We start from the raw sequence: 144,179 nt of genomic DNA on the forward strand, positions 1-144,179 counted from the left end.
AAAATTGCTCATTTTACCTCGGAGCTCCCGTTCAAGCTCTATTTCTGTCCATTCAGTTGCTTAAAAGTACTTTGGAGAAGTGTGACATCTGCCGGGCTTTTACGCATCATTATTAAATGATGTTCACAATCGTGGCTGCAGCTCGAGAGACCGACCGAGGGCAACATCCACTGTCATGGGTGTGAGTAGAAAGTTGAGCGTATTGTCGCGAGACCAGTTCAAGGAAGTAAAGAGGAGTACTTAAGTCAGTAGAAGAATTACTCCCTTACTGAAAATACATGAAAAACAGCCGAACAGGTACCCGAAGATCTGATCACCACCTTCGAAAGCAGATATGTGGGTCCACTTCGCGCGGATAAATGCAGAGAAAGCCGGCTCGCTTTTCTGTTCGTGAAGGGTTTGAAACCTCCCCATGGTATATAACGGGACTATCACAATACAACACGATGTCCTGAGATCGCTGTTTTCTGATATGCCGTTGGACCTTCGTCGGACTCCGTACCTAACCAGTCAAAAGGACCTGATAAAAGCTGGTCTTCAAATTCTCCCAATTTCGTTTTCAAAATAGGTGGACAAGGACATCAATAAAACATTTGCCAAACCGCAGTTTTAAGAAAGCTAAAACTGTACAATTTGGGTTTGGCAGAAACCATCCGCTCCCCTCTTGTGTATTTTATTACATCAACCACGAAACATTGAACTACGATGAAGACTAGGCTTTAATCAAGTATTAAAACTAGTTTTTAACGCCAGTATTGACATTGGCTTTTAAGTTTACGCATTTTCAAACAAAACACAACAAAACAAAAAGTAATTCAACGAAAAAAACACTCACACTCGCCACTGTCGTTCTATTAATCTTTGTAATTTAACATTAGTTGAAGAAGCCCTGCTACTGACATAACTCTCGTGGTTTCTTTGGGTTTTCTCTCGATTTTCCTTTATTTCTTTACGATTTTGTAAATAATATTTGGTGGCAAAAAAATTAAAAAGGAAAAAATACGGTTAAAAGCAAACAAACAAACAAAATAAAAGAAAAACAAAACGAATGCACGAGCAGAACCAGGAAGTAACTACATGTATTAGCAGCCTGATTTCCATGAAGCAAACTAAGGCAAAATCAATATGGTTTTTGTAAAGTTAATCTTGTTCCGTTTGTCCTTTTATGAAGCCCGAAGATCTGGAAATGTTCTTGCTTTTATAAGTTGCCTAAAAAGACAAACACAAAGAAAACGATAATCTAAGATTTCTAACTTGTTAGGTGGCCAATTTACTTTATCAACTTTGTCCATTACCCCACGGACGCAATCAATCATTTAATCAAATTTGTTAAAGGAGATTCTGTTGCAAACTTAGTGAGGATGAAGGTATCTAAGATACTCGGAATGTTCTTCAGTATAAAACCTTCACTTACGCTTCAAGCTGCAAATCGATTATTGTGATGTTGTATGGCATGAATGTGGACAAGGAAACAGTGACAAGATTGAACGACTACAGAGACGAGCAGTTAGGATCGTCTACTTCAAAGCTGCCCTTAAATTATCAACCGATCAAATTTTGACCAATCTGGGTTGGGAACCTCTCTATATGAAAAGACGGACACACATTCAAGATTTGTTAATGAATGCATTTCAAATAGAGTTCCCAGATACTTTTTAATTTTAATTATTTTAATGTGAGAAACCATGGGATTCACCAATACAAAACTAGAAATAATGATGACCTTATTTTGGAAAAATTTAGCTTCGAATGCACCAAGCGCGCTTTTTTGCACAAAAGTGCAAAATTTTTTAATAATTCTTAGAATTTATAACTGTTTGAAACTTCCTTTTAATGTTAGTATCCTAGAATATTTGTGGTCTCCTTTTATTTTACATTATTTTGTTAGCAGGACCTGCATTGACAGCAGTTTACTTCTTAAAACTGATGCATCAATCCTGTATAAATATGTTTGACTTATTATTATTATTATTATTATTATTATTATTATTATTATTATTATTATTATTAGATTCTATTTTTGCAGTTTATTTTTTATTTTTGGATTTTTCTTTGTAAATTTGGGGGTGCAACTTCAATATGGGGATTTGGTTCTCCTTTGTTGTAACCCTTTTGAAGTTTGTTTTTTCTTCTTGTTCAAAAAAGTTGTCATAAAAATCAATCAATCAATCAATCAATCAGTTAGCCAGTGAGTGAGTCAGACAGGCTGTCAGTCAGTCATCCAGTTAATCATTTAGTCAATCAACCAATCAATCAATTAATCGACAACCTTGGAATCAACTACACGTACAAAAAGAATGACCTAAGACGGAGAAGTCAATTACCTTCTTCGGCGAAACATTCGTCCCTGGAATAGGCCCCAAAATCGTAAGTTGTTTCCCCTTTACCGCATGGTTTGCAGCTAAGCTGTCCTTCCTGGTCCTGATACATGCCTCGAGAACACGAAGTGCAGGTGGAAAATTCTTGGCTGTAGGATGTCCCTATTGAACAAGCAACTATAAAAAAAAGAAACAAGAACAGAACTTAACCGGCCGTCATTTGAAAAAATTACAAAAGGGTAACAAACGGGAGGTCACTCCACGCACACTTTTAAAGTGCGTTCACAAGGCTTTGCCAGCCACCAACGCTCTCCAGCTCTCCAGGTTTTGTTGGATTTGACATAGCATTCGTGTTTTACCTACAGAGTCGAAGATTGAGTCATGATAGTTACAATATGTTTGTCTCTTGAGTATGTGGGTGAAGCGTTCAGAGTGTTACTGTATCTAAGCTTTGAAAAGTCTAACGAAGCTTGTCCACACTTACTCTTATGAGGTATTGGTAAGTACAAGATGTGACTAACAATCGACAAAGACGGACATCAGCGATGGACAAAGAGATCCCATCGTTTATTTTTTTCCCTTGGAAAGGTTTTAACACAATGCTCGGATTTAAAATCCTCTGTCAGAGATTTATCCCTCCCAAATCATCGACTGGGTAAGGAGTTAAATGAATGACATTTTGACGGCGTGCAAAAAAAAAAAAAAAAAAACGTACCACATCCCTTTCCATCAATGCTTGTCACGAACCCTGGATTGCACATGATTTCTGATGACAGGTACTTTAACGAAGAACGATCAGCAGTACTATTTACTCCGTGTAAGATGGCTTTAAACTTTCCTGTAGATACTGCGTACTGTATCTGGAACAGAACAGCTTCACTTTTCTCTTCAATATCGTCTGTTACTTTGGAAGAATCAACTGCTTTCACTGACAATGATAGAAGCACATCCTTTCCTTCGGTGACAGCGCGCTTCTTCTTTTGACCAGGGGTCCAACCGCATCCGGGAACTTCAACTTCCCTCAGCTTACACGCATTATAGTGAAGGCATCCTGGGATCTGCGATAGAGTGTCGGTGACAGTTTGCTCGATTGCGGTGCGAAAACTACTGAAATATTGGCCAACTTGACACTGCATTCCACGAAATCCTAAACGGAAGCGATGTCTTATTTCTTTAGGCGCTGCCTTGCCTGTGAGAACAAATATTTTCAAAATTATTAAACTACTTTACGTGATATTCTCCCGCTTTTTCTATCCCACTTTGACATATTAATCCAAGATACCGTTCAGTGTTAGAAAAAACTAGGTCACTTTGCTTGAGGGAAATAGAAATTTCCTTTATTCTACAAGAAAAACCAATACAGACTGAAATGGATCATCTGATGGGAAATCTTATTTTAGCAATTATTTAAAGCAAGATCCTCTGTGTCATTACTTAGACTTCTCTAAGGGAACCGATTCCAAGGCAGCTGCGGTCCTTTTATATCGTTGTAATGATGTCACGTCAGAACTGACATGTTTTAACACATTGTCGCTGTTAAAATCTCGGGAAGCGGTTTTAAAGGACCCAATATTTGCTAGAGTATTTACAAAGTTAATCAAATTTTCGATGTTTGATGTAACCAAAGACACTTTATATGCTACATTCGAAGTCAAACTTCGAACGACTGAAACAACGGCATGCTTCTTTGAACGGAAATCAATATTTACTTGAACAGGCAGGAACGTTAAAATATTCCATGTGATTCCATTTCCACCCAGTGTCTGGACCGCATTCAAATGAAGTCGTTGCCTCTGAATCATATGCGTAACCTTCACTGCATGACATAGTGCAATCCACTCTGCCAGAAAAATGTTTACAAAATTTCACTCCATTCTTAGGATCCGACAGCGGCGGGCATTCTGCAAATATAAGATAAAATAATTTAGTTTACAATCAAGTTTCAGGGTGGTGTATGCTTCTTTATACATGAAACAGTGTTAAGCTCGCGTTTTGATTGGTGAAGCGGGGTATGTTTCGAGCTACGTGCTCGCTTGTTGTTATTAAAGAGCTTACTTTTACAGCAAACGTCAGATTCACATTTATGTTCTTGAAAAAAAAAAAGATTTCATAGACGAGAATAGAGCAAAATAATTCTGACGTTTGTTGCTAACGCAGAACTACTCAATTTTTCCGAGAACTCAAAACAGCGAGCAGAAAATGAAGGGTCATCTCTGCCACCAAAACAAACGGATTAAATTATTCCCCTTGCGGTTACGTTTCAAGTCACATGTCATTGCTTACCATTGTCTTCTCGACGCATTGCCGAATTTAACATGTTACGCAGAAAGACAACACCGTAGGTTTTTAATTTTATCAGTAACTTGGTTCAAACACATGACGCACCACCTTTCGCAACGACTGAGATCATCCTTCACTTCCCTTTAAATTAACACCACAACTCGGAAACACTTTCTTGCATGCATATTAAAAATATTACCTGCAAGGTTAATGAATATTACTACGCACCCTTACTTACAACTAAAACTTTGTCACATTCGCGACCATCGACAGATACAGTAACTTGCTAGATCCCGGTTGCACTTTTGACGACTACGAAGAATACCGAATTTAATACTTGGGATCCACAGGACGCCCAAGTAAAAATCATTTTACTCCGATCCCGCGCGACAAAACGTTGGATTTTTCCTCTTGAAATGTAACTTTTCGCTCACTAAACGTTGTAAAACGAACGAAAAAAAAATCAGTGATGGTGTAAATGGCTAGGTGATTTTTTTCAAAAAAAAACTTTGCTGTTTTACGAAGTATTTCTTGCAATGTTAACACGCCGCTTAACGTAATACGTGTTAACTGCCATTAAAGACCCCGTTAGGGCAAATGCTAACGCGAGTTTCAAAGTAAAGCCCAAATCTAGAGGTCTCCATTTTCGTTCATTATTGTGAGCCCTTACTCGTGATGACCGCCATCCTTGTGTATCCAGTGAATAACAGAAAACGAATAACGTCACGTGGTCTTTTGATTCAGGGGCTGATTCAGCCCTTTCTAATGATGTTTTTGTCCCAATTTGGAGAGAAATGGCGTAACAAATGATCATTTCACTCCAATCTCTGAATCATTTCAGTCTTTAAGTACATGACAGCCCTTCAGATTAGCTCTGAAAACAGCGCTGTATTGTACTTCTCAAATCGGCCCTAATTCGGGGTTATAATTTTTGGGGTTATAATTTACAGTGTAGTTCATTAATTACCTCCTTTATTGTCAATCTTCTTTTCGCAGTTAGTTCCCCAATAACCTTTGTCACAGACGCAGTCATATCGGTTTATTCCATCCACACACTTTCCATTGACACAAGGACTTACGCTGCACTCATCAATGTCGATGTTACAGTGCGGTCCTGTAAAACCGGCTTGGCAGTTGCAGTAGTATAGGCCATGGGTAGACCAACAGTCAAGAAAATGGGAACAATTTCTCGTACACTGGTCGGAAACTACAAACAGGGAATACTGATCAAGACACAAGTAGATTGCAATCGCCGGTACAATACAGCTACATTGATAATAAAGAGCAAACGATATTTTAATCCAATTTGTCTGGGTTAAGTTTGCGAACCCTCCGCAGCAATGTTACGAAGGTCTTGATCGATCAAAGAATTAAAAAAATTAACTTGATAAATGTCAGAAAGAGAATGCCCAGGTTTTAGTGAAAGCTAATGGTAACTTTAAAAACTCGTTTGATTCTATATATAGCGTACTAAGTACTCAAACATTTATCAGACGTGTGTTCCTCCAAGGTTGACAACTGAAGACAACACCTCAGTTTCTCGCCGTTGTTAAATATATTAATTTTTCAACTGAATCTTTTCATCACTTGATCAAACAAACTATCTCTCGTCTAAATTCGATTACCTGAAATACTAAGGAAAGGCCCATACCAGTTTTTCCTAATAGTATCAATCCGCTACGATTACGATATTAATAATAACAAACTTCTATTAACGATGCCTACGTCACAAGAAGTGGCTTACAAAAGGTCCTCAAAACGTCATCGTCCATGATTTGTTTGTGATGTCATTACTCAAGGTTAGTGCTCATGCTTAAGCTACGTACAAACAAGTGGAGAAGGGGTAAGCTTCTTGACTACAGTACTCCGTTCGAGTACAGTTCTTGGGAACATAAGAGTTAGGTTTCTCACCGACGTGAGGAGAATCGAGAGTTATCGAAACAACCGATATTTGTCGAGAGGATCTATTTCTCAGTAACGATAACAGCGAATACTTAGTATGGATGTCTGCCATCTGCTACCGCATACCTTTACATTGTGTTATGAATCGTTTTTCCACGTTCCCTTTGATCCCAAAAAGAAAACTTGTCCATCCTCGCGTAGTTCCGGCTACAGGCCAGGTACAGTTATGCGCCGCCATCCACATGTGGTCGGGAGTGCCTGGTACATTCCAAAAGTTCACTTGATGCAATGTGCCAACAAAAGCTGTAGAGAGAAGCGAACTGTTCTGTCCCGCGAGGTACCGCTGACCGAGGACAATCCATCCTCCACCACTAATAGTATCACTTGTGAGTACATTCACCTTCTTTCCAATTTCCGGTCCATCGATGTATACGGATACAGTTCCAGTGATTCCATTCCACACGACTCCCACGTAATGCCAGTGATCGTCTGCCAATTCAAAATTAACTCTAACAGTTTCATTTTTAATCTTGATCTCAACTTGTGACTCTGTATAAGAGAGTATTATTGTGTTGTTAGGCTCGTTGGGAACGCTGTAACTGAAGAGAGTTCCTGATTTGTACTTCGAGTCAGCTCGGACAAACATGACAACGGTAAAGGATCTCATAGTAGGAATGCTTTCGCCGTCTGATATTATAACCATGTCACTGGAATTCTGGCGCTTGAATATCAAGTCAAAGTTGGTGCCGAGAACTGCAACAAAAATGAAAATCATCAGTCAGATCATCTTATTTTGTTTGCTATTATTGTGTGTAAACATGTTGAGCAAAAATTTCTGTTAGTTTCTCACGGTACAACAGCAATGAATAAACACAGTATGTTTCCTCAAAAGCTGAAATTTATTATGGGGTGGTAGAGACGAATGGTTGTTATCACACGATTTGCTCTGAAGAAGGGCAGACGTTCGAAGCGTCACCTTACCAAATCTGTTGATATAACTAAACGTTTTGACCTATTATTACAATATTTAAGGACGGTGCCTACTGTTACTGCGCATACGTTGTGCGCATCGCGAGATACTCGGGTTTCCTATGGGTGGTGCCTACTAATACAGGAATATTTTTGGGCGGTTTAAAACTATACGGAGAAAGCAGAACTCACCAAATGCTGTTGGTATCTCAAAAAAAAATTGGGGGTAACCATGCTTTATATTTTGGCGTTTTTTAGAGATATTAATGTTTAATTATCTCTGAAAAATGCGTGGTTACCCCCGATTTTCTTTTTGGATTCCAATAGCCCTTGCAAAGATCTACTTTTCCCGCAAAGTCATAAGCCACACAAAAATACTTCGGTATTAGTAGGCACCGTCCTTAAAACAATATTTTTGGCCCTTGACTCTAACGCTTTCCTTAAACACATTACTACTACATTCAAGTCGTTTTCTTATGAAGGATTCAAATGAAGCTACTTACAGATGTCACAGTGATCTCCAGTGTAAGTTGGATAACACTTACATTCATAGCCATTAACCAGATCATTGCAATAAGAGTTAGGCATACAGGGGTCTGATGCGCAATCATCTATGTTCACATCACAGGTTTTACCTGTAAAACCTATTTTACATAAACAGGTAAAGTTTCGTGTTGTGTTGTCAGCGAGACACGTTCCTCCGTTTTCGCAAGGAGAAGGAACACAAATGTCTCTCATATTTTCGCAGTTTTCTCCTGTGTAGTGATCGAGGCAACCGCATCTGTACCCAGGTGTAAGATCTACGCAGGTCCCATTATTTTTGCACGGGTCTGACTCACACTCGTTGATCTCCGTTTGGCAATATGTCCCATTGTATCCGTCTGCACATAGACAGGAGTAACCAAGTGTGTGGTCAATACACGTGGCATTATTCTGACAGGAGTTGTCAACGCAGTCGTCAATGTTCAGCTCACAGGACCTCCCTGTAAACCCCGCGGTACAGGAACAAGTAAAGCTGTTGATCGCATCATGGCAAGTACCATTGTTGAAGCAAGGTTCGACGGAGCATTCATCTAATTCAAACTCGCAGTACTTTCCGAAGTAGCCACTGCTACAGCTACAACGGAAACCTTCAAGTAAGTTTTCGCAAACGCCATTCTGGCTGCATTTTACATCTTTACAGTAATCGATACGATTCTCGCAATGGACGCCAGTGTACCCGCTAGGGCACCAACAAGTGTAATCTGCAACCAGATCTGTGCATGTTCCGTTGTTTGCACATGGCTTGGATTGACAGTCGTCAATATTAACTTCGCATCGCTGACCAGTAAACCCATTTTGACAGCCACAATAGAACCCATTAACCTGTAGAGTTAAAATCACGAATAGAAAACAATAGGTTGACACTTCTAAACGCTCACTTAATTGGTCAGCAGTCATTCTAAAACTGACAATTATGAAGGCAACTTAGTGAGTGTTAAACCGGTTAAACGTTTAAGACTATTGCATTATCCTTTCATTAAAGGTCACTGAAATCCGCATATGAGACCTGGTACTTGTTGCAGTGCTAAAATATTAAGCCTAAAACTTTTTCCTCGAAGGAGAAACGATACAGGTGCATGGTTGAACTATATCAGTATTAAAGGATTATTTATTAATTCTGCCTTGAGACAAGTTAGTCTCAGTGAAGGATGAATATCACATGTACACCTATAAGATTATATGGCTAGAATGAATAAATATAGATGCATGAACATATATTTGAACTTAGGTTGACAGATGAAATAGAAGAAAGACCCAGTTTATAGAAAGACGAAATTACTTCATCATAACAGGTTCCTCCAAATAAGCACGGGAAAGATTCACAGTCATCTACTTCATCCTCGCAGTGTTTTCCTAAATACCCTGGTGGACAGATACAAGTGTAACTGTTTATTCCATCTTTGCACTTGGCACCATTAACACACGAATGCACCAAGCAGTCGTCAATGTCAAATTCACAGTGCTTCCCAATGAATCCATCAACGCAGGCGCAAGTATAACTGTTGACTTGAGCAAAACATGTGCCATTATTCTGACATGGAGAACTCGAGCATTCATTGATTTTAACGCTACAATTGCGTCCCGTATAGCCACTCTGACAAGTACAGTGGAAATCATTTGTCATATCAGTACAGGTTCCTTCGTTTAAGCAAGGATTCTGCGCACACTCATCAATATTAATTTCACAGTTGAAGCCTGTGAATCCTGGTGAACAGAGGCATGCAGATTCATCAATGCCGTCAATGCATGTGCCACCATTGGAACATCTTACATTTTTGCAGTCGTCGATGTTGTGCAGACATTGATCTCCATGGAAACCATCAGGGCACTGACAAGTAAAAGACGTCACACTGTCAAAGCAGGATGCGTTATTTAAACATGGCATCGAGGCGCAATAATCCATGTCTAAACTGCAGGTATTACCCGTGAATCCCGGAGGGCACACACATGTAAACTTGTTGACACTATCATGACAGGAACCGTTATTCGAACAAGGACTGGAAGCGCAGTCGTCGATGTTGTTTTCGCAATGGAGGCCATCAAATCCTTCTTGGCATTCACAGGAGTAACCATTAATTCTGTCCTTGCACCTGACAAAAAAATGTAGTAAAAGTTTTCACCTGTCAATTAAGCAGCTACTGTTATTTTAGACGTAATTGTCCGAGTAGGGTCTTGGCCCAGAGGCCAAAATCCAAGGAGGCATCTTGGAGTCCCCGTGTAATGCTACTTACAGTTGAAATATACAGTTTGTGTATTTACACTTGAAGTATACAGTTCTTAAACCGGATGAAATCTTGATTTTGTCTAAACAAGGCGCGCACGGAATAAATAGTAATGATGACGTAGCAACGAGCAAATGTCCGAACGGAATAATTGGGTAATGATGACGTATCATCTTCACAGGGTAATGGAAAAATACACATAGGGGGTATCCGAGCTATAAGACCGCATTATTACCCGCTTGTAAAGCAGGGACCAATTTAGTGCTTGTCATTTTACGCCCCTGAAACGTCGAGAGAAAAGGCCGAATTCTGGGAATTTAAGGCGGAGAAATCATCCTTCGAGGACGTCCAAAGGACTATTCGATGGCTTAAAATGAGAAATTCGGAGAGTTTATAAAAGCAAAGTGAAGAGGGATTATTCGAATAACAGACTTTTTATCGGAAATGCTGACTCGAGCGCTTCTTTGAACGAATAAAGTAACTTATAAATTCTTGACTGTGAATTTGCACTGAAATATTTTTTGATTAAAATTAATTGGTTCTTTGTTTTCCTTACAGCTCTCCTAACAACTTTCCTGACAGTTTTTGTAACAGCGAGATTTTTGAGAAACTTGAGCATTCTGGTAAGTCAATGCCCCTCAAAATGACTCCACACTGAATAGATTTGTTCACGGGCTCCGTTCGCTGGTACCGAGTTGCTTTTCTCAAGGCGAATATAGAACGCGTTTGGTTTTCAGAAGTAAACAAAGGCATATCTGAACATTTTTAGTTTTAGAACCTTTATTCTCTCTTTCTGCGTATTTTCATCCAGGAAAGTTCGTAAACAATCATTAAATTTAGAATGAACACATTGATCTGACGCTAACAAACCCAAATCCTCTGTTAAGATTTAATTTTTAAAACTAGTGCGGTGACATGAAAAAACAGCATAAATTAAGATTTTAAATTGTCGACTCAGTAAGCAATGGTTTGTTTTCTGAAAAGAAAATTAGGCATCATCAATATTTCTCACCAGGTAAGTGTTATTTTTTCAAGCCGATTGCTAAGTCGGGGAAGAAATAATTAGGAAAACATTGCTCTGAATCTTTGTCTTTTTGCGCGCTTATTACTTCCCAGATCTTATTCAGTTGATTTCAAAGATTGCCTATTTACAGCGTGAATGACCTATCCAGTTGGGGGTAAGGGTGGGAAATTCCACCACATCATTTTAAGAAACGCGCAGGAAAGGTCGCAGATAAGTGATTTATACCAGATTAGTCTTCAACAGCGGGGACTGTTGTATTGTAAACTATTTCTAGTTTTATCTTAATTATATTTGTTGACGTAGATATTATGTCATGCTTTTTCAGATCACCCAAGAGGGGTCTGGGATAAATCGGATCCATTTGTAGCGCACTTCAAGATCACTCAGGCTATGACAGTGAGTAGTGGAGAGTACAGAGTACATCCCAAGATGTTTGCTGAGAGGTCCACAACATCGCCTTATGCGCGGAATAACGTCATAACTTCCAAACGATGGTCGTCTTGGATTTCTTTATTTTTAAGAAATGTTTCCAATATTAAGATCCAAAATTGATGAGATGTCTTAACTGAATAGAACAAGTAACGAGAAAGGAAAATTCAAAAGCTTTAAAATCTGCACGTCAAAATATCGTTGCCCTAGTAGATCAAATTTTTGTGAACAATAACATGTCATACCCAACTCCAACCAGAAAACGTTCTCCACTTATTCTGGAATTTTCTAAAGACTAGCTCCTTTTGGAACGATCTAATTGCGTGGCTCTCCCTTTGCAGTGCTATATAAAAAGATTTTAATATTAACCGGGCCTTGCAGCCGCACAAGGATCAAGACCGGTTTTTCCAAATGACTCATAAATCTCTGTCTTCTAATTACAAAAAAATTTCATCTCGTAATGTAAACTCAATCAACACCTTTCAACCAGAGAGGATCTTGCTTTTAAACCAGTTATAAAAATAGGTCTCGAAAAAGTACATATTTTTGTCTGAAGTAGGCTCAGGGCTTGGAAAAATAAGCAGCACACCCTCCCAAAAAAATTCCGAGAAGTACCCCACCCCCTGCTGGGCTTTGGCTACTGATGGACAAGATGGAAAGGATTGTAACTTGAAGAAATTGTTGTCTTCTGTCTCAAGAAATTGATAAGCTGTAAAGACTGATCATGATCTGTTTTCTCTTTAAGAAAAAAACTTTGTAGCACACACTCGATGTCATAGGAGCATTTCGTGCATGAGGAACGTTCCTTACTAAGATTTAACTTATAAAGAACGGGTTATAGTTTCCAAAGGAAACTGTGGCGCTACGTCTGTGGGATGGTTTGTGATTAGAGTATAGACGCACGAATGACATCATCGAGTGGTGTAACCGGCGCAAGTGATCATAGTCTAGATTTCAACCAGAGTGATTGGTCAACAAAGTTTGCAAACTGTTTTGGTGAATAGCCCTAGGTCTGTACTCTAACTCACAGAGGATGACAAAACGCGGTAAGAACACCAGTCATGCTACTACCAGTTGTACTTCTTTGTTCTCACCACATTTTGACGTCTTCTGTGCGTTATCAGAGTACAGACGTGACGCACGGCAAAATGGAATCTATTCGTTAACTTGAACACATTTTTGACCCCAAAATGTAGGGAATGGTCATAGCGCAGCCCCTTAAGCACTTTTGACGTTGGGGTAATTATCACATGATGTATAGTGTCAAGTGTTTCTCTACGGACACCGTCATAACACGAAAACCTCTTTAGATATAGGTGCAGTCCATAATAATTGGTCCTGCTGACAAACAAAAGTAATCTCATTTGCTGCCTTTCCTATCTGAACAGGTTCATAATACTAATTAGGGACAAGTTGATGTATCGGTATCGTAAACCGCTCATACATATTATTACAAGACTATAAACTAAATTCGATTTTTCTTAACAACAACAACAACAACAATTTATTTATTTACAGATTCAGATTATATAAAGGGCTTGTCCCGCAAATTTTGAGACGACATTACGATTTTGAGACGACATTACGGCTTTATAATGACGGCTAGTTGGGAAAAAATATAAATTCCGTATTGGGCGGAGTCGCGAAGCTGTAAAGACTGTAAAGACTGATCATGACCTGAACCATGAAAGACAACGCAGTAGAGCTCTTGAAGCACTTTTTTCTAGAGATAAGAGACACCAGAAAAGGAACTTTTAGCGAAGAATATGAGCCAGCAACGTTGACAGCCTACCGAAAAGGTTTGAGAAGGTATTTTCTGGAGAGGCGCGAAGGTGAAAATTTCGACATATCAGTTGGCGATGGTACTAATTTAAACAAATTACTTTGAGCAAAGCGAAAATATCTCAATGCGACTGAAAAGGGGAGTAGTCCAAATAAATCAGATCCTTTTGTTTTGAAAATGCCATAATTAATTGAAATTTAAGCTCATTGTTATTTACCGTGGCCGTTTTCACACTCAAGAAAAAGTCTTTTACTAAATTTTTCTTCATCGAATTTATAATCACCTTTTTTTGCTTACCTTCAAGAAAAAAGTTGTTTCCGCTCTACATGGTACGTGTTCACCACAAAAAAATATTAGTAGTATTCCTTGAATAGTGTCAGAAGCTTTGTAAACTCAAATGAAAAGAAATAAACAACACCATCCAACGTCGCATGTTCATTCACAGAGGTAAAATTTTGATCTGTGCGCGCCGAACCCATTTAAGTGCCGTGCTTCCATGCTTACATGACAGTTTTTGAGCCAATCAGAAACCGTCATTTTGAGACGACATTATCGCAAAATAACGTCGTCTCAGCGCAATAAGAAGACACGGATCACGGATCAAGGTAAGGATCACGATAAATATTATTATAAAATGTTTTTTGTTTATGTATAATAAAAAAATAAGTACGTACTAGATAATCACACCGATTGGAAAATAAACAAACCTGGCCTGGTTCATACACGGATTGGAGACGCATTCATCAATGTCCATCTCACAGGCTTTTCCTGAGAATCCTTCCTGGCAAATGCAATAAAATCCGTTGACTTGGTCAATGCAAGTAGCATTGTGTTTGCACTCCGCATTTACACATTCATCAATATTGTGTTCGCAATTTGGCCCTGTAAAACCAGCAAGGCAGATGCAGTGATAACCAGCAATTCCATCCATGCATTTAGCTCCATTCTGACAAGGGTTAGATGCACAGTCATCGATGTTCTCTTCACAGTCATCCCCTTGATAGCCTGCAACGCAACATATGCTGTTATTTCGTTCCGATAGACATTTGAGTCAGATGCGTTGATACTTTAAGGTAAATTTCAACGTTTATTTGTACAGCAATCTCTTATTTACACATTTACATAAAGGCAATTTAATATCGCGAATGATGTTGGTCATCGTGGTTTGAAATGAAAGCTCAAAATTAATCGATTTTCACACGATTGTGTTTCACGCTACGCAGCTGGTATCCTTCATGTAATGGTGTCGACTCAATGGTGTTAGGCAACTCCCCTCTACCATGCTAGTAAATCTTTTGAAACAGCCTGTGTGCAATCCACCGTACAGAAAAAGATGGCGGCTGTACATTTTAGTATAATACCTTGTAAACCTAAACACAGCCAATAGGCACATAGAAAGCCATATTTTTTTTGGCGTAATTCGACTTTGTACTAACGACATTGTGTATGCTTGGTTGAAGCATAGTTAATTGAGGGACTGGTTATGAAACTTTGCCATGAAAACAATGGTGCTGCAGTTTATGTTGGAAGGGCCGCGACCGTGCACAATCCTTTGTTTTAACGTTCACACCACAGTTGAATATCTTAGCAGGAACGTTTCTATTGGTCAGTTGTTCCAACACATTTCAAAATCTATTGTAGTTTGTGCACGGTCAAGGCCAAAAACGCTAACAAAAACATATAACAAAGGAGTTTGTCAAGCTTCATAACCATTGCCTTTTATTAACTATGGTTGAAGCTTTTAGAACTTTTCTGTGCGTTTTTTTTTTTTTAGAGTTTTTAGTGTTTTCGTACGGTAAGAATTATGGGTAAATGTACCAGTCGCCATCTTCTTTGCACAAAATTGAAATAACTAATAACTAAATAATAATAATAATAATAAAAAATTAATAGGCAAAAGTAGAAACAAAAATAATTAATATCTTAATGTCGCTTGAGAAACGCGATTTATGGGTGCTATTGTGGTATCCCTTTTTTGTTGTGCGATTTCCACGATAGAATAATATTTTACAGCATGATTTGCACTTCGATTCGTGCAGATAAAAATCTCGTGAATTTGCATATATTGTTGTTGGAATTCGCGAGGCGGGAAACTGGGTCAGGTCAGGTTACAAAAATTTAAAATAACATTCAGAATTGTAATGACGGTGCATCATTCTTGTTTAAATTGCGAAGCGAACAGCTCTAAACGTCTGAGCTTTCAGGAGTTAATGTTTCGAATCCCGCCACGTTAATGAACTGATGTAAATAATAATTTGTTTGCTAAATGTAATTTCAGTTGACTCCGATTGTACGGCTGACGCTTCCCCGACACACCGTTGAAGGAAGAAAGCTACAAATCTAGGGCAAATAAAATATAAATTCTGCAAATCCCTGGCCGGCTAATCTTAAAAGAAGTAACGCCTTTACGCATAGGCGCGAATCACAGCAAACGTACTAACTGTTGCTAACCTGCTGCGCAACGGCATTCATAATTATTTATTCCATCTTTGCAAGTCGCTCCGTTTTGACACGGAGATACCAAGCATTCATCAATTTCCGTATCGCACAACCTTCCAGTGTATCCTGGTTCGCATTGGCAGTTATACCCTCCTGGAACATTGTTACACAAGGCATTGCTGGAACACGGTGATGAAACACACTCGTCAACATCATCTTCACAGTTAAATCCTTGGTAACCTTGTGTGCATGTGCAGGTATAATTATTTACCAGATCATGACATGTACCACCGCTCAAACAAGGTTGGTCCTGACAGTCATCAATGTTGATTTCGCATTGTTTACCAGTGTAGCCAGGTTGGCAAGTGCACAAGAAGTCATCAATGAGGTCAATACAAGCAAAGTTGTCTTTACAGGGGTTAGACTCGCACTTGCTTATTTCTGAGAAAAAAAAAAAACAAGGAAGAGAACGTTAAGTTTTACTACAACTAACGCCCTTCTTGAGATTTACTGGAAAGAATGGAACACTTGGGAATGACACTTCCTTACTGAAATCATTTTCCTCGGTGAGATTGCGAATTTTCCATTAGAAACCGTAAATTCTTTGTCATCTGATCACAGGTTCATTCTTTACATAATTTGATAATACTACCTAAGGTTAGCTGCATGTCTGAAAGGATATGACAATCATGCAAATTGATCTCATCACTGTGTTACAACTAATTTCAGGTAGAAAAGATTAAGACTGCTTTTTACCACTGAAAAGGCTGACTGGTGCGCGGGAAGATCCCAGGCTCATCAGGTAAATTACTCTCTACTTCTAGCCAGTGTATGCCTTCCTTAGTTACCTTTACAATCCTGTAAGCTCTTCGAGCCAGGTTGATCCGTCACGGTTGTTCCTGGGCATGAGATACAGGCGCGACTTTCGTTGTGGGGTTGAAAGGAGCATTCGCTGCACAGCGAGCATGGAGCCAATCCAGTAGGAGAAAACGAGCCAGCGGGACAGGGGACTAGGGTCAAATTCAAAAGGTTCCCGTGAGCCAACTTGTGAATGTAGAGGTGAATAGTGGTAACCGTAAAGCAGTGCTCGCATCAAACTACGCTACAAGGATTCGTGGACGCCCTGCCGCATTACGTGAATGCATTATCTATAAAATTATTTGCTTAAAGCGCAAAACAATTAAATTACACACGCACTATGACTCCTTTCGATACTCGAAGCAACGCAAAGCTGGAAGTGTACGTTCTTCAGGTCAGTGGTTTTACATGGTCACCAATCGACAAAAGAAGCTTCCAGTTTTTCTTCTAAGAACCTCCGTATCTTGTTTTGCCAGCGTCGTGTTCTTGCCGCATGGAATTTGATACATGTGAACTATTTTGGTTTTTAACCTAAATCTTGCCGGTGTTTTCAGCATGGTAATTCCTTTCTACGTTTAAACGACGGCTTCTGTCAGCGTTTTATAACATCGGAAGAAGTTTTCAATCTTGCTAAAGTTGTTATGTTGGCTTCATTCAAGTAAATTATAGAAATGCGTCAAGCGTTGCGATACTCGGTAGCCCCCAACAAATTTTCAGTGTTTACGTTTGTTCTGGTGAATCGATCTTATCGCTCACACTGGACCCCGAATGAAATTTATTGCCAAGTTTTAGTTTCCTATCTACCATTAGCCTTTCACCCTCGGAATTCTCTTGGATCTTTAAAGTTAATTGAACGTTTACATTTTGTGCCTGGAGATAAAACTGCGTGAAGTGTTGTGTTCGGCTGTATGTAAATTCAGTGTTATGTTTGACCCCGAAGGGAGATTTATCGCACTGTGGAATTTCCTATTTTTTCACTCACGTCATTTCCTCGGATTTTTAGGGTAAGCTCCTTTAAAGGTTTTTATGTTTGCGTTTGATGTTTGCTGAAACGAGCAATCGAAGTCGCCTATCGAAGTCGAACTTTTGGAAAAATATCCCTCCTGAACGGGAAGGTCCCCCTTAGTTTCAGTGAATGGAAGGAGTTAGCAGACAACCCAACTTCCAGCCGTTCTCTTTTAAGAATAAGTTATTCGTTGCGTTGATTTTACGTCCTTGGTTTTGTCCCGAAAGGAGACTGATGGTAAAGTTTACGACAGATCGAGCGAGTGACAATTTCCCCACATTACGATAACTCGTTCATTGCGTATGCGCGCATTCACGAGTTAACAATGCACGTTAAGTCCGCGCTTCGCTTTAATCGTTCAAGAGCTTGCACAATCATCATTTAAAAATCTTTTTCTTCCACAGTCGAGTTATCTTTGGACTATTTTATTTAATTTCGAACTCCAAAAACGTGTATTTTAACTGAAGGAGGAGAGAGATAGCTGAGCGAGCAATCCATATTTCAGGCAAAAAGTTTACGACACATCGAGCGAGTGATATTCCGCCAACATTACGATACTGACTCTTTCATTGCGCCGTTCATCATTTCAAAATCCTCAAACTCCTTTTTTTCAGCGGTCGAGTGATCTTTGGACTATTTTATTTCATTCCGAACTCCAAACTGAAAACGTGTATTTTAACTGAAGGAGGAGAGAGAGAGAACCGTGAGAGCAATCCGTATTTGCCAAAAGTTTACGACACATCGAGCGAGTGACATTCCCACAACATTACGATAACTCGTTGATTGCGCATGTGCGCATTCACGACAATAACAGAAACAGCTTTTGCACAATTAATCTACTTGTTATAAAGAAAGAATGCGAAATAACAGTAAATGTAAAGAAATCTCGAGGTGGCAATCGCAGTTTTTTAATCTTATGAAGACCAAGCTGGCATTTTCTGGTCAACATTTCAAAAGACATCAGTGCATTAAAAGTTCAAACTGGAGAAAATATTTCTGTCAGCTCATACGTGGATGTATGAACTTAAGCGGCTTAATTTTCGATTATAAAATTCAAACGATAAGCTTAATTTAAAACTGAATTGTTAATTTCAGATTTTTAATTCTTTAAGATTGCCCTCCATTCCTAGGAGTTGCTGATGTTTTTTAGACCGTCAGAACGAAAACGCGACAAAAAAAAAACAACAAAACAAAACAAAAAAATTATTCCAAAAAGAATTAGTGTGTCTTGTCAATGTCAAAGACGTAGAGAAGATAGTACAAACAAGACAAAATCTACTTTACTGATAGAAAAGTACCTCCACACTGCTTTGAGCTACTGGATCCTTCATCGGCGGTCGTTGTACCAAGGCCACATTTGAGGCAGAGACGCTGTCCTTCCATCTCTTGAAAGAAACCTTTCTCACAAGGTATACAAGGCGCCAAGCCGGTAGGTGAGTACGAACCAAGTTTACACGTAGCTTTAAAAGTTACAACAATAAAAGCATCAAAGAAGTTGTCTTGGCTGAAGGGCCAGTGATGCATTAATATGAACATTCTCTTTAAAAGCTATGGGAAATGGGGCATTTCTGTCAAACGCATTTTTGTTTCAACAACAAGACATTTAGTGAAAATACGACCTTAGTTAAATTTATGATAAATTGAGATATATTCTTTAATGACTTGTTTGTGCTGAACCAATGTCAAACCAGAACAAGACATAGTTATTGGATAGCTAAGGTAGCGTTCGAGTGACCGTATTCCGCAATAATAATAAGCGGAATAGCTGTTAGATTTCTCTTTTAAGTAAATTTGGAAGCCATTTCTGCAAAAGTTCGCTGACACATGATAATTTAAGAGCGATCTTGCGCTCCAAAAACTCCAAAAACCTCTTATGAGGGATTTCTTGTCATTATTTACTTGTATTCCTATTCTGGAATAAAGTCTATCAAACGCACCCTAATATTAAATAAACAGTAAAGTTCACACTTAAATTTTATCCGAGTGAGATTGTTTTAAACTGAATACTATAAGAAACATGACGATGTTCATTGGTAGGCAGACTCTATCCAATGATAGACACATCCCGATAGAACTCGTCACAAACAACTATTAAAACAAAACTTTATTAATCAATCATTCGACGTATTTTTGACAAGCTGGTTGCTTTCACTGTGATAAATACAAAGTTTCAAACTTATTTCCAATTTTTCGAGCTGTCCCTAACAGTTCTAATTTCAGTTGGGAAGAAAATTTAAAATCAGGACGCTCCTCTCTCGAGACTATCGGTCCGATGGTTTCTCTTACGAATTGTGCCCTCTTTAAAATAGGTTATAAGCAAATAGTTGATCTAAGAACACCAACTTTCCTAACGTTAGCTAATAGTTCTTCGACATGCTATTGTTTCAGGTTAATTCTGATTGTACCTGACAAAATGCACAAGTAGCTTTCACGTAGACTTTTTCAAGGTCCTTTGCTTCTCATTTCCCTCTCCTGAAGTTCGACTTATATGGATCAGTCATTAAAAAGATAGTTCAGACGGTGTTTAACAAAACCACGTTCTAAGCCGTTTTCATTTTTGCCACCAATCATATTTGAACATTGGCAACTGCTGACGAAGGCTTGCACCCCAGACTATAAAACTATTTATCAACTTAAAATAAAACACTTATAAACATATTTGGGGGCCCACTGATTGTCTTAAGCCACGGTCTAAGTTAAACTTTGTTTAAATAATTGGCACATAGACATTAGGTCTAGTTGTTACTTACCTAAACAATCAGAGAGGTTGAACGATCTGGTCTCTTCAGTAGACGTTTTTGGTGGACACAACACGCACGTTTCTTGCGACTCTTGATCTTGATACGTTCCAACTGGGCAGTCCTCACACTTGCCAAGGGTCTCATTCAGGTATGTTCCAGGTGAACAGCTTACTGTGGGCCAAAAAGGAATAGGTCGTGAAATAACCTGGTGTCTTCTTATAAAATGATTCTGGGTATTTTTGAACTAATGCAGAGTTAATCTTTATATAGTGGGTAATTTTCACTTAACACGTAGAAAAATAGATATATTTAGACTTGTGAAATTGCTTTCACATCGGCCCGGTTGTCTACAAATCATCAGAATTCCCTTGACAGTATACGTTTTCCACGATTAAGCTGGTAATTCTGTTTAAGGGGAAGAGGTACCCAAATTCCCCGCACTGACTTTGGGAATTCATCGCTTTTTTGGAATACCAAGCAAACACCATCAAATTGAGAAAAATGTATTTATCAGGCAGTGACACAGCCATAATTGGGAAAAAATCGAGTGCCTGCAGTAGGAGTCGAGCCAAAGGAATCTAACCTATGACTTTAATCGAAGATAGTTTTTTAATTGACTCCTGATTTTTTTTTTTTTTTTTTTTTTTTTTGCGTGCTGTGTCATGCAATGACTGATAATTACATCTCCAGGCTTTTCCGTCACTCACGGAAAACGCGTAAAATGTTAAATCTGTCTAGATTGACTGGCTTTTTTCATACTCTGGGGGCCATTGGGGGTAAGTCCTCCCCAGAGACTATTAAGGCTACGAACAATGGCGATTGGAGTATGCATAGTACGTCCAAAGATGTAAGGTGATAATCCACTGTACGGAAAAAGATGGCGGCTGTACATTTCCCACAATACCTTGCAAACCTAACACAGCCAAAAGACATAGAAAGCCATATTGTTGGCGAAATTCGTCCATGTACTAACAACATTGTGTATGCTAGGTTTGAAAATTTTAGAAGTTTTATGCGCGTCTTATGGGCATTTTTTAGGGGTTTCGTACGCTAAGAATTATGGGTAAATGTACCAGTCACCATCTTTTTCAGTACGGTGGATTGAGCCATGATGGCCAAACGGATAGGTTTAGATAGGGTTAAGCTACTGGTCCGTTTTTATGTGAACAAAGGTCACCATTTTTGCTCAGTGGTATGTTAAGGGAAAAATTCTAAATCTCTCCTATGCGATTGAAAAAAAAAAATAAATAACACGAACAAATTAAAAAGAGCAAAAAAGCATCTACATCTACATCTACATTTATTAAGTTGATAAAATCTTGTAAGACATCACAATAACTGTAAGCAAATAGACAAAAAGACCAAACCAAAATATTCCTTTTGTTAGGGGTCTTTTCTCTATAGTAATACTCAGAAGACCAGACGCTATTCCTTCGTCTTAATTAACCAAAGAAGCAGTATTTTAACATTCGCTGACACAATTCTGTACTTTGAGAAGCCAGACACTCAGCCAATTAAGTTTAAATAGGATTTTTTTTAAACGTCCTTTTTATTTACATGTTATTTTTTTGTAATAGATTAATTATGTAGCGAAATTAACAGCGGCAGGAAGTGCTTACAAACTTAATTTCTTGCTTTCAGCAATCTTTGAAGCACAAAGTTTTCAACAAATTACCAAAAAGTGTAAGAACTATATATTTAACCGGCTGCTGCCAGGAAATTGTATTATTGAGGGATGTATCTGGGATTGCTTGTCTCCCTGTAGCGAACAATAAAGTTAGCGTTCACTGGTGCAAGATTATTAAACAGAAATGTTAAAGCCGCGATAAATTGGAGTAACTTACCACAATATCCGTCTCGATAGGCTTGTCCTGTCTCACACAATCTTTCAGGCTCTGAGATGTTAAGTGACTCCTTATCAGCAGCAAACTCGGTGCCATTGACATTCAAACTAAGACTGCCTTTATCAACTGCTTTCCTGATTGCACTGCTGATGTTGTTAGCGATCTTAACTCCCATAAGCCCTGCGGTAACTTTGTCCTCTTTTGTATCATCTGTTCCAGTGCCCTCGAGGAGTACTGCAAAGGTAAATCAAGGTCCAACCTCTTTGTTACCTCGGCCATTTCCAAAATGTAATTTATTCATTTTAACAGGAAGATGAATTTGTTAATACAAGCGTAAATTGGGTGCGTTCCTTTGGGATGATCCAGATCAGGATCAATGATCCAAGATCATTCGGATCATGGTGCATCAAAGGAACCAAGAGATCCACCCTGGGCAAGGATTCCTCGGTTCCTTTGATGCACCATGATCCGAGTAATCTTGGATCATTGATCCTGATTTTAATCATCACGAAGGAACGCACCCACTTATCTCATACCACCGAAGCCCGTTTTACCCTAAAAAAAAGCTGTTACCCCATCTTTGAGCTATAGCACTTTAGGTTTCTATTAATCCCCAGATACGCGGTTACTACAACATAAAATTGGTTTGCGTTTTTGCCGATGTGTCAGCTACCATATTAGAACATGTTTTAACATGTTTAAAAAAACAACTAGAAAAGTAAAAAAACAAAAAAACAAACTAAAGAAAACAAAATTGCCGAGTGAAGAATGCAGAACTGGAAATCAATAAGATAATTATGTTAACTGCGGTGTGCAGAATAAACAGAAAAGAAAATAATGATGATCTAGATCTCTTAGCATACAAGGTGGTACGCTAAAGTCCATTTGTCATGGCTACGCCCCTCTAACGGAGGAAGGTCATGGAATTTACAATAAATTGTGTGGGCAATTCAAGCAGCACTTCTTTGCTTTGGGCTTTCTTTGTTTCAGCAAAGCATAACTAAAATGCTCTTTCAGGAAAGTGCTTCATTAAGCGTTTATGTTAAAAGGCTGTGTACGCGACTAAAGGAACAGTTATGGGTAACTCAACCTACCAACAATATCAAGACTTATCGTTGTTTGTGGAATGAGGGATCCTTGAGTTCCGTTGTGGACTAGGTTGGCGTCATCTGCACAAAGAAAGAGTCAGATTCAGTGAGCAAATAAATAGCGTAAAAAGTAGGCAACTTAAGCGGACGAAGTTAGTTTTAGCAAACATCCGTCTTAGCGACTTTATGTTAAGTTCATCTAGGTATGTTTCAGCATGCTGTGTCAAAAAAAAATTGTTCAGTGAACTTCGTAATCCGCGTTTGGAAAAAAATTAGCTACCAGTTATGTTGTTTGGCGACAAATTCTGCACACGCGCATGACGTTCTTTGGTTTTTTAGCCTTACGTTACTGAAAATCGGTATTTCAATTCTTGCCTTTCGCATGAAAAATATTTTTAGTCTCAATGTTAAGTTCACGACGGTGAATCGGAAAATCGTGGTTCACGGACAGACCAGAGTAATGTTGCCCTAGTCTTAGCGACGATTGTGCAAATTTCACTTGTATTTCAGCTGAACTATGTTTATGATTTTAAACGATTGTGCGTTGATCATTTGTTTTAAATTTTTGTAACACTGAAGCTGCAAAGAGCCCGTAATTTCCTAACAGAAACTTAAGGTAATGTATCATTGCTAACATACCCAGTGAGCGTTTTTTTCTGCTTTTTACAGATGGTACCAAATCACACGTGACCTTGACGTTGTCAGCTTTGCACTTGTCTTTATAAACATCATCTTGGCAGATTTCGCGATAAATAGATCCGACCAGAATTTTAACAAAATTCTGTTTGATTTCTGCCTGTGCTTTCGGTGAAGTACAATCTCCATTAAAATAATACAAGTCCATTGCCATTCTGGCTTTGTTGGGCTGGTATACCCCTGCAAACGTTTTTAGAAATGGAAAAAAACATTAGATATACTGACTGTATGTATATGTAACACTGACGCAGCTATCTAAGCTGAGGCCTGGTTTCGCAGGTATCGCCTTACAGCAAGAACTAACATTGTTCCCTTGAATTAAACAAGGATCTATAATTTCTAAGCTAAGAAGCTTTCAGAAGTTTATTTGAGGAGATAAATAAAAAAAATATTAATGTAAGCTGTATTGATTGGTTTTGAATCAAGATACTTAACGTGAAATATTGCCTTGTCATTGTTCTATTCGATTTTTATATATTTCCCTGAAAACTCGGAAATAAAGAATAAATATTCGTCGTGTGTTTCCCGCCTAAATTTAGTAACCACCCAGTTTCCCGCCTAATTACCAAAAGGTTTCGTTTTACCGTGGTCCCTACCATACTACTAAAGATCCTGGCAGTTAGTGCGCCACTTAGGCAGTTGCGAAATATAACAACAACAACAACAACAACAACAACAGAAAAAAAACCTCTTGCCTGCGGATTGCTAAATATACCACTCGTGTTAATGGTCTATTATGTACAATGCTTTAACAATGCTTTTAATTACATAATTTAATTCAGCTTAAATGAACTATTCTTTTTAAATGTTCATAAGCCGATTCAATAAGGTTTTAATAAGGTCGGTTAGCTCAGAAACTGCTCGTCTAAACAAGAAAAAGAGTACAATGGAGCGTCAATTCGTCTTTCTCATTGTGTATACTGGATGTTAGCCAACAAACATGTTTATCAATTCATTTTAATACTGTATTGATTACAATATTATTTTTGTATTTTTAGGTTTTTGATTCGTGCATTTTCTCTGTAGGTAGATTCTTTTATATATGTCACTATTACTAAGCTTCAAAAGTGCTATATTATCGACCACCTTACTTGTACAGTCAGGCCATCGCATCGGTGGAAACCATCTTCCTGATGCTCCACAGCTCCATATCATAAAAGGAGGTAATGGTTGAGTAAAATCCCACTTGTCATTACAGAACGGACTGCACATTCGCCCCAGGGCCCAGTCGTCACAAGCCTTGGCGCCATTTTTTGGAGGAGGCAGGTCTTTGCAATCTTTGGCTGAAGAAATGTAGATTTACAACAGTCAGCGGTTAACCTTAAAGTCCAATAGCCCTTCCTAAGATCTCGTTTTCTCGTATAGTCATTAGCCGCGCAAAAAAATCTTTGTGTTATAAGATATCGTCCGTAAAGGGGCAGTGTTATCTATTTTTGGTGCGAAAAGCCCAAAACACATAATTGTTTCAATGGAATCGTTAAAATATTGGTTGAAGTTTGTTAAGAATAACTCTACTAGTGCACAGAAACTGCAATTAACTATGTTTGGCTGCGGATGGCTAGGATGGAAGTGGATTGCAACTTGAAAAAATTGGCCAATTTTTTCAAGTTCTTCCTGTATATTTTAGAGAAGTCACTAAAAATTAATTATGGTTTGTTCTTCTCACGAGAAAAACTTAATATTTTCTTCCCGATGTTGTAAGACCAATTTCATGTTACAAAACAGGCTCTTTGTCGAATGTTTGAGCATTTTGACCAAAATACAGCAAAATCATCGTGACAGTGGCCCTTTAAGAAACCCGAGATTTTTCGACCATTCCGAGATGTGTGCATAGAGGGTATGCACAGTTTGTATTAGAGGAAGAAACCGTCCTTGAACACAAACGACCTTGTACGGCTTTAGTAAGGTTTGGAAGAACCAAATATAAAGGAGCACTACTACTTCATAAATTTCAAACTACTTACGTTTGAGCCTGAGTGTAAAACGACAGACAGCAGGTTTGTTATTGGGATTATTATCATAAGCAGTGCAAAACACGTTCCACGTTCCCCAGTAAAACTTTGTCCCACTTTTATGACTGCATGATTCCATCAAAGGACTGTTGCTGTTGTCTTTAAACCGCGGGCTCTTCCACCTTATTACTGACTTCATCTTGGTGACGGTAATGTTTTGGTCGGGAGGACAATATACAATCTCAGGACCCAAGTTGTCTGTAATGAAGTAATAAGAAATCAATAAAGGTATTCTTCAATTCATATGGTTCCACAATTAGTCCACCAGTAAATTTTAACGGCTCTCATCGGAGCAAACACGACACCTGTGCAAATTCAGTAGTGACATAAACCCCTTTAGGCGGCTCGTATATGGAAGGATGATGGGCGAGACTGAAAGTTTGTCCGAAATATGAGCAGTTCGCTTTAATGGCAGCGGTTGAATTTTGAGCACAATCTTTCAGCCGATGGCATCATAATCTGATATACTAGCAATCTTGAAAGCTTGAAATCTTTAAAAGCCCTGAAATTAATTTCTAAAATGCGCGCTTTACTCTGGAAAGGAAAAACTGAAATGAAAAAAAATCAGTAGTGTTTACTGTCTGAGTGTTGGTAAAATGATACAAGCTGACTGGTTCATCGATTTCATTAAACTGTAATTAGATTATTACAAGGCCTAATAATGTAACGTTTTTTCATTGCTTTTTTTTCCTCAAAAAAAATCAAATAGAGGACAGATCCTCACAGTTATTATGCAACTTAAGCAGTTAAAAGGAATACGAACCCATGACCTCTGCGAAGCCGGTGTAGTGCTCTGCCAACTGAGCTAGTCATATTGTGAGTTCGTAACATACCAGTAAGCTTGTTAGCTCAGCTGGCAGTGCACTGCACCGGCATCGTAGAGGTCATGGGTTCGAATCCCATTTCGCGTGCATTTTTAACCAGAAGGTGATAAAATAAATAAACCCCTTTTTGCTTGAAGATTGATCACCTTCTAATAAACGCAGGCGACTGTCATAGGCAATAGATGCCAAAGAAATCTTCACTATTTAGCAATCCAGACTGATGAGCTACTCTGTTTGAAATGTGAAGAAAAAGTAATTTACTAACCTTCCAACAGAATTTTAAAAGAGCATTCTTCTTCGTTTCCACTCGAATCCTTTGCAGTGTACACAATAAAGGTGCTATTGAGAAACTTGTAAGGAGGAATGACCCCAGGTGGAGATACTGTGATTTGAGGCACGATGTTGCTGTTGTCCATAGCAACAGGAACTTTCCAGTTTACTAATGCGGAAGAGTTTACGTTTATACTGGTGCGGATGTCAGACGGGCAGCTTAGAAACAGTGGTGGAGTTACATCTGTGAAGAAAACGGTAAAAATGGTTAAGTCACTCGAATCTAAGTGGCCGATAAGGCAGGATCTTAACCCAGTTTCTTTAGCATGAAGCAACTAGGAGTATTATTATTCCCACCTGGATGAGATACTAGTTCATCGCAGGGTTACCTCCAGCCGTATGTCGCCAATACCCATTTATAATAATGATAATAATAATAATAATAATAATAATAATAATAATAATAATAATAATAATAATACTATTATTATTAGGATCTATTATACTATTATTACTAGGGTCTTTATGATTAGGAGTTGGGATTTTAATTGTAAGGACTTTGGTCGTTGCATTGATTGGCTACGGCTGGCCGCCCAATCACTGTTTAGGATATCTGGGCATCCAGACGTTTTTACTGCCATAATAATAATAATAATAATAATAATAATAATAATAATAATAATAATAATAATAATAATATTAATAACTACTTATATAGCGCTTATTCAGTCCTGTTCCAAGCGCTTTACAAAGATGAAAAGAATTCATATCTGTTTAAAATAATTCGTAAAAATATGAGTCTTATGTTTACGTATAAAAGATTTAAATTGTCACAAGAACGGATGTCGACAGGTAGTTTGTTCCAGAGTTCTGGGGCCGAAACAGCAAAAGCTCTGGAGCATACGACTTGAAATTAAAGTTGACAGGACACAGGCGAAATGCGGAAGACGACCTGAGCGTTCTTGAAGTTGAATAGCGGCATATAAGGTCTGAATGTAGATGGGGGACTGTTGGTGAAGAGCTCTGTGGGTGAGCAGAATTATTTTGAATTTAATTCGCTCGGAAACGGGAAGCCAGTGGAGGTCGAATGAAATAGGGGTTATGTGGTCATACTTGCCAGAGCCTATGGGGCAAGTTTTTTTTTTCAAAGAGCCAACATCATCATCATCATCATCATCATTATTATTATTATTATTATTATTATTATTATTATTATTATTATTATTATTATCATTGTTATTGTTATTAAAGCTGTTTTACAGGTTTGCGATGCAATGTCTCCATGTTTTAAAACTTTATGGCTGAGGGTATTAAAAACTGATTTGGCACGGGAATCTTTTTTAACTATCAAAAAGAAAAATCTTTGCAGTCTTAATATTAATTTTTTCGATTACATTCGCAGGGTTTTGATGGTTGCCATTGCCATTAAAACCTATATATGAATCAAAAAAAAAAAAAACCAAACAAACAGACTGCTTACCAAGACATTTCAAGATTTCAGATTCATCTCGAGTCCACTCTCCGTCTTTCCCACAATGCGTCGCGTTAACACCGCCATCATCCATAAATCCATGTCTACACTCAAAATAACAGGTAGTTCCGCTGACCGGAGAGGACGTGCACATATGAGGGTAAATAGATCCGAAGACAGGTGACTTAAGTGGTGAACATTTTCGTACTAAAAAGTTGAAAACATATGATCATCAATATCATTATCATCATAGAGTACGAGATTGAGTTAATGATTACGTCTTTTCAAAGCTAGTTAACGTGATTTAGATAAACAATTGTCACACCAATCCAGTTTCTTGACTCTCCTTATCTACCGTTAGTTAGAACGAGAACCCTGGGAACGTGACGGTTTTGAAATTTGAAAGTCGTACTCGTACTGAAATCTAAAAGTCCCTTTTTATCGTCGCCATCATCCTACTCGTTGTTCTCGCCCTGTTCCTAGTCCTCGTTTCTGTCCTCATCGTCGTCATCTTCATCATTGTCCTTCAAATTGTCCTCGTCGTCGTCGTCGTCATCTTCACCATCTGACTTGCCAGCTTGCTGACAAGGCTATAATTTGATTATAGGTGCAGTAGTGTCACTTTTTAAAACTCCTTATTCCTAAACGTTTTTGTAATTAGTCTAGCCTGACTTCACTCTCATGTGGGGAGCAATGTCCTTTACTAACCCAGGAGAGGACTAGTGTAGATCAAAATTGTTTTTTATCGAGGAGGAAACATGACAGGACAGCCTAATGATGGCCTTAGCGGTTTAACTCTTGCTTAAAACCCTAAGCCTTTCCTAGAAGACTAATTTTCCTTTATATACCTTTACAGATTGGCATCGGTTTGTCCCAGTATCCTATAATGTGCCCTGGTTTAGCTTCACACGTGATATCCTTTGCGCCAACCAAGTTGTGTCCATCGTCACAGCTCATTCTACACTTTGATCCGTGTGAGTCATCACAGTCCCCAACGAAAAACCCATTGAAAGGTGGCGGTCGTCTTTGACATCGCAATACTATGTAGAAATAGTTAATATGAATTTTAGTCAGAAGACGGGCCCTAACGGTCAGCGGGCAGCGCCCCTGTCATGTTATGCACGACTTCCTTTTTTCAAGAGCCGCTTTCTGTCTTCTTCTTAGTCGTAAGCAAAACTTCTATGTTTCAATGTGTTGAATTTTCATAAACAGACAAAATTAGAATTAAACTTATGATAATTCAGGGACTGTGGGATACTTAGCAGGAGGGGGGGAGCCAAAATGTTTATCGGGCCATGCAAAGGAGAAGGTGATATCTAATTTTCATTAAAATAATAACAATAATATAGTATTTATAGTGCGCAACTCACTAGTGATTCAACGATAAACTTCTACTAGTAAATGTATTTTTTGTTTTCTGGAACTGTAATTTGTATGTACAAAATACAATTTAGTTATCACGGATAATTTAACATAGGATACCGGTAAGTTTCAGAATTGCGAGTCTACATCAATTCTCTGATCAAAAGAAACCCAATTCTAACAAAAATAACAATGGTATCCAGCGCAGTCATTTTAGCGGTTTATTTAAAAATTCACTTAGTGAGAGAGCAACTTCAGGTGCTGCTCCAAAGCTCTACAATGCTATTCCTATAGAACTGCGCAGTTCAAGTTCTGCTGACATTTTAAATCGAGACTGAAAACGATTCTACATAGAAATAAGTCCTATCAACTGCCAATCAACCAGTTCTCTGACTTTATATATCTCTTATCACTTTTACTCAATCTTATTAAGCATTCTTTAAAACTAGTTTTAGCTACTTTTTAATAAGTTTGCTATTAGTCATGTAAAGCGCTTTCGAATATTAATTTAGAAAATGAATTCAACAAATATTATTATTATTATTATTATTATTATTATTATTATTATTATTATTATTATTATTTAAATTATTAATAATAAAATAAATGGGGTTTCAGTGGCTTCCACAGAGTGGCTCTTTCATCCACTGTTTCCAGGTCCGACTGGAATTTGGGAAAATTAAAATTTATTGTTTTTTGTGGAGGGAAGAAAACCGGACTACCCAGAGATAAACCCTAGGAGCAGGACCGAGAGCCAACAACAAACTCAACCCACACATGACGTCAACACCAGGAATCGAACTCGGGCTACTTTGAGTGCTCTCACCACTGCGCCATCCCTTGTTTTGTAGGAAAAGCTGCAGAGTCCCTTCAGTAATTCTTAGGATCAACAGAAGAACAGAATTTTCTGCCAAAAATACGAGTAGTCGTTGACTTCTTCATGTTACTCCCATAACCATATGTGAGACCACGTGAGTGGTGGAGTTGGGGGTCCTATTTATTTTTGATATGCAGGAAGGTTTGTATTTAAACTTGGCGTGGGGGGGGGGGGGGGGGTGGAGTGGGGGTTAAACCCCTAGTTTTCAGCATCGCTTTTCATTTCCCAATCCCCCACCGGCTTATTATGGTACAGTCTCTTATCTGTAATCAAGTCTACCTAAAACAGAGACATAAAATTTGCAGATTTTAGAATTCCCCGCTTCATCACTGGCTTTGTACATGACCAAATGTTTTCCTTTGACGTATATGCCCTTCACTCCACTCGTAGTAACATTCGGTGCAACACCAGAGTTGTCAGTGGCGATAACTGGATTCCAGTTTACTGTTGTATAGTTCTTTCCTCTGTCAGCAAAGCGTTTGATGTCACTGGGGCAGGTTACACCGAACGAAGGACTTTCCACATCTAAAAGCAACATAAGAGAAAGGGCAGTAGATATCTCTTATCGTATAACGAGATTAACCATAAATTTTGATTGCATTGTCATTGTTTCAGTTCAGTTTCAGTTTATTGTTTTGCCATAAAAAGTGTACAAATATGAATTCTTCTTCTTATTATTATTATTATTTAATGCTAATGGCGAGGAAGCCCAAGGAAAGCCACCGAGCTTATAAGGAATAGGCTCCCTCAATAAAAGAAATTTTAAAATGATGATGATGATGATGATGATGATGATGGAGCAACGTAAGCGTTCAATGAGTGTGTAATGAGGGGGAGGTATGTTAAGTGTGTCACAAACCTGTACAGGTTGACATCTGCAATAAATATAAACACACACACACACCACACAAAAAAAACTAAAATGAATAATAACAACAGTAATAACGTGCATTACAAATAAGTTGAGTGGTATATTGCATCATGGGTCATGTTAAAAAAAACTTCAGTTTGTGATTTTAATCTTTGAAGAAAAAAATAATCAATAGAGTAAATCACCAGAGCTACGATCGGACATGCAGTAAATTACATTAACAGTAAAAAATAATAACGATAAACAGAAAACCTGAACTGAAAACAAATTAACCTTTGCAAAAGCGTCTGGTGTTCTGAGACCATTTCCCGTCTCGGATACAAGAAGCTACTGGTGCACCCATCAACCTGTAGCCCATCCGGCAAAAAAAATGGCATGTGGTGCCGTACTCTGGAGAGACTGCGCACGAATTTGGCGTCACCTGACCATTGTTCGGAGCTGGTAATGCCTGGCAACGAACAACTGTAAAATGTAAGAAAGTAGGGTTAAGATAACATACGACTAACATTAAATTATTTTTCACCCAGATTGAGTTGAGATTCATTGTATTAAATTATCTTGTACCGTATTCACCACTTGAGAGTTAAACAATCAGTTATTTAACATTCATTTCATTTTAGCCTAATGAATCGGACAACTACAGAATGTTGAAAACGCTTCTGCTCGCATTATTTTCAAATTGAGTGAATATGACCTCATTAGCCCTGCCTAAGTTTAAGCTCCAAGTTTAAGAATAAGTTACTAACCTTTAAATGTCTGCATGAATTAGCTCCGAACGCACAGTCTTTTACAACTATATAACCCAACCAGAACCTTGCGCTCTTCAGATTCTGCATGAAGACTGGAACCTGTTTCTTATTCTATGAAAACTTATGTATACTGAGCTTCCTCTGAACATGCGCCAACATTACAGAATGAACTGTCTTTAGATGTGCGCTCACCAGAGAACATTTCATTATTATATAAAATCAAGGCTAAAGATTTATCTTTGTAAAGTATATTAAGTTTGAGAATGATTTATTATTTAGTAAGTGACCCAGACATACTCGGATAAAAATCCGAGTGCTCCTATCAGGAGTCGAACCTAAGACCTTCCGATTACTGGTTCGGATGATCCACCACTGAGCTACAGGAGACTCGTGGGAGCTAAGGCCAATAAACTAGGTTCATGGGACAAACATCCTGCATACTACTAGGATTAGAATCTCATGTGTGGCACATGCGCAATGTAATGGAATAAATTTGATGGAATAAATACGGAGAATGATGTATTATTCAGTAGGTGACACAGGCACACTCGGAAAAAAAATCCGAGTGTTCCTATCAGGAGCACTCAGTTTACAGTAAGTTAAGTTAGGTAGATGATTTGTAAAGCGTTTAGGACATTAACGTACTGTATAAGCGCTATAGAAATTCTATTATTACTTATTATTTTATGTATTCATGCATTAATTCTAATGGTGTAAGATTAAAGTATTTTCCTTTCATTTTTTCCCCATGACTACATTTATTGGGAAGGGGTGATAGATAAGAGAATTGACTCTGCAGTGTGTGTTTAGGTGCAAAAATTAACCCATAAATTTCCTATTGAGCGTAAGGAAACTGGGAGACCATTCGAGGCAAAAAATGAAATATTTGACCTGGGTGATTATGGTGGTAATTGCAGCAATTTTAATGATATTTGTACAATGAATGTTGAGCCGCTAGCACTAATGATACAAATGATGGATCATGCAGAGAATTGATTCTGCAGTGTATCAACCTATATATTCCTTAGCGTTAGCCCTAGTCAGCAAATTGGAGGCCATAAGATGCGACGATTAAAATATACAACCTCGGCGTGAATTGAACCACGACTTCCGAAACTGAAGAGAGATTTATCCACGGTGGTAATTAAAGCTAGAAAGCTTATGAGGCCGTGCCAAAAAGAAAAAAGATAAAAATACAAAACTAAACCACTGCTTTATCGACTGAGCTACGAGGCCGCGGCGACTGAATGTGAAGCGGTGTACAATGAATGTTTTGCCTCTAATACTAATGATACAAATGATGGATCAGAAAATTGACTCTGCAATGTATGCTTCTACTGAGCGTTAGCTCTAGTGAGGAAATAGGGACACGCGCTCTTGATGGAATAAAACCAACGACCGTCGGATATGATAAGTCGTTGTCAACTAAAAACTGAGCCGCGAGGCCAGAGGGACTGCTGGTCTTCATCAGGGGAACGAGTCGACAGGCTGTCCATCAATAAACGTAGTAGTTCGTGTGGTGATTTACCATTACAAACACACATACAGAATGAGAGGAATCCTGTCTAAGAAGTCATAGATACGATCTTTTGATTTTTAACTTACTTTTTCTATCCAACTTACCTTCACAGTATGGCGCTTGTCCCGACCAAGTGCCATCTGCCTGACAGACTCTTTCGCTCGATCCGTTTATCTGTCGATAGCCGATATCGCAGTACAAAAGGCATTTGTCACCAAAACTATTATACGAGGCACCAGCTCCACAGCCTGACTGGACACTGTGTGGAGGAGGCTGGAGACGAGGACACTTGACCACTGAAAGACGTGAACAAAATGATGTTAGAGTGACGATAAATCTACGATGCAAAGAAGAAGGACGGAACAGAGAGGCTTTATCCCTCCCATCCCCCAATCCCCCCTCTTCAGAAAACATACTTTTCGTAACATGCCATGATATTACCATTTCTTTTAAATCATTCCATGTTAGCAGCTTTTGATTGGCTCCCCCCTCCCCCTTCCCCTCTCCCAAAGCGTTGCGGAAGACCTGGTTCAGTATTACCATCATTTTTTTGTTTTGGCGCACATCATTTTAAAAGCACACATCAAACATCAGAAGGAGGTGAAATGGAATGTTACCTTACAGCATAAAACTAAATAGCCTTTATCTGCTGTTTCATCCCCTCCATTCCGGCTGCGCTAGGGGCCTGAACTGCCAGTCGCGGGCTGTAAAGCCGCCAGAGGGACGGGGTATCGCGGTTATTTTTGCAGGATTAACACTTAACTGTCTCCTAGGTATTACGTACATTCACATTTCGTCTCATTTCCTGTCCAGAAGCCTGTAGAGCTATCAATATTCTTTTCACAAACTCGCTTTGCCGAGCCTACCATGTTGTACCCAACGTGACAAGTAAAGGTACATTCTGAGCCATACAAGTTGTCTTTGGTACAAAGTTTGGTGCCTCCAGCTGGGGCGAATAACCTGGGCATGCATCGGACCACTGTCAAGAAGAATCAGTTAAGAAAAACAATAAAACCGTGCGTCTTACCAACGTATCTCTTGAGCACATATTTTATTCAAAAGAAAACTAAACTGTTAATTATTCCCTTCACTAAGTTCAGTCAAGACTTATGAAGGCAGTGCCGTTTTCTGTCTGTACACTTAAATTCTGGATTTTCCTACTAGTGCAAATTAGGAATAGTTATCCCATTGGTATTTTATTATTTTAGATATTTGTTTCTTTTCATCATGGTAAAGGTCTTTAAGGAATCCCCTTAATGAATTTTAATTGTAAAATACTTCATCTCGGATTCCCTTTTTTGCCTTAGTAAGTAGTAACATGTGTTTTCCAAATGACATAAGCTCAGTAACAAGAATCCTAATCTTGGTTGTTGTAAATTGTCTTGTGTGAGACTGTATATTAAAAGAGCTTGCGTTTAATTTCTTTAAGAATACACCCACCTGCAACGAGAATGTTAAATTTGCATTCTCCAATGTTTCCTGCTTTATCAGTGGCTCGGTACCGAATAGTATGTTCACCGGCTAGGAATTTCTCCCCAGGCCCCTTACGCGGATGTGTAACGTTGGGAACAAATCCGGAGTTATCGGTAGCTTTAGGAGGAGACCACATGACTGTTGCTGACATGGTACCTCGGTCAGCGGTTACTACTCTATCCGGGGGACAATTTGTAAAGGTTGGGCCTAAGACATCTTAAAAACACAAAATCAAGAGTCAATCAATCAAACTTATTAACCCATTTAATTAATTACTGCTTTTTTTCTGCTGACATGGTTTGATGAAATCTCGTGCCGTGAGTCAGTCCTAAGGGGCTTTGGCCACAGTTGGTCGCTAGGAGAGACTTTGGGTCACTGGAATTTTATCACTGCAGGATTTGTGCGGTAAAACAATACAGAGCATTTACGGGGCAGCCAATCAAAACGACAACAACAAAAAAGAATGGATTTCCCCAGATTTCTTTCCTGGTGATCTTACGTTGGCCAAAGATCCTGAGGACTCCGGGACAAAATTACAATACCTAAGAGCTCGTGATGAGCACGACTGCTTAATTTCTTCTCATGCTGGGATTAAATATCAAAAACTTTGAAGGCTAGTTAGCAGCTCTTAGAACGGCTGGCATGATTGGCTGAAAAAACAATAGCGGAGACAGAAACAATCGACCCCAGCCCTGAGATAAGAGAGCTGCGCGATATACAGGACCAACAAAAGTAGAAGTTCTAAAGAGCTGCGTTTTATATTTGAAAACTTTGTTCTTAGCATGCGCAGAAAGCGGTTGATTCAAAGTCCGTTTCAACCCAGGGCAAAGGTCTCTTTTTCTCACACCCGTACGTTCAGCGAATACAACGGAAAAGAGGACTCTGCCAGCAGGGAAACTGGCCAAGACGTCTTCAGTCGATTTTCTTTCTTTAGGCTTGTATGTTGGATGCACAAGTGGCATGGTATAGGATGCCAAGTTTATATCTCATCCCCCAGACTGCTTGAGTCAATGCTTTTGGCTAGATGGGAAGCGATTCTGTGATATTTAATTTGTAGCATTTTTAAATTGCTATCAGAGTGAAGTGCTAGACAAGACAATCAAACAGAATGGCCTCGCGTTTAAACTTAAATTTAAAACTACTTTTAAATTGATTTCAAATACCCATTTGACAAAGATGTTCACTTGAGAGCGGTTACACCTTTCGGCTAATGAGAGGGACACCCAGTTGTTATGACAAAACGAAGAAACAAGTGACAAGTAAAAGTTTACAGAGATTCGTCATGAATAACTGACAGCTGAGAATCCAGCTCTTTCATGCAGACCTTCATGTTAAGGAAGCATCCAAGAGATCTAGAAACTTTTTACATTAACAGTGACTAAAGACTAAAATTCTGTCTACGATATCAGTACAAACACAAATACAAACCTAAACAGAAGGGATTTGCCAATGGGACCCACTCCTTACTCTGAGCGCAAGTCTTAAGTCCAGGCCCCTGTAGCCGATAGCCTGTCTTACAGGTAAAGCGACATTCGTTTTTGTAATCATGGACAGCAGTTGAGTTTGCGCAGACAGGTGGATTTACAAGCAGTCCCTCTGATTTAACAGCAGCAGCAGCAGTGCATTTCACAGCTATTAGTCAAAAGAACAAGGGGGTAAATTCCTATAAGGAAGCGCGCAAATTTTAAAACAATTCGTCTATTTACTTGGCGAGGGCAACTAACACCAAATACGGCATAAAATCATGATCCTTTTCTCGCAGCAAAGGTAAAGAACAGCTGTTTAGATAAAGCCCAGTTTAAACGTGTTTTGCCAATACGCAACGCAAGTGGTTTAGCTATTGGTAACAAATAATGGACGGCAAGACTGACCCTCACTGCAGTAAACAGGACGAAAACAAAGAAGTTGGATATATAAACAGAAAACTATAAAAGGAAAATCCCTTTTACAGTAGTAACGACGTCTTGCCGTATACAATTTTTATCTTATGTATTTTACTGAGACCCCGTCCACACGTATCCGGATAAATTTGAATCCGCAACAATGTTATCGGATACAAAAATTTCCACTCTGGAGAGCGGATTCAAAAATTTCCGGATTTGCTTGCGAATTCGCTGGATGCATGTGGACGATAGCCGTATCTGGAAACAAAAAGTTGCGGATTCAAAAATATCCGGATAAGTGTGGACGGGGCCTGATCCAGGTCAGTACAAGATCTGGCATCTTTCAACATTTTGTCACTGCGCTGTCTCGCCATATTTACAGTTCGTAATAGACAACAACAGCCTATCCCGATTCAGCTTTCTAAACTTTTAATGTAAAATATCAATTCCACCCACTGTAACTAGACGAATTGTTTTAATCCTAACGGCTTTTAATATGATGGATATTTTTAACATTTTTGTATTGTGACTAGTACTTTATTGCTTTTCATTTTGAATAGTCGGGGAAAGCAAACTGTTGGGAGTATCTCTTTCGTGGGGCGAGAAAATAGGAAGGAGCATGAACGTAGTAACACTTTCCTTAAGTATTAGCCGTATGAAATACCGGAGGTAAGCACATGACGAACGCAGATGCTCCTAAATGCCTCTTTACCTTGGCACTGAAGCTGGGTGCCAGACCACTGTTGATTTTCCTGACAAGTTCTTTGCCGAGATCCTCCCACTGCTTCATATCCCAGCATGCAATTGAAGAAGCAGGAAGTGCCATAGATAGCGGTCTGGTTGCTGCATGCGTATCCAGTCTTAACCGCGTGATCAGGAGCATCCAAGGAGGGACATTCCATAGCTATGGATGGTTTAAGAAATATATCCAAATTTGAGAAAATTGAAAAAAAAAAAACTAACATAGGAACCACATGAACACAAAATTCATACGAAGTCTGACTTCATAATACGGAAGAATAATATTTCTTTTCCTGATTAAAGGCCTCCCGTTTGTCTTCGGTTGAGAAAAGATAACATCGGCCTAAGGGAGGTGACGTCATCAGGTTATTCTTCGGAGCAGCCACGAACCGAGATACACCGATTCACCGTAAGACCGGAAGTTGCATGAGAGCGAGGCCTAAGGGCCGTCGAACGCGCGAATCTCAAATCAACAAACATGGACGAAAGAGCTCTACAAGAGATAGACTCCTGAGATAGACTTAAACCTTACGCCAGACGACATCCCATGCTCATCTGTTGAAAATGTGGATGATATCAGCAAGTGGACGATACCACAGCTAAAATTCTGGCTCAAATGCAGAAGGCTAAACCAGCAAGGATTAAAGAAAGACCTCGTCGAAAAGTAAGCTTTGTAATTTTACTGTCGAAAAGCGGGCGCCGCACGTCGCACTATTTTATGTTTCCAAAATCGTTTCCAATGTTTTTTTTTTTGTTTGTTTGTTTGTTTTTTCAGAGTAAAAGCCTTTAACTCGATCCCTTACTACAGGGATAGAGTTTACGACCCTGACCCAGAAAGAAGTTACACAAAGGCAAAGCTTGAAAAGCTCAAGCGATCGAATGCAACAGTTGAGAGCGCGGCAAAACAAACCAGCCCCAATAACTCACCTTTCGATAGCTTTCCGCCGGACGAATCTACACAATTTTCGGAAGACTTTTCTATTCTGCCTTCGTTTGTGCCAATGGATGCGTTCGAACAGGTTAAAAATTCTGGTAAATCAATTAAGAAATTTGCCAATGCAGAGGTTGTGATAAACTCAAACGACAAAGGCCTTCGCATGATGAACTTTGTGCATGATTTACAGGTGTATAACAACCCAGAAAAGCGTCATATTTATTTGCGTGCCTGCTGTTGGGCTTCCTACAAAAGGAACATCAAGTACAAGGTAAAATTAGTTTTAAACCAAAATGAATCCCCGAAGATTCTGGCAGCAAAATGTGATAGGCAGTGCCCAGCCTCCAATAGCGGTGTTTGCTGCCATGTGATGGCTCTCATTTGGAAACTAGAGGATATGACGAGAAAGTCAGAGCTACGAGATTTTACTCCTGACAACAGATGCTGTACATCAAAGCCAAGGCAATGGGGGAAACGGAATAAACATGAAGTGGAGTTCCACCCAGTGATGGCTTCAAATGTGATAAAACCGAGACATTCCTCTGACTTACCAGGCAGGAAGAGAAGAGGTGTCCAATCACAATTTTACGACCCAAGGCCACCCAAATCTCGGAAGCTTGATGTTACTGGTATTGTCAAGCTTAAACGTGACCTTCAGAACATAAACCCAAATATACCCTTTGCAGCCATGCTACCAGAAGAAAAGTCAATTGCAACTGTAATGACTCTGGTTGGCACAGTTGCTAAAGGTTCAACAATTCACAAGCAACTCCAAGACTATGCCACTCCCGGTTTGATACCAACCTCTATCAGTAGCAACCGACCGGCTGTTCAAGTAAATTGGAGTCCTGTATGTAGTACATCACATACAACTGAAGAACTAAGAGCAAATCACGTCCAAAGGGAAAAAGACCAAAGTTTAAATGGTGGATCTCCTGGCCCTTCAATCACTCATGTGCACAGAGAATCAGCTATGCCACACACTTCTGAGCCACATGTAACGCTTTATGGACAACCTAATGGTAACCCCCATTTGCAGGAGGAAGAAGTTTCTACAGGCAATACTCAAGGACAAGAGCAGGCAATTCCAATTTTTGCTAACAGAGGAGCTAATCCCTATCACACTCAAGCAAAACAAACAACACAGGCCAAAACATTATTTATTGAAACTCTTACAGATGAGCAACAACGAATTGAAATGGCAACAAGAGTGCAATCACTCAACCCTACTTGGTTTGAACAAAAGCAGAACAGGATAACTGCCAGTATATGCAAAGATGTATTTACCCACATGCAAAATAAAGGGGCAAAGATTCCAGAAAATCTAATTAAAAGAATTATCTCAAAAGGAATTCTTTACAAACACGTGAGCTATTCCCAAGCTAAACACCTTAATTATAAAAGTAAAGGTATGATCTATGGTATTGAAAATGAGCCTGTGGCAGCAATTTTATACAAAGAATACCTTTTATCATTACCAGACATCAAGGAAGTAACAATTCAAGAGGTTGGCCTGATTTTAGACAGAAATAGCAATGTCCTTGCAGCAAGCCCAGATAGAATTGCAACCATAGTATATTACAATGGTACCATTGAGCATAGAAATGTAGAAATAAAATGTCTGGAGTCAAAGCAGGATGTTTCACCCGAGGTTGCCATTGAACAAAGCCAAAAGGAAGTTAGTTTCCCATTTAGGAAAAACAATTCTTTCTATGAAGTGAAGGATAAGCATAAGTATTGGTTTCAAACACAGATGCAAATGGGCATCTCTACACTTCCACTGACTGACTTTGTCATTTTTACTAGCTCAAGATATCCTATTTTAGTTCTGAAGGTAACATTCTCATCCAGATGGAGTAATGAAATTAAACCTAGTTTACTTGCTTTTCATAAGAAATATATTGCAAACGACAACAGTTAGTGACTCTAGGACTAAGAAAGAATATGAACTCTTCATTGAGATAACTAAACTTGTAACCTCTCAAAGACGTATATCAATTTGCTATAGCAAAAGGAGGACATTTTATCAAACTCTTGGTATATAGTTTTGAAACGTTTTTGCTTTTAGGCAAATGTTGTGTTTGTTGCTCCTTGGATTATTTAAGTCTTGGATGGAGGGGACTCCCATAGAAAAAGTGATGGAGGTGTTTTGTCAGAAATTTTGAAACAGACCTTAAAAGGTATCAGAATGTTCTTAAAAGGGTGCATCTCAAATTCAATTTGGCTCCTAAGTGGATAGGGTAGACAGTGTTTCTGACAAGTAATTCCTGGTACCTAGAAGGTACCAAGATAACTGGTTATGACATCTTGGTGGCCATTTTAGACTTAAAAATTGAAAATTTTTTATGGGACTTCCCTCCACCTCTACTCTAAACAGAAATGATTGGATTTTGAAAGTTGACTAACAAAGCACATACGGTCCAGATTTGATTAATAGATCCATAAGTAGAAAGGGGCAAAACTTGATTAAATATATGCCAAGCCTTTATACGTTTTATTGCTCTTTCAACGTGAATTCGAACATTGGCTATACTCATGGTTTCAAAACACTGGCTTTCTGTAAACTGGTCAGTTGAAGAAAATCTCTTTGGAGGAATATACAAACTCCCTCCTCTGAGGGCTATCAGGTCATGGATTTCAAAGCCTTTGTCTGCAAGGTATTGATCTCCCATTTCAATTAACTGGCAGAAGTTACTTCTTTCCACAATTTCTTTATCACTTATTCTTCCTGGATATAACTGACTGATAAATGTTATCCAGCCACTAGGTGAAATGCATACTAGCCCTTTAAACGTGTCATGAGATTTATAATCTGAGTACATCTCTGAATGCTTCTGATAGTCCCTGGGCAGTTCACATTTCAACTCTGTGCAATCTAAAATTCCCCGTACATTTTCATATCTACCCTTAAATGAATCTGGCAAGTGCTCCTTTACATTCTCTTTTGAAGGCCACACAGGCAAACTTCCCAACATTATGTAAAGGTAGTTTGCCCACGTAACAAAAACATCCGACACAGTACTTACAGACACACCAAATCTGTGCGCCAAGTCACGCTCGAATAATCCAAGATGCACCCTGGTTAAAAACAACCACAGCTGGTCAATGGGCTCCATTTCTCGCTTTCTATTTCTTTCATTTTCCTGTTGCTGTAGGAAAGGAAATGGAACACTAGGATCTGCATGGTCTCCTTTCACTTTGGCACGTGCATTTTTCCAACTGATCAGAGACTCAGAGCAAGGCTTAACAAAGTTCCAAAATGCGATTAACGCTCGATAACTTTCAAATCCAGTGTAAAAGAAAATGTCGTCGTCATTGGATCCAAACCTTTCCAGGCCAAATTTACAAAGACAAAGTTTTTGCCTAAGTTCAAAATTCTCAGCAACCAAATCTCTTTCTGGCGCCAGTGGTTTGTCCTCTGAATCTTCCTCTTTAGGCTTACCATTTTTGCATGTGTCGACTGCTGTACTTGAGCGACTTGTGCTTTTTGTTTCTGATGACACCACAAAAGGTCGAACTGCGCTGTCTTCACGAGCTTTTGCTCTGAGGGTCCTTTCACTCGATTCTTTACAATTCGTTGACCAAGGAAAGACCGATGGAACAGCATTTTTCACAAGATCGTGCCTTTTGCCAGTGAGACTTTTTCTGTAATCCTCCGCGGTGAAATGTTCCGAACAGCAAAACAAAGATGTGTTCGATGCAAATTTTTTGTCGCCACGTCTCACCTTAATACTCCATATCTTCCTCAGGCTTACATCTAACGGAAAATTGTGAAAAATCAAATCTTTTCTATTCTCTGAGCGATTGTTGCACAGTGCAGCCGAGCAACACTTGTGACTTGTGTCCGCCATGTTTTGCTACGATGGCCCTTAGGCCTCGCTTTCATGCAACTTCCGGTCTTACGGTGAATCGGTGTATTCCGATTATACCGGAAATTGACCTGCATTCATTCTCTTTCAGTAGTAATGGCGGACGACGTCGGGGAAATAAAGACTTCGAACGTTTGTTAGGATTCGTTATGGTAGAATACAGAGTTCTTTCCACTTTCGTTTCTCGGCGTCTGAACACTGACCTCAAGGATTTTACGTTCGATTTGTGGAAGAAACGTGGAACTATGAAAACAGTCAAGATTTGCTCAGGTAACATCGACCTACGGGAGGTTAACATCGACCTCATCGGCCTACGGGAGGTTAACATCGACCTAAGGGAGGTACGTTTTATAGCACCACGTTTGTATCGTATGTGTTACACTGGCACCATCGTACACATGGAAAGCTTATTTGCAAGCATTAAAACTTACAATCTTGCAGGAACTTTTCTAATCATTGACCTGAGTGTCATTTCATTTATTTACCAACTCATGACATCCACCTACAGGAGGTTAACATGATTTCTACCTAAGGGAGGTACAGTGGCTCACAGTGTACATTTTATAACTTATGTATTATAAAAGTCAATTCATAGGCATAGAAGCTTACTCTCCAGCAGGGAAACTTGGGATCATAAGGAGCTTTTCTATCATTGACTTGAATTTCATAAATATTTTCATTTTTACCAACTCATAACATCTGCCTATAGGAGGTAAACATCTACCTAAGGGAGGTTATGGTATTATAATAAGGAAGGATGGACTTGAAGAAAGCTTATGAATCTTAAGGGGCTCTTGCATTTTGTGTACATGCCATTTTAGAATAAATTTATTTATAAATAATAATAATAATAATAATAATTATTATTATTATTATTATCATTATTATTATTTGAAAAGCCTTTTAATCTCACTAGAATGAGATAAATGAGAGTTTTTTCATTTTTTTATTTACACTCATAACATGGAATACAGTGAAAGGCAATAAATTGTTCTCTTGTTGTTGTTGTCATTTTTTTCTTGGTTGACCCCATCAACCTGTAATTTCCACATTAAATTTTGCTAGAAGTGACTGTTTATGACTGTAGAAATGATAGATCATTTTTCAAAAATATAACCCTTAATATGTTAGAATTTATTTTAATTTGATTTGTGATCTGACTTACAAGAGGTTTGGCTGTTTGACTGCTTCACTTTTTATTTGCCATTAACCAAAAAATACAACATAAATACATTAAAGATGATACACAATATTCCTACTAAACTATTTACAAGATGAAATGTGTTAATTAGGCTAGGAAGCCTATATAGAAGCCTGGGGCTTATTAACTATAGGTGTCCTGGAACTATAGGATAAACCATAGAAGTTAATGGTACTGAATGAAAATTCCAATTAATTTTTTTTAAAAGAAAAAAAAAGAAAGAAAGAAAAAAAAAAGAAAAAGGTGTGTAGCTCAACAAAGAGTCAATTTAACTTAGAAAGAAGGAATTTTTTAAGTCTTTTGCCAAACTGATACTTTCACTGTTTTGAATTTCACGACTAAGCGAGTTGAAAAGCGTAGGACCTTGAAACCGAATTGAGAATTTTCGAAGATTAGTTTGACAATAAGGTATATAGGAAAGGTTGGAATTTCTTGTATTATAAGAATGTATCTGGCTTGCAAGAGTAAACATATCGCGAAAATAATTTGGAAGTAAGCTTCTTTTAAAAAGATACATATATTTACCTATTTGGTATAAATAAATGTCAGAGAATTTTAAAATCTCCTGTTCTTTAAAAGGAACACCAGTATGAGCATCAAAAGAAACTTTAGATATTATTCTGATTATCTTCTTTTGCAGAACAATAATCCGATTTAAATTAGACTGATATGTCGATCCCCACACAGAAACACAATAAATTAAGTAAGGGTAAACTAGACTATAGTACAAGGAGCGTAAGGAGGTTTTGGGAAGGCAAAAACTAGACTTATAAATAATACCTATTGATTTTGATATTTTTCTAGAAATACAAAAAATGTGAGGCTTCCATGACAAATGCTCATCGAGGATAACACCTAAAAATACTGTCTCTTTCACATGTTCAATTGCATTGTTGTCAATTTGAATAGATATATCAAGTGTTTTCCTCCTTTGGGGTGGTCTAAAAACCATAAAATTTGATTTTTTAAAGTTAATGGACAGCTTGTTTGCTCGACACCATTGAGTTAATTTAAGCATTTCAGAATTCAAGATTCCAGGAAGCAAGTTAAAATCTTTGTGGGAGAAAAATATGTTTGTATCATCTGCAAAAAGAATAAAATCCACGACCTTTGACGCGTTACACGGATCATTTAAATATAGAGTAGAAAGAGTAGGGGACCTAGTATAGAACCCTGGGGCACCCCGCACTTAATTTCGCAAGACTCCGTACTGACACCATTAAATTCCACACTGTATTGTTGTCTATTGCTTAGATAGCTTTCGAACCCTCTAAATGAAGTGCCACGAGCACCATAATGCTCTAATTTTGAAATCAAAATGTTATGATCAACGGTGTCAAAGGCCTTGGACAAGTCTATAAAAATACCAACTGTGCATTCCTTATTGTCAATGGCGGAAGAGATTTTGTCATATAAACAAGTAAGAGCATAAGCGCTAGCGGTGGAGTGATGCTTGCAAAAACCATACTGATTGTCAGAGAGAATGTTATGATTATTAAGAAACCTTAAAAGATGACTGTACATTACTCTCTCATTGCTTACTACAGTACATTAACAATATTGGTTTTATTTTATTTCTTTTCAGAATGCAATACTTAAACTGCACAGACCGCTGAAGAAACAACTCATTCATTCCACAAAAGATATTGTGTACTCAATTCATACGCATAGAAGCTTACTCTTCAGCAGGGAAACTTGGGATCATAAGGAGCTTTTTTATCATTGACTTGAATTTCATTTTATTTTTACCAAGTGATAACAATTCCACCTACGTATACAGGAGGTACATGTAAACATCTACCTGAGGGAGGTCATGATATTTATAGCACCATGCAAGTATGTATTATAATAGGGAAGAATTGACTTGAAGAAAACTTATGAATTTTAAGGGGCTTTTGCACTTCATGCACAAGGCCCTCAAATTTGGAATGACAACCCTCTTGATTTAGGTAATTCGCTTACTATCTAGAATTGTAAACAAAAACTTAGAGATTACTTCCAATCAAATTGTGAATTCATGTCCTTTTGAACTCTCATATACACGGCTTAGCTTAATTTAATATTTTATTTGTTATTTATTTAATTTTTTTTCATTTAAGTTATTATTATTATTATTATTATTATTATCACCACTATTATTAACATTAATATTTATCTATTTATTTATTTATTTATTTATTTGTAAACTGTAAAGTAATTGCACCATTTTGACCAATCTCCTGTATGAATTGTGCCATATAAGCCCCCGGCTTCGGCATCTCAATATTGATTTACAGGTATTACTTATTACCATGCACTCTCTTGTACTATCATTATGAATAAAGAGCATTATATATTATATTGTCTCAGTTGTTCAATAATTATTGTATTCAAACAGAAGAAAAAAAAAGAGAAAAGTCCAAATTCTCCAATGCCAAAGGTACAGTGTAAATTCAGTTCAATCTCTCTACCCCAGCCAAATTCAATTCCCTTCTTCCCAGGCATGGTACATGGTCAAATGCCATGTGGGAGGGGGGGGGGGGGGGACAAGGCATTTATTTTTTGTTCAAATTTGACTTGTTCTCCAACTCATGACAACGTTCCACCCGTATTTAGAAGCATAGAGCTTACTTGATAACAAATGACACGTCATCAGCTTAAAACATGAAAATGAAAACATTTAGGGGTGGTCATTTGGATCTTTTGAAAAGCACACTCAAAGGTTCATGGCATGGCTCAATTTCATTTTGACCTTTACTTGAGGTACTGATTTGTTGACTTACAAAATAAAGCTCTTTATGTCATATCTTTTTGACTCAATAGCCATAAAGGTTAGCAACCATAACTGTAATTGAATATGGATATTTGAAAGATACATTTCAATATCAGGTGAAAGATTAAGTAGAAGAAAGACCCTCAGTTATATTTTTGGGATTTCTTTTCACAACAGCTTAAGGACGGTGCCTACTAATAGCAAAGTATTTTTGCACGGTTTATCACTATGCGGGAAAAGCAGATCTTGGTAGCGGGTATTGAAAGCCAAATTTAAGGAAATTGGGGGTAACCACGCATTTTTTAGAGATAACCAAGCAACAATTATTCTAAAAAGCAGCAAAATACAAAGCAATGTAGGGCGCTTTTTTCCAAATTGAAGCTTTATTATCTCTGAAAAATGCATGATTTCTCCCCAATTTTCTTTTTGTAAACCAAAATCACTTGCTTAATTCTGCTTTCTCCGCATAGTTTTAAAGTGCGCAAAAATATCCCTGTAATAGTAGGCACCCCCCATAGGAAACCCGAGTATCTCCAGATGCACAGAACGTATGCGTAGTAACAATAGTAGGCACCGTCCTTAAGTTCTAGAAAGGACTAAGAATCTTTCTTCCAATTAAACATTACTTAAAAATGTTGGTCATTTTGTATCTTTGTACTCTAAGTGGTACATATATACCAATCTACACAATTTCCTGCCAGAGAGGAACAAAATTATGACCATTTGCATCCAATCCATCATTATATGGGAGATCCTCCGTCAATTAACCCTACAAACTTGAATATCAAATTTTACATAATTTTGCCACATGACGAGAGGTCAAGCTTGACAATAACAGTTCAACAACATCTGTTGTACACAATGTCTTTTGAGGAATTGATGAGTCATAGGTGTCTTTGAAGTAGCAGTTTCTTCAGCGGTATGCACAGTTTAAGTATTGAATTCTGAAAAGAAATAAAAGAAAACCAATATTGTTAATGTACTGTAGTAAGCAGTCAAACAGTCAAACCTCTTGTAAGTGATCACAAATTAAATTAAAATAAATTCTGACATATCGAGGTTATATTTTTAAAAATGATCTATCATTTCAACAGTCATAAACAGTCACTTCTAGCAAAATTTAATGTGGAAATTACTGGTTGATGGGGTCAACCAAGAAAAAACGACAACAACAACAAGAAAACAATTGCCTTTAATCATCATAACAGCTATTGTGCTATTTTAATGCACCTGCATTTTTTCTATTTAAACCCATAACACCTCTCACAGCGAATCTTTATGGCCGTAAAATTGTTTCATTAGATGAATATAAATGGCCCAGCATAGGTCAGTGTGTTGCCAAAAAATAATATTGATAATAATATATTATATTCCATGTTATGAGTGTAAATAAAAAAATGAGAAAACTCTCATTAATCTCATTCTAGTGAGATTAAAAGGCTTTTTAAATAATAATAATAATAATAATAATAATAATAATAATAATAATAATAATAATAATTCTTTATAAATAAATTAATTCTAAAATGGCATGTACATGAAATGCAAAAGCCCCTTAAGATTCGTAAGCTTTCTTCAAGTCCATCCTTCCTTATTATAATACCATAACCTCCCTTAGGTAGATGTTCATCTCCTATAGGCGGATGTTATGAGTTGGTAAAAATGAAAATATTTATGAAATTCAAGTCAATGATAGAAAAGCTCCTTATGATCCCAAGTTTCCCTGCTGGAGAGTAAGCTTCTATGCCTATGAATTGACTTTTATAATACATAAGTTATAAAATATACACTGTGAGCCACTGTACCTCCCTTAGGTAGATGTTAACCTCCTGTAGGTGGATGTTATGAGTTGGTAATAAAATTAATGAAATGACACTCAGGTCAATGATTAGAAAAGTTCCTGCAAGATTGTAAGTTTTAATGCTTGCAAATAAGTTTTCCATGTGTACGATTGTGGCAGTATAACACATACGATACAAACGTGGTGCTATAAAACGTACCTCCCTTAGGTCGATGTTAACCTCCCGTAGGCCGATGTTAGCCTCCTTTAGGTCGATGTTAACCTCCCGTAGGTCGATGTTACCTGAGCAAATCTTGACTGTTTTCATAGTTCCACGTTTCTTCCACAAATCGAACGTAAAATCCTTGAGGTCAGTGTTCAGACGCCGAGAAACGAAAGTGGAAAGAACTCTGTATTCTACCATAACGAATCCTAACAAACGTTCGAAGTCTTTATTTCCCCGACGTCGTCCGCCATTACTACTGAAAGAGAATGAATGCAGGTCAATTTCCGGTATAATCGGATCTCGGTTCGTGGCTGCTCCGAAGAATAACCTGATGACGTCACCTCCCTTAGGCCGATGTTATCTTTTCTCAACCTTTGTCTTCAGGACGCTTTTGCTGTACAATTTGTACGTCATGTTAATTAGAGTTGTTGTTATCAAAAGTTCCCATAACTAACAGCCCAAGTACTGATTTATGCCCATACTTTTCCTGAACAGACATTTAATCTTCATTTATTTTGAAAGCTGGACATTCACACTTAACAATTTTACGACATATATTGAACAAATTTGCAATGCTTTGTGCTTAAAAAGACCACTTATTGATAAAAAAAAAGTGGATTTGAAAACATTGCTATCGGACCTGGAAAGATATTGGTACTGTCAATAAACAAGCCCGTGATCAGAAAATCAAAACAAAACAAAAAGAAAACAACAAAGAAACAAACAAACAAACATTGCCTACCTTCACAGACTGTACCATTTTCTGTCCAACGTACTTGATTTGTTCCTGGTATCTTGTCACATGTTCTGGTAATGGGTCCGTTTAGTATATATCCTTTGTTACACTGCACGCGACAAACGCTTCCAAAAACATTACCACACGTGCCAGATATCAGCCTTCCATTTTCAGGTGGGATGAAAACCGGGCATCTAAGAACTGAAATGAAGAGACATCAGATTGGAGGAAATTCCTGGATTTGTTGTTACAGGCAATGCATTTTTATGACCAATATTCAAATTCTTACGTACTGCCACGTGACACCTACCTCACACGTTTGTTTCTGATTGTGATTTTCATTTTAAACCATTATATACTTAACACGGTACTATGAAAGAGCTTAAACGTAGCGTTCATTCAAACATTTTACCTGCTTTTCATTGATTCTATCATCAGAAATGGAAATGTACTATAGCTACTTCATGTATTACCTGTTAATCTCAACTTGATATCATACAGCCGTGATCATGAATAAAGGTAACGCAAGTGACTATGATATGAAAAGTCATACCTCTGCAGTGAAGTGATGCAATTGCATCAATTTGGGAAAATTATCTCTAAAAATGCTTAGTTGAAGGTCTGAATGGGGTTAACCGACTAGCGACAAAGGGCGAAAAATATAACTGACTACCGACAAAACGAGAAAAAAATTACCGATTAGCGACAGGTAAATACTAACCGACAACCGACATTGTCCGACATTATAGGAATGTTTGTATTTAGAAATAAGAGCATTTTGTATTTGTTTCTAGCTTAGGAAATGTTCAAATCTTTGGTGGCCTCTATTTCACCAGAGGTAACCACATATTAATTTCCTGTCATCGGGGAGGAGAAGGGGCTCATTTCCTGGACAGCGGCTGGTAACCGAGCCCACGAGACGACCCGCTGAAGATGCCTGGTAGTATTTCTCTGCGCCATTCATGCGGTCCAGCCGTGACTGGAATTATAAAAGTCGTCCTAAGTTTCTCTCAAAAAGGTGAAGAGGTTCAGTTGCAATCGAACACGACCGTAGCCGGGTTACGGTGGACAAAGAAAAACATAAAGGAGCCTTTGAGTTAAAAAAAACAAAAAAAACAAGAAACAAAAAAAAAACATCTGACATAATTTTTAGGGCTGAAGAAGCAAGCCCTTTAGTACCATACTGATTTCCACCGTTTTACGGAAATCGGTCAGATTTTTCATAATAAATACATTTTTTTAATTAAAATAAACTTCCAAGTCAAAATCTTGAAAATGATTTGGACAATTGTTTTTCCAATTTCCGGGCATAGACACGCTCTGGCCGAGGGATTTTTCCAGCCTATATGTTACCATACCAGTCGCTACATGCGAGCGTAAGAGGAATGTGTCAGCTTTAGGCGACTGAAACATATTGGCGAAGCGCCATGTCACAGATCAGACGAGATTGACAGAACTTTCAGTTACCAAAACAGACATAGGTGCAAGTGCGTCATTATCAACATAAAAGTATAAATAGTACAGAAGAAACATCCTAGCGGTGCTAATATCAGTAAAATCCTGTCTGAATGACTCAGAAATCCAGGAAAGGGGACTTTAGGGATTTAAAATCCAAAACATTTCCCTGGGAACAGGCCCCCGGACCCCCCAAGAAGTTTTCGCCTTCGGCGCTCATGGTTTCGGAAATCGGTCAATGTTTGAATTGGTTGGTTCTCGCTGAAGCTATTTCGCCCGGCAAAATCGTCTGCGGGTAAATGCGTGAACTTTGCAATAGTAGGGACTTTACGCAAGCACGACGCCGACGGTAACGAAAACGTCATTAAAGAAAAGGCTTAATGAGCGAAACAATGCTGTGCACATGCATTACAAATTTTGATACATTTCGTCGTCATATTCGGCCAAACAACAACGTAAAATGCCCAAATTCAAGGTTTTATGGGAACGTGAGCAGATGACAGTAAATTTTCATTCTCTGTGCTAACTTGAAGACCGTTCCCACAGTTCTGTTATTGGATAGAAGTTGAACGAATTGGAATAAGCGCAAAGTAGTACAAGTAACAAAACTTGTATTTTCAAGTGACGTTTTCGTTGGCGTTGCCGTCTTGCTTGCGTAAAGTCCCCAGTAACAGAAGGACAGCGGCAACTTGAACTCCCAAATTTAATATCGGATGAAGGCAGCAGTGAGCTCAACTGTAAGTGTGGAACGTTCTATCAGTTTTAATGTGCAGCGGAGTTTGATGTATCACTGTGGTTCTGTTGTTAAGTATTAACCTTAAAATTTAACGTGGTTCACCATTGGTTCCATGTCGTTTATGGCTGTCCATTCGTTCCAGACGATTTATCGATTACTTCAATAGAGGATAATGCGACAGAAAAGCTGGAGTATGTAGATTTCAGTAAACTTACTTTTGGACATCGGACGTTAATCAGTGGTCGTCGACGTCTCGGGAAAAAGACTTCAGTCGCAAAAAATAATTTACGTATCCCAAAGGCTAGAGTGGGCGTTTTCCTCTCCATTCAATTAACCTCTCTTAATCACTACGATGCCCTGTAATCGACAGGAAAACAAATTTACATGTAGAATAAAAGCTTTCGTGATTTTATCGGTACTACATTTATAAATATGAACCTATATGATGTTTATATATTCATATTCGTATATTCATCCTTCACGGGCGGGTAATTTACGTACTCACAATATGACCGGCTCCCAGTTGGCTTGATAGCTCAGTTGGTAGAGCACCGGCATCGCGGAGGTCGTGTGTTCAAATCCCGTTCAAGCCTGAATTTTTTTTAGGCTTTCTTTCCGCAACTGCGTAAGTTGCGTAATATATATATTTAGCCAAGCCTAAAAGCGGAGCTCTACAATAGAACTTTGCTTATTGTATGAAAGTAATAACCTCATGAGTTCCTCATCAATTCTGCAATTATATAGCACATTTTTAATGCATATGCAGCTATTACTGCTCATCAACAATAACAATGTAAAACAGAGGGCAAAATTACTGAATGCTGATTTGTTGTAACAGAGGGCAGTTTTTCGTAATCTTCCTTTCACTGAGGGAAAAATTACTTACTCCTGATTGGTCAAGCGGCGAAAATACTCGCTCCTGATTGGCTGAGCACGACATTTTACATTTTGTTGGTTTCTGCATTTTGTGTCCAATAAAACAAGTTCTTTGAGGTTCTTTTGAAGTTCGACTCTTTAAGCCGGGTTGTTTGTTCCAAAAATACATGGAAATCAAGTGCTGCAGCTAGGAAGGAAATTCCTAAAGGTTAATTTTGGTGTCTCTCACAAGAAACAGCAAAAGATTATTTGTGTCAAAAGCTAAAGACTTGGATCGGATTGATTTTATTTTGTTTGGTTGAGAAACTGAAATCAGTCATAGCGTCCAAGTGCTTTCAACGAACGATAACCGAGCATGAAAGTGTTCTTTTAATGGGAGGAAGGAGCGCAAGTTCCTTCTTTGGATCCATCGTTTGCTATTTTTATTGATCTATGTTCATGTGATTTCCAAGCGGTAGGAAGCTTCACAGCGCAGGTGAACAATTAATTGATGCCTAACATTTGATATATCGTTGTTAGTTTGCTCCTGAATTAAACTTGTATTCTCTCTTAATTACATGTGTATAATGGGAACTGTTCTCGTCGGTTTTGTTTGTTTTGTACGGTACGAAAAAATTAAATAATTTGTTTGTTTGCTTGCGCCTTCGATGAGTGTTTTACTGACTGTTTTACGAAGTTCCTTGATAGTTTTAGGAACATTTGCCCTCTGTGTTATAAAAGCGGAATTTAAATGGCTCAAAATGATATTTTATGTTTTTATTATTGTTTTTTGTTTTTAAGATGATCGAGGCAAAACGGTTTGTGAACAGCCAACGCGCGCTACCGGCGCTGTCACTGTCTAGTAAATTTTGCTTATCAAGAAGGCCGTACGCTATAAACCTCAGAGAAAATGGATGCACTAACCAAAAAACACACTTCAAATATATCTTTGAGTAATAAATGAAAAAAGCACTGTGATAATTCATAGCAATAAGTACAGAAATAAACTAAACGATCTTTGAAAAATTCACAAAAAACAAGCGAATCAATGTTTTGCGTAAACTTTGTTTTGATGAAAATGAAATCACACTTTAATTTTACATTCGCTTTTAACGTTCTTTGAAAAGACTTTCAGTGAAAATTACTCACACATCTTAATCTTTGCGGTTATATCCTACTGTTTTAAGTATTTTTGTTTGTTCTCTGTCAAGATTGTCAGAAATAAATGCTAAAATTAGAAATATATAAGAGAAAAACTTGTCAGTAGTTTATGCCAACGATGCAATGTTGGAAGACCTTGGAAGATCTAGACGTTTGTTTGACTGACTATTTTAGCTCAGAATCATTTTTTTTTTAATGAAGCAAAATGGGATGAGATTAGAAAATAAAACTCCAAGGGAAATAACGAACATGGACCAAAAAATGAGCTCAAAAGGCTGCTCTGAGGTTAAACAAGTTGCAGTGTCAACACTACAAGAAAAAAATATCTTGCAAAAACAGCAAAGTTTTGTCAACAAAATCATATGAATATACTCGCCTTTTTGGAGAATAACCAGTCCTTTTATTCGATTGCAGATTTTTTCGTTCGTTTACAACGTGAAGTTTCACTTCAAGAGGAAAAATCCATCGCATCTTAATTTCATTTCATCGCGCCGGATAAGAGTAAAATAATTTCTCTTCAAGATTCGGCCGCTGTTTATGAAGTTCCGCCTCTAAAAGCTGCTAAAAGAATCGATTTGTTTCTCTCGTCGCGATCCGCCTTGCCTTTCTCCCGCTGTTTGACGGCAAAATTGGACGAGATCAGAAAATAAAACTCCAAGGGAAATAATCAACATGGACCGAAAAAATGAGCTCAAAATACTGTTCTGAAGTTAGCAGTATTAGCTTAAGCTTAAGTTAAACGGCGTGTCAAAACTGCAAGAAAACAATATCTTGCAAACCAGCAAACTTGCAAAGTTTTGTCAACGAAATTGCATGAAAGTACTCGCCTCTTCTGAGAATAACCAGTCCCTTTATTCCATTGCTGATTTTTCCGTTCGTTTTACAACGTTAAGTGAGCGAAACGTTTCACTTCAAGAGGAAAAATCCAACGTTTCGTGGCGCCGGATTGGAGTAAAATGATTTCACTTCCAGATTCTGATGATGTGCCAGTCGATTTGTTTCTCCCGCCGCTAGTTGCCTTGCTCTTTCTCCTGCTGTTGGTCACATATAAAAATTGACTTTGTATCTTTTCGTCTTCAAAATTATTTTTTTTGTTTTGTTTTCTTCTCAAACGCAGTTGGCGATGCAACTTCCCGCCAAACAAACGCGGCCGGCAGCGCAGTTGGCCATTCATTTTCCCGCCGGGTTACAGCGCATACGCTCATTTATGTAAGCCAATGTGAAATGAGACACTCAAACCCTGTGCCGCAACACGGGGTTTTTTCTGCACCCTTCCCTGTTCTTTCTCTCTTTTTTCGTCACTCATGTTTCGCCTGTTTGCTACCGCTTTCAATCGCTCTCTTTGACGTCGAACTTCGCTTCTTCGTCGCCTGTTTTCTCGATCTCTTTCTATCTCCCTTTCTTTGCTTTACATGTTTGTAGACTTATTCATAAATTGAGTTTGTGTTTTGTCGTACACGTCGTCTTCAAAATTATTTTTTTTTTTTATCAAACGCAGTTGGCGATGCAATTTCCTGCCAAACAAACGAGGCCGGCAGCGCAGTTGGCCATGCATTTTCCCGCCGAAAAAAACCTGATTGGCAGCACAAGGTTTGAGTGTCTCATTTCATGTTGGCTTACATGGAGGAGCATACGTACGTACGTACGTTGTACGGTCGGTCGGACGGAAGTGACGTCATAACCAAACCAAAATTTCTCGCACTGATGGGTTTACCAAAATCTCTTGGCTATGGGGCTCCGCCGCGCGCGCCTACGGCGCGCGCGCGAGCTCCGCTACTAACTGAGATTTGTCGACATCCGACAAACATCGAAAATATTAACTGACAACTGACTAAGTAACGAAATTTTAACCGACAACCGACATGTGGACCCCCCATTCAGACCCTCTTAGCAAACCCCAATTTTCTTTTTCGGATTTTAGCTCTCGAGTTTGAAATGCCCCCAATTACCTTGAACATTAACTGTGAAGAAACATAAGTTCATATTTCGTGAAGAATCTTTCGCAGTGTACATCACAGTATGGCTTCCCTCGGAGAATTCGTGCGGTGACGCCACATCCGGTCTCGCCGTGACAGTAATGGGAGTAGGATCATTGTCAGTGGCTGTGACTGGTGGCCAGGCCACCGTGGCTGTATTTTTCCCTTTGTCAGCGAAAACTGTTCGCGGTTTTGGACAGGTCTCCCCAAAGGAAGGTGCCTGTAAATCTTACATAACAAAAACAATCAATCAGAGAAACAAATGGAAAAAAAATAAATAGATCAATAAAAAGGTTGAATTTTTGAATGAAAGTGACTGTACATTAGCTAAGCTTCTTACTTAAAGGTCGGTTATAGCTGGTAGTTTTTTATTAAGCCTTTAAATGATAAGCTGTTTTTATCAATAATTTGGAACAATAAGGTACTGAGTTGTTTAGTCCGTTATTTTAGTTGATTTGTTAGTTGTCGGTCAGTAAGTTAAATAGACGTTTTCTTTAGCTTCAACTAATTAGGCCAAAACCTCTTTAGCAAAGTCATGAAAGTTTTCATTTGTAGGCTCCTTGTAGTTAGACCCGAAGGGGGAATACTCCTCGGAATTCTTGGTAGGGGTGTGCCGCCCGGTCCTCAAAATTCTGACCCTCTTTCAGATCAAAACATGTAATTTTCCCACAACCGTTTTCAGACCTTACCTCTGAAAATTGGAATTTTTCGTAGGGGTGTGCCGCCCAGTTCTCCAAATCATGACCCTAATTCGAACCAAAATATGCCATTTTCCACACCCGTTTTCAGACCTGGCTTCTGAAAGTTGACTTAGGTTTGCGAATCCATTACGTTGTCCAAGTGAAGTCAACGTATTGTTTAAGCATTTTTGAATGATATATTTTTGATACTTTTCTTTCTCTACTAATCATTTGGAGTTGAAAAGACAAATTAACGCTTACACGCTCTCGTGGTTACCTTGGAAACCATACCTGATTTAAGACCATAATGGTCAAAATCTATACCGGTTTCCAGACCAAAACGGCTCAAAATCCATACCATTTGGGGCGATGCATACATATAGCTTATATAGAGGAGTACCCCCGCCCCCGGGTAGTTACATAGAACTTGTCCTTTGTATCTTTCTAGTATTTCCTTATTCATTGACGAATAATCCATTTCAACATCGACTTTAATTGGAATTTCAAGACTACCCTGTACAAGAGGACATCGTCGGTGCTTTGAGTCAATAACTTCAAACTTCAAAAACAGAAAGGGTTTAAGTCTTTTGAAATTTCCCTTGGTAGGTGTCCAACTGTGACACTAGCCAAACGACCAGGCAAGCATTTAGTTGCAGCTGTGGTATATCAATCTTGAATGTTATTTCTTTCATGTCTACAACGTATATCTCTCCAACGACCGCTCTCCAAATTCCTTGGTACTCGTGAAAACCTCTCAATCCACACATAAAGGTAAACTTCAAATCGTCGAATTTAGTACACGTTCGCTCTATTTCTTGCAATCGGGAAATTCCGCTCCCGAATTTTCGCGAAACAAATACGTTCGCAAATTAGTAAGAATAAGGTAGAAAGACAGATAGACAGGCAGACAGACACACACACACACAGATAGATGGTGGTCGAGGTGTTCCGATCAACTGAAGATTCGACTTGGCAGAAAAAAAAATGTCTAAAATGGAAAGAAAAACGGAAATGGACAAACGATAAAAAGTTCTTTTTTTTTCTCCACTCGAACGCCAAAGAGGCCTCTGTAGTGGAAGGAGCATTTGTTTTACAGCGGTTCGACCAGGGTTTCGGCATGTTATATAACCCAAAGCTTACCTACACAGAAGGGGGCAGTTTGTGTCCAGGTTCCATCAAAACATGAGCTCGAGGAAGGACCTTGTCGCTGGTATCCTGATCTACATTTGTAGAAGCATTTTTGACCATGCACGGGCTTTGTTTTGCAGATTTCAGGAGTAATAACACCTTTATCGGGTGGAATCAAGCGTCTGCACTCTTTAACTGAAATGACAAAAATTCTGAAAGTTAAACAAAACAAGAAGTTCCGCTTTAAAAAAGAGAGTCTCTCTTTCCTTTCACACCCTTGTGTTCAGACGTGTAAGTAGGCGTCCTCTAAAATATATGCCTCAAAATTCCATAATATCACCACAGCAATACAAAACCTCGGTTTCTAATTCGGTTAACAGGGTTTATTCTAAAAACCCAGCCAACTTTACCTGCCATGATCATAAAAGAGATGTTTGTTGTCAGCTGTTTATGCTCTGATGGTTGATTGATAACTGAAGCTGAGAATGTCCAAGCCCCTTTTATACTGGAATTTCCTGTTTAAGGGATAACGCACATGAATTCTACCAGTAACCACTTTTGCTAGAACTGAACTGAAATTTAGTTTGAATTGATATTTTTGAAGGAAAAATCGTGTTATCAGGGTAATTTCAAGGACTTGTCTTAGCTCCAAGCCGCCAAATTAATGCGCGTTTGTTAATTGGAGCTTCGTGGAGCCATTTGCATTGATGGATCTGCGATCATACCATTTTTTTAAGCAAAACATTACAAAATTGTTGGAAAGATTTTGTTCACGAAAAAAGAGCGTTTTAACAGGATAATTGCCCCCGCAGGGTTTTGGCCCAGAGGCATCCTTGGTGTCCCCGTGTAATAGTAATTAGAGTTAAACGTATTATACCTATAGTCAAAATAAACAGTTCGTATAACAGAAACAATCTAAATGTTGTCTAAACAGGGCGCGCACGGAATAAATCGGAAATGGGACGTAACATGGAATCAATTTTTTGTTCGTCATGGAATATAAAGCAAATAAATCATTTTTCGAGTACGCCCAAAGAACTATTCAAAAACTTAAAAGAGAAATTCCGAGAGTTTATGCCTAAAAGCAAAGCAAAGAGTGATTGGCCATGGTGACATATCATTCCAATATCGTCGCAATATCATATTTTACTCGAGAATGCTCGAATCAAATGAGTAAAGTAACTTATACATGCCTGAATGTAAATTTGTAGTAAAATATTTTTTGATCAAGATTTATTGGTTCTTCGTTTTCGTGACAGCTCTCCTAACAACTTTCCTAAAAGCTTTTCAACGTAACAACAAATGGTTTAATAACCCGCTCATTTCGGGTAAATTAATGCCCATCAAAATCACTCCACATCGAGTAGAATTGTTTAGTGGCGAGCTCCGCCCGCTGGTATCGAGAAGTGTTTCTCCAAGTGAATATGAAAATGCCGGCATTGGATTTTCAGTAGTAAACTTTAACGTGGACTTATTTGAGCTCATTGTTTGGTTTTGGAACTTTTTCTTTTTCTTTCTGTGCATCTTCAATTACGGCGGCTCGAAAATAATCAATACATACCTCTTGCTAACCGAGTTCGAGGTCCGTACGATAAGTTACAGATCCTCGTTATTTTTTCCCATCAACGGAGAAACTCGGTACCTTACAGTATGGATCGAGTAAACGAGGGGGGAAATGGGCGCTCGGGAAACGAAACTAGTTTTAAAAGCTTAGCGGGCCGGGCCATTTTTAGAAAATTTTTGGTGTCCAATCTCTTATTCTTTCATGAAACAACACATTTTAAAAACATGTAAAAGGATCAATATCGGGTAACTTTATATTGTTCACGTTTTTCGCATTTTTTTTTTGTTTTTTACGCAATGTTAAAGTTATACAATATATTAAAAGTTCTCTTCGGTCGGGACCGTATCTTTTTTGTACGGACCTCGCTACGCTCTGTCCGTGCTGCCAAGACCTCAGGGCGATATTTTCCCAGTACGGCCCTCGCGCTTAGTTAATAAGATTAAGATCCATATTTTCTTTGATTTCAAAGAATGCCCATATAACAGATTAGTCTGAAACAGCGCAGACAGTTGTAGTGTAAGCTACCCCTAGTTTTGAAGATAGATGTCAGCTTTAAGCCACTAAATTAGCTCTGCGCCCTTAGGTAAGTCTGACTCTGCGTGGAACTGGAATCATGTATTCATAAGGGAAAACGTAACAGCTTCATCAATTACAGTTTGACCAAAAACTTGAGTTAGCTCTTGAATCTATTTTCATTGGCGCCTAAAACTGAATAATTTTGGTCCTAATTAGTAGAAGCTAATTTTGAATTAATATCGTACTGTATGTTTTTTTTCGTCCACAAAACATATATCTTGAATTCACAGTTCATTTTTAGTTTGGCTATTTTACGTCGAGCCCTAAAATCACATTCAACATTGACCCTTCTCACCTTGACAGTGCGATGTTCTCTTCAAGTTCCACCTGCCACCACTGCCGCATGTAGGATATGAAGAACCAGCAACTGGCCTGTAGCCTCGATTACACGTAACCGGGCAAATTGCTCCAACCTTCAATTTCGATTGTCCGCAAGAAGAATAATATCCGTTACTTATAGAGGGCAATCCGCTTCTGGCACATGTTATTTCTGTTGAAAAACGTGACAGCACGTGAATAATTTGTTGATTTGATCAGAGAATCAAAACTGTAAATTATTGTCTACTATTCAGGGCCAAAAAACACGTTTATTGATACTAAAAGGAAAAACAAAAGAAAATTGTTCGCCCTCCAAAAGTTAGGGGTTAAAGAAAATTGTCCCAAACGTGTGAGAAAACGGTGGTGCGGAGAGGAACACAAAAGTTATAGAGTGTGTCCGTGAAGGCCGACGAAGCCGCGTGTGACACTAGGTTTGAGTTTCGTAAAAAGGAGATGAACGCCGCTGTGAAAACAGCCCAAGTCAAACCGTGAGAAGTTTATAGTTCAAGTGAAAGAGACGGCGGATGGACAACTGGCGAGATTGGATACTTTTGACGGGAAGCTGTCCCTTACATACGTTGAAGACCTTTCTTAGTGAGCATTACGTCAAAGCTAATAAATGCGTCTGTAGACGAACCGTGATTAAGGTGAAGCAGGCGAATCGCGTTGAGATGACACAAAATGTACTGCAAGGAAACAGTTCGACGGGTTAAGAAAGCAGCATATGCGGAGGTAGTAGATGGCGAAGCTGGGAGGGCCACCATCGAGCACCATCGAGAATTGAACGTGTCGCAGAAAATATAAAGGGAATTCCATTGAGATCGCAGGTTGTTCCTGGAGAATAAGCCCGAGCTTGGATCTGCGAGACAAGCTAGTGTAGCTGGGAATGCGGCAATCCTAATGAGAGGTCGCTGTCAGCGGAGGGGATTCCTGAGAAGGGAGAGAAAAGACTGCATTAAAGGTAAAATTGGAAGTCAAAGAGATAATTTTTGGGGGGGGCGGGAGGGGGCTGCTAGTGCGAAGGGGATAAATGCCACTCACTGATTGATCCGCGAAGTTGTTTTCCAAACAAGGAATGTATTTTGCACGAATATCGATGTCATGGCAGGCAGTAAGAAACTAGATTTTTCGTAAACAAAGCATTACTGGAACACATGAACAGCCAGAAATGACGGCGAGAACGCTATTGAGGCTGTCACATTGGAAAGTGATGCGCTAGCCACGTGGAAGGGCACCATGATCGTCAGGAGCTCCAAGATGTTGATGTCGAGAAATATTATAATGGACACACATTAAGGTAGTAAATGGCTCCACCAGTGGACAGTGGACACAGTTTGGACGATTCGAGCGGGACGAACGCAGGCGGAGACATCACCCAGAGCAAGGAATTCAGAACATGACGGGAGACGTCATTGGCGTGAACCAAAGCCGCACAGCGATGAAACATTTCCCGAACTCTGTCAAAGATAACAGAGATAGTCATGTCAGAAGTATTTACCAGCAGACCTAGAAAGACCATAGAGGTAGAGGGAGGAAAGTCTTTGCCTGGCAAGGACTCCAGGTCTACAAAGTGTTAAAGATCAGTCAAGGCTTGAAACGCCTGAGCTGATTTACCTGGATTTTCTGCTCCCCCGTACATTGAGAGTGGAGGCCAAAGGGCGGGGCAACGTCGAAACAGAGGCTGCTGCGATGCTTGTAGCCCAGTATGTGGTAATCAAGAGGATAGATACGCAATGTCCCACAAGCACGGCTAAGGTTTATCTTGAACATGTGGCAGTGAAGTAACCTACTTTGTAGCCTACTGGCCAGCCAAATTCGAGAAAGTCGCAGAGCGATTTGTCTGGATAGTCTTGTAGGCTTCGGCGCCATTCAGGGATGTTAGGGTTCGATAGGACAGGAAGGCGAAGAGTGAATGCAATTGGACCGGAGGTAGTTTGTGACTGGGAGTGAAGAGCAATGAAACGAGACGTAAGCGACGGCTTCAAAGGCAGGACACGGGTAGGAGACGATGCTCAGTTGGTTAGAATTCGAGGACGCGGAATTCCTGAAAAACTCCGAGTGGAGCGAGTGGAAGGTGACGCGGGGAAGACCGCAGGAAGAGCTGGTTGGGGGTCAACGGTGGGGTTAGGTAATCGAACTCCAGGAGATTAGTGAGTGCGGCGAGGAGGAACAGGAAACATGCGCTTGGGGCAAGTGATAGCTTAGTAGTCGGGACGCCTACACACCACCCACACATGTAAATACTGTCCTAGGACAATCCTCTGAGGAGCAGTTGTCGTGCCACGTACACTAATCACAAGTTTGGTTGCGTGAGATACATTTTTAGATATTGAGGCGTGAGGTGACAGATTACCTCCAACAAGAGCTATGGTGGACTTGGGAGCTGTTTCCTGCTAACAATTCCGATCGTGTGAAAAATGGCCCCTCAAGGTGGTAGAAAAGATCTCCCCATTTGACGACGCCGATGTTGTGACCTTTATGATGAATTCTAAAAAACTTTGTGAGGTTTTCTTTTGAATTTGTGCTTTTCAGATTGCGCGCTGATAAGTTTCGTTTTGACTGAAAGATTTTGTTCTTTAATTGCCTTATTTAAAAACGCGCGCGCGCATTGGCTAACGAAATACACGAGCAAATAGATCGAGAGCTTTAGTCAAGCTCGAATCATCATGCGAACTCAAGTTAGAAGTTTATGTTAAGCGCATAATGTTGTATTGGGAGAAAAGGAGAAAAATCAACAAATTCGTGAAACTCAGCAACCTGAAGACGACAATCGAGCGGGTAAAAAAGGCCAAAATAAAGAAAGAAGAGTCAGTAAGTCAAACAATTAACCCTCTGGCGAATCGTGCAGCTCTGGTAACGCAGTGAAAGGACAGCTTAAACGAATTAAGATCCCTATATTCGGTGGGAACAAGCTCGAATTTCTAGGTGGCATGGCGCATTTTCAAGCTGTGTGGATTCCTTTTCCCTATCTGCGCAGTTCAAAATGTTGAAGTTGGAAGGATGTCTGACTGGTGAGGCTACGGAGACAGTCAAGAAACTGGGCAACTCTGAAGCGGCATAACAGACGGCAAAAGCAAGACTACAAAGGAAGGAAGGAGGAAAGAAGAAGTCGACGTCAAGTGCAAGGGCTTTTAGAAGAGCAAAAGAAGATGAATACGCTTCGTGAAGATTATGCTAAAGCACTAGATAAGTTTTCGGATGTGTTTGAAAGAGCTGTTGTTAATCTGAAAGAAAATAATCGCCGATCAGACTTGAAAGACGGAACTTTTTATACTATTTTACACGAGAAAACACCAGAGAAGTTGCTGGCTCAGTACTACCGGTGAATAAAGGAAAATCAAGAGCTCGAGTCGCTCGAGAAGCTGAAGGATTGGATTGCAGAACAAGCGGAAAATCGGGTACAAGCTGCTGAGATTAGAAATGGAATCTGATCATACACAAAACTGAGAGAGAACAAGGTACCCTGGAAACGACGCAAAGACAAAGCTAAATCGTTTGTGTCTACTAGTGGCGGTGTGGAACCGAAGATTCAACGGTGCAAGCTGTGTGGTCACAGTCATCCGATTTGGCACTGCGATGTATTTAAAGGAAGACCAGTAGAGAGACGATGGGAAACTGCTAAGCGGCTAGGGCTCTGCTATAGGTGATTGTGGATCGCTAAAGAAGACAAGTTCTCGTTCCGGTATTCGGCTCCATCAGGTGAGTTCATACTTACGAAAAGAAGTGTGTTAAAGGGAACAGCGAAGATCTTTGATCCCCTTGGATTTCTTTCGCCTTTCACCGTGAGAGGGAAGTTGTTGATGCAGGAAGCGTGGAGGGATGTTGTAACGTGGGATGAAGTTCTACCACCCACCCTGGCGAAGAAATGACAGACGTGGCTTGGAGAGTTACTTGATCTTGCAAGAATCAAAATTCCGCGGATCCTTAAGGATTTCCACAGCGAAGACGAGAGAATGACAGTTTACACGTTTACTGACGCGTCCGAAAAACCTTACACAGCAACGCTTTACTCCCGATACGAGTTTAAGGACGAATAGTTTAGCACACGTTTGATCACCGCAAAAACAAGGTTAATACCACTCAAAGCACTAAGTATTCCCTGTTTGGAGCCTATGGGTGTGGTAATTGGCTTGCGATTAACCAGACAAGTGTGTAAGGCTCTTGGAGTTCAACGAAACAAAGCAACCTAAGGGGTTGACAGCTACAACGTCAGTTATTGGATCCCTGGTCAAAGTCGAAGCTTCAATCCTTTCGTTGCACCTTGAGAGCGGATGTCTGTAAATATCAACCAGAGGTGTGCAATAGCGAAAAATTCAAAATTCTCAAAAAAATTCACAACATAGCCCACGGTAAACTATTGCAAGAAATACATGTTTTACTTCGATCCGATAATTATTTTTGATGTGAGGCTATGATCTTGAAATCACCGCTCCTGAACCGGGTTTTCGGTGTCTGACACCACATGTTGCGAAGACCTTGTTTTAAAAATCGAACCAGTTCTGTTCCAAACGAAAAACATCCAGTCTGATAAAGTACATAATTATGGACATCATGAATGGTATGTTACTCATCTGAAGTGAAAATTAAATATTTAGGAGATTTTTCAATATTTACAATTTTTTAAGCGATTTCTCGTGATGCCAAATTGACAAATTTGCGAGGCTAAAATCATCAACTGGTACATGGCGTTGAGGATAAAGATTTACACCACGTGAAAGAGCATCATTTCTTCTTATAAAATCCGCTTTCAAAATCATGGGCAACACAGAAGGAGGTTTTTGAGGCCGCGAATTACAAGTAGTACTTTAGTGAAATTTGAGCTTTTCTGTCACGGCATTCCGTTGCTAAAACTCAGATAAACACAACATGAAAACGTTTCAAACAACAATGGTTTATTAATTCTAGCTACAGGGCATTGCCTGTGCATGACCTATGCCTATAAGACTATTTTCCTTGGTTTTCTATCTTTTAGGGGCAGTGTCAAAAGATTTTAGCGGAGTTCAAAAGCCGTACACGGGTCAGTTTACGTTGTCAACCGGTCGCAACTAGTAAATATGGAATACAATGAAACCAGGACTTCTTTCATTCAATCTTACTTTAAAAAAAATGGAGCAAATAGCTAAGAGTGCTATATAATTCATACCTTTGAGCGGTTTAGGAAATATGGGACATCTATAGGAAACATCGTAACACTTTAGTTAGGCCGTTTTATACATGTCTCAAAGATTGTGTTACAAACATTTCACCGGTAGACCGCTGACCTTGCACTTACGTACGCCCTTGTCCACGGGATAGCAATCGATTTTTCGTCCAGCTAGACCCCAAAGACAATTAATTATATAATCAGTTCAAACTGAGATTACGGTTTTGGGTTATCACAATTTTATCTGATTGCGTCTACACTCGCGCAGTTGTTTTGATTTTTGATAAAGTTTTTCAAATTTCAGTCTAACGTAGCCTGCGCATACAGCTGCCTCTCATCGCTCCCGTCCCCGAGGGGCGTTTCGCGAGGCTACCATGAATGCTACTCAAGGAGAGTTGAAAGAAATGTGACTGTCTAGTTCATCTGGATAAGACCCAATATTCAATTTATTGTTCACAAAAATTGTCTCTTCACACGATAAAAGATAGTTCTGAGTTCATCCGTCAGTAATGAAATTTGAGCAGACAAAGTATGGTTTCTTTGGCCTTAATGGGTCAAAGTAAGAACACGATCCAACAAGATCATGTTGCCTGAATATATGGTGCTATGCTCTGAATTTTTAGAGTACATGTACTTGCGAAAGCTGACAGGCACTAATATCGAGGTCATCTTGTGGATAAGTCTAGATTGCACAAATGTGATGCTCCAATCTCCCTTCGTTTGCTTGAAATGATTAGCTGCCCAACTTGGTGGTACCGGCGCAGAATCGTTTTGGCAGCGCCGTCTGATCCCATAAGCATCTTGATGTCTTGAGCAAATAGACCTGATTAGATGGCTGTCATCGATTCCAAAGATATCAAGGGAAATTTTGCCCTGAAGTTTAGTCGGTTAGTTAGGTCACTTTGTAGAACTGGCTTTACAGCCAAAGGAGCGTAGCTGTGCCGTCCAGGCTGTGAAACCCTGGCCCTCTTTCTGACAAAAATTGCTCCCCCTACGCTCCTCCCTTATTCCTGCTGACAATGTACTGTGGTCGACTGTAGCAGGTGTGAGTCGTACTGCAGGAAATATTGGGGAAAATAGGGACGACAGTGGTGACGCAACCTCGCTCTTACCCTGCCGCCTCCCCACTAAGCTCCCCATTCTTTACGTCGGGAAACTGTAACAGTGACAAAGCAGAGGGCCAAATAACTTTAAAAAAAAATCACTAAAAATCGTAAATGTGTGTGGATGTAATAACCAGTAATTCAGAATCAAATTGCAAGCGTTATTAAAGGTGATTCTTATTTAAGGTCAGGAGTTTTGCGTTACATTAATTCGATACCTGCTCTGCCTACGAGAAGCTCCGCCTCAGTTTTCAGTGTTCAGTCAGCAAACCCCGTGGCCCTTAGATAGTTTCGAAGGTCTGTGCCACAATCTCTGATTGGGATACATTGGGTATTCGCTGGATTTCCAACACTTTGTCCACATTGTCCTCCAACAATCGAGGCATACTTACACGATACCATTTCGGCTCAATTTGTTTGAACGCCGTGAAACCAGAATCGAGCATTAAAGTTGGATGGCACTCCCCCCCCCCCCCCCCCTGAGAGCAAAATAAACAAACTGAAGCGATCTGAATACCAACGTGGGCTAACTGCACGATAAGAAAGTTCAGTGACAGAAAATACAGCTCACAAGTAAATCGCAGTTACAGTTTGTATCGATGGGGCAGTGAAAAAGTACCCTTGGCATGCGCCCGGGGGGTACCATTCGAGCAGAGGCCCTTTGATCTTCCTAGATAAGTCGAAGGGCCTCTGCTCGCAGGGTACCCGGGGGGTGAACCTTTATATAAAAATTGACGGGGGTGATCGTAGCTTTCGGGGGTTAAAATTCGTGGTTTGGTACCTGTCAAAGGTATGGCGGTACCTTTTAGCCAGTTTTAGGGTATTGAGCGAAAACATATAAGAGAAAGTTATTATAAATATCAGTCAACTGTCACATAGCGTATTAATTTTAGAATTGGTACCACTAAGTGGGAAAATTACACAGACCACCGCTACAAAACAAATTCATGTACCTTTTAGTGGTACTTTTCAAAATTTATGACGATCAACTCGTCAATTTGATATAGGAGTCCCCCTCCCCCTGGGGGCAAGTGGTCTGCGCAAACTGTAACGCAATCTCTGCCGTTAAACGTACTTTTAAATCGCGGCAAAATGCAAATATCGTTCCTGATTGATGTGATGATTTCTACAATGTACAGAAAGCTCGCTAAAAAGGTATGAATTACGTAGCACTTGTAGTTATTGTTTCATTTGTTCTAAAGTAAGATTCAATGCAAAACATTCTGGTCCGAAACGTTGACTACGTAAACTGACCTTTGTGACCTTTATACGCTTTTGAGCTTGGGGTCTAATAAAACTGCTACAATCTTTTGTGCCTGCCCGAAATGATTAAAAACCATGGAAAGTAATATTATGAACGAGGGCCATAACCTATAGCAAGCACCAACAAACAATTGTTGTTTGAAACGTTTTCATGTTGTGTTCATCTGAGTTTTAGCATCGGTATGCCGTGACAGAAAAGCTCAAATTTCACTAAAGTACTACTTGTAATTCGCGGCCTCAAAAACCTCCTTCTGTGTTGCCCATGATTTTGTAAGCGGATTTTATAAGAAGAAATGATGCTCTTTCACGTGGTGTAAATCTTTATCCTCAACGCCATGTACCAGTTGATGATTTTAGCCTCGCAAATTTGTCAATTTGACATCACGAGAAATCGCTTAAAAAATTGTAAATATTGAAAAATCTCCTAAATATTTAATTTTCACTTCAGATGAGTAACATACCATTCATGATGTCCATAATTATGTACTTTATCAGACTGGATGTTTTTCGTTTGGAACAGAACTGGTTCGATTTTTAAAACAAGGTCTTCGCAACATGTGGTGTCAGACACCGAAAACCCGGTTCAGGAGCGGTGATTTCAAGATCATAGCCTCACATCAAAAATAATTATCGGATCGAAGTAAAACATGTATTTCTTGCAATAGTTTACCGTGGGCTATGTTGTGAATTTTTTTGAGAATTTTGAATTTTTCGCTATTGCACACCTCTGGTTGATATTTACAGACATCCGCTCTTAAGTAGGAGAGATATATGAAGGTTCCAACCCAGACCAACGGCGTTACGTTCCTGAGAAGTTAAATCTAACTGACCATGGTGCGCGAGGATTAACAGCTGAGGAGTTGCTCGATAACGAATGCTGATGGAGTGGGACAACATTTCATAGTCAAGGAGATGACAACTGCTCTGAGCAGAGATTCATGGGTGCTATTGCAGAAACACTTGAGGAAGTGAAAACTGAAGTCCGTGAACGAACAGATCATCCCGTTTTTTCAAATGGTACAGGACAAAGCCAACGAACAACTCGAAATTGGACTTCTACTGGTACGAGTACGAAGCTGGGTTTATAGGTTCATCGACAATTGTCGAAAGCCCGTTGAACAGCGCTCTACCGGGCAGCTAACACCTGATGAATTGAAGAGAACGGAAGAAGGGATCATCAAGAAAGCTCAGGCATTAGTCAGCGAAAAAGGGCTTTCCAAGAAGAGTTATATCCTCACATTTACAACGATAATTGCTGATGGCATCCTACGGTCGAAAACGAGACTTGCCGATATTCTACTGATTTTCCCGACGAAACGAAGTATCCGATCATTTTTCCAAAGAAACTTCATGTTACGGAACTGATTGTGAAATACTATCACTAAACATAAGGACATGAAATGGGCTTCAATTACACTTTGAATCGCCTTCGCGAGAAGTACATAGTGGTACATGGAAGAGAAACAGTAAAGGAAGTTATCAAAGAATGTTCTGAGCGTCGGAGACGATTCAGAGAAAAGCCAGCTACACAGCAAATGGCTGCTCTACCTTGTATCTGACAAGAAGCAACCATAAAACCATTTACCAATTGTGCAGTAGATTTTGGTGGACCGTACATAAAAGTACAAGTCCGTGGGAGAGTTCGTACCAAACGATACCTGTGTTTATTTTTGTGTCTTCAAACACACTGTCGTTATGTAGAAATGGCATGCATGGATGGTCGTTAAATAAGGATGGTTTTTCGAACGCCTTAACTGGCATGGTGGCAAGAAGAGGTTGGCCTCGTGATATGCTAAGTGATATGCAAAGTGATAAATCAGTTGGTGAAACAAATTGACCGAGAAAAGGTTCAAATGACGACGTCCAACAAAGGAATCAATTTTCATTAGAATCCACCTGCAGCCCCACATTTTGGCGTTTTGGCGGAATATTTGAACGAACGATTAGATCAGTGAAACGAGCTGTAAATGCGGTCTTCGGAAACGCAGATGTGAACGACAAAGAATTGCAGACGGTCTTTACAGGTGTTGACAGCTTTCAGACCACTGACACAGTTAAGCAGTGATCCCAACGACGAACCCGTATTGACACCTTATCTTTTTCTCGTGTGACACATGGGGGGGAGAATTGGCACAGAAACCGTAGACACAAAAACATTCATTCCACAAAGGCGATGGAGACGGATCCAGAAATTAATTTGTCACGTTTGGAAACGCTGGATGAAACAATATCTTATCAGCATCAGTTAAAGGAAAAAGAAGCAGGAAAGAAAAAGAGACGTAGATAGATGATAGATAGCAGTTAGATAGCAGTTTATTATGAAAATACGCTTAGCTTTTGAGATACCAGCAAGCTAGGCTCACCAGCTAGTTTACAGGTATTTCACACTAAATGATTAAAATAACTGACACAAATTAAAAAACATCACATGGCATACTAGGTAAAATTTAAATTTCTAATACAAATTAATCATCATACGTAAAAAGAAAATTACAATAAAGAAATAAATGGATATAAAAAAACCACAATAATTCGTATTGTGTGAAAAGCTCACTCAATCATAGTAGACCTGCCAGATCTAGTGTTCTGAAACTGTTTTTAAAAGCCTTGTAAGTTTGAACTGTTCTGCTTGAGTCAGGTAATGAGTTCCAGAGTTTTGGTGCCGTAAACCTCCACGATTCAAGGCCAAAAGTTGTAGTGCTGGCCTTTGGTCGCTTTAAAATGTCACTTCCTCTTAGATTGTATTTATTATTTCAAAGACCGATCAGTTCTTTTATGCTTTTTGGTGCATGCTCATTATTAATTGCATTAAAAACTGTGCAAACTATTTTTGCGAGGCGTTGATTCTCAAGTGATAGTAAACCTATTTTGTTGAGTAGTTTGGAGTAGGGCCTTTGTTTTTCGTTAAAGACAAAACGGAGGGCACGCTCATTAACTTTTTCTGGCTTAGCAATGGCACTTTTGTTGCTGAAATGCCATGCCTCTGAGCAGTAGTTAAAATGAGGCATGATAAATGCGAGGTAAAGACACTTTCTTGTTTTGAATGGAAGAATCTTTTTCATTCCCTTAAGTACAGCAATCTGCTGGGAGACTTTTCGGCATATTTTTCCTATGTGCTTCTCCTGGTGCTTCTCAAATTTCATTTTGTTATCTACTGTAACTGCGAGCATTTCAAGATCTTCAGTAATTGGAATAGCAATGTCTTCGCAATGGAACTGGGGCTTAACCTGGGTCTTTCCCATTACGATTGCTTGGTACTTGGAAGTGTTTCTCCTCATGCCGTTTTGCTCATACCATTGATCGACATGGGCAAGACCTGCATTAATCACTTCTTCAACTTTCTCTGGTGTACTGTCGGTGAAAAATATTTGCGTGTCGTCTGCGTACGCAGAGAGTCTGCTCTGTTTGACAGCGTAAACAAGATCGTTCATGAATATATTAAATAATAGTGGGCCCAGTACGCTGCCTTGTGGGACCCCCACTGAGGTTTCTTTCCAGTTTGAAAACTGATATCCTAATCTGACCCGCTGACGTCGATTTGCAAGGTAGTCATGAACTAGATCAGTAGTTTTGCCGTCAGCTCCAAAGGACTTAAGCTTGGCCACCAGCAGTTCGTGTTGCAAGGTATCGAATGCCTTGGAAAGATCCAAGACGTAGTCTTGGTAATAGAAGCAAACACACCAAGGAGGCAATGGAAGATAGGACGGATTGTGGTGACCTACCGATGGCTTTATTCGAGTTGTTGATGTGGACACTGTTGACGGAATATCCCTAGGACCAATTTTACGACTTTCCCCGCTTCAATTTTTAAGCTAAAGAAGACTTTGACAAGATAATGAATTTTGTTTATTAACGTTTCTCGCGAAAAATCCGGAGGGGGGGGGGGGGGAATGTTGGAACCTTTATGATGAATTATAAGAAAACTTTGTGAAATTTGCTATTGAATTTATGCTTTTCAGAGCGCGCGCTGACAAGTTTCGTTTTGATTGAAAGATTTCGCTTCTGAGCGCGCGCGTGCATTGGCTAATTTGTAACTATCGAAAGTTGATGGCGCGGTATATCTGTCGCACTAGCAAAATATAAGAGTTGGATTTTGAATTCACGCTCGGTGGTTGCGTGGTTTTATGGAGGGTTTTTTCGGATTTTCGGGAAATTTTAAGGCTGGGACGTTTCGGAAATCTTGTCCAGGGAATCGCCTGAACAGCCGAGCCCAAATAAACGCAAGATTTCAAGATGATACGAGCGTACCTCTGACCATTGATATGTGAGGCTTACACCATTAAATAGAGAAAGTGCCGCAGGAGGGCTGCTGTTTGTTTGCGATCGACATTTTGCTGAAGGATTACCAAATTACCTGCGCAAAATTCTGGCAGCGATAGATCAGAATAAAGCTTGGTCTCACCTGGAGCGTAGATATAAGGCCAGGGCTCGAGGTGGAGGATTTCCAGTGACCCTTTTAAGATCTCCAAGGGATCTTCCCGAGGACGATTTCCCAGTGGACGAGGCAAAAGAACTGCTAACCTTCAATTGGGCATGCTATAATTACAGCTCGAGTTTCTTGATTTCCATTTGTTGTGATTCCTTATGTAGCTCAGTTTGGCTAGCTCATTTGAGTTGAGAGCCGCATGTGTGCTGGTGCAAACGGGCTCGTGAGGTTTACGTTGCGGTAAGGAAACTTTAAGAAAATGCTTTGAAGCGCTGGAATGCTCTTTCGTGCCCTCTAGAGTGGTAAGGACAGGAGTAGTATTGCCGGTGGGAATGAAGACACTTTCAAAATTGCAGATTCTAGAAGCACCTGCTAGAAACACCTGACCTGGCTATTGCTAGAATATTAACCTTATCATGACAGGGAGGAAAGGGAGGAGGGGAGAGACGGAGTTGGGGGTTGTGTTTGTGTTTTGCCGGCTTTGAACATTTATAACTTTTTTTTTTTTGAAGTATCAGAAACATCAGGAAGTGCCACCGGTATTTTTTATTTCAGAACAAATTGGTGCGTTAGGTCACAATTCATTGAATCTGATGTGACCATGACAGCCAAACTTTGTCAGGTAGAATTTTCACAGCGAGAGTATCGGTGTTGATGTAATGAATAATAGTTAACGGATTATTTTAGTTTTCCGAGGTCTTGATCACCTTTTGGCCAAATCTGTGGCTTTCTGAAATCCAAGATGGCAAATCCAAGATCACCACATGTCAAAGGTTTTCAAAGGAAAAAAAATTCTAGAACATTCACCCTCCAAGGGGGGTGGGGGGTGGGGGTTGTTTAGCAGTCAAGATAAAGAATCTGACCGCCGTAGTGGCAGTGAAGGTCATGACCTTGAACCCCGTCGGGGACTGAGACTTTTGTTGGCCCGCGCTTGGGGTTCTGAGCGTCACATCTCTCGTCATTCTGTTTTTTATATACCTGTTAACAAAAGGTATGTCTGAAGAAAGAAAAAATTCTTACCACTACATTTCTTTGAGCCCACTCGTTTGAACCCAGGGTAACAATCGCATCTTATTCCGCTGCCCCTTAAATGTACGCAGCTGTGTTGACAACCACCGTTATCAAAACTACATTCATTACAATAGGCTGTCTGTATGCTTGGGCCGCTGCATCCCTTGCCTCCATGCTTTGGAGGTGGATTATTACATTCACGGCGTGCATTGTTGAATGGACCGGAGCATCGATTTTTGGGCCAATCAGCAGGACGCCAAGCACTCCAGCGACCATCTTGGGGTTCTGCGGAATGAAAGGAAAGGTTTCAGAAGGCGTGTTAGGAAGAGGACAACTGAAGCTAACATGGAAAATGGATTAGATGACTGATGAAAAAAAAGGCATTTGGGTAAACATTTGGGTAAACAGGGAAAATGGATTAGATGACTAAGGAAAAAAAAAGCATTTGGGGACAGTCTTCATGATACGTAGATCGAGATATAGGCCAGTTTAATGCCAACATTATTGGTATTACTGTGACAGTAGAAAAGCTTTTGAGCATTTGTTAAACGTTTTCTTCTAGAGGCTCTATCTAACTGCTGGTGTGTCCGGTTACTTAGTTTAATAGGCCTTTTAAGAGCCGGGACTTGATTAAGATGCTATTCCACAATTACCAATAATAACTTATACAGTCCTGTCTCACGCATGCTTTTAGTTTTAATGCTGTAACGTTAAATGGAATATCTGTATATATCACATCGTATATATTTGGACAGCATTACACTGTTTTGAACTTTTACTCTATCTAGACCGGCCTTTTCTTTTCTTTTTTTCTTTTTTTTTTTTGTCTTCTGGGCCGGGGATGGGGGAGGGGTTCTGATTGTGCCCCCCTCCATAACTTTGCAAGTATATTTTAGCTATGACAGTGAGGCAGGATAGTACGTCCACATATGTCTCCTTTGAGGTCCGCATCACGAAGTGATGACCTCAGGAGCATTTTTTTCGCATCCTACGCCGCTTACGGTTTTTTAGCCGTTACCCTCAGCAAGATTGAGCTCCTTGAATAGTTTTGTATTTTGTAAGAAAGTTCTAATTTTAAAAATCGTTTGGAGCCTTTGGAGTGGTTGGCTTTTAAAGGCGAAAAAGAAAAAGAAAAAAGAAAAGAAAAGAAAAAATTTTTCTCCGTTATCGCTAGGGATTAATGTTTAAATTTATAAGTTGTCTAGGATGTCTAACTATTTGGCACCCGTGGCGATACAATTTTGACTGTCTAATGACTTCGTATCGTAAAAAAGAATACGCAAATGAGCAGGTAACATAGTCAGATATTTGTCCATCGTATTTTCTCCTTCCATTTTTCTGTTGACTTGAAAGACAACCTAGGCATTGAGCGGCTTTCAGCGTGGTCTAGATAGGGTGAACCCAATGCTACATCGATATACTTACTCGGCCCTCCCCCTGACGGGCAGCCTCCGCACCCCTCAACAAAAGTTTGGTAAACAGTAGTTGGCACGACCAGAACCAGAGCTAACGCGAACAAAGGATTCATTATCCAACCACGATCTAAAGATTAAACCAATAAAAAAAACTGAGTTTTTATTTTTCTGGGCCCAGTTGTTCAAAGCCCGATTAAGCTTAGCCTGGATTATCGCACGGCTCGAGTTTAATTGCTAACAAAATAAAGATTCTTCCAAAAGATTTTTGGCCTTCAGTTTTTAGTTCGACTTTTCTTTACCTTTAGCTTGAAATTGGCCTTTAAAACCATTTTTTAACGAGCGAGATGAAAACCTCGATTAACTTCTGATCGTGGATTAGCAGCGTTAATCGGCTTTCGAACAACCCGGCCCTGACTGTTTATTCACTTAAAGGGAACAAAAGAACTTAAATATTAACAAAAATTAAGAAATGAATAAGTTAACTAGGCATTGGTTCGAATTTTTATTTTGTCACTCGATGTCAGTTTTCATTCTCAATCCTACTCTATTCACCATTATTTTAATCTTATATTTACTTCCCCTAAGACCTTGGCTTTGTACAGTCCACCATTTACCTGCGTTCTAGCACACGATACAATGTTTCGCGGTCGTTTCCTAGTTCAACTGGCAAACTAAGCCCCCCCCCCCCCCCCCTGTCCCCTATTGGTTTGACCCGTAAGTAATGAAATAATACTTGCTTTTCCATATACCGACATAAACTGTATTACTTATTTATTTGTATGTACCTCATAAAGCCGTTTGGTTCTTAGAACTCAGTTCGTTGTTCGTTATTTTGACTGTATAGTGTATCAAAACTAGAACACAGCTAAGCTGCAACACTCTTCGACCTCGGGTTGAGGAGCAGAATTTAATTATATCTGATAATTTAATAAAAACATGGTCAGTTTTTCTTCGAGTCGCTTGGAAATTATGAACTGAGTTCTGATCTGTAAACGAGCTTATCCGTCTTAAGAAAAAATCTTTCCTGTTAATATATGTCCTAACAAGATGTAAATACATGTACTATGTAAGAGTTAAGAAATAAGGCTTTTGAATTATACTTGAACATAATCTGAAACAGTCGAGACGAATCATGCTAAGAAACACAAGGGGGTTGGTGGGTGGTAATTTTTTTACCAATGCTTAAAAAGATCAGAGATATATGACAATAAACAAGGACATGCAGGTGACCACGCATGGTCTTGATTGACACAGCAGAAAAGCTACAATCTAATTGTCCCAAAGATAACAGAACATACCTAGCACATAGGGGTGAATTCAAATCTTCAACGGGCTCAAAACAGTGCGGCAAGCCTTATACTGAAAGGAAGCAAATACGACCACATCACCCCTATACTAAAACGTCCCCATTGGCTCCCAGTTGATCAACAAATTGTTTTTCAAAATTTTGCTGTTTACTTATGAAGCTCTTCGTAATATAGCATCTGTAAATACGCAAGACCCACTTTTCATTTACACTCCTCCAGGCAACCTTAGATGATCCTCTTCAAAACTAGTAGTTAATCCTTTTTCAAATTTGACGAGTTATGGACACAGAGCGTTCTCTCACAGACAGGTCGTGCTCCTAAATTATGGAACTCGTTACCAGCTTGTTCAATAAAGGAACTGTACTTCAGTTTCTTTCTAGTTAATTACGAAATCTTCACATGTTTGAACAATTTGATGTACATACTTAAAGCGCCCTTATTTTTGTACTGGAGTTTTCTCACTTTTATAAAGCGCCTTAGAACATTTCGATTTGGGCGCTATATAAATTGTCATTACAATTCTAATTGTAACTTAACCTTTGGAGGTAACTATATTAGGAGAGTACAGTCCACTCCCGATAACTCGAACCCTCGCTAACCCGAACCTCCCGCTAATTCGAACCAATTTTCCTTTCATTTCAGGTCATTTTCTATATAATTTTACCCTCAATAACTCGAACTCCCGACAACTCGAACCATTTTCAATTTCCCTTGAAGGTTCGAGTTATTGAGAGTCGACTGTATTTTATTTGTCTTGCTTGCAGATTGTGACATATCTTTTCAAGCTCAAATAACGTCTCTAATCGTCTTTCCATGGCTGTCGCATTAGCTTTAATTTATAATACTTATAAATTGGCTTTTATAGAAGATTGACTTGAACATACAAACAAGTGATGCCGAAAAACAAATCTACATATTGCATTTAAGAGGATTACTAAATATAAAAGGCTTTATTCCACATCACTGAAATATTCCGTATTATGCTCAAGAAGCACAGAACATGCTTAGCGGCCAAAATTTGGTTAAATTGTTTCCTTTAGGGCATTAGTTTTGTCATAGACACGAGGTGTCTTTCTTCTGACCTGTCAGCTGTTAAGTCAGCTCAGTAGTTTTGATCTTCGCGTCTAGTCATTTACCCTTTTGAAAAGCACGCAACGGTTCTTTTTAATCCAGTAAATATCTGTTCCCTAGCTGTGATTTTATAAAAGACCTTGATTGCCTCAAACTTTCAAATTTGATTCAGTTGAGACGCTACTGTGTTTTTGTTGTTTTCCTTTTTTTTTAGGTAAAATATCACCTAAAAAAGCCGTGACAGTTGGTAATTGAAATTCTTTTGGTTTTCTGAGAGGCAAACTTAGATGTATTGAGTGACCAACAAGGCCAGTTATAGGATATTTGGAAAACCAAAAGTAGCACGCTACGATTTAGTGCAATGTTATTATTCGCCTAAAAAATTCTGACGGATAATACTGTGTTATATATTTTCTAGATAGCCCTTGTTAACACTCTAAAACGGTCTGGGAAAACAGGAAAAGGCATTTTGTGTAACCTGGTAAGATTTCTTCGTTGGGTCCCTCATCTGTAATAAGTCGTTGCTTCGTTCAAGGTGGGCTTACCTTAAATTCTTATATGCAGGTCATTCGTTGCTCGATACAATGCGAAACTGTTTGTGGAACGTCTTGCCTTTTCAGCCAAGTAACAATACTGAAGGAAGTGAACCTCCTCATAAACACTCTTAAAATATTCCGTATTATGCTCAAGAAGCACAGAACATGCTTAGCGGCCAAAATTTGGTTAAATTCTTTCCTTTAGGGTAACGGAAAGCATATATATAGACACGAGGTGTCTTTGTTCTGACCTGTCAGTTGTTATTTCAGGAAGTCAACTCAGTAATTTTGATCTTCGCTTCTAGTCATATACCCTGTTGAAAAAGCACCCAACGGTTCTTTTTAATCCAGTAAATATCTGTTCCCCAGCTGTGATTTTATAAAAGACCTCCAATGCCTTAAACTTTCGAATTTGATTCAGTTGAGACGCTACTGTGTTTTTGTTTTTTTGTTTTTTTTTTGTTTTTTTTGTTGTTTCTTTTTTTTAGGTAAAATATTCACCTAAAACGTTCGTGACAGTTGGTAATTGCAATTCTTTTGGTTTTCTGAGAGGCAAACTTAGACGCACTGAGTGACAATTAAGGCCAGTTATAGGATATTTGGAAAACTAAAAGTAGTTTGCTTCGATTTTGTACGATGTTATTATTCGCCTAAAAAAATGCTAACGGATAATACTGTGTTATATATTTTCTAGATAACCCTTTTTGACACTCTAAAACGGTCTGGGAAAACAGGGAAAGGTATTTTGTGTAACCTGGTAAGATTTCTTCGTTGGGTCCCTCATCTGTAATAAGTCGTCGCCTCGTTCAGGGTAGGCTTACCTTAAATTCTTATATGCAGGTCATTCGTTGCTCGATACAATGCGAAACTGTTTGTGGAACGTCTTGCCTTTTCAGCCAAGTAACAATACTGAAGGAAGTGAGCCTCCTAATAAACACTCTTAAAAGTATGTCTGTCTAACTAATGTATAAAGCTTCAGTTAGGGCGGAAATGTTAAGGAATTTTTTTATAAATTTCATCAAGTCGGCAAGCATATGGCCAGAATTTTTCAATGGCGATGTTCCGTCTAGCTATTCGGATGAAAGTGGGTTTGAAATTATTTATTAAGTAGTCGCACTGATACTTTTCAACTGTTCCACATTACGTAAAAAATGAAATTCTTATAGATCCTAAGTTGAGTTGGGTTTTTTTTTCGCTTCAGTTACAGGAGAAGGGGCTACGTGCCTGTACTTTGTGTTTAAGCTTGTAATCATAAACCATCTAGGGCTGAAGATCAAATGCAGTTGACAAAAAAAAAATCGATACCGTTGATACGGGAAATATAGTCTGAAACAAATACAATTTTGCTTTCCTGTCAGCACAATAAATAGCTAGGGAAGCAAATTAGTCGGGTGCTTCTCCAATTTAACAACAGTTAAGGATTTATACATTGAATTAAAGAACCCGCGAATAAAGTGACTGATGTGACTTCGAGGGAAACACCTTGAGTTAAATGAAATGAAATTTTTGAAGTTACCGACTTAAAGTAACAATAACAAAACTTGAAACTGAACACCTTCTAGTGATTTGAAAGCACAGAGGGAAGCGCTTAGAGCAAGAGGAAATGTAGGGTGAAACATGACCGGAAAGCTAGAGCAGCATAGAGTCACTTTAGAAAGTATTTTGAAGTTGTTTTCTTCCTTTTATACCCAGTATTAAATTTCTAACGTATTTTACCAGTTTTGGCGAGTATAATTCTACCCAACCTGCCTCCCTGACTCTCCTTCTTGACTAAAGAAAGCGTCCCTTTTTGTTTTTTTTTTAATTGATACAATGCCGTCTTGTTAGCGGCAAAGCTTAACAAACAAGTGATACCGAAAAACAAATCTACATATTGCATTTAAGAGACTACTAAATATATAACGCTTTATTCCACATCACATGAAATATTCTGTATTATGCTCAAGAAGCACAGAACATGCTTAGCGGCCAAAATTTGGTTAAATTGTCCTTTAGGGTAACGAGAAAGCATTAGTTTCGTCATGGACTAGAGGTGTCTTTGTTTTGACCTGTCAGTTGTTATTTCAGGAAGTCAACTCAGTAATTTAGATCTTCGCTTCTAGTCTTATACCCTGTTAAAAAAGAACCCAACGGTTCTTTTTAATCCAGTAAATGTCTGTTCCCCAGCTGTGATTTTATAAAAGACCTTGCTTGCCTCAAACTTTCGAATTTGATTCAGTTGAGACGCTACTGTTTTTTTTTTTTTAGGTAAAATATCACCTAAACAGTTCGTGACAGTTGGTGCATTGCAATTCTTTTGGTTTTCTGAGAAGCAAACTTTGACGCATTGAGTGACAAACAAGGCCAATTGTAGGATATTTGGAAAACCGAAAGTAGCTTGCTACGATTTAGTGCAATGTTATCATTCGCCTAAAAAATTTTAACAGATCACACTGTGTAATAACTTTTCTAGATAGCCCTTGTTTACACTCCAAAACGGTCTGGGAAAACAGGAAAAGGCATTTTGTGTAACCTGGTAAGATTTCTTCGTTGGGTCCCTCATCTGTAATAAGTCGTCGCTTCGCTCAAGGTGGGCTTACCTTAAATTCTTATATGCAGGTCATTCGTTGCTCGATACAATGCGAAACTGTTCGTGTGGAACGTCTTGCCTTTTCAGCCAAGTCACAATACTGAAGGAAGTGAGCCTCCTCATAAACACTCTTAAAAGTATGTCTGTCTAACTAATGTATAAAGCTTCAGTTAGGTCGGAAATGTTAAGGATGTCTTGAGGGGAATTTGCTTTCACACATCCTCCGGCAATTTTTTCTGTTATTTATATTTGTATAAATTTCATCAAGTCGGCAAGCATATGGCCAGAATTTTTCAATGGCGAGATTCCGTCAGGCTATTCGGACGAAAATGGGTTTGAAATTATTTATTAAGTACTGAGTCGCACTGATACTTTTGAACTGTTCTACATTACGTAAAAAATCAAACTCTTATAGATCTTAAGTTGAGTGGGGCTTGTTTTCGCTTCAGTTACAGGAGAAGGGGCTACGTGCCTGTACTTTGTGTTTAAGCTTGTAATCATAAACCATCTAGGGCTGAAGATCAAATGCAGGTGACAGAAAAAAATCGATACCGTTGACACGGTAAATATAGTCTGAAACAAATATAGCTTTGTTTTCCAGTCAGCACAATAAATGGCTAGGGAAGTAAAACAAAGGTGCTTCTCCAATTTAACAACAATTAAAGACTGATACAGTGAATTAAAGAACCCACGAAATAAGTGACTGGTGTGACTTCGAGGAAACACCTTGAGTTAAATGAAATTAAATTTTTGAAGTTACCAACTGAAAGTAATAATAACAAAATTTGAAACCGAACACTTTCTAACGATTTGAAAGCACAGAGGGAAGCCGTTTATGATTACAAGCTTAAACACAAAGTACAGGCACGTAACTCCTTCTCTTGTAACTGAAGCGGAAATGTTTGAAGCTAATGAAAAAAAAAAAAAAAGGAAAAGAAAAAAGCCCCACTCAACTCAAGATCTATAAGAGTTTCATTTTTTACGTAATGTGAAACAGATGAAAAGTATCAGTGCGACTACTTAATAAATAATTTCAAACCCATTTTCGTCCGAATAGATTGACGGAACCTCGCCATTGAAAAATCTGCCCATATGCCTGCCGACTTGATGAAATGTATACAAATCGCCGATAACAGAAAAAAAAATTGCCGGAGGATGTGTGAAAGCAAATTCCCCTCAAGACATTCCTTGACATCAGTTCCGCCCTAACTGAAGCTTTATACATTAATTAGACAGACATACTTTTAAGAGTGTTTATGAGGAGGTTCACTTCCTTTAGTATTGTTACTTGGCTTGACAGAAAGCGTCCCTTTTTGTTTTTGTTAATTTATGAAGTGCCGTTTCTTCTATCCACCGTCTTCGAATTCACATTTGATGTTCTATGTCAGTCATTCTCCACATTAATATTGCTTATCTCTGAAGACAGTGTATAAAACTGTTTTAAATCTACCCACCCCGCCTCCCTGACTCTCCTTCTTGACTAAAGAAAGCGTCCCTTTTGTTTTAGTTTAGTTAATACAGTGCTGTTTTGTTACCCGCAAACCTTAAAAAACAAGTGATGCCGAAAAACAAATCTACATATTGCATATAAAAGGATTACTACCACATCACATGAAATATTCCGCATTAAGCTCAAGAAGCATAGAACATGCTTAGCGGCCAAAATTTGGTTAAATTGTCCTTTGGGGTAACGGAAAGCATTAGTTTCGTCATAGACACGAGGTGTCTTTGTTATGACCTGTGAGTTGTTATTTCAGGAAGTCAACTCAGTAATTTTGATCTTCGGCCTATAGTCATATCGCAGTAAATAAAGCAAGATGCTCATCAAAAACGTCGCGTTAATTTAATGCATGTAAACTTAACTTTTGAAAAATTCGCGTTAATTTAGTGTAACGATGGTCAGATTTTTCAACGGCGAGATTCCGTCAAGCTATTCGGACGAAAATGGGTTTGAAAGTATTTATTTAGTAGTCGCAGTGATACTTTTCAACTGTTCTACATTACGCAAAAAATGAAATTCTTATAGATCTTGAGTTGAGTGGGGCCTTTTTTCGCGGGCTTCAGCTACAGGAGAAGGGGCTACGTGCCTGTACTTTGTGTTTAAGCTTGTAATCATAAACCGTCTAGGGCTGAAGATCAAATGCAGTTGACAGAAAAAATCAATACGGTTTACACGGGAAATATAGTGTGAAACGAATATATAGTTTTACTTTCCTTTCAGCAGAATAAATGGCTAGGGAAGCAAAAGTAAGATGCTTCTCCAATTTAGCAACAGTTAGGAACTGATACAGTGAATTACAGAACCCGCGAAAGAGTAACAGATGTGACTTCGAGGAAGCATCTTGAGTTAAATGAAATTAAATTTTTGAAGTAACCGACCGAAAGTAACAATAACAAAACTTGAAACAGAACACTTTCTAGCGATTTGAAAGCACATAGAGGGAAGTGCTTAGAGCAATAGGACCAGCTTAGAGTCACTTTAGAGAACGTATAACAAAGTATATTTTGAAGTTGTTTTCTTCCTTTTGTCCCAGTGTTAAATTTCTAAAGTATTTTACCAGTTTTGGCGAGTATAAATCTACCCACCCCGCCTCCCTGACTCTCCTTCTTGACTAAAAACAGCGTCCCTTTTGTTTTTGTTTAATTAATACAGTGCCGTTTTGTAGCGGCAAACCTTAACAAACAAGTGATGCCGAAAAACAAATCTACATATTGCATTTAAGAGGATTACTAAATATATAAGGCTTTATTCCACATCACATGAAATATTCTGTATTATGCTCAAGAAGCATAGAACATGCTTAGCCGCCAAAATTTGGTTAAATTGTCCTTTAGGGTAACGGAAAGCATTAGTTTCGTCATAGACACGAGGTGTCTTTGTTATGACCTGTGAGTTGTTATTTCAGGAAATCAACTCAGTAATTTTGATCTTCGGCCTATAGTCATATCGCAGTAAATAAAGCAAGATGCTCATCAAAAACGTCGCGTTAATTTAATGCATGTAAACTTAACTTTTGAAAAATTCGCGTTAATTTAGTGTAACGATGGTCAGATTTTTCAACGGCGAGATTCCGTCAAGCTATTCGGACGAAAATGGGTTTGAAAGTATTTATTTAGTAGTCGCAGTGATACTTTTCAACTGTTCTACATTACGCAAAAAATGAAATTCTTATAGATCTTGAGTTGAGTGGGGCCTTTTTTCGCGGGCTTCAGCTACAGGAGAAGGGGCTACGTGCCTGTACTTTGTGTTTAAGCTTGTAATCATAAACCGTCTAGGGCTGAAGATCAAATGCAGTTGACAGAAAAAATCAATACGGTTCACACGGGAAATATAGTGTGAAACGAATAAAGTTTTACTTTCCTTTCAGCAGAATAAATGGCTAGGGAAGCAAAAGTAAGATGCTTCTCCAATTTAGCAACAGTTAGGAACTGATACAGTGAATTACAGAACCCGCGAAAAAGGTAACAGATGTGACTTCGAGGAAGCATCTTGAGTTAAATGAAATTAAATTTTTGAAGTAACCGACTGAAAGTAACAAGAACAAAACTTGAAACAGAACACTTTCTAGCGATTTGAAAGCACATAGAGGGAAGTGCTTAGAGCAATAGGACCAGCTTAGAGTCACTTTAGAGAACGTATAACAAAGTATATTTTGAAGTTGTTTTCTTCCTTTTGTCCCAGTGTTAAATTTCTAAAGTATTTTACCAGTTTTGGCGAGTATAAATCTACCCACCCCGCCTCCCTGACTCTCCTTCTTGACTAAAAACAGCGTCCCTTTTGTTTTTGTTTAATTAATACAGTGCCGTTTTGTAGCGGCAAACCTTAACAAACAAGTGATGCCGAAAAACAAATCTACATATTGCATTTAAGAGGATTACTAAATATATAAGGCTTTATTCCACATCACATGAAATATTCTGTATTATGCTCAAGAAGCCGCCAAAATTTGGTTAAATTGTCCTTTAGGGTAACGGAAAGCATTAGTTTCGTCATAGACACGAGGTGTCTTTGTTTTGACCTGTCAGTTGTTATTTCAGGAAGTCAACTCAGTAATTTAGATCTTCGCTTCTAGTCTTACACCCTGTTAAAATAGAACCCAACGGTTCTTTTTAATCCAGTAAATATCTGTTCGCCAGCTATGATTTTATTAAAGACCTTGACTGCCTCAAACTGTCGAATTTGATTCAGTTGAGACGCTACTGTTTTGTTTTTTTTTTTTTGGGGGGGGGGGGTAAAATGTCACCTTAAAACTTCGTGATAGTTGGTAATTGCAATTCTGTTGGTTTTCTGAGAGGCAAACTTAGACGCCTTGAGTGCGAAATAAGGCCATTTGAATATTTGGAAAACTAAAAGTAGCTCGCTACGATTTTGTACGATGTTATTAATCGCCTAACAATTCTAGCAGATCATACTGTGTTAAATATTTTTTTTCAGATACCCTTCGTTAACGCTCTAAAACGATCTGGGAAAACAGCTAGTTTATCGGCGATTTATATGAACTTCATCAAGTCGGCAGGCATATTGCCAGATTTTTGAATGGCAAGGTTCTGTTAAGCTATTCAAAAGATAAAACTTGTATGGCCCTTGAGTTGAGTGCGGATGTTTTTCTTTCTCCGATTCACCTCAAACACTTCCGTTTCAGTTGCACTTACAAAAATTATGAAGGGTTTACGTGCCTGTTCTTTGTGTTTAAGCCTGCAATCATAAGCCATCTAGGGCTGAAGATCAAACGCAGTTGCCAGGAAATTCGATATGGTTGAGACGGGAAATATAATTGATATATTTTTGCTCTCTTGCCAGAACGATAAATGGCTAGAGAAGCGAGAGTAAGGTGCTCGTCCAATTTAGCAACAGTTGGGGGCTTGTATAAGTAGAGAACCTGAGAACTTGAGATAAAGGTAAGGGATGTGACTTTGTGGAAGCACACATTAGCTATATCCATCTCCGATCACAACACCCGTTCATCCATCTCCGGCCACAACACCCGTTCAACTCACGTGACCAGAGACTATTTTTTGGCACAAAGAGAAGGATTAAACCTAAGAAAATTAAATGTCACAGGATCAACACATATTCGTAATTCCTAGAATAATGGTATAAATAACATCTGTAAATACCATACATTATACATATCCGTTTACCGGAAAGCTAAAGGTAATATTCATAGCAGTATAACAGTAATAATATACAAATTCGGCACTTACCGGTCTAAATATTGCAATCAATGCTTGTGATATTTGAGTTCCAAAGCATCAACGTGTTCCACTGGAATTTCCCAAGCCACCATCCTGACGTTAGAATGTTACTGAAACCCTCCTGAGTCATCGTACTTCGCCTTCCCGTTAGCTATTTGTCAACGCGTACTTCAATTTCAACCGGAGTCTGTATTTGTTCACATCAATCCTAATAAAGTCGTATTGTTCCCTGAAATTACAGTTCACCATGACAGGTAGAGTCCTGAGCTCACACTTTATCCAGTCAAATGTGGTTCCAAGAAACGTTAACATGTCAATTTAGTTTCATCGGCATGAAAATAAAAACTGTACTAAAAATAGGGTATACATTCGAAACTCGATGGCAGCATTCGTTCACATGTGAATGCGTGACGGAACATGAGCCCAGGAACTTAATCAGCGGTACTTCTAATAAATGATCGAAGCAGGGGTGAAAATCTACAGCAGTGCGACAAATAATTACACGGGATGCCCTCTTTTTTTTTTTCTTCCTAGTAGTCACAAATAGCAATGAACAAATTAATTGAACCTGTCAATTAAATTCTGCTCTCTCCTAGAGGGGATATTTTTTTTGTCCTCTATTGTTCTCATTGTCTACAATAAAAACGGACCAATCAGAACCATTATCTGTGCGTATGTCAGAAGGGGGAGGGGATCAACCCATCTCTATCTGTGTGACGTCACATAGCCACAAGTCAAAAGAAAGGCTTCTCAGTTTCAAATTGGTGGCCATATTGTTTATATGTTTTAGACTCAAATATACTGCTTTCAGAAAGAAATCAACCCCTTTGAAGCGGTAAACGGTAAGGAGTACTCGACAGTTTAAGGACGGTGCCTACTATTGTTACTGCGCATACGTTCTGCGCATCTCGAGATACTCGGGTTTCCTATGGGTGGTGCCTGCTAATACAGGAATATTTTTGCGCGGCTCAAAACTATGCGGAGAAAGCAGAACTCAGCAAACGCTTTTGGTATCTCGAAAGAAAATTGGGGGTAACCATGCATTTTTCAGAGATAATTAAGCTTCAATTTAGGAAAAATTCCCATATATTGTTTCATATTTTGGCGCTTTTTAGAGATATTGTTGCTTAATTATCTCTGAAAAATGCGTGGCTACCCCCAATTTTCGTTTTGGATTCCAATAGGCCTCCCTAAGATATGCTTTTCCCACATAGTCATAAACCGCACAAAAATACTTCCATATTAGTAGGCACCGTCCTTAAACGGTAGAAATTGGAGAGTTCCTGGTGAAGAAATCACGCTTTGTTTGACAGATTGTAGAACCACAATGCGAGGATGAAAGGTCATTGATAAGCTTAACCCTTTCTCCGCTAAAGGCGACTAATGTCGCCGTTTTAGAGGCTACCACTTTCAAGATTGGCCACGTTCTCAAATCCAGAAATCTGGTTATTATGGTCTACTAATAGTGTTAATTAGTAAGTGTTTTAGGCTTTAAGAGGAAATAAACTGAGTTTATCTTCCGTTTGCCGTTCCATATCAACGTTTATTTTCAAGCAAAACCAAAAATGCCCGTTTTCTGCGGCATCGACAAAGCTGAAAAACACACATCTTTGCTTCCAATTTTTTAATTCAAAATCTCATTTTAAAACCAAAATTCCTTCATGACTAAGCATTTATCTCCAATTTTGCCTCTCACGCGTACAGCTGTTCGAACATCAGCCATTTGATTCGAGCCACTTTTCAAAGCCCGTGATTTCCTCTTTGCCGTCCGAGTTGCATTCTGGGTAATTTCGATACAACGACGAAATGGAGGTCCCGCCATCTTAATTCAGTAGTTTTTTTATAAGTGTCGAGCCACCCGGTCCTACTAGCAAAATATCGCACACATCGTTTTCTTTGCAAGTCAAATCTCCCCCAAATTGCCTAGGTAAGTCCGAGAATCCACCCACAGAACGGTCAGAGAGACAACTTCACTCGTGAGCCACCATGACTCGATACGAACACTTTTGGCGTCCCAGTCGCTATGAAATCATCTCTCACCTCTGGATTCTTTCAGAGGATTGCCTCTACTCTCCATTCGATTCCAGCTTTATGATGCCAGCCTGGGAGCTTCTGCAGTGCAAAATGGCCCGAAAGTACACTTATAAACCAACAACTTACCGATTAGAATGTGTTTGTGCTCGCGAGCAAAACAACAAGGGTTCAAATAGGTGACATCACAAAAAAACTTGAGTCCTCGTCATTGCAGAGCAGCGAGCATTTCAAAGGAGATCTTCATATAGGACAACTAAATCCGTTTTGGTCATCTACACCGCGATAATTGTCCAGAGAGACCAAGAAATTTGGCAGTGAAAGGGTTAAACACACATCACATCATTTTGTCGAACCGATGCCTAAACGCTACTGGAAAGCCACTTCACCAAACAATTAAAGGTTTCATTGCCAATTTTTACTAAAATTTTTCATTTAGGAAAGCATTTTATCTCTTTCTCGTTCTGTCTTAATCTTACACTTACTGACATTACATAACCAGAATAAAAATAGCGCTGCCGATAAGGTTTGCAATCGATACTCGCACGTTTTTCAATGTTTTGCTGTTTATATGTATAAATGAAATACAGGGGAAAACAATACATTTGTTTAAAAGAATACCTGGTGCTTCACACGGACCATTTAATCACTTACGTTTTCACCTTCGATTTGGAGACAGAAAATGTTTGTATGTTGATTATTTTTCAATAGTAAACGTGAGTCAGGCGCGGTTTAACGTCCAAGGAATTTTTCGCAAGGGTGGCCTGCTCAGTGTATTAGAGTTCTTGGTTGCATACTTTAATCTGGCCAACATTCATCCAAATCGGAGATATGGCATGTATCACCCCTGCCTGGAATTTTGACTTGGGCTCAGTCCTTAAAGGGCGTTCGGCGGATTTTTACATAAGGCCGGTACTTGACAGGTTAGCTCCATTGCTGTATTCTGTTCCCGTGCGTCTGAAAAAAAATCATTTACTATTTTAAGGAAGAAGCAAACCAGGAAAACCAACAGCCCTTGTATTTACAGATTGGGCCTGTTTCTCGGCACTACGTCACAGATTTTCCCCATGGCAACGGACCAAGTAGCGGCTTACCGGGTGGATATGGCACTGTTGTTTGTGCAACGACTTTTATCCACTGGATCATTCGGTGGATAGTGTTTTTTATTTGGTGGATTGGCCTATCCAGTGGATAAAGTTATTCGCTCTTTAAACAACTGTGGCTTCATAAAATTAATGCGATAAGACAGCTTAGGCTCGATTTCTCGATTTCTCTTGCCTTGATAATCGAGCTCTACTCATTGGTCCTGACTGTCTTTTTTGTAGTAATTTTCAGCACCCTAACTACCAGTTTTTGTGGTTTTGGAAATTAACATCTCCTTTTCTTTTGGGTGCAAAAGTCTAAAGCAGTTTGATGCCAGTCTTGTAAGCAGCAATAGATTCTTGTGGCAATTATCTTTTTGTTTTTAGGAAATACTCGAGTCAATGACCTTTCATGCACTGCAGCAGGTGGCGATCAGCTGATGTTTTGAATCTAAATAGCTAAGTCTCAGCATGGAGTAAAAGGCGCGCCACGCGCTATGGACCACATCGAACGACTCATGCATGTGGCAGTCAGTTTCATCTCGGCGCTACGTGCCTCGTTCGAAAGACTTCGCTTTTGTTCACGATCTTCACGACCTTCACGACCATTGCCGCCTTCTGTCTTTCGGAAAACCTTTCACGTGTAACAAGATTATCATGGCATTTTTTTCGGTCACAGTCATGTATCAACAAATTTGATTTGCGCCAGCGCTGCAACCACTTGGTGAATATAAATTTTGCTGGAATAAGGGTCAAATTTAAAATACTCCTGCGCCCTCTGCAATTAATTAAACCCTTTTCCGATTTGGAAGAAAACACTGGCTGTTAAAACGTGATTGCCAAGATAACATCAAATTTGATGAGCAATAGTAAACAATTATTCACCGAAGTAAATATCCATCACTTTCACCGACAATGAGGTGAAAAATTGTTTTAGTATATACCACACAAGCTCAATAACTAGTGGACCAAAAAATTATTTTATTTCTGACAATATACCGAAAAATGGTATGACATTTTAAAATCTCCCGTGCCACGCAGCAAGCGATTTCTTATTGTAGAAAGTTCCGTCTCAGGCGCGTAGGAGGGGGGGTTCGAGGGGTTTGAACGAACCCCCTTTGAAGATCAATAATGGCGGAAAAAAAACTTTTAAATAAAGTTCCTGTGATCGAAATAGATCAACCAAAGAAAAATAGAGATATAAACCCGTTCTTTAGGCCTTATGTCTTATCCTCAGTAAAAATAAAAATTGTCAAGAACCGTTGGAGAATCAAAATTTTAATGACGTTTCATTTTTGCGGTAAAACCGCATCTGCCCGAAAAAGCCATAGAAAGTACTCTCTCCACAACTCTTTTCCTCCGAATTCCAGAGGTGGAAAATTTTGTTTCGGGACGGACGAAGCGTTGCTGATTCGTGTGCTTCGTCACTAAAAACATGTGTTCCCGACGACTTTCCCAACCTGTACATGCTCCTAAAAATTGCTGCCACCCTTCCAGTCACCACTTGTGAATGTGAACGTTCCATAAGCACAATGAGGAGGTTGAACAACTACATGAGGTGTACCATGGGAGAGAGTAGGCTGTCCGCTCTGGCTCTAATGCATATCAAATATGATATGCTTGTCAATCTTGATGAGATAGTCAATTTGTTTGAAGGCCTACACCCGAGAATGATGCAGTTTACCAGCTTGGTGTATGACCATCAGCAGATCGAATAGCTTTTAGAGCTTGACAGGGCGCGGAATTTACATTGAACTTTCTTGTTTAAGTTGAAACAATTATGCCGTCGAAATGATGTATATAGCTTAAAAAGCTGCTGTAAAACAAAGTTGTGATTTGCCTTATATGCGTCTCAAAATGCAGGAAATGAGATTTCTAAGAACCTAGATTTTCAAAAATTTCCGGGGGAGCATGTCCCCGGACCCCCCTAGTTAGAGCGCCTCCGGCGCTCAGCAAGATTTGGGGCTCAACGAACACCCCTATCGAAACCTTAGCTACGCGCCTGCGTCTCGCTTTCTTGCAGACAAATAAAACGTTCTTGGACACTTGTTTAGTTTCTACAATGTCATTTCTTCAATTTTTCTGTGAAATTCGTCTTGTTCATGAAATCATGCTGAAAAATATTAGATGTTTCATTGTTTTCATTGTAATTTTAGTGCTCGGCAGTTTTCGTAAACAAGGGATTGTACTTACCATTTACTGCCGTCAAACCAAACTTTGTTGCCATTATGTATTTTTTTTAACAGCCGCCTCGTTTATCGAAATAATTTCCTCTTAAGTAACCGTGGCAAAACGGAAAGCCATCTTGTTCCTCTTCGGCTGCTCGGAGGTGAATAGTACTTGGCTAATCACCTCCGAGCTAGCCAATCAGTACTATTCTCTTGCGTGGTATATACTACAGTGGAACCTCGATTTTACGATATGGAAAGGGGACAGCAAAATCATATCGTTAAATTGGGATATCATTGTAAACGAACTCCCGATTTATAAATAACTTTTGCCGGGACACAGAATGTTGATCGTTAAATTGGGAATATCGTTAGATCGACGATCGTAAAACCGGGATTCCACTGTACTAAGTCATTAATATTACATTTTTTCCAAAATTCAGTGGCATTTACTTAGGTAATACATTCCGAATATGTCTTTAACTTTCTTAAATATTATTTCTTCAAACAGGAGCTTTGTGTGAAAATGGATTCTATTGAGAGACTACTCAAGTTTCTGTTTACGCTGTTTGCTTTACCGTTTCTGCAAGAAAAAACGATGCATGTGTACGCAGGTAAATAAATAATTGAATACAAGAGAAATTACATAGCTTGGATTTCTCGATTTTCCCGACCACAGAAACCGTCCAAATGTACTAGAAACCTATCACCTATTGATAAAGAAACTCAAAAATAGTATAAAATGTGAACGTTACATGGACGTAATTAAATTTTGTCATAAGGATAAAAGAAAAAAATCAGATTACTTGAAATGCGGGGGTCCCTGGTTCAAGCCCCGTCCTCGGCCACGCTTGTATACTGAGGCAGTTGGTTTGCCTCCTGCCAGTTGGGATAGGCCTTACGCCATTTTGACGAGTAGGCAAACACGTCTTGAAATAACAGTGTTTGTATGGAAATCCGATGTCAAATAATTTTCCTACAACATTGCTTCTGAAAAATTCATAAATTGGAAACTTTTGCACAAGGAAAAGGATTTCAAGAAAAAAAAATTGAGGGATGTAGCTGTGCCAGAAAGCGTCAAGTTGCGTTTTGAACTTTCCATACATTTCCCTGTTTTTTTTTTCCCGCGAACTATGTTTGGAAACTTTAATTCACTGCTGGTTCGCTATACAGACAAATGTATGGAAATGTCAAAACGCAACCAGATGCTTTCTAGCACCGCTACATTCCTCAGTTATTTTCTGTAAAATCCTTTGCATAGTGCCTAATTAAAGTTTCCAATTCATGAATTTTTCAGAAGCGATGTTTTATGACAATCATTTGACATCGGATTTTCATACAAACACTGCTATTTCAAGACGTATTTGCCCACTTGTCAAAATGGCGTCGAAAACCGTGACAAGGCCTATTTTTAACCTGTTACAGTATGTTTAATTTGACTATTATTTGTTTGCCATTATTTCTTAGTGGAATGCCTGTAAACTAGCTTCGGGTAGCTGAGTCAGTTCCACTATAAAAATATATATATATTTTAGTATGAAATTACCTAGTCAAGTGAGCAATGAACTGTTACACAAATTTTTTACTCCAATAAAAATTGTCAAGGTTTGGTGGTGTTCGCGATCGGCGTTACTTTGAACCCCTATCCCCTCCCGCCATGCTAAATACGGCTAATTTAGTTCTTCGAAACTTTTTTCCTAGATATTACACTTGTATTAAATTGTAGAAAGATCTCGTTAAAGAATCACGCTCCACCAAGATACGAGCACTCCATCAACGGTTTTTTTCTGTAGTACAGACAATTATGCGACTCCGTTGAATTATTTCGTCATCGCAGTTTCGACTTAAAGTTGACTTTTCTTCTTTTCGAAATTTTCTGGGATAGTCCAACGTTTGGTATTCGGTGTTTTCCGCTCTCTTCTCCGACTTGTATCGAAATTAAGTTTTCAATGGGCCTAAGCAGAAGCATATTGAACTCATTTATCTTTGAGTAGGTCACATTTGCGCAATACAGCCAAAACACCCCAAAACAAAGTCAAAATAATGGCTCCTTAACACAAGAAATGTTTTGGAAAGAAACAACGGACTAAAAAGGACTGAAAATAGGGAATTAAAGCAACTGAGAAATTTTCTCGTGCAGCAGTTTTAAAAACCTTAAAAGGTTTCAGCCGTCTTCAGCGACTGCGAAACTAATAATCACGCATGCGTTGTTGACACTTACAACGGACTCCTACGAAAGGCCCCAAATGTTAACAATAACAAAGGCACGCAAGGGACACTGGCTGAGCGTGGTCCTTTAATAATTTTGTCAGGGACCTAAGAAACAAATATCTTTTTTCTTCTTGTGATTATTGTAGCCGCGATGTGCACCCCTCCGTGCCTCCTGTTTTCAAACATAACTGATATCGTAGCCCTCGACTTGAAAACGGCAGATGAACATTCTGTAGTCTCTGGGTTAACAAGAGCATGGGCTATTGACGTCCATTTTGGCTTGGGCTACATATATTGGAGCGATGTGGTGGAAAAAACAATTAAACGTTCTGGTATTGACGGATCGGATGCGACGACTGTCGTCAATAATATTGGTGTTTGCGAGGGATTGGCAGTGGAATGGAGGAGACAACAGTTGTACTGGACTGATACGTCGCACGGTACAATATCAGTATCAGACTTGGCAGGGAATAACCAAAGGACTTTGCTGAAAAAGGGGATTGATCAACCCATTGATATAGCCGTGGATCCAGACGTCGGGTAAACAGATGAAGCCTATTACTAATTTTAAGTTAACAAATAGTTTTAATCTTTGCCGTGCGTCTGTACTCTAATAACGAACACTGATGACGTCAAAACGTGGTTAAAAAAGAAATAAATAAGCTGCGAGCCGCAGGCAAGTAGCGTGACTGATGTTCTTACGTTTTGACGCCATTTGTGTCTTTCAAACTAATACTGGCCTTTTTTTCGACTTCTGTAGTCGAGGTATATCCCTATCCCGCATAGTTATATCCTCCCCTCTCCCGGGAGGCATGGCTGCAAAAAAATCATGTTACAGTTTTTTTTTTTTAGTTAACTGGTTTATTAAACAGTAAAACAGTGCTTTAAATTTTGTTTATTCTTTGTTAAAATATCAGACGTAATTAACCTGCCAACAAAAACCTCACAAGACATTTCAATAGCTTATGTGATAAAAACACATACTGCACTGCTCTGAACGCTTCCTATTAAGGTGGGGGTAAACGTGAATTTGAATGGAATTTTAAGTGGTTTGAAGAAGAGATAAAAGAACGAAAATGATTATTAAAAAACCAACAGACAGTTGATAACTTGGTATCCGTCTAATAATTATTATCTACAAATTCTAATTTTAAAACTTCACTAAATCTTCAATATTTCTTATTTCTCTACATTTTACCAATCCTTCTCCTCCCAAATGTACCCAAAATTCACCTAAAAGTTCACAAAACACCCAACAACATAGATTTACGGGATAAGCAGAGTTTTTGGATTGCTTGAAACGTGAACGAGATATTTCCACTAAACCGATTTTAAGCGGCATGGAAACAGCTTTCAGGTTTACCCCTGCCTTAAGATAGTTTACAATAAGGCGCTAGTGACTGGTCCCAACGACTCCCAAGGGAGTAAGGCTGAGCCAAGGAAAACATCCAGGATCGAGGAAAACAAAACTCACTGTTTCCATGGAAACAGTCATTAAGCGATCATCAGTGGATCTTTCAACTCAGCAATATCCAAGAGATTATATGCGCTTGTCCCCCTTTCTTGAGCAGAGAACTGAGCTATGGTTCGTTTAGTTCTTCAAACGTTTCTTCTAACAATATAGTTTATGAACTATATCCAACCATTGTCAAGCAGAGAGATGATGAGAATTATAAACATCAGCTAAGGGATATTGTCTGATGTTACACCCAAACTCTCAGAAACAAGAGCCTGGAAAGCTAAGGACCGGGCTCTCAAGCTTCTTAAATTTCTACCTGTAAAAGCCTGGGAAAAGTACTAGTCACGCGTGTCACAAAACGTCCGAGGCCTACGCGATCCTCGGCGATCTTTAGCGTCCCCTGTCTGGGCAAGTTTTCCTCTTGTACATGTCGTCACACGCACAAAATGGTCTTCTTTTCAAGGATATAAAAATTAGTCTGGGGCTCTTAACTTCTTCACGAAAAAGCACGCTCTATGTCGTGAAAATCACAAACTCAATGCAAGTCAACAAACCAAATAATCTAATTAGAGTATCTGTTATCGAAGCCAATATTCCAAGCAGATCTTATCAGCTTATTTGATTAGAAAGTCAACATTACAAGCTTACCTTGCAAAACCAGTGGCTGTAGATAGCTTTTCATCGCCACTGTCTCTTCCAAACTGTTATCTTCCCTTCGACCATGTTTACCAAATCACACAATCTGTAATCAACAACCATACGTATGACTCCTGCATAAAACATTATAGCTCCTGACAGATTCAACCATATTTGAGTCTCCACGCAGCTATAGCAAATAAGGTAACTCGATTGTACGATTAAGGACGATGATTCAATTATTTATAGTCGCAGATGAAGAAATTTTGCAGCCCGAAGATGCACACAAGCAGAGTCTTTTGTGAGATGAGACGTTCACGTTTGTCACGCAATGAGACCGAGCGCGCAGGACACCCAACAAAATTCACAACCAATTTATTATTCTTTTCAATATACCGTAAAGTTCCGATAGTAGCGACCCTCGTTACTTTCGGAATTAGCAGCGTTTGGGGCTCGTTACTTTCGGAGAGTCGTTACTTTCGGGGGGTCGCTATTTTCGGGGAACAAAAACCATGAAACAAGCTAGCGCTAGCTCTTTTCTCCGAAATGAAAAATTATATGTTTCGCGCAAAGCTCAAACAACAGACAGAATTAAGACCACTACCCACTTCTGGTAGCAGGGACAGTGAAATAAACATCGATGGTCTACCGGACTACTAGTCTCCCTCGCAGCCGTTTTTTGGGCTGTCACGCAACGCTCCCCCCAAAAGAAGCGGCTGCTGACATCCGAACTGAATTCCTTTCTCATTGTCCTTGCGGTTTGTTTGCGGTCTTTAGAACAGACCAATCACATGCCAGAAAATCTAAATGACGTAAGATTTCGCGCGAAAATGTGGTTGTGGCAGATAATCTAGCTCGTGTTTTTGATCATGGCGGAGGAGACACCGAAAAAAATTGTTGATGAGAGCTCAAAATGTTTCACATGTTCATCGTTGTGCCCTGGTAAAGACAAAGTATATATTTTCGGCAAAACTTCTCACAATTTCGCTGAAATCATAAAATTGACGCTTAACATGCAACTGCTACGCTAACGACGCGAACACTAAATTGTTTGTTTGCAAGACATTGTGCTATAAGCGGCTGTTTAAGTTTCAGCGAGCTACTGAGAAAGTAGAAGAAGCTAGAAAAGAAATCCAAGACGCCTTTCAAGCTAAGCCAAGGGCTAAACGCTTGATTCGACCTACAGATGGAGATCAGGAAGAAATAAGAGGATCGATGATTGCCATCAACCGCAAACCGAGCGAAGGCGTCGAGAACACTCGAATTTAGCGCGGCTAACAGACCTTCTACCACTTGTGCTTCTTCTTTTGACATTCAGCCACTGCTAGCTGGTTCGAACCCGCTTAGTTATGTCTGTGGCTTCCTATCACCGATTCAGCAAATCGGTCCGAATTATCGAGTGTTTCCGCACGTTGACACAACACAAGACTTTCGGCCTCCATTGACCTCAACTCCTTCGTGTTCGTCGGCAAACAGGGAAACAGCCTCGTGGAAACTCAGCAAGTAAGGTTATCCGTGCAGTATCCAAGCAAAAGCCTGAACAAAACGCTTCACGGGACTTACCAGAACGTTGGCAAAGCGCTCGCTCATGGAGTACCCTCAAGAATTGCGAATTGCTTCTTTTGGGGGAGCGTTGCGTGACAGCCCAAAAAACGGCTGCGAGGGAGACTACCGGACTACCGCATGAATGAATCAGCCGATGTAAAATCGAATTCTTCTCTGACTCAGAGGAGGAAAGATAAACTCAGTGCTTTTAGTCCATGACACACCAATAGGTTTTATACTGCAGTATATATAGAGTTTTCAGATTTAATTTGAAGAAAAAACGTTCCTGTTGCTAATTATTCCGAAATTCTACCAGTTTAGTTTCCACTTTACGCTATCAGTGATGTCAAGGACGAATGATGACTTAATGCTTTCCGTTGTTGTAAAGTGCCTTATCGTGGTCATATTTGTCCATGCAAGAAGATATTAGTACTGTACATTAATAATTTGACTATGGATTGGAAAACAATAGAGGCATTCGGTATTTATATGAAGTAATTAAAAAAAAAAACTTGCGTGGTCTCGCTTACTTTTTGGGGACTCGCTACTTTTGGGGGGGTCGTTACTTTCGGGGGCTTGCTATTTTCGGGATTTATTAATAGCCACAAAGTTTTAACGTTACTTTCGGGGGGTCGTTACTTTCGAAGGGTCGTTACTATCGGAACTTTACGGTATGTTAATTAACCCTACTAACCTCATATCAGAGTAAAAATTCTTTTGAATTTTGCACTTGCTGACGAGGCTAATAGGGCTAATTTTCATGAAAACAAAAGAATAATTTATCGGCCGCCATTTATGAAAAAGGTCTATATTTTTATTCTGCAGCAGTTTGTCTGCGTCTTCCGACTTCAAGCTTAAATTCCCCTGATATGGATAATAAAGTTGTTACCAGCTCTTTATCTTAGGATGCGATTTTTTAGTGAAAAATTTTTACAAGCAGCCTCTAAACTCATTAAAATATTTTGAGAATTAAAATACAAAACACAACGATGTACATTCTTTGTACATCGTGCACGGGCAGTGGACAGAATGGTACCTGACTGGTGTCAAATGGGCACACCCTGTACAGCTTGATACCACAGCTTTGCCTGATTTTATCGACGAGATCAAAACAACAAAAGAGAACCGCATTTAAAGGCTGTGACAATTACTTCTGGACGGATGCAGAAGTCTGTCCTAAGTAGTAGCCTGAACATTGCTAGAACTTTCAAGGTTTTGTGCTAGATTAAGATGCTTAAACACCCATTGGATCAAGCTAATAGCTAGATGAAACAGACGATACAAGAGTTTTAAGACCTTTTTTAAGTATTATTTTTAATTGATTTCTTTGTTTATTACATGATTTTATTGTAGCTTTATACGCATGGCTAGTCACGGATTCCCGCCTTGCTCCTTGTGTGTGTGTGTGTGTGTGTGTGTGTGTGTTTATTTTTTATTTTATTTTATATCTAGCATTCAGATGTTAACATACTGTAATAATAATAATAATAATAATAATAATAATAATAATAATAATAATAATAATAATAATAATAAAAATGAAAACAACGTGTTAAAAGTTGGTTGCCATGGCAACATCAAACTAACGAATAACAAATGATGAAATGAAACTATTTCCAGTGAAGCGTCTGAAAATTTTACAACCTTTTATTGCGTTTGTTTGAGTATTGGAAAAAATATATCCAGTTTCAAAGTCTCCGCGGGCAGAATCTGCCCACCTTCCGGTCTACATAGGATTAATTTAAATACCACTATAATTAATAATTGCTAATAGTTTTTATGCCATTTTTTTTTTTCAGGATAATTTTTTGGACCGATCGGGGTGCTCAGCCAAAAGTAGAAAAGGCGAGCTTGATTGGGGATCAAAGAGAGTCCATAGTATCCTCAGATCTTAAATTTCCGAATGGCATTGAAATTGACCCAAGAAACCAACGTATCTATTGGGTGGATGGAGGAACGAGGAGAATAGAATCCGTTGATTATGATGGAAGAAACAGGAAAACGATTTCGTTGGTTCCCGTTTTGAATCCTTTTGGAGTAGCCCTGATCCCTCCGTTCTTGTATTATACTGGTTTCTCGGAAAGGAAGACTCTCTGGCGTAAGTAAACTTCATTTCATATGTTATGAGTGCGGGGCAATTAAACACCCTTCCTTGACGGGAGTTGAGTCTTTTACCTTGCCCTGAGCCCTTTAGCCATTGGAAGACTTCATCAAGCCCGCAGAAATTCCATGAGTCATTTGCCAGCTTGACAAGTCATGTGACAATGATAGCCTGAATTTGCATTTTCTCTTTTTCTTGTTGTTGTTTTCTTTACGTGGTATTTCGTATGTATGGAGGAAGGAAGACCCTGGCACTTGGAAGATCCTAGAGTGCGAAACAGCTTTTCGTTTGGTTTAGATGCAGGAAAGGAAAAAGAAATTGTTAGCCTTAAAGTGCCCCTGGGACGAAAATTTCATTTTCCATCTTTTTGCATTTTCGTGTAGAATATGACCTTCTTACTCATGTTACCAAATGTCAATCCTTTACGGCGATTGGAAGTATTGTTATTTTTTTTAGCTTTTTATTCGAGATTTCATGGCCGCCATTACTTGGCCTTGTTCCGGAAGTTAAGGCTCAAATTACAGGAACTGACGTCATTGGCTCAACACGAAAAATTCCACATGGCTAATTTTCATATGGATTCTACTTCATAAACTGTATTCTGCTGTTATTTAGTTCGACTTCACGTAATCATATAAATATTCACAGCACGTGAATAGCAATGGATAGACCGGGACAAACAAAATAAAACTCTTGTTCGGAGAAAGCGAATAATGACTGAAACTTGACCAAGATTCAGCCTTCTTATCTAACACCAGTTTCGGTTCTTGATATCGGAAAGTATTCTTACTCTAACCGCTTGTAATTTAACAGAAAAATCTGTCGGGGTATTTTAAAAATATCTCGATTTTTACAAAGTAGGAACTTTTTCATTCATTTGCGCTTTATTTTAACTGTTTTTAAACATAAATATCTTAAAATCGAAGACACCCATGAAGCTCAATATAAATTTAGAATGTTTTGCTATAAGGAAAGACCTTTAAACAGAAAAGACAAAGTGTCAAGTTTTATTTTGCCAGAGATGTTGGTGAAAAATACAGGAATAAATAAAATCACCCCATAATATTTACTTGAAAACTCATTATTTACTTGAAAACGCTCTTACAGATTTTTTTGCTAATTTCGCCTACAAGTTGTCTAGATCGAGTAGTTTAAATCCCTAAAGTTTCGTCATAAAGTAGCGACTAGATTTCGAGATAATCGACAATGTTTAAAATTTAGAGGCTATGCGCTTCCGTTGCTATGGTAACAGCTGTTGCTTGGAGACCGATGAGAAAATTAACTTTGATCATATGTTGAAATGATGATGTAGTATGAAGGAGATCGAAGTTTATCTTGTACTCGAGATGGTAATTTCAAAACTTCCACCCTAAGTCCAAACTGCTGCAAGCCTCCTAAAGCCTTTGTATCGATACAATATGTGTCCGTGACGTTTTTCTGCGAGCCCGCTAATATGGACACCCTGATAATACGGACACTAACTAGCATGTTCCCTTGGTGTCCGTATTAACCGGAATCCACTGTAGTTGAGGTCATGACTGAAGTACAGTTCTCTATAAACCTAGTACTTTGCTACGTCTTCTAGAGTAGAGTCCTTGGCAGGAATGGAAAGTTGTGTTTATATTGACAGACGGATTATGACAAAAGTAAAGGACTCGAATTGAATTATGCTACAATAGAAAATCATTGGACTTTAGTGGGAAGACTGTCAGCTGCCTGTTAAAACATCTTTATGGTCTAGCTTCCGAACCAGATTTGAAAATTTCAGATTACCAAAACGACGAGTCATTTTATTATCGGTCTTTATGTGCACTGTGAGATGGCAAACCATCAGTTATTGTATTTATTGAGAGCTTCCTGGCACCAGCTTTCCCGTAAAATTATTCGACGACACTAACATATTTCCATTTTGATAGGGAGTATCTTAATGGGAACAGCTAAAAGCGTGTTTCATATATCACATGCAAAATTAACAGTAACTATCTCATACCAAAATAACTGAGCGGAAAGTTAGAAATATACACTAATAAACCTGAAAAGGAAAACAGCAAAGAATAAGACTCAAAACACAAAAAGTGAAAATTACTTCTGTTGGCACTAACACATCAGGGAGGCAAAGCTGAAGAGAAAATGGGGATTCAAGTCAACAGAGAAATAGAAATAGCAAATTATTCACATCAAAAATATACTGGGAAACGCACGGTAGAATGTTGAATAGAAACCCAATGCTACGGGCCATTTGATATTGGCCCCGTCCTTTAAACGTTTTGCCTTTTTATAGACCTCCACGTCTTTTTGGTCCACAGAAACGCCCATAAAGAACTTGGCCAATATCAGGCCATCTTGACCGAACCCACATATCTTCCCATTTATAAATAAAACAGGTGTAGATGTCCGATGCAACGTCAATCTTTCATTGTTATAAATTTATAGGTCTTGAATTTATTAAGGCCGTGGAGGGTACACTTCCTCACCCCAAATGAATGAATGAATGAATGAATGAATGAATGAATGAATGAATGAATGAATGAATGAATGAATGAATGAATGAATGAATGAATGAATGAATGAATGAATGAATGAATAACGAACGGACGGACGAACGGACAGACGGACGGACGGACGAACGAACGAACGAACGAACAGATACAAGCTATGTTAAATAGGGCTAAAGAGGAGCAGCTAAACAATTTTTTTTTGTACCAAGGGCGATTCCGGGTTTGGAAAAGTTTTGACACTATTGGCCATCTGCGCAAAATAGATGTCACCTCTGGGAGAAATGTGATCAGTGATTACGGCATTAGAGGCTACCCTAAGGGCGTTGCTGTGTACGACAGTTCGAGGCAACCTCAAGGTATGGCCAAGTAGAATACTACAGTCGACTCTTACCTTGCGGACACCTCGTTACTATGGACACCCCGATAATACGGACAGCTGCTAAATCCCCGGCAAAAATAAGTTACAGACGTTTGACTGAAATATACTCCCGCCATTACGAACTCTCGCTATTAAGGACACTAACTCGTAGTCCCGAGGGTGTCCACAATAAAGGGAGTTGACTTTAACATGGAAAAAAAAGTTTATGTGTAATTTGCATTGTGAGTATCAAAAATTGAAGATTATATCGACGCTAAAAAAATTTTTAAATTTTGGATGCAATGATGATTTCAATTTTTTCAAATTTTCTCAATAGTTTGTTTAAGAAAAGGCTTAAATTTCCATTCTTAAGGGAAAAAATAATAAAATAAAATAAAACCGCCTCTTGACCATAACCTTTCCAACACAAGAGAATATCAAACTTCTCAAATGCAAACCTATCAAGGCCGATTTGATTGTGTGGAACCAGCCTTACTTTATAGTTTCTGTGGATCTCTTTACTGTCAATAGATTGGCCATTGTGTAGAAGATAATCTGCTCACAGGTTAACGATTACGCATACTTTCGAGTCGCTAAGACTGCCTTGCGTCCTTTTTTCCCCAGTGTTCATGTTTGGTGTATCAACAACAGTAACAAACCAGTCTACCTCAAGATTGAACTTGTACAATTATTAAAATCCCTTTAGTTCTAAAATTTGAATTCTAGGCTATGTGTACTATGTTCCTCAATTTAGTGTTGATTCATAAAGGAGCTAGCATAGACAATTATCCTTACAAAACTATTTTTCCTAATACGAGAATCAAGTCTTTGCGCGAAAAACAACGGAGGATGCAGCCATTTCTGCGTGATGACGTCTTCTGGTTATGAGTGTGTCTGTCCTGTTGGCTTACGACTGAAACAAGATGGGAGGACTTGCGAAAAAGGTAAGAAAACTATTTGTTGGAAACGCTTCTTTAAAATGGAGAAATGAAAACCAGTTATCTTTCTCCGACAAGAAAGGCTGCTAAAATAGCAAGGTGAAGATAAAGGCAAGATATTTTTTTATGAAAAAGAAAATGCAATTAGATTTTAGTAATTTTTTGAGAATATAGCCGTATTTGTTTGTGTTTGTGTGTGCTAACTTGCAATCCATTTCCATCGAATTAAAATAGTCTCGAATTTTGTCCATGATGACTCAAAGTAGAGAGATATAAAAAATAGTAGGATCAATTTAATTGCACTAGCTCAGATTCGATATCCAGAATTGCTGGTAAGATTTGCCAACAAGGAATTAAACATGTCGACCGAGTTTCAGCTACTATAATTGAAAGGGATAAAATACTTCCCTGGAAATGTTATCTACAATAGAAGAAACACGAAAATAGTTCACCTTTTACGCAAAAGTCGGGTTTTAAGTTTGTAAAGACCCTACCCAGAGAGCCACGAAAACCCAAGTGAGCAGCCGGAGGAGCTTTGAAAACTTTAGTCAATTTTCAGTCAATTTTAAGCCCCTTGCCTCTAACCTCTAACCGTTCCTTACCCCATGTCAGTAACGTCGCTAACACTCATTAACCCTAACTAGACAGGATGTGGTCGCTTAGTGTTCAAGAAATGTCGCAATGCTGCCATGGATGAATTCAACCTTGATAACGAACAATACTACAGAAGTGCGTTTCATGACAGTGAAGGTGACCCACGCAAGACTAATTTGGCAGATATAATTAACGGACTCAAATCAAGCTCTACTTTTAATATTGATGTACGGCATTCATGGAAAGTAAACATTTTATTTGTTTAATTTTCATGATTGACTATTTCGTAGTTGGGTAGTTAGGTAGGTAGGTAGATACATTGTTCGAGTACGTTTATGTAAGGTCCGATCTTTCTATCCGTTTTTAAATAGAGCTGATGATGATGATGATGATGATGATGATGATGATGATGATGATGATGATGATGATTAACCTGTTTGATTCTTGGAGTTTTACAGAACGACATTGAGATGGAAAGTTGGGAGGGTGGAGGAGGTTGGGGAAGGGGCTTCTCAACAACCAGGCAAAACTATAACTTTAGCAAAACTTCGGTGGTGGTTATTGGTTACACGTCACCTTCATATCAAAACGGTTTTTAAAACTTAAGAATGACAGAGAATCGTGCTTTGTAAGCTCAATATTTATTTAAAAAGTTACACTGATGATTGGTGGGACAATATCGGAAGGTGACTAGGTGACCGGATTCACGAAAATCTTCGAGACGTTGACAGAAATAACAAAGATGCATCCAAACTAGTTGTTGCGACACCTAATTAGTGTTTATAAAATTAGAAGGGTATAAAACAGTGCCTTACACTGGTCTAGGCAAGGCTGAGTGTGTCTTTTTTTATAAAACTTTTAATTTGCAGAAATAAAGAAGTTCCTTCTATTCCTTGACGCCTACGTCAAGTCCAGGTATGTTATATTGACTCCTGAGCCACGTTCGCAAATATATATGATTTCATTGGATGCCAGCCATTTCAGGGCACAATCCTTAATCCATCTGTTTGGAAATCAACGTCCAATGGCCCTGGCCTTCGACCCTGTTAAAGATCGACTGTATTTGGCTGATGTAGCACATGGTTTTATCGCTAGCGTTTTCATTAATGGTAGTGGGTGGAAGATATTGTTTAAATGCAACGTAAAAGCACCAAGCGGCCTAGCTATTGACAAGGTGGGAAGAAATATCTATTGGACGGATGCGGGAACTAGTCGTATTGAAGTAGCTCGACTTGACGGGACTAAAAGAAAAATGATGATCAAGGATGGACTCGACCAGCCGAGAGGAATTGTACTCGATGAGAGAAATGGGTAAGTTGAGACACGACAAGTAGAACCAAAATAAATTCACATTTTCTGTCAAGTTGTGCTAATTTCTTGTTCGCACTGTCTTTTCAATACTCATACATTCATGGCATTGATGTAATTTGTACACAACTTAATTAACGTATTTATAAATCAGCACTCAACTTGATTAGCCTAAAGTATTTTAAAATTTTTGGTTTTGTTTTGGAGCGCTCTGCACCGTTTGTAGTGTCTCACTGTTTCGGTTTAGAGAACAAGAGAACGAAGAACAAAACAATGCTCCTGGGCATAAAGACAATGGAGTTGCAGGTGAAACGGGTCCAATGGAAATAAATCCTTAAACAAGTGCAGGGCGTGCAGGGCCTATTTTTTGTTCTGGTTTTTATGAGTAAACTAATACACTCTATAAAGTCTTGCTACCGCGCGTCGGTTGGAAGGTTGGCTGTTGTAGTCTGTCAAAACCGGAAAATACGAAGAGGAAACCTTCAGAAGGTGATATAATAGCAGCAATAATTTATATTTTAAATGAAAGAAAAAAGCTGATTTCTTGGTAAAATAAGGAAATAAATAGAATCCAATATTTTTTTACTCTCTTCCTTAGGGTATTTTAGTTACCCTGAGAAAGAAAGGCCGTGCCTTTCGAAATGTTGCGTTCCATATATTTCCGTAACGGTGAAATCAGTCTTCAAGTTGCTCTTTTTGTATTATTTGTTCGAATTCTCCAATTTGTTGCTGATTAGATCCTTTACCACAGGATCCTTTGCTTTTATTTTGTTGAGGTCCCGTTACAAACAGTTAGTGGTCTTTAAATCATATGGCACGGGAAAGAAAAAAAAAACAGCCACGTAGACACAATAATTTTTTTTTCTCAACTCTTGTCATTTAACAACGTCTCAAGTAACTAAGATGGGCGTGAACACTCAAGTAGATTTTTATTGCATCAGTTTCCATGTTTTACCACATATTTAGTTCGTGTGAAGCTCAATATTAGCGCTCGGTGCACCCTATTTGAGCCTTCATGGCTGTAATACCTACGAGCTAGTCACGAGTACAAACCAAATTTCTCCAGGTTTTGTTGATCAAAAGTTAAGTAATGGAGGATTTAAGTTAGCCCTGTGAAGATCGAGTCAATGACGTGTTTGCACGTCACTGGGACATCATCGTCTCATTTGAGCTGTATCGGGCTGAGTTACGACATGATGTAATCTTTCAAACTTTCAAAAATGGTTTTCCATTGAAATGAAGAACGTATACTCGCTGTATGAGGTCGCTGCACATGTAGCATATTTTTGGGACCATATCGCATCTAGAACTTATTTAAAGATTACCTTGTTTGTCATGGAAGAAGTTCAACCCCAGAAATGTTTCACCTAATTGTAGTAATTGTGGAATTTTAGCAAACGCAAAGTACCAGCAAACAAGCTTACCATTATCCCACACACTATTCAACTTATTATTTCTATCGCTCAACGAAGGGCTAGCGCTCTCAGATTAGCAAAATACAAGATATTTGGATTGTTCAAAGATGTCACTTCCCAAAAAAATATATACTCTGATACAAATTCTTTAGGAAAACTTGCTAACACTAATCAGTCGATCACCGACACACGTTTGATATTATCGGCAAACATACGCTTACAAGATAGACCAAATACGATGGAGTGCGTTGAAACACTACTGAAATGATCCAACTGTCCCATGAAGCCACGGAAGAAAAGAAAAAAATATTGCCAGCCAACCGTCGACGTTCTCTTCATATCTAATGCGTGCGTGCGCATTACCTTCGAATGCATACGTTCAGCTGGATTCTACCGATTCTAATCGGTACTATCACAGAAAGAAAACATCCAACAAATTGCCTTGAAAAAGCCTTTACGAAGTTAATTTCTTCCCAAAAAATTTCAAAGGCATTTTATGAATCCTAATTGAATTAAAATAACCACCATTGAAACAAGGTATGCGAGGATGGATCAGACGAATAACGTTATAAAATCGACCGATCATCTCTTGAAAGCACTCCTTCACGGTTATATATTGGCCACGCGTCGTACCTTTTTATAAGTATTTATATTCATATAGATCGGTCAGTCATTGCCAGCATTTCATTACAATCAAGGGAGGATGAGCTAAAAGAACACACCCCGTGCCCCATGATAGTATTTTCAATCTGTAGGTAGTTTGCTTTGCCGCCATGTTGGTGTAAAAAGCAAAAGAAAAGTTGTTCTCATAGTTTGCTCAAAAGTGGAAGTTAACTCCCAAAGATGAAAAATCCGGCTTATTGTTCAGTGTACACCAAGATGCTCCTATGGTCACGCGGTCAATGATCAGAGGATCAAATGTCATGAAGGTCATTGCTAGAAGGAAATTTTTAAGATGTAATCGCGTTTGACAGTGTGTTTTGCTATCGAGCACAATGAGCATTCGAGAAAAGCTTTCTCATTTCGTGAAAACGGGAATGATGAAAAAGAAAAGGACCTGAAAGCAGTGAGAAACTCAGAGACGAGAATGTGAAAGCGAAGGTAAGATGTGTTTTAATACTTCTGAACTTATATAACGATTTGGCTATAAATTTTGAGCTGTGCTAAAATATTAACAAGGTCTTGATGTTCATATATTTTTTTTGTTTAGCGCCCGTGATCATTTAAGAAGCCGAGAAGTCCCGTGCAAAGACGTTTTCAAATTTGAACCCCTCTCTATCTTGGTCATAATAATAATAATAATCATCATCATCATCGTTTATTCAACCTTTTTGCAGTATAAACTGAATTGCAAGGAGGGGCATTAATTACGTATAAATATATCGGACACAAAAATATAACTGTTAATGTTAATACGTATCTCATTTCGCTATTTTAAACAAGATTCTGGGATTTTATGGTGCAAAAATTTCCAAAATCTGTTAGTTCTTGCGGAGGCAGCCACAAAAACAGATTCTCCTGTTCTAAGGGCATACGGTCTTGTGTTCGCAACTCTCGGCACTAAGCTTCGTAGCAGGTCGGAAGAGGAGTAACTTCGCTTGAGAAATGTTATACACGCATCCTCCCTCCTCTGGCACAGCAATATTAAGCCTGACTTCTTAAGCGCGTCCTCATAGCATAGAGAAGAAAAGATAATTTTTAGCGCCCTCTTTTGTATTGACTCAATTTGATCTCTTAAGTATTGCGTGAGGCCAGCCCAAGCGGGACTCGCATACTCTAAAACAGACCTGATGATACTACAATAGACAAGAACAAGTTGCCTATCAGTTAGTCCGCATTTCTTAAGGGCGCGTACTGTATATAGCCGCTTACTCCCTTTCTTTACAATATGATTGACATGCTCGTTCCATGTTAAGTTATCGGACAGGTGAACCCCTAACAGCTTGTAACAGGAAACCTTTTCTATAAGAGAGCTACCAACCAGTAGAGGGGCTGGGGGAAACGGGCAATACTGCAAAAAGCTAATGCACATTTCCTTGCATTTTTTACCGTTAAGAGCCATTCCCCTAGAGGAAGCAAACGAGTAAATATCCGAAACAGTAAAATTCAAATATGAAGGAGAGAGCCTGGGAACAAATTCCATGACGGTGGCGTCATCTACATACTTAACTCTATTTGTACAGTTAGAGGCCATTCTGTTCACAAGAATACAAAACAGAAGAGGAGCCAGTTTAGTTCTTGTGGAGTTCCGCCATTCAGCCGTATGGTTGGGGACAGAGACTCCCCCACCCTCACCCTCACCCCATTTTCATCTACCGGTGAAAATATCTGTGGATAGTTTCTTTGCATTTTGATAGTCTTTTAATGGAATTTTGTCATTATATCTTGGCTGCTATCAACCGAATAGCCTCTTTCCAATTTTCAATGTGTTACTAAAAATATCATGATACTGTCCCTTTAATAAAGTTTCTATTCTATTCTATTACCATGGCATGTTTGAAAATTCATAACTTCACTCTATTTTAGGTTAGAATTCTTACATCACTGGAAAGCTAAATCAATATACTATACAATTTTTGAATCGAAAAGGCGATAGCGAAATCATTTCTACACGAAGAACGTTTTTTTAGATTCATCGACGAACGTGATACCTACCTTTTGTCACATTAGAACAGCAAGCCGCGAAAACCTTAAATATTAATTACGTCATTACAACTGACAAATCAGGTGTTATTCTTAAAATAGCTGCGCAGTATGACCACGCGATATATTAGATTGAAAAAATTATCCTTGGAGGAAACCCATGTATGGGGGATGTGTTCTCTTACCTCATCCTCTCTTGTCTCAATATATATATAGATAGATAGATAATATGTACAAACATTTACAAACAGCAAGTCAGACAAAAGTTTTTGGTATAAAAACTCAATATATTTAAACCGGAATGGATAGAGATTTTGCAATCCGCCTTTTGGATAAGTCTATGTTATGTTCATACCTTAAAGAGACCTTCCGTGAATAGTAATCACATGAAATATGAATTTTCTGAAATTATGTTCGTTTTTTTATTAAAGCATGATGTATTGGACCGATGTGGGTTCTAATGCTAGAATCGAAAAGTCTGCCATGGACGGCTCATCAAGGAGAAGCATTGTGTCAGGAAACCTTGGCTGGCCAAATGGACTCACTATTGACCAAACCGCTAACCTCCTGTACTGGGCTGACGCTAAATTGGACAAGATAGAGGTTTCTGACCTCAATGGCGGGAACAGAAGAGTCGTTTTGTCATCTACTACTGATATCCATCCCTTTGGCCTGATATTGTATCAGCAATCGCTATACTGGACTGACTGGAATACCAATAGCATTTCACGCTTTAATTTGACCAGCCGTAAAGAGGAAATCGTTGTCACTGGTATTCGGAAGCCAACGGGTATGCATTTACACGATGGAACAGTCCCCTCACCAGGTAACTTACAATTGATTTGTCAGATTAACTTCCTTTGTCAAGGATGCTAAACGTTCATGAACCAAATTTGACCCTATTCAGCCTGAGTGGAGGTGGCAGAGGTTCACGGTAACCATTTCTGCCCAATCTTACTATACGCGCAGATCGTGTTGCAATGTTAAAGGGGAAGTATCATGGGTTTTTATATCTTTTGTTAAAAATGATGAAATAAGACCTTCAATCAGCTGCCAAATAATTCTACATTATGACGAGAGGAAAGGAATCAACTCAATTCTTGAAAGGAACAACTCGTGATCTGTTCTAGCGCATAAATTTTGGAAACAAAAATGCGTGCACTTGAAAAACATTAGCCTAACATTTTTCAAGTTTTAATCCATACCGTCCTACTCAGTCTCTGACCAGAGGCAATAATCGACAGTTTTATTGTACTGGGGTTATAAATTATAACAAGCTTGACAATTATTTCGTTGTTTCTGCTGACAGACCAACATTGTGGGGTTTTGAGATGACAATAAATTTGCGTGATACTATCCCTTTAAGCCAGGTCATACAGTGTCGAAGGAAAAAAATAGACAGATGAAAAGCGCTGGCGTGGGCCGCAATAATGTTTCGTGGATTTACTCTTTAAATGTAAGGTAACCCATCTTTTTTACATATCACGTGATTTATTTCTTACTCTCTACATTTTCACACACACACTGACACACGCTCACAAAAGAAACAAAATAAAAAAAATGGAACTGAGTGTGGGAATCTTGAGTTGTTTCCCTTTTTCCGGTCTCGTGTGATCGAAATTCTCTACTCCGCGGCTGAGCACGACTGCCAACCATCCTTCCAAAACTTACCTTGACCTGAAGGGCTGACAGCAGTTGCAAAAAATAGCATATTAACTTCATAGGCATCATTTCAAGGTAACCCTTTTGCATTAGTCATCAGAGCTTCTTTAAATACTGCTGTTAGTTGGTCTTCTGTACGCGGATTTATCTCCAAACTGACAAGCGTGGTGACCCCTTGACACCACTTAGTCATCATCGGGAGCAGACTTTCGAATAAATGAGTGCGAGATGTGTTGTTTGGATTTAGTCAATGCAAAATACCGATGGTACGGTAGCGTGTATCATCAATTTATTTTTGGTCTTAATCCTGCAAAAAACCGATATTTGTCTTCTGGGTAGCCTCTTTTATTTGGCGTTTGTCTATGGGATCTAGAAACTAAATTGAGCTACAAATATTTTTGTGACTTTTTTTATCGATCTTCTGGAACAATGTGCGCGTTTCTTATAGAATTATCCTAGAAATAGAGGGGAACCGTGCACAACCAGCTGGGAACAACGAGAGTAATAAAAAAAAGAGTGCATACCTCGAACATTAGCATTAGGCGCTCCAGTTAACTTTGGGGATTGAACAGTCTTTAACCCTTTGAATCCTACGTGTTTTTTGGCTGAACCCCTTAATTTCTCCATAGATGGAAATAAAATAAAAATATCTGCAGTCTCTGTGGGCTCAGGCTAAATTGTCACGTGATGCATGTGACGTTGTTGTTTGTTCGAGCGAGTGCACGAGCACGAATCTGGTAAAATCATCGCTTTTATAATTATAAGTGTTTTTCGAGCCATCTTCCTCTTCAGAAGCCACCAATCTGGCATCATTAAGCTGGAATGTGGGTAGAGGCAAGCCTCTGAAAAAAAAATAGGTGAGAGCTAGGTGGTTTCATGCTGACTGAGTCGCCAAAAATGCTGTGTAGCAGACATGGAGGCCCACGAGTGAAGTTGTCTCTCTGGCCGTTTTGTGGATGGATTCCAGGACCTACCAAGGCAATTTGGGCGAGTTTGGAGTAGTAAAATATTCAATAGATTCGAAATTTTGCTGGTAGTACTGGGTGGCTCAACACTTTAAAAAAATATGAAATGGAAAGAGCAGGAGTTTTACGCTCGCAGTACGGCTAAATTACCCAGAATTCTTTTCGGGCGTAAACGAGACAACGTGAGATACTTAAGACTGGGTCTGATAAAATGGCTGAAGTAAAGCCTTTGGAAAGCGTTGAGAGGAAACAGATACCAAGGCCTGACCTTAAGGTTTGCTGTTAATGTAGGATTTTCATTTTTGAACAAATTATTAGGATTAAAAATTGACGATAAGTGTAATAATTTGGTGTTGTTATTTGGCCTAAAAATTGGCATTTTGGGCTTTGTTGCCAAACGAACGTTGATATGCAGCGAAAATCGGGAGGGTTGTCGGTTTGCCGGGTGTGATGATGGCAATATATCAGCTGGTGCCATTCACACATTATCATGTCGAAGAAGCAAGAGCGGTGTTTTCGACGTAAATGTGCGTTGTTAGGATCCAAAGGGTTGTGAGTGATGAGGTTAAAGAAATCCCAAGGCCACCGCTGCGATGGCGAAACACTCAATGTGAGTTTACTGAACAACTTAACCAAAAAGACGATTTGGGGTAAGATTTCCTATTATTAATTTAAAGATTTCCTATTATTAATTTAAAGAAGGTCGGAGAACAGCTTTTGAGAGTGAGAGATTTCTGCCTTCTCGGTGCACTCAGTTACACTCAGCTACAGTAGTTATGTTACGTTTAGGATAAAGGTTTCGTCACCTTTAGTTACATAATTGATATTTTACATAAAATTACAAAGCCAATGTTAATTAGAATCCTTTAATAGTATTTATGCATTTGATAAAGGATACTAACGAATTGGAAACTCTTTTGTTCTGCAATCTTAGGCCCAGTTCAGACGCCAAACTTTTCATGAACCGAACTTAATTCAAATTAAGGTCGGCCCAAATCACGAAAATCCCGCCTTTCGATTCAGACGCCGAACTTAATTAGCCGAACTTAATTTACTTGAAAAAACCAATCGAAATGTAAGCGTTTTTTTATTTTATTTTAATTTTTTTTATTTGAAATACGTTATAATAATTTATGCATTAGGTTCGGCTCATGAAAAGTTCGACATCTGAATCAAAGCCGTTCCAAAGCCGAAATTCCCGGCTGAGCCATGCGGGAAGAACGGCTGAGCCGTTCCAAATTGAAACAGCCGTTCTCAACTGATTCAGACGAAGAACTTTTCATGTACTTAATTCGAGGTATTAGGTTCGGCTCATGAAAAGTTCGGCGTCTGAACCGGGCCTTAGTAGGATACTGATATTGGCAAGGTGTGTGGAGGTGACGCAATATCAGTAATTTCGTAATTTGAAGGGCTCAATTATGGTGACGTTGAAAAGTAAATTCCTACAATAGGCGCAAATTAAACTTATCTTGCATTGCTGTTTCAAATTCTAGCCAACGAATTGCTGCTGTTTAATTTTTTTCACTCCGGGTTAAGAGTGACAAACTTTTGAGAAGGTATAAGTTGGTCATAGCTCTCCCAACGTTAATGAGTTTATGCTAAGCGCAAAGAAAAATCAAAGCCTCATATTAGTATGATTACTTCTTAACATAACCAGGTTCTCATCCTTGTACCAAGAACAATGGATTTTGTAGTGATTTGTGTCTGCTAAAACCGCAAGGTCGATACCAGTGCGCATGCCCAACAGGCATTGCTCTCAAGCCAGACGGGAAGACCTGTGACTTTGGTAAGTACTCATACGCAATATCATAAGTAAACCTCATTGTCGCGAACGGAGATTGTAATGCGTGACATTTGTTTACCTGCGTTGCTTCTATTTTGATTATCACGTGCATCGATCATTTTATCTCCGAATTCAATCAGCGAGAGCCTCTCAGAGAGAGGACTGTAAAAAAAAAATCCTTTATGCGAGACGCGAGATTTAACAAGATCAAAACCATTACGCGAGTTTCCTATGTCCGCTTTGTATCATTTCCCAACCAAAGTGGTGACCCGGCCAGGATTCCTGGATAAAGAGGTAATCGGTGGTGGTTGGACACAGTCCACAAAGCATGCTTAGGCGAGTTGTCGGTTCGAGCTTAGTTGCAACAAACATTGGTGCTGTTCGGATCTCAAGGAATGACAAATTTTAACTTCAAAAAGGGAGAAAATCGGTATTTTCGGCAATTTATTCGACAACTTTTCTCCAGTACCCGTTTGCTTACATCGACTGGCTGATCTAACGTTCAAAACGTTGGTTTTCACGGCGGTCCCTATATCGATCGATCCATCACCCAGAATGCCAATGATTGTCTTTTGCGACATCTACTTACAGTGCCAAATTTTTTTAGAGACGGCATAATAATTTGCAAAGTCAGAACTAGCTAACTGTGATTGACCAATAGATATTACAATTTTTTTAAATGACTTCGGTAAAAACGCTTTCTAAAGCTAAATCTGTTGTTAACGCAAGTTATCAACTTAACGTCACAGGTGAGTCAACTCAGTTTATGTCACCTGAATCTGTTAGGTTTAGACCTAGGACGAACCACTGTTTTGGTTAATGTTATTGTTGTTTCATTTTAAAGACACGTTTAACAAGCTGGCTTCAGGCAAGTTTATGTTCTTTGCTGGCGGGAACATTGGGAAAATTTTCAAAGTTCATTTGGCAGTACCAGACAACCCCTGTTTTCCTCTTGATATAAAGATCAACATCTCAAGACCAGTTGCTGTTGATTACGATCCAGTCGACGGAAAGGTTTACTGGACTGATGTATCCTTGAAACAAATAGCCAGAGCATATCCCAATGGTTCAGAACTTGAAGTCATCGCGAAGGACAATGTGGTAAATCCTGATGGGATGGCAGTCGATTGGATTGGAAGGAATCTTTATTGGACTGATGCCAGAACTAAAAAGATTGAGGTATCGCGATTGGACGGGTCATCTAGAAGGAGCCTTTTTACGACAAATGTCCAGTTACCAAGAGCAGTGATTCTTTGCATCGAAGAAAGGTAATCAAGGAATACAAAACAATTTTCCATAACACCAATAACATAACATGTGACATGTATCACACACAAACATTAGGACGCTAACAGAAGGCAAAAATATAAATCAAATGCAAATACTCATTTCAGATATTTTATTTCTGATAAGACTTGTATTCCTATATTTGCGTTAGACGTAGGAGAACGCCATTTCTAATCTGTAGCCGGACGATTTGACTTTTCAGAAATTCCTGTAAGTCCTCCCCGGGGGCATCGTTCGGTTCTCGGCCCGATCTCGGCCGGGAAACTATATATGGACTTCTCACGGCTTCGCTTTCGCTCGTGCAAAGAGTCACGTTGTTCTCTCGTGAGTTTCAAAGAGTCACGTTTGTCTCTTCGTGTTTGACAACCTGTTTCTGTGAATTTCAGTTCCCTAGGATTAGATATTTGGATTTCGCGTTCAACTAGCTGTTGCTGCGAGGTTATGTTATTCAAACTATCCACCTTCGATAAAGAAGAGCCATGTTGTCGTGCTAAATCAGACAAAACAAGCACTTAGGCCCGGTTCATACGTCGAACTTTACATGAACCGAACCTAATCATTTGGTGCGGCGCATGTAAAGATCGACGTATGAATCAGTGAGGATCGACAGATTTGTATTTGGGTCGACCCGCCGTTCTATTCGACTGCGCCAGTCGAATAGAACGGCAAAAGTTCGACTTCGATTCAGACGTCGAACCTTTACATGTGCCGAAACAAATGCATACGTTACGTATAAATTATATAAATTATATCTATCTCAGAGGTCTGCGCGTTCCATCGACTTGGCATGCGCAAAGGACTTCATTCTGAACAAGATGGCGGTAAAAGAGGAATGTGCTTGTTCTTCTTGTTTCGAAACAACTAAATATACTTGTCTGAGATGCAAAGGATTTTTAAAAAAATCTATTTTTGATGTGCACACGCACTTCAAACCAACAGAAACTTTCCAGTACAGGCTATATTAAAGGCGAGGCCACAAGACTTCTCAGAACAAAATCTTCAAAAACAATATTTGAAGAAAACGTTACTCTATTCAAATAGAGATTACACTACAGAGGCTACCTCTATAACCTTATAGATAAAACTCTTTCAGAAGTCAATTTCCGCGAAAGAATGTCGGCACTACAAAACAAACAAAAAAACGCGCAAAAACATTTTGTGTTTTTTACGGAATATTGCCCTTCTGTGCCTAACCTAAAAAGATTCAGATGAGTAAGAGGCACTTGATAGAAAATCAGCCTCTGCTAAGAGAGATCTACAAAGACCCTTCCCTACTTTCGTACAGAAAAGGGAGGTCTTTGAAAGACGTACTCGTAAGAGCAAATTAGCATTGAAGGTCATATTCTTCCTATCTCGACCAATAGGAGCCGTGTTTGGTCTGTCTTCATTATTTTACCAAACAAGCTCTTTTATGTCAGAATTCATGTTTCCCGCCATTTTAAATCTTGTTGAGTAAAAACAACTGCCGCTGACCACGAAAATCTATTTTCTCACTTTAGCTTTAATTAAGTTCGACTTCAGTTAGGTTCGACGTCTGAATCAACTGCCGAACTTAATTATTTAGGTCGACCTTAATAGGTATTAGGTTCGGCTCATGTAAAGTTCGACGTATGAATCGGGCCTTATATCGGAGTATCGATCGCACATTAGCAGACTTCGTGTCATGCAACTCAAGTTCAAAGGATTCCGATCAATTCTTTCAGACCATCTGAACATCGACGCAAGCCGGGGATCAGTTATGAAGCACAATACGGTAACAGCTTTGTCTTGGTATGAGTTTACGCTCTTTACGAGGTTTCAATAATAGATTTTTACGTTAGTATTGAATCGAAATACAAAAATATTTGTAATATACATGCATCAGAAACTGTATGCAAATTAGCCCGCTTCAGTTCGACATTTTTACGGCTTTATAGTCGCGTATGTTTCGCGGCATTTTGGTAAAATACCTTTTGAGTAGAAGACCAAAATAGTATACTGGCCTATAAATTTAATTTTTCTCAAAGATTCAAAGCGGTTTACCGAAAATGTTTTGCATTATTTAAAGTTGGATAGTGTCGCGCAACAGGCGGACCGAAAATACTTTCTATTTAATAATTTTTATGTTCAACAACGTAGCTGTTTAAATTTTAAACTGTTGTACAAACTTCATACAATAGTAGATTCCTTCATGGCTCATATGCGTGCATGATCTCACACATCTGGAACCAGTTGCCATCTGCTGTAAAAAACGCACCTAATGCATCATCCTTTCGGAGACTTTTAACTAAGTTAAATTTTAACGGCTGTCAATGCAGCAATTGCCTCTGACCCGATTTATTTTTATTTATTTATATTTAGATGTTACTTTTTAATTTAATTAGTAGTTATTATCTTTTTTTATACTGTCAAACACTTATATCATGAGCCTGTGGCTCGGGGGACTGGCAGACCACCCCCTGTGTATTTGACACTAAATAAATTACTTACTTACTTACTTACTTACTTACTTACTTAAACTCAGCTACGTTTATTGCAAATATTTCACCTTGTCAGTTACACATTACGTACAGATATAAAGGGACGAAAAGGCTACGTAAAAAAGTGTCACGCAGAAGGCCGTACAATCGCGCAACTTGGGGCTGCAATGGGACAAAGGAAAGTAGTTCCTACTATTTTGTTATATTTCTTTCCATTTGTTCAACAATTCCAAAGAAATTGGACGAAACGTTTTTTCTGATCACACAGTTATTAATTTAAAAAGAAAACTTCAAATATTCTGCTAAAAAAATTCTAGTTTTTGGTAATATACAGAAAAAAAGCCACATAACAAAAATAACAACAACAACTACTCAAATTGAAACGAACATGAAGGGTTGCACGATTTTGCCAAATTTGTTCAATTTAAGGTGTCGAACGCACTCTATAAACTATGATTACTGCTAGTTATACTACTGATTAGATGAAAATAGGCGGAAAGTGACCACAAGGGACCAGATAAGGCGGAGTGCGTGCGAGGGCGAAGCGAGAGAAAAACTCCTTGTTTGCACACCGCTGTCCAGGCCATTGCGCACACACCGATTCAGTGCTTGACAACGGTTGCACGAAAACTGTTTAGCAGTTACTATATGGCGCGACATTAGACAGCAGAACAAAAGTTCTTTTGCGATGGTGATAAAAAAGTCTCATGCTTGAAATCAGTGGGGAATCGATCAATGACTCATTTCAGCTCTGTAACGCGAATGTCCCAAACTTTTTTTCAAAAGTCAGTCAACAGACAAGAGATCACAGGGAGAGAATAGCTCGAAAAGAATGAAAAACGTTGAAAAAATGATCAACATGACCAAAGGACAAATATCCGTGTGAAGAAACCGTACTATTTATTGACAATGACCAATGGCCGGCCTGAAGTAACAAAGTTTGAATGACAAGGATATCAATATAAAAGGGTCTAGAAACTATCACCCTCTTAAACCCACCCAAGCCGAGCTTAACTATAATGCTTTCAACATTATAAAACGAAAAAAGAAAAGTCGCTAAACAAGGGAAACAAGCAGTGAAATTCAAATTAAAAGATTTTTAGTCAGGCGGCATCACAACGGAAATGTTTTTCAGATCAAACTATGCAGCAAAGCATTCGCTTTACTACTGTACAAAGACTAAGGGATTTTGAGCTACTTTAAGGAGGCTCGCAACAGTTTAACTGACCATAGAGTGGATATTTACAATTCAAATTTTTTTATTAAAGGATTGTTTTCATTTTCCTCTACTACACCACATTTTCAAACTATGATCAAATTTTAGCGACAACTGTTACTACAGCAACACAAGCCCTCCATTTTGAATAACGTCAATTACATTGAAATCTAGTCAGACACTTACCAACGAAACGTTCAGAATTTGAACTACTCAACTTGTAAAACCTGATTTTTAATTTTCTTGAAAACCCCATTACAGATTTTTTTTTTTACTATTTTTCCCAAAACTTATCAGGGTTGTGTAGTTCAAATCCTAAACGTTTTGCAGGTAAGTGTGTGACTAACTTTTGAGATAATTAAAACTGAGGGTTTTGCGCAACCGTTGCTGTGGTAACATAGGTTGCTTGGAAAACAAAAAGCTTTGATCGCAGTATGGGAAAATCGAAGTGTGCTTTTTATGCGAAATTTTAGATTGAAAAGATCTACTCCAAGGTCAGAAAAATTTTGCGAGCCTCCTTTAATGGCAAATTCTTCTTTATTGCTTTTGTCTTAAAATGCAGCTTGCTCCAGCGGCAGTACGTAAGAGTTAAGCTGAAGTTACCATGATGAGTAATAATTAAGAGATAATTGGTTTGGAAAGTCAAAAGACGCTAAGACACCAACCAGTCGTACGAAATAGACAAGAAACAGCGAATCAGGTCAAGAAAGGGCAAGTTTTTTTCAATTTCAACCGTGGAGAGGGCCTATATTTCTTGAAAAAAAAAAGAAAAAAAAAAGTAAAAGACATCAACGAGAAAACCCTGAAAAGAACCTTTGAACACACACACACACAAAGAAATTATCGAAAAGTGCCATTCCTTTTAAAAGAAAAACCAGAGGAAGTAGGGTTTCATTTTGAAAATTGTAAACCTCGACAGTAACCATTACGGAGATCACGGGTTAATCAAAAATCCCTTGAAAGTAAAACAAAAAACAAAAAAACTTAACTATTCGGATCGAGCAGACTGTGGTTTCAGTCAATTTACTGTTCAAGTTTAACTGGTAGCACTATGATCGGTATTTTCCTTCATTAAAGCCGCACGAATCTCAGATAAAACTTCAAATAGGAATCAAACTTATGATCACCTTGCTTTTCTGTGTCCAGTTACGCTTTATTTTGTTCATTCGTAGCTTACTGTAATATTTCTAAATTGTGTAGAAAGATGTTTTGGAGCGATTGGGGAGCATCAAGAATTGAACAAGCAAATATGGACGGTACAGCAAGATCGACGCTTGTTAGTTCAGGACTGACTTGGGTAAATTCTCTCGCTCTTGATTCCAAAAATAAGCTGCTTTATTGGTGTGATGGAAAACGTGCTAGAATTGAACGAATAGATCTTCAGGGAAATAACCGCATGCTAGTGCTTGATTTGCCTTCTGGTAAATCACATCCTTTCGGACTGGCTTTATATGAAGATGCACTGTTTTGGACAGACTGGAAAACAAACAGTGTGCACAAGTACAACATAACGTTAACCGTTACTGAAGTGGTGATCCAAGGGATGGGACGTCCAATGGGGATTCACATTTACGACTACAGGTCAACCTCTACTGGTAAGAGTTCTTTAAATATTGAAGAACGGCAGAGGAATGAGTGATAAACAATTTCGCAACTTTATCCAGTCTTGAAATTGTAAATGACATAAACTAAACCAGCATCAAGACATGCCCATCCAGAAAGGTCTCCCGATATTTCAGAGATAGGTGCCACAGTGTTGTTTATCTGATTCATTTTGTGATATCATTGATTAAGTACCTGTCTCCTAGGAAGGCCACATCTGCCAAATTATAATTATAGGTTCTGAAAATCAACAAAAATTCCAACAAACAACAGACCATTTGCAAGTTGTTTGAACCTCATTTTAAAAGCGAGGCTAGGTGCAAAGTCTTTATAAGGAAAATAAGTTTTCATTCATATGTAAAGAAAGCTAATTTTCATATAAAAAACTTTTCACCTAGTCTCGTTTTTAACTCGTGAATGCGCGCACACGCAATGAACGAGTTATCGTGATGTGGGGAAATGTCACTCGGTCCCTGGTTGTAAACTTTCAAATGTGGCGTACTCTCACGGCTTGTTTTAGGTTCTCTCCTCCTTCGATTATAGCAGAGCTCCGGCGCGCGCGCGGTGCACCAATGGTAAGAAATTTTAGAGCACCTATCAAGGCGAGAATTTTGGTTTGGTTATGACGTCACTTCAGTCCGACCGTCCGTATGTCCGTCCGTACGTACGCTCTTTCGTGTAAGCCAATGTGAAATGAGACAATCCAACCCAGTACTGCAACTCGCGTTTTTACGGCAGGAAGTTGCATCACCAACTGCGTTTTAGGAAAAAAAACAATACTTATTTTGAAGACGACAAAATACAAAGTCAATTTATGTGTCCAACAGCGGGAGAAAGAGCAAGAAGACTAGCGGCGGGATAAACAAATCGACTGGCACATCATCAGAATCTTGAAGTGAAATCATTTTACTCCGATCCAGTTTTACGAAACGTTGAAATTTTCCTCTTGAAGTGAAACTTTCCGCTCACGCGGCGATTTTGTCGATTCCAAGAAAAACTCTAGGCTTTAAATAGAAATCATCAAAACAGGGAGAAGAAAAAGTCCTAGCCATCGAAAAAATTAGTTTTATGAGCGAAAGAACTGTTTTTATCGGATTACCAAATTGTTTTAGGAGACATCTACTAAATGTATGGAGATGATAGCAAAGTCTACTACATGGGCTCAAGTCATGTCATCATCAAATAAAGCCATGAAGCAAGTTCTCACGTAGAGAGCGAAGAATCGTTTATTTTTTAATTTTATTTTTTTTTTGTTGTTGTTGGACCCTTAAATACACTGTATTTTGGTACGGGCTGCATCAACCTTGTCAATTGTACAACCTATCTAGGTGTTAAATTAAGACAATAGGCTCTCCTGGTCTGAACACATTTATTTCTAAGGAAAACACTTCTCATAAACCGTTGGGGCATTAAGGAGAATAATGCATCCACCTAAAAATACACTAGAAGTTCATTTTTCTCAGCGTTACCTATAGAGTATCAGTTTGAGGACAATTGTTTCCCCGCTATCTTTAGAAATCTAATGTCATGGCCTATCTTTAAGCTTAACAAATACTGTTCATTTTTTGCATAAAATAGCGTATTATTACAGTCATTCTTAGTTACACAAGATACAAATACGAACAATTCAATGTTGAACAATTTAGTGCTTTCACGACTGATGAATTGTACGTTTAAGTTACGTATTATACATGCAGTTATTTCATCTGTTTAAATCCTTTGTTTCAGGGTTTTATCTGATTAAGGTTTCGTGTTAAGCAAAAAAAATTGCATGTCCTAAAATGTGTGAACCACGAAATAATTTAAAATAAGACTATCAACGTTCGTCCAGTCACATTTTCTTGTGAAATGTCAAGCTAATAAGTTATTCACCTAACAGGATCCACCAGCTGCTCTCGTTTGAACGGTGGATGCAGCAACCTTTGCCTTGCAAATCCACGAGGTCATTTCTGTTTCTGTCCAGAGGGAGTGAAGCTGAAGCCTGGTGATCCTTTTACGTGCCAAGGAGGTAAGTTTGTGAGGGCTTTCCTTACAGCAATTTTTGATCCAAGATCACTCGGATCATGGTGCACCAAACGAACGGGGTTTTAGCACGTAGGGTCAGTTACTATGACATTGACGCGTGCGAATTTCGACCCTACCCACCGGGAAAAGGGGCTAAATTTGAAATTGACATAAAAATTATGGAAGTAATATATAATATTAAATATATGTTTCATATATTTACATTTATTCATTCATCCTTGACGGGTATATTACGAACTCCAATATTGCCCGAGATATTCTTGATTTTGTGATTTGTCTTTGTACTGATAGAAACGATTTGTGACGTCATCAATTTTTGAACAAAAACTTGAATATCTCTGGATCAAGAGAAGATATTTAAAAAAAAGAAAACGCCAAACGTTTTCTCTTTGAAAGGCCTTTTAAATAAGCAGAAGTTATTTTTTACTTCATAGGCACATTAAGAGTAAACTAATGAGTTATCAACAATGAACTGGCTCCACGCCATATTTTGTTTCATTTGTTGTAATCAACACTTAGTTCGCAGTTTGAGGGGGGCCGATCTCTTAGAAGCTCTCTATAGTTCCTTTTAGGTCCTCTCGCCACTTTTCTTTTCTTGTTATTGTATATAGTATATTTACATTTCACTTGTGTGGAAAAAAGTATGTATGCATGTATGTAGTATGTAATTGCATGTAATGTTTCACACTATTATGCTAATTGTTTATGCTCAACAAATGTCACTATTATGCTCCATAAAACTATGCTTTTTTCGTGATTTTCTTCGCTCGAATGTTGAGGCAACTCATCCGAGGAGGCAGCTGACAACGTTGTAGAACTCGAACTGCTAGAGGTCATGTTTTGGCTAATTTGTAACCAGGTAACGGTACCTTGTGTGGGAATTATATGGTTTTGACAAAGTTTTTATAAAACACAAAGTCCAGTAGAAGAAGCTTTGCACTATTATTCGAGCATAATGCTCGATTCGTTTGCCTCACTATTATGCTCAAAATTATGCCGGCATAATATGGAGAACTCCAGCGATGGGTTACACATATTTTGAATTTTATCTGGATTTGTAAGATTTATAATTACTTCACTACAGCCAACCTCATTGAATGCCATGTTCACCTTCCAGCTTGGGTTTGCTTGAGCACTGGATCTCTTTGCTTTAATTTCCTTGTCCCATGCTTTTCACCTCCTCATCTCCTGGGGAGGGGGGGATTACTCGAGTGTATTAGTGACGGGAATGTGCAAAGACCTTTTTAAAGTTTGAAATTAGTACTTTTTTGGGTTGAAAACTTTGAGGTGACTTTTTGGGGTAAGATATTTTTGGGATAACAAACAAAACCCAGGGTTGTCACTTTCTTTTCACACAGGGTGTACCCTATTATGACCCTTTTGGGGTCTAACAATTTCATAATATTTGCAAATACCTGTCACTGCTATGCCGGCTGCGCCTCTTGATTTTAAATCCCGATAAAACACTGCTGCTCGTGTTTTAAAAATTACATAATGATCATGATTAAGATGATGATGATGATGATCATGATGATGATGATGATGATGATGATCATGATCATGATGATCATGATGATCATCATTTAGTTTAACTATCACCCTCATAATAAATCTTTGAAAGTATTTTTAGTGCCAACTAATTATGTTAAATAATATTTGTATGTGTCTCGGTATTTTAAAAATAGTAAACCGCTGCCCTTCGCTGTCTGCTCCCTTCCGTGGAAGTTTAATGCCTTGCACCAATTTACCTGGAGAAACCTGCCAGTTCTCATGTGATAAGGGTTACGTACTGAGTGGCGAGAGCAAACTGACGTGCAACAGAGATGGTTCATGGACTGGAACATTAACGCATTGTATTGGTGAGTTCGCCAGTTAAATGAATCTTAATGCAACGTAAGCTAGAGACTTCAATGTAGGAAATGGAACTAAGGCATCACAGCGAACAATGATAGAGCAGAGGATACGCAGGAAGCAGTAACGTTATTTAGCAGCCTATAATCTTGTCAGATAATGCAGTTTGTTACTGTTAGAAAGTTTCGTTGTTTGAGGAAATCTACGTCAGCGTCATTTATATTTTCAGAAAAAACCGCCTGTAAAAAATTGGTTTCCATTATTTCAAAGTCAATGAACATCATCAAAGTTTTTTCACATAAAGGTCTAAAAAAGTCCCGAAGTTTTAGGGCGTTTGCTCAAATACTTAAAATGTTATTCAGATTCAAAATCGACGCGGGTAGAATCCGCTCCCCCTCTGGTCTAGCAGGGGTTGAAGATCTGGAACAAGTTGTTGAAAGTAACAGCTGTTGAGAAAAAAGAGTTATTATTAGACCCCCCCCCCCACCTCCCCTCCCCCACCCGCCCAAAGACACACGCACACACTCCCTAGAACATCCAGGGGCTAACCCCGTGCAAATTGGAGTGCAGTTATGTAGACTTTCTTTGCGGAAATTTTGACATGATCTGTGTGTGCGTTTGTTACTTCTTATTTTGTGTGTAAAGGAAAAGTGGGAAATCGAAGTGTCAAATAATGGTTGAAGAAAAATCCATGCGTTTCAGGTTTATATATTAAGTAAATCAGAATGCTTCTTTTCAGCGCGCACCAGTTCAGCTACATAATAAATATTATTAACTCACGTATGGTTAATCAGAGTAACAATGGCCCACTTATCAATAATTTACCTCTTACAGCTGTCAAGTGTCCAGCCTTACCAGCACCCACCAATGGTGTCCGACAAGGCTGCACAGGGACAATAACGGAAACTTACAACACGGTCTGTCTGTTTTCGTGTTATCCCGGATTTAACAAGTTTGGCTCTTCAGAAAGAACATGTCTTGCAAACGGACACTGGAGTGGCCAAGAGACAACTTGTCAAAGTAAATAGATCATAAATTTCTGAAACCAATAGAAACTAGTAATTAAACAAGCAGACGTACTCTTGATGTAAAGGTGGGGTAATTGAATAGTAATGCATGTCCTTAATATCCTCTCCTCATGAGGAGCGTTTCACCCATGATCAAATAGGAGATAGGAAAAAATATTTCCCTTCACCCATAACAAATTAAAACTTCCAAATGGTGGGAGTTGGAGAAGCGGGCTACTTTAGGGATGGCAGCTTGAGAACTGACTTTTATGGCGACCGTGTATTTAGAAGCAAGGGGTTGAACGGAGTTACCGAGAGACAACTCCAGCTAGCGGCCAGAGCGGAAAGAGAACCCGGAACCTCTTGATTGTAAGACCTGAGCTATAAGTACTCTGCAAGACCTTCTCCTTAGACTTATCTTGACAGGATGTCCTTAAGTTTAGACTTAAACCATCGTTAACTTATTTAATTTACGAATTTGTGGTTAGAAACGATTAGCTAGCTATCATGGTCTCGATCTTATGTTCCGTCCTCAGGTAACTTCATAAATCTGAGCTTCTCTTAACAATCACTATTTTAAAATAGGTAATGATAGTTGTTTTGGTTATAAGAGACATTTAATGGCGGATTTTTCTTTTTGTTTTTAAGTTATCAACTGTCCTCCATTGAAAACTCCACCAAGAGCCGTACTGCTAACCCCTTCTTGTAACACTACTTATGGATCAAGTTGCGAGTATTCCTGTGAGATTGGTTTTACCAGTTTAACTGGAAGTGTTACTAAAACATGTTCGTCAAGAGGGGAATGGAATGAAAACGACATTAATTGCACAGGTAACAGTCTGTTCAGTAAACCATTCAACTGCAAATATGGTTGAATCTGCATTCCCTGCAACTTACGGCTTTTGAATCCCCTATACACGAGCCTGGAATTAAGTAAGCTAAGCTTCTCGTACATGAAACAAGAAAGCGGAATATCAAGGGAGGGAAAAAGGACACGTCTGCTCGCTGGCTATTATAATGGCTAGGGGTGATTACACTGGCAATTGTTATTGCGTTTCTGTGAGAATTTCGAGTGCAGTTATTAACTATCTGCGAATTTTGGTGCGATTAGACATCGGTTTGTTGGTAATTTTTGCGACTAGAGCTGATCATATAGCATTATGAACAAGGAGCACGGCGTTATGAAATATCGCTTGAAACACGATAAAATCTTTTCAGATTTCCTTTGTAGTAAACGTTCTACGACGTTGCTCAATTCGTATTTTACTTTTGTGAGTGGGAATTTGAACGTATGTGCAAACTTCGCCTGCTTAAAAAATAAACTAACCACATTGCATTAAAAAAAGAAAGCTTGTGAATTGCATTAATGTACAAAGAAATGAGTTTGAATTTCATGGTTAGCGAACTAAGTACTACACTTTAAATGCGATAATTTAATAATTTGTTATAATTCGTTCAATTTGTTTGTTTCTTTATAATTTTGATATTATTGAAAAACATTTAAGTTTACTGTAATTCGTTAACCTTACTTGATTTGAGAAATGCAAACGCCCTTTTCCTTTTTATCTAGTTGAATTGGAAATTTTGTCCAAATGGAAAGTACCACTGGCCTTTCGTTTCAAATGTTCATTTGCGTTTAAAAACAGTTTGGACTCATGCAAATCTAAGGTTATGTGATGAGTGTAATATTCGTTATTTTAGATTCGCAGCCACCAACCTTCGGTGTATCATGTCCTGGGAATCCGATTATAGCGTATGCTGAACGAGATAAGTTTTCAGCTTTAGTGAATTGGACCGAGCCTGCTGCTACCGACAACTCAGGGATCGCACCTGTGGTGACGTCAAACTATCAATCACCTCGAAGGCTTAGTCAAGGGACTCACGTGATCACATACACTGCTGTGGACCAATCAGGAAATACCGCAACTTGTTTCTTTAAAATCGAATTGGCAGGTATCAATATATATTGACATATATAAATATTCAGTCTTTGTTTTTCTTTATCCAACATAAAGTTAAACTCTTGTAGCGACCATTGTTAACATTGAAAATGCTATCATACTTCTGTTGTTTGATGAACAGCGTATAGGAACCTTAATTAGATAACAAATTTTTGGCCTGTGCAAAGTAAAGAACACACTATTTAGCTCACCTTATGTGTACAATCATTTTGGTTCTTATTTTGCATGTATACCTTAAAACAATGTAACGTGACTAAAAAGGACTACTACTTCTGAATCAATGGCTTAGTAGGGAACTAGTTATTACTTACGCGTTGTGCTGTTGGACCTCCGACGGGTTGTCGAAATGTTTCAAAGCTCGAAAGTTCATGGATATATTTGAAATAAAAACAACAATAATAAAAAATCAAAAGTAAAGCTTCTCATATGCTACGTTTTTCATTGAAATGTCTTACCTTGGTCATGAGCATTTAATCTATCAGTACCTCGTTCGCCAGCTTGTAATGACTTGTCTTCTTTATCGTAAAAAAAACTAACCTTTACTACGAAGCTAATAAAACATCTCCTGTCTTCAGTGATCAATTGTTCATTGCTGAAGGTAAATCCTAGAGGTCCTTTACGAATGGATAGCTGTGGAAATCATTATGGAGCAGTGTGCACCTTCTCTTGCGCGATTGGTCACCGTTTGAATGGCTCATCAAATGTCACGTGCTTGGCCTATGAGAACAGGCCTCCAGGATTCTGGAACAATCCCCTTCCGGTATGTCAAGGTTGGTATTCATAGAAAACTAAGAAACCACTCTTACTGTTATTTGTAATCTATCTACTGACAAGCAATTTACTGATTATTTTCCACGCTAAGGTTTCTTGTCGTCTAATTGTTACTCTCTAACAGTCAAAGATAGCTTTTTCACATCAGTACACGCCCGTCTAAAACTGAGCCAAATCTTTAATTATACACTGCATGAAATGTCGAATATACGGCGGTATAATAAAGCCTTATACATCGTGTATACGGAAAGATGTACTGATGTATAAGGATTTATATGTATAAGGATTGTATAAGGTTCAGTATACTTTTATACCTTATACAACTGTGTACTGAAAATTATATTTACCGGTACACAATGTGTAAGGTCACTTCTACAGTGAAGTCAACATAGTTTGAATGAAGCTTTCAACTGGGTGTTTTTTGAAGATTACAATGCTTCTTACACTTCAAAGTTACCTAACGCACTATTTTCTGCAAAATTGCTGACAATGTTGGTATATGACTCAAGCGTGTACTGCTGATTATACATTACCGTATACAAAGTAAAAGAAAAACTTATTATGTGTCTTATTCCAATTGTAGTGGTTTCATAAACTAATTGTTTCATACACAAATTAACGGGTCATTTGTGTCGGTTGGGTCATTTGTGTCACTTGGGCCATTTGTGTCGGTTGGGTCATTGGTGTCACTGTTGAGCCCTTTGTGTTGGTTGGGTCATTTATGCTGGTTGGGCCAATTGTGCTGGTTGGGTCATTTGTGCCAGTTGGGTCATTTGACCTGGTTGGGTCATTTGCATCGGTTGGGTAATTTGTGCTGGTTGGGTCATTTGTGTCAGTTGGGTCATTTGTGTCGGTTGGGTCATTTGTGCCGGTTGGGCCATTTGTGTCAGTTGGGTCATTTGTGTCAGTTGGGCCATTTGTGCTGGTTGAGTTATTTGTGTCAGTTGGGTCATTTGTGTCAGTTGGGCCATTTGTGTCAGTTGGGCCATTTGTGTTAGTTGGGTCATTTGTGTCAGTTGGGCCATTTGTGCCGGTTGGGCCATTTGTGTTAGTTGGGTCATTTGTGTCAGTTGGGCCATTTGTGCTGGTTGAGTTATTTGTGTCGGTTGGGTCATTTGTGCCGGTTGGGTCATTTGTGTCAGTTGGGCCATTTGTGCTGGTTGAGTTATTTGTGTCAGTTGGGTAATTTGTGCTGGTTGGGTCATTTGTGTCGGTTGGGTCATTTGTGCTGGTTGGGTCATTTGTGTCAGTTGGGTCATTTGTGCCGGTTGGGCCATTGTGTTAGTTGGGTCATTTGTGTCAGTTGGGTCATTTGTGCTGGTTGGGTCACTTGTGTCGGTTGGGCCATTTGTGCTGGCTGGATCGTTTGTGTCGGTTGGGTCTTTGTGTTGGTTGGGTCATTTGTGTCGGTTGGGTCATTTGTGCTGGTTGGGTCAATTGTGCTGGTTGGGTCATTTGTGTCGGTTGGGTCATTTGTGCTGGTTGGGTGATATGTCTCGGTTGGGCCATTTGTGCAGGCTGGGTCATTTGTGTTTGTTGGGTCATTCGAGCTGGTTGAGTCACTTGTGTCGGTTGGGTCATTTGTGCTGGTTGGGTCATTTGTGCCAGTTGGGTCATTTGGGCTGGTTGAGTCACTTGTGTCATTTGTGCCAGTTGGGTCATTTGTGCTGGTTGGGTCATTTGTGTCAGTTTGGTCATTTGTGCGGGTTGGGTCATTTGTGTCGGTTGGGTCATTTGTGCTGGTTGAGTCATTTGTGTCGGGGAAAATATTTTTGGATATTCCCCAATGGTAAATTTTTGAGATATATTTGGTTCAGGTAACAATAAAGGAGGAATAACCAGTTATAACCACAAACTATTGTTTTTGCTTGATACCTGTATATCCAACAATAACCGGTTCTTGATAATAAAAAATCTGTGTCTGGCAATGGCTTAATTATGTAGTATGTATGACAGGACAGTTGGATATGCTTTGCTAAATTAGTCTTTAGAAGCAACATATGTAAATGAAAAACATCAAACTAGCAAAATAAAAAATAGCCAGAAAAAGAATCTGGCAATCATTAGGTATCTATTGTCAGTGACAGTTAAAATCCAGAAATACATACTGTCGTTTGAGTATACGGTCTGTATAATGAACAGTATACCTGTACTTGCTTATACTAGTGTATACTGTCCTGTGTAGACTTCCATACACTGATGGAAATGAAACCTTATATGCTTTGACTAAGTCCAACTCAATTGCTGGTAAGCGAAGAAAAGGAGTGTTTATTATTATGCAGGATGGGTCATTTGGTATAGTTGTCGTTTAGGGAACTTTTATCGTTTGAACCCGCTGGGTCTTCTACGGCATACACTTATTTGAGTCAAATTATAAAAGGGAATTGTTCTTCAAATGATTGAGAATTTGTGAGTTTGATTCGTGCCCACTGTACTAGTACAGGTTTTTCATATAGGTCTGCAATGTGTTCAAAAGTAGTTGTCTTTTGAGTCAACTTGTTCACTTTTGTGGTAATTTGGGGCAGCTAACTTATTGCTAGCAATTTTTAACGAGGCCCTCTGATATGAAACACTACGGAGTATTAACGAAAATATTTGATTTGATGTGCCAGGAACACCAGTTGACTGGAATTTGATCATGACAAGTCCATACTTTCATAGAAATTATATCACCAAGAACCCACAAAAATGAATGATACAGTGAAAATTAACCCCATGTAGTTTATCACAATGGTAATAAAATTTATTTGATAACTCTATTGCCAAGGACTACAATGCAAAGCACTTTGCACAATAAGTTAATAGCTAAAAGAAAGAAAATCTTAGATTGACTTGAGCAAAAAAATTATATTTTTAGATGGTTTGTTATAATAACTTATTTGTACAACCATTTCTTAGTACTGCAAAGAAATACACCTGCTTGTTACAGCTGTATCAAAATAAAGATTTTTCGTGCAAAAAAACTCCTCAAAGTTGGAAGCCAGCTGAGAATTTCACAGATTATTTCAGAAACTTGTCAATGTTAATCAACTACACTGAAAATTTTACTTGCATTCTGCTCTGCAAGAATCTTGAACAATTATTAAAATACCACAACAGCACCTTCTGTGGCCACTAAAATGAGACAACTATTGCAGTCTTCAAACTGCAACATTTTTTTAATGAACATGTGACAACTACAAACAGTAAGGTAAAGGAAAAAAAGGCATTTTCTGTCTTTGGTTTTAAATTAAGGCCTACAGCAAATATTTAAACGAAAATTCGAACAACTTTCTTAAAACAGGAGCTTAAAACATTTCATTGGTTTTCACATAGGGGAGTTTCCACTCCTATACAACTGTGCATATTTTTTACTTAAAATTGTTCTACTTTATGTTTACAGTGCAGCAACTTCAAATAGGGCAAAACTTGTTGACCAATGAGAACATAAGCACACATTGATGAAGAAAGAGGAATTGTGTAATTCTGAATTTGCCTGTATTAGCAAATCATGTAGTGTTAACAGAAGCATGACAACTTGCCTAACATCAAACATCAAAAACTCTGCTCCATGTAGGTCTGGCTATGAGAAAAGACTAGTGTTGACTCATTTAGTGGCAGCTCATGCTGTGGCCCTGTTTGAAATTACTTCACTGTAATAATTAACAGAGTTATTTTAAAATAATGACCCGTGTTGATACCATTGATTTAAGAAAGACTTCAGGTTCCATACAGTAATTTGATATAGTACAGTGTACTGTTTATTCTTCATAAATGAAATTTAACATCGAGTGGAACAGCCACAATAACTCTCTCTTTACCATTGGGAGTTTTGAGATCATAACGCATATCAGCCACAACACAGACACTGTCAATCCTGGACACTGGCATGAATGCTCCCACTGACTCAACCTCAAATGAAGGCAGGCAGACCTGAATTGGTAAGCCAAAATAAAACCTTGCATGTGGGTGAAGCTTGTACCAGTGAACACAGGCTAGAGTGTATGGGAGGTCCACCATTTTGCCAGCAGGGGATTTAATGGTGACAGTATGCTGGAAAAAGTACTGTACAACACCTGCATGTAAACAAATATGTGTTAATTATATCTTCTTATGTCATGTCATACCATGCCATGTCACATCATCATGCCATGGTACATCGTCATGACGTCATGTCAGGTCACATCATGCCATGCCATGCCATGCCATGTCATACCATGCGTGCTATGCCATGCCATGTCATCATATCCTGTCATGTAATCATTCATATCTCATAACCCAATACATCATGTAGTACAATATCACATCATATCACATAGTTAAAAAATACAGTATGATGGCCAATTTTCCTGCTAAACCTTTCCACATGAAGGTTTTTGTCTATAGATCACCATCTACTAGTTTTTAAAGCATTACATCTGTTTGCACCGGCAAATTTTACCTGAAATATAAGCGACTGATTTGCAAAAGCACACAACTTTCAAATTTATAGCAGTTAAGTACCATGTAGATATCTTTTTATTCTGGACCCACCAAAAAAATAATTGTAAACACTTACATGTACAAAATTTTGACTGATTGTCAAAACTTTAATTAGAATTTGACATACCATACTAGCAGTTGAGAAAAATTTGCTAAACAAACTGCAGAGCGTCTATGTGGTATGCTGACATGAATTAAGATTGTCAGATAATGTAAAAATTCAATCTTTTGAACAAATTTAAGGAGGTTAATATAAATTCCAGAAATTAGGATTTTTTCGGCAAGGACCAGAGAAAATAAAGGCTGCGGTTGATTGCTACACAATAGCAGGGGTATAGAATGGTAAAATCCAAGACCTTCGTTTAAAATCCTTTTTTCTAAATCCGAGCCAGAGATGCCGCGATGCAAAACGTGTTTTTTACTAACACTGCCGAAAAGCATACATGTAGTACGGCAATTTATGATGCAGAATTTATCCAAGCTTACATGTTTCACAGAAGCTGCAGAAGCGATTGCGATGTTGAGCCGTTTTTCAAGATTATTGTTTGTTGTCTGTTTAGGACGGTTAATTCATTTTCACTTGGTTTGCAAGACTCCGAGATTCAAATTTCAAAACGCGAGATTCCGAGACCCGCTTTATTTTTTCGAGCTCGAGATTCCGAGACTCCAGTTTGAGACGCCGAGATTTAGAGACCCGCCGGAAATTTGCCGAGACCCATTATTTTTCAATGACCATTCTATACCCCTAATAGCCATTTTGCGACTTTAATAACTAGCATTCTGCAGTTCAAGTTAATATGACCTCACGTTGACCACAACTTGACTTGAGGTGATGTTTAAACACACCATCATTATATTCCCTGTTCTGGCATTGTTGTAGGAAAAGTCAGCAAAATAATATTTCGGGATACATCTTCAAATATAACTTGTAAACCCTTTCTGATTTCATGCCATTAAAAATAATATATTGTGTGGTTACATTAAATATCCGTACCTCTCTCATGGAAGGGAATTTTTCTAAGATCCCTCTACCTCTTTGAAATTCCAATCAAGCTTCATACATTTCATTAAAATAATTTGTTTGTTTGTTTGTTTTTGAGAACCCTTCACCCTTAGGAATTATTGCCAATCTCTTCTGTGGGGGCAGTATGGTTATTTTGTGAAACTACACATTTGACACTTATTTGCACAGCTTACCTGGCCTTAAATCCAGTGAGTTTGTGTCCAACTGATTTGAACCATACCATCGAGCCAGAATGCAGGCAGATCGTTCACTTCTTGAGTATCGTGAGTCAAGTTTCTGGTGATACAAATTCAACTGAGCACATTTCCGCACAAACTTTGGAACATACACAATGCTATCTTCTTTGTGCAAGAAGCTGTACATTTTTGCTAATGCAGCAACCTCATCATCAGCCAAGTAAACTTCTTTGTAGGGAGGAAGAGCCTGAATAAAATGTTTGTCCACGAATGACAAATGAAAAAGATTGCTTCCAGTGCAGCTTTTCAGTTTAATACTTTCTTGATACTCAGCCGGTGTAAGATGATTCCTCTTGCTTAGTGCCAGTGAGCCTTTGTTAGTTTCTGATAGCATATCGCTAAAGCCATTAAATTCTGCTGGCCAAGATATGCTTCCCAGCTGATGTCGTTCCAGGAATTTTCTCATTAACTGCACCTCTATCTGGTGATTGTTTACATGTAATGATCCTAAGACTCCATTATAGCGTTCAAATGAGAAACACCAAAAGCCATAAACGGGGCCAAAATCAAGAATGCATTCACACAAATGGCAGTGAAGGTGCATGTTTGGCGTGATAACTGTTGAACCATACAAATTCTCAACAGTTTGACAAAACTTTACGAGTAGCTCATCAGCAACTTTGACTTGTGATCTTGGTATTACTGTGGAGCACAATATTCTGCAGGCCTTGACAAACAGCTTCCAGCACTGCAGATGTCCATCTGGAAGGATGTCCTTTAGTGCAAAGGTGGAAAACACTAAGGCCCAGTTTTTAAATTGGTCAGCAGTTTTGAAACCTTTGAAGCTTGATGCTATTTTAGATGGAATTCTACCAATGCTGGATGGTACCTTCAACTTGTTGATTCTTTTTTGAAGGAGTTTAAATTCCTTTTCACCTAGCAAGTTGGCTTCCTTCCAAATTTTTAACATTTTCTTAGTAGTTCCCAACATCAAATTGTGCATTGGGTCAATGACTACGAATGAAATAAAATCAAAATAAGGAAGGTGAATTAAAGAAGAAAATCTAACGCCATATTTACTTTCTTTTCCTTCACGGTCTTTCTTGGAGGATGCTGAATTCTTGACTGCCCATGCCTGCTCTCTATGTTCAGCATTGGAGCGTAAGGTCCAACTGTCTCGATTAAAACCAGAGAAATCTTGCTTTTCGCCAAATGATGACCTTGGGAATTCCTTTTTACACTTGTTGCAACCCATTTTTGCACTAAAGCTTAAAAAGCCACATAATTTACGAGACGCTGGTATGTCACATGTCACACAGAGTAGAGCAAGTCGACAAAACCTGGGTCCAGTAGTGGGGGTATTTATCCAAACTCCATCCCAGAAGTCCAATAATTCATCAACAAGAGGGTCCAAAAAGGAATTTACATCACGGCTGGGCTCCCGTGGACCTGGAATGATACCAACAATAGCAATGTTCTCCTCTTTGTTTCTTTCTTGAGGAGGCAGGTTAAGGAAACTGAGATAAAGGACCCCCACACTGTAAACTGAATCTTTGTAGGGTTGAAACCAATCAAGGTTTAACATGCATCCAAAAGTGTTAGGAGCATCAAAAAAAGCTTCTCCTTCTGCATTCTTAAAGGTTTTCCATGTTCTTCCATCATAAATATCACCAAGGAGGTCAGGATCTCGAGATGACTTCTTAAATTCTTCGCACTTTTCTCCAAACCCAGGCCGCTTCAAAAACTCTTCAAGAGTCTTCTTCACAGGACGATAGCAGAACGCTCCCTTAGCTTTTAAAATCAGTTCTCCACTCTTAGACCTCACTGCCTTGAAAAGGGAAGCACCACAAGTTTTTCTCTGGGTTCTTCTTGGGTGGTTTGGGAATTCTACAAAACTGCAACGCTTTCCCTTTTTCCTCCCATTTGCCATAGTCTTCACACAATCCTCGGGTTTGTAAACGGCTGAGCACTTCGGACAGACAATGTATTTTTGAAAGTCCTCTCTCTTTATACCCAGATAGTTCCTTATCATGAACAAGGAATTAGGCAATAAGCTTGCAATTTCCTTGATTACTTTTGATTGAGAGATTCTGGCCAACAGTTCTATCAACTTCTTCAAAAAGGCAAACAAAATGGACAAAGCTGAATCAGAAAGGTTGTGCAGTGTTTTCCAAGAGATCAGGAACAAGATTACTAGCTTAACCACTGCACCGCTGATCGCTGATAATCCTGTGATCTTAGTCATCTCCTCCTCCTCCTCCTCCTCTGATGACAACATTCCAAGCTCATCAAAACTTAACTCAGCATCATCACTACCAGATCTCTAAAGAAAAGTAATTTTTTGTATTATTAATTTTTGACAATGGAATAATTAAATGATGCAACAACATACTCAATTTCTGTCACCTTTGATCCCATTCTCTCTCTTCTTTTTCTCCTTTTTGGTTGAGGAGAGAGACCAAGTTTGCAAGTAGTCATGTGACCACCCAGCAAATGTGACTTCAAACCACAATTATGGAGCAGAATTTAAGGTGGTGATACGTATTACCAGCCTAGTGTTTCATTAAGATGTGTAGCAGGAGGGCAAATCGATGCAAATGATCTCAATAATTCAAGTCATGTTGGAAGCCCACAGTGGAAAACAACTACTTGTAGGTAAGGTTGTGCTCACAGCTGGATAATTTACCTGGTGCCCTACCCTTAATGAAACCACTGACCAGGCTCTCTCTTCTCAACAACAAAAAGGAACCTTAACCTTACATGCTAACAGGGTCTGAAATCAATTTCACTTCAAATTTTTAAAAAAAAAAAAAGCTCAAATGTGAAGGCAACATTCTATAATAATAATAATAATAATAATCTTTAATAATAATCTTTATTTGTGCTTTTTTTTTTTAATGTACATAGTTGATTCTTACAATCTTGTAGTGGTAATACATAGAATTAAATTAATTATTAGTTAAAATAATGTGCAAGCAAGGAAGCTAAATGAACCATTTGGTTATCTTTTTAGCTCCCTGGCTAATTTAGGTTCTAGATAGCAGGCAAAAAAAAAAAAAAGAGAAAAAAAATGAAAAAGCAAAAGGAAGGAAGAACTTATTAATTGTCAAATGTTAACTTATGTTACGAGGTCAGCATAAAAGAAAATTAGTTCATTTGTTGTTCTGACAGTAAATAACGTATAATTTGTTTCGGAAAAGCAGACACACTTTGTATGAGTTTTTTTTAAAGGAGTTGGAAGGTCTTTCCAAATATCGGTTGCCATTATTGTTTACCTACATTAGTTCGTACGTTCCGCTTATAAAGATTATGCTTAGCTGCATATCTTGTGTTGTAGCCATGTATATTACTAGCATATTGAAACATGTTGTCGAACACTTCAGGCAGGAGGCCTTTATGCTATGAATGCAAGAATTTCAACACTTGTAGGCGATAAATATTATTAACTGTTAGAAGGCCTAGTAGATTTAGCAAAGGTTTGGCTTTTCGCTGCCAAATGATTTGGCAAAAAAATTAATATTAATCTTACAATATGACCTCCAAAACAACTGTAATCCATGGACTGCAATCTAAATTTAGCAGCTGCAGTTTTTAAGCAGTTTCATTTGGCAATCATGACAACAAAAAGATACCATGGAATTCACTGAAAGTTTGGAAATTACTGAATTCCAGAACAGAAGAATATGATCTGCCAACATTATCTTACAATTATCTAAGTACTTAAAAGTTTACCACTGGATGACACTGACTGTATGTGCAGCAAACCTGGAGTTGGTCTTTATACTAAAAGCTAAGAGGGCTGTCTATTAAAATAAATGAAAACCTTGTCACCTAAAATGAGGTCTATTCAGCTACATAAAACCATATTCATATAGTTGCTGGGACCATGATTAAATGCCAGAAGCATCTGAACCACCCTTTTTTGGGCTACTCTATCAAGCAATAGCAGACTTCAAGTGTGGGTTTTCTATGTAACAAGGGCAAATAGCCTGTCTTACTTCTCAGACTAAACGGTTGAATTCCACAAGATACCATTTTATGTACTTTATGTTAAAAAATTGACAAAAATTGAACTTTCAAAGAGCAAGAAGCACACTATTGTTTCACCAATCCATGGCATCCTCATTGTCATCCCCGACGATCCCGTGGATTCGCGATAGCTCGGACAAAGTATAAAGTATTTTAAGAAGCAAAAGGCCTCATTTGAATTGTTGTACATGTATTTGTTGAAAACATGCTACCCAAGGACGACTTTAAACGTTTACATAATTTTTACATGACAACCAGCATTCAAAATACATTAACAGATTACACTCCTATTGCAATGTACCAATCTTGCTCTCTGAAAACTGAGAATACCCTATTATGTGGCTCATTCCTGAGAACATGTACTCACATGAGAATCTTCGACACTGTCAGATGACTCTGCATTTGAAAATTCACCATCACCAAAATCTTCTCCACAGAAAGGACTATCACATGTATCTAATGGCATGACAAATTATATGTACATCTTATTATTAAGAGGCATTAACAACCTTACTAAGCATGAGAGATGTCAGAAGGTCCATTCAAATTTTTCCACCCTGATTATAATTTATACTATTTGACTGTCCATATATAGCCTGATGATATTAAGAGTGAATATCAGTCAAAATCAAAGAAATCGTGGCCATGGTCAAAAAGTCGATTCATTCTTCCTCCGTCATGGGTACAACAAACCAACAAACACCAAATTACCGCAAGACAAAATTCAATCTCACTCGCTCCCTAATCTGCAGTGTCACGCAGGAGCGACTTGGCTACACTAACAAAGAGAAATTTACATCCCTTGATTTAAAATAAGTCATACTTTAAAAATCTTACTAAACAGTGTGTCAGATTTCCCGGTGAACTTGCTGAAAAAAAAAGAAAATAACTTGATAGCAATACAACCTGGAACAATTAAAATTAATTATATTAAGGGTGCGAAGCTTTATCATCCTTCGATAGCCAATCGGAAGTAACTTCCCACGAAAAGTAAATATTGCATTGCCTCTTAATAAACAAATCTACTTATCCATATCTCTAGCTGAAACATTAAAACCAGAGTTTATTGTTGGGCAAGTTCACAGACAGACAGAACGACGATGTCTTATTCGTTTTTTACTATTGTCGGTGGGATCTAGCTCCTCAACTTCCGTCACACCACTCACACAGTGTAACAAGCATACAAAACATCTCAACTAAGGCCTTGAAATTTTTCAGAGCTGAAACAGAAGAAGAATCGATTTTGGCAAGAATGAGTGTTTTCAAAAGGCGACGGATTTACTGGAAATGACTATCAGTCCAGCTTATAGTGAAGGTTAAAAAGTAATTTTTGCACTATCCCGGAACTTGTTTTGGGTCACTCTGAAGCAGCTGTGGAAATGAATTTATTTCCTCCAATCCATGAAGTTTGCCATCCCTTTTTTCGTTTTTACATCTTTCTGAAGGAATTTTTTTTGCGAAGCTGAAATGAACTATTTAAAAAAAGACCGGAACATTGGCTTATATAATAATATAAGCGTAATCCATAACAAATGGGAGACATGAACCGAAATAAAGGTTGTTATTAAAAACTGGATCATTGTGTAATGCAATTCCAGGGTTTTGATTGGCTGAGCGGCCATGGTATATGAGCCATTATACCATGCCCGAGAAGAAGCGACCATAAATTGTTTTCTGGTTGCTCTTTAAAAGGAAATCAGCAAGGCCTACCAATATTACTTGATTGTTTTTAATAAAACAATTATTCCACTCGCGCTTGTTGGATATGGGATGATTATAGGCAACTCACTCAGTATCTATCATCTCATATCCAACGCGTGCTCGTGGAATAATTGTGAATTATGATAATTGGATTGGATAACAGAGGGAAGAAATTAATAACAAAATGACCATCAACAACATATTGGCACAAAATAATATATTCCTTTTCCAACGCGGCTGACAGCTCCTTCAGAGTGACCCGAAACAACTTCTGAACAGGACAGACAACCATCTCCAATAACTTCGTTGGCTTTTGAAAAAAAATTCTACTTCTGGGTGGTGTGACGGAAGTTGAGCCAGGAGCTAGTGCTTTCGTCTCCGCCACAAATCCCTACGCAAATCCCACCGACAATAGTAAAAACGAACAAGACATCGTTGTTCTGTTTGTTGGTGAATTTGCCCAACAATCAACTCTGGCTTTAGAGGTAATGTTTCAGAGATATGGATAAGTAGATTTGGTTGTTTATAATTAGAGAACGATGCAATATTTTCTTTTTTCGTGGAACGGTTACTTCCGATTGGTTGTCGAAGGATGATAAAGCTTCAATCTCATCCTTAATTAAATTTATTTTAATTGTTCCAGATTGTATTGCTATCAAGTTATTTTCTATTTCTTCAACAAGTTCACTGGGAAATCTGGCAAATATGACTTATTTTAAATCAAGGTATGTAAATATCTGTTCGTTATTGTAGCCAAGTCGCTCGTGCGTGACACTGCAGATATAGGGAGCGAGTGAGATTTAATTTTGTCTTGTGGTAATTTGGTGTTTGTTGGTTTGTGGTAACTGTGTAGACCATATATTTTTAGAATGTTTTTAGCGTTGTTAAAAAGCCTTTTTATACAAACTTTGGCCGAGGAGTTAATTTATTGAATTATGCCTTGTGATGTAGAGTTGTAGATTTCAATGGCACTGAATTGTAATTTTGTCAAACGTTGATCGGGGTTTGTGCAAAAGTTCTGCTAGATCCAAAAGATTTTAAACCATACACCTAAAAATCGACGACTGAACTGTCTTTTGTCAAAGTATCAGAGGATTTGAAACACTACTGGTCAGCTTTTTTTCTCGCTGAATTTGGATTATTTTAGACTTTTGCGTGATAGAGAAAAGTGTGTCTACTTCATCTGAGCTCAGTTCGCTCACAAACGAGCAGAGATGAAAATAATTACTATTGTTTGACTGAGGAAGAATCGATGAATTAAATTATACTAAAGAAAGATTCACAGCTATGTAAATATCTGTGTAGCGAGAAACTGAAAAATGTAAAATTTCAAGCTCCTGCGTGGTGAAATCCGAGCTTCTGGTAGGGTGACCGTTTTTGGTGGTTTTCTGCCGTTACATGGAATGTTTCAAAAAACTAACCTTATATCCTTTACTTACTTACCTAGGCCTTCAAACTTACAAAGTATGAGCGAAATCGATTTTCTGACCGTGGCCACATATTTTTGATTTTCCTCGATTTTTACTGACATTCACTCTTAATCAAACCACATCCTATATTTGACACTCAAAATCAAATTCAATCACAGGCTTGAGTTTGAACATAAATGTTGAGTTACGAAGCCCAATAATTCTTTCAATTGTGTTTGATTTACTTTGAATAGTTTGACTGAGTTCAATTAGTGACTTAAGGGTGAATTTTAAATTTCTTGATGGGTGATCAAACCTATCAAATTCTGTGAAACAATTTATTGGTCCGATTGTTTTGGATTATCAAACTCATCCAACCCAATCGTTTTATTGAGTTTTATCATGTTTGATCAAGTTCATTTACCAAACAGTTTGATTAGCAAGATTTATGATATGAAGCAACTTCATAATACCCAGCAATTTGGAAGTTGCATTACTCTAAAAACTGTTGTCTGTGGTCTGCAGTCATGATCAGCTCTGGCTAATAAATAATCAGAGAATATAAGTGGTATGAGCATGCTTCTGCGGTCTGCAGTGTCCCCATAGTGGGTGAATATGTAACTGAACAAGAGTAGTGATACCATGGTCCACAGTCCCATAGTGGACGAATAGAGCTAAGTAGTAAAGTGTAGTGCTACTGCAATCCACAGTCCCATAGTGGATGAATACATGTAAGTTATGAACTACATGTAAGTATTAAACTCAACGAGCTAAACCTGTATTATTTTGTCTTTCTCTTTTCTGATTGTGTTTGCTAGATGGCTTCTCATTTGTTAATAAATTATCATAGTACACGTAGTCCCACACTTATAGAACAATATTAAGGGGTAAGCATGATGGCATTTAACCCCGAGTCTGCGTTTTACCCCCAGTCTACAGTCTGCAGTCTGCATTTTACACTGACCGATTCTTAAACAAACTTTTCCTCTTATATTCTCTGTAATTTTTTGCCCTGATTACTGATTACCCTTCATGCACTCAAGAGCGTGAACCTGGCTATGATCATCGCAGTTATGTTTAAGCAGTGCTTAAGCAGTGTTCATAACTGTGATGATTATTCAGCCAACTCAACCTTACATACATTGATCAAAAGATCAAGTAATAGTAAGCTTATAATTTATGTATGCATAGGTATAAAGCTTACCTAGATCTTCTGGATTTTCGGTGGAAAGCGCTTCAAATTCTGCAGGGGGTTCAGGGCATTCATCACTTGAAGAGTCAAACTCGAGGTCACTTGAATCAGAATGAAAATCGTGCCTTTGCGATATACTGGGTGTATCTATAAGCGAAAAGTAAGGTTAATGTTAAATAAACGGCCACAGCTTTAGCTTGCATATAAAGCAGATCAAACAAAATACAACACGTGCTACGTTGTTGAGAATTCGCTTACCTAATATTACTGTTGTCTTCATTCGTTTGTGCGCATTGTAAGTCCGGATTGAGACTAAACGATCACGGTGTTCGCACAATCGCTTTTTCGTTTTCGATCTATGTACAGTTTTGTCATTCGTGGGAGACTTGTTGTCCATTTTCACTTTTTCTTTCGAGAAGCGTTCAACGACTGAAGGCTTGGCTACATCGCTGAAGCGGCCGCTTTGAATGATGGGTTTGTGGCGGGAAATCAGTCGCCTCATTGCTTTGCCGCGGCACTGTTAACTCCGACTCCTATTCCTAGTATTTTTGATTTCGCAAACATGCGTCAAGCTTCCAGCTCGTTAAATCACGGCAGTGGTGGCAACTTCTATTCAGCGTCATTAACTCCGACCTGTTCGAGCGGTTCGGGTTCGAGAGCAAGTTCTGTCGGCAACCGATTGAATCGATCGTCTTCAAGTTCAGGCCGGTCTAGCGACTCTACTCCACTGTCCTCGCGAGAAAATCGAGAGACGATGCAGCAGGTAATCTCTGGTCTTACAGCCTGCCAAAGAACGATAGAAGAACTTCTACAGTCTGTGAAAAGTTCAAACGAGCGGATCGAACAGTTGACGGACAAAGTCAATGCCCTTGACGACAAGGTGATGGCATTATCAACTAGCGATTTGGAAGAAGCTGATCGGTGCAGCAGTGGACATGCAAAAAAGAGGAAGAGACCTAAATCATCTCTTGTCGTTCAAGTAAGTATACTTCTTATCTTTAACTGCGAAACGTTGGATACCGGTGTTGCCAGTCACGATGCGCACAATGAATCTCATCGGCTACAACGGAGATTTTGTTCCAACTTCGAATTTAAAGGTTTACCTCTAATTACTAAACATAGCTGATCGCACGCAGTATCGATAGAATCAGAAATGATTTCATTTTTAAAGCTTCGACGCTAAATTTGTCAGAATAACAGTCTTTATAGCATGCTTTAGGTCTCAAAAAGTCAGTTACAAATTCAAATCTGTGATCTTTCGGCGTATTTACCAAGGTGAGAAATTTTGTTGCGATTCAAAAAGGAGCCGACACTTTTGTCATGGCACAACCTAAAGCCTGGTTTTCATATGACCGCAAGTGAACGCAAGCTATCGCAAAGAGGGTTATTTTACATTTAATCGCAAACGATAGCAAAGCAAAGTTTTATCGCACATTTCAGTCAAAGGAAATTGTCAAAAGTACCAACTGTTTGTGGGCAATGAGATTGTAAAATCCTCAATGAACAGAATATTGATCCAGATGGTAGAATTTTCGTTCGCTGCAATATCTTTAGTACGTACGCAGTTCTGATATTACAGAATTTTGCTTTCAGATCTGCCGCAGATAACTTGAATTTCTAGTAGTGTATGTACCGTACTGTTAGGATTGGCTGGAGTGTAAAGTGCTCTATCCCCAGTGTCGTAGCAACTGATCGTAGACGAACACAAACCTGTGTAAGATCTGCGATCCGCGATTGTCTGCGATCGTTTGGAAACCAGGTTTAACTGAATCCCCGTTTACAAAACGTAGTTTACAAAGCCAAAGTTAATACATATCAGGGGCACCCAACGGATCGTTTCGGTAAATTATCTGTTCGGAAGGCCCTTAATCCCCTACAATTTTAGACTGCAAGCAGTCCCTTTCTGGATAGTCGACAGGTCGCGCGAAATAGCCCAGCGCGAAAAAAAAACTGGAGCATACGAGCGGAAGGGGGCTTGCGCTATGAGTACACCATCTCGACTAACCAGAAAGGGACTGCTTGCAGTCTACTACAATTTTCGAAAGGGAATTTTCACTTCGAACTTTCGTGATATGGGAAATTTAAGGCCTAGTGTTTTCGGATTGATAAAAATGTCGCTTCCGGTTCCGAAAAAAGGTCAGCTAAGATTTTCGGAAAGGAAATAAGACCTACGGTTTTCGGGAAATGGACAAAGATGCCCTAGTAATTTCGAAAAGACTCAAGCTCTCCTAGAACGACCGAACAGATAAAAAATATTATAGCGCGACCCGAAATGAACCTACAGAGCTTTAAAGGCACTCCAGATAGACTAAAATTTCGTTTCAAAGGATTTGAGAGAAAACTTTCGTTGGGTGCCCCTGACATATAGCGAGAGTAACCATAAAAGTCACTCTTCTATGGAAATTTTTCTTGAGTTTAAAATATTTTTCTCAGTTTCACAACTTGGGCTAGATTGCAGAATACCCGTCCCACCAAATGCTCCCGCAGTCCCGCAGTCGTGTTCTTTAATGCTGCTCCCCGCGCAGTCGTCGCGCTACACATGAATATACTTCGTTCTTTAATCCATGAACCGAAACAAGCACTCTACACATGAGTATAACTCGTTCTTTAATCCATGAACCGAGACAAGGAAATCCATTAGCCGAAACTTAGATTTAAGTACCCATCGACTTTGGGACTGCGGGACTGCGAGAGCGCTCGTTTTACTCACTTCATTTAAATATTCACCGACTCTGGGACTGCGGGACTGCGAGAGCGCTCGTTTTACTCACTTCATTTAAATATTCACCGACTCTGGGACTGCGGGACTGTTTACTCACCTCATTTAAATATTCATCGACTCTGGGACTGCGGGGCTGTTTATTCACTTCATTTAAATATTCATCGCTCAGGGACTGCGGGAGCGCTCGTTTTTCAAGTAAGATATTTAGTGGGCCGGGTATTCTGCAATCGCTCCACAACTTGTATTTGGGTCTGCTTTTAGGAGGAAGTTCACAAGCTGCACAACAGCAGTGATACCGCCAAGCAGTACAGAGGAAGGGAAGTGTGAGTATTTTGTTAAATTAGAATCATCGTTATTTGGCAGGTAATTTTTAAAGACGCTTTTGTATTTAAAACAATCAATTGAAGCAAGTGACACACTCGCACACCAACCCATGGCCTGGCCACTACCTTACGCATTTTAAACGTTTATAGCGCAACATAAGCTTCTCGGCTACACATGAAGTGTCGCGCGTTATCGCCTACTCAATGATTCCTTGTTAGTTTCCGGCTACTCATCGATTCTTGTGCATTGTCGGCTTCTTATCGAGTTTTAGACGTTCTCGGCTACCGGCATTAATTCTTGTGTATTCTCGCTTACTAGAGCGGTCAATTGAGCAATAAAAGTGAAATGCGTATGCTTTGGTTTTACATTGTTGCGCTCTCTAAT

General features: G+C 38.8%; 5 protein-coding genes and 1 long non-coding RNA gene across 9 annotated transcripts in view; 3 read left to right on the plus strand and 3 right to left on the minus strand.

Annotated features, from left to right (window-relative positions):
* Nucleotides 1-664: 664 nt before the first annotated feature.
* Nucleotides 665-85,556, minus strand: LOC146454544 (uncharacterized). 3 transcript variants are annotated; one of them, XM_085095287.1, is made up of 35 exons: nucleotides 85,191-85,556; nucleotides 74,513-74,629; nucleotides 73,097-73,372; nucleotides 60,119-60,313; nucleotides 57,696-57,878; nucleotides 55,849-56,103; nucleotides 49,699-49,893; nucleotides 38,166-38,357; nucleotides 36,999-37,202; nucleotides 35,538-35,786; nucleotides 34,882-35,076; nucleotides 34,202-34,393; nucleotides 32,103-32,291; nucleotides 31,238-31,483; nucleotides 29,568-29,759; nucleotides 28,729-28,926; nucleotides 27,244-27,492; nucleotides 26,107-26,352; nucleotides 25,234-25,425; nucleotides 24,086-24,322; nucleotides 23,453-23,527; nucleotides 22,359-22,592; nucleotides 20,524-20,685; nucleotides 19,072-19,233; nucleotides 16,758-16,919; nucleotides 15,922-16,350; nucleotides 14,178-14,475; nucleotides 9,292-10,102; nucleotides 7,973-8,834; nucleotides 6,627-7,253; nucleotides 5,566-5,805; nucleotides 4,028-4,219; nucleotides 3,034-3,507; nucleotides 2,325-2,495; nucleotides 665-1,209 (listed from the first exon to the last, which is right to left on the minus strand). In XM_085095287.1, the coding sequence occupies exons 2-35, from the start codon at nucleotides 74,613-74,615 to the stop codon at nucleotides 1,199-1,201; spliced, it is 8,898 nt and encodes a 2,965-aa protein (XP_084951413.1). In that variant the 5' UTR covers nucleotides 74,616-74,629; nucleotides 85,191-85,556; the 3' UTR covers nucleotides 665-1,198. The 3 variants fall into 3 exon arrangements, with proteins under 3 accessions (XP_084951413.1, XP_084951414.1, XP_084951415.1); XM_085095288.1 differs by lacking the exon at nucleotides 85,191-85,556 and adding an exon at nucleotides 79,996-80,065; XM_085095289.1 differs by lacking the exon at nucleotides 85,191-85,556 and adding an exon at nucleotides 77,426-77,449.
* On the plus strand, nucleotides 38,715-41,063 carry LOC146454545 (uncharacterized). Its single transcript, XM_085095123.1, has 2 exons — nucleotides 38,715-38,858; nucleotides 39,319-41,063. Exons 1-2 carry the CDS (start codon nucleotides 38,811-38,813, stop codon nucleotides 41,047-41,049), a joined length of 1,779 nt encoding a protein of 592 aa, XP_084951249.1. The 5' UTR covers nucleotides 38,715-38,810; the 3' UTR covers nucleotides 41,050-41,063.
* On the minus strand, nucleotides 45,489-49,335 carry LOC146454546 (uncharacterized). Its single transcript, XR_014859207.1, has 2 exons — nucleotides 48,951-49,335; nucleotides 45,489-47,894 (listed from the first exon to the last, which is right to left on the minus strand). It is a non-coding gene; the product is annotated as an uncharacterized LOC146454546 (long non-coding RNA).
* A 5,421-nt stretch (nucleotides 85,557-90,977) lies between the features above and the next one.
* LOC146454547 (uncharacterized) overlaps nucleotides 90,978-144,179 on the plus strand; it is a 76,124-nt gene continuing 22,922 nt past the window's right edge. For both annotated transcript variants that reach the window (XM_085095329.1, XM_085095330.1), the window contains exons 1-16: nucleotides 90,978-91,076; nucleotides 92,820-93,213; nucleotides 98,113-98,411; nucleotides 101,122-101,268; nucleotides 102,089-102,214; nucleotides 103,672-104,113; nucleotides 108,600-108,994; nucleotides 112,453-112,581; nucleotides 113,423-113,846; nucleotides 118,741-119,135; nucleotides 121,022-121,150; nucleotides 122,853-123,026; nucleotides 123,853-124,038; nucleotides 124,674-124,856; nucleotides 125,727-125,978; nucleotides 126,562-126,756. In XM_085095329.1, coding sequence (XP_084951455.1) covers nucleotides 90,989-91,076; nucleotides 92,820-93,213; nucleotides 98,113-98,411; nucleotides 101,122-101,268; nucleotides 102,089-102,214; nucleotides 103,672-104,113; nucleotides 108,600-108,994; nucleotides 112,453-112,581; nucleotides 113,423-113,846; nucleotides 118,741-119,135; nucleotides 121,022-121,150; nucleotides 122,853-123,026; nucleotides 123,853-124,038; nucleotides 124,674-124,856; nucleotides 125,727-125,978; nucleotides 126,562-126,756 — 3,958 coding nt within the window. In that variant the 5' untranslated portion in view covers nucleotides 90,978-90,988. The remainder of the gene's footprint in view (nucleotides 91,077-92,819; nucleotides 93,214-98,112; nucleotides 98,412-101,121; nucleotides 101,269-102,088; nucleotides 102,215-103,671; nucleotides 104,114-108,599; nucleotides 108,995-112,452; nucleotides 112,582-113,422; nucleotides 113,847-118,740; nucleotides 119,136-121,021; nucleotides 121,151-122,852; nucleotides 123,027-123,852; nucleotides 124,039-124,673; nucleotides 124,857-125,726; nucleotides 125,979-126,561; nucleotides 126,757-144,179) is intronic.
* LOC146454548 (uncharacterized) lies at nucleotides 128,318-141,251 on the minus strand. Its single transcript, XM_085095332.1, has 5 exons — nucleotides 141,008-141,251; nucleotides 140,762-140,896; nucleotides 136,815-136,903; nucleotides 132,416-134,741; nucleotides 128,318-130,812 (listed from the first exon to the last, which is right to left on the minus strand). The coding sequence occupies exons 1-5, from the start codon at nucleotides 141,249-141,251 to the stop codon at nucleotides 130,505-130,507; spliced, it is 3,102 nt and encodes a 1,033-aa protein (XP_084951458.1). The 3' UTR covers nucleotides 128,318-130,504.
* LOC146454549 (uncharacterized) overlaps nucleotides 141,312-144,179 on the plus strand; it is a 6,469-nt gene continuing 3,601 nt past the window's right edge. The window contains exons 1-2 of the mRNA XM_085095333.1: nucleotides 141,312-141,728; nucleotides 143,733-143,794. Of these exons, the coding sequence (XP_084951459.1) occupies nucleotides 141,312-141,728; nucleotides 143,733-143,794 (479 nt within the window). The remainder of the gene's footprint in view (nucleotides 141,729-143,732; nucleotides 143,795-144,179) is intronic.

The sequence above is a fragment of the Pavona decussata genome, unplaced genomic scaffold (assembly GCF_977016875.1).
Source record: "Pavona decussata unplaced genomic scaffold, jaPavDecu1.1 SCAFFOLD_300, whole genome shotgun sequence".
Taxonomy (NCBI): Eukaryota; Metazoa; Cnidaria; class Anthozoa; order Scleractinia; family Agariciidae; genus Pavona; species Pavona decussata.

Coding starts and splice junctions, on each gene's coding strand:
- LOC146454545 (XM_085095123.1), top strand. CDS start 38,811: ATGCAGAAGGCTAAACCAGCAAGGATTAAAGAAAGACCTCGTCGAAAA. Junction 38,859..39,318: donor AAGAAAGACCTCGTCGAAAA/GTAAGCTTTGTA, acceptor CATGATTTACAG/GTGTATAACAACCCAGAAAA.
- LOC146454544 (XM_085095287.1), bottom strand. CDS start 74,615: ATGAATCCTTTGTTCGCGTTAGCTCTGGTTCTGGTCGTGCCAACTACT. Junction 73,373..74,512: donor CCCGTCAGGGGGAGGGCCGA/GTAAGTATATCG, acceptor TTCATTCCGCAG/AACCCCAAGATGGTCGCTGG. Junction 27,493..28,728: donor TGAAATCTTGAAATGTCTTG/GTAAGCAGTCTG, acceptor TTTTCTTCACAG/ATGTAACTCCACCACTGTTT.
- LOC146454548 (XM_085095332.1), bottom strand. CDS start 141,251: ATGAGGCGACTGATTTCCCGCCACAAACCCATCATTCAAAGCGGCCGC. Junction 136,904..140,761: donor CGAAAATCCAGAAGATCTAG/GTAAGCTTTATA, acceptor TCATGCCATTAG/ATACATGTGATAGTCCTTTC. Junction 134,742..136,814: donor ACAGTGTCGAAGATTCTCAT/GTGAGTACATGT, acceptor ACTTTTCTTTAG/AGATCTGGTAGTGATGATGC.